Raw genomic sequence first — 144,179 nt, forward strand, 5'->3', positions numbered from 1 at the left:
TGGCACCTGGGCGTTGAGGGTGCACAGTATCAGAAGTTACTTTCCCAACCGGGTGCTTATTCCTCAGGGGGCTCACCAGCTCCTTCCTGGTGGGCCCAGACTGTCTGTCCTCTTTGTTCAAAATGCCTTGTGTGACAGCAGAAACAGTGCAAAAGGGACAGTCATCCCCACTTAACAGCAGGATTCAGGTCGCTCACACATTCTCAGCCTTCTAGCACCCAATCCTAATTTAACCCGTAAGTCCTCTCCTTCTTTTTATCTCCTCTGTAATGGAATCTACTAGGGCAGGGTTTACTGCTCCACTTTGAAGATGAGAAAACTGAGGCCGGGAGAGGTGACAGGACTTGCTTACAGTGCCAGATCTAAAACAGCCACCTCCCTCACACCTTTGGAGCTGCCCTGCTGACAAGGCCCTATTTCCAGCCATCTTTTCATCAGGGCTGGGAGTATTATCCTCATTGTACAGAGGAGGACGTGGCTGCTCAGAAATAGTACATGGTTGACAGGAACTTCTCAAAGAGCTTTCTTTTCAGCCACTGTGTTCAGACAAGCGGTCAGTGCTGTAATTAGTTTTCTAGGGCTGCCGTAACAAATTACCACAAATGGAATGGTTTCAAACAACAGAAACTTCCTCTGTCACAATCCTGGAGGAAGTCCCAAATCCAGGTGTCAGCAGGGCCAGACTCCCTCTAAAGTTTCCGTAGGAGAATATGTTCTTGTCTCTTCCAGCTTCTGGTGGCCCCACGAGTTTCCTAGATTGTGGCAGCATGACTCCAATCTCTGCCTCTGTCTTCCAATGGCCTTCTCCTCTGTGTCTCTGTGTCCTCTCCCTATTTGTACAAGGACACCCGTCATTGGGTTCAGGATGATCTCATTTTGAGATCCTTAATTATATCTGTAAAGACCTTTTTTCCAAATAAAGTCACAGTCACAGGGACTGGAGGTTAGGACGTGAACTTATCTTTTGGGGGGATACTGTTCCACCCAAAGTGGTGTCTTTCCTCCTACTGGCAGCCACTGATGGTATCTGGAAGTCAGCCTCGTCCTTTTCTTCTTCATTCCATTTCTCACCCCATCTCAGCTATAGCATCTTCTTCCCCCTGGTGGTGTTATGGAGGAGAAAGGAGACAAGCGTATCAGGACCTTGCTGGGGGCATTGAGTTGGGGGAATCACCTCCCTTCGAATTCCTCTCTCACTGCCTCACAGTCTGACTGTGGCCTTTTCAATAGCATGCTCTGCACCCCTTCCTCTAACCTCTTTCCATCATGGAGTACCTACGGGAGGTATCTTGCCCCTTTTGGAGAATGTGCTCACCCCACCCTGTGTCCCAGCCCCTCCTCTGATGCCCAGGTGCTGACAACCCTTTGCCAGGAAGAATAAAGCTTTGCCTTCCATGCAGAGAACACAGACTCCCAGGCAAACCCCCTGGGGTGGAGAGCATAGTCCCTCCCCAGGTGGAGATCTTGTCCTCAGAGCAGGATTGAGGGAGGCAGAGCATGAAAGGCTGGCCCTTGAAGAATGTGTGCGGAGAAGGAAGATGCTAGAAGGAGAGTGACTTACCTTGTCTGGGACTCCCCGCAGCCAGGGCTGGGCCAAATGGCTGAGCTTAGGCTTGGGCCTCCGCCTCCCCAGGAAGAGACAACGAGGGCCCGACATCTCGGGTGTCTGAAGGAAGGCCCAGGCCTGCCCCTTGCCAGGCAGTTTCCTCAGGGTCAATATACATCAAGAACCAGAGAATCCAAAGGGTCATTTGACCTCAGCAGAAAGACGCTCAGAAACAAGCAGAGATACCATGAGAGCAACCAGCAGACCTGTAGTGTCAAGGCTGCTTCTGTCTCAGATCCCAGCTTCCCAGGCCCGAGGCAATAATTTTACAGCAACCAAAGGCCCACAACCCTCTATACAACGGGTTTGGGCAGCTGCCTGCTTGCAAGGGGGGAACTAGGAGACTGGTCTTGAAGCTCCATGAGCAAAGAAGCACACTGCTTTATTTGGGTGGAGGGTTTATTTGGGTGGCCCGGGAAAGGGCACGCATAGAGATTGTGAAGGAGGTTTAGCCCACCTTCCCCTGCAAGTACCATTGTTACCCCACTATCACCTCCATTTTCTCCTACTAGCCTCAGAGGGTCTCTGTCCCTGATCCCAAAATGCTGTAGCAAGAAAAATGTAATACACAGTCCAGTGGTTCTCAGTCCTGGCGGATGTCAGTATCAGCCACCAATTCAATCCAAATCTCTGGGGATGGGACCAGGTCTTCCCCAGGTGATTCTCATGTGTGGCCAGTGTGGAGATCCCCAGGTGGTCCAACCCCCTCAACTGCCTGACTCGTGGGGCGCCTAGAGCCAAGGTCCCATCTGTATCCTCATCATCCAGCTCCATCCACAGTGCCCTGGGTTAGACTCACCACACAGCAAACATACTATTTATACAAAGAAAAGTGTGCCGAACACGGGGCGCCTGCCACGACCCCTCCAGGACACACATAGCGATGGCGGTGGATTTCCCGAGCAGCACGAACAATTGCACTTCCTGCCTGAGTTCTTGACCGTCCAGGGCATGGGGCTCCCCGCTTCCTTGAGTTTCTCCCTCTGCCAGCCACCTGAGCCCTCAGGGCACTGGCGTGGACACTGCACATGCTGGAGGAGTGGCAAGGTGCAAGGCAGCCTCTGGCATCTGCTCTCAGCCTAAGGCTGCTGCGTCTCCTCCAGGGCTAACAGCCTCTCAGGATTGCCCCACAAATGCGTGACTGCTCCAGTGAACCCAGAGACGCCCTCTCTGACCCCAGCTCTCTTTGGGTCCCTAGGTACCAGCTGTCTACAAGCCCGAAGCAAAACCTGGACTCCGCTCTCTTTCAAGAGCCACACAAATATTCATCACCTTTAACCCAGCAATCCCACACCTCAGAATGTATCCTAAGGGAATAATCCTCACACAATGAAAAAGCTCTTTGAACAAAATTCCAGCATTATATCTAACAGCAGGGGAACTTGAAGCAACCTAAATCCAGCTCTAGAGCCCTGGTAAGCAGCAGCCCACCCATTTTAAAAGCGAATTGTGAAGACTGTTGCAACATGAGAACGTGCTGATGACATGGTGTTGAACACAAAACTGCATTGGGCACGAGTCCAGCTGTGAAAAGTTGTATATGTGCCTGTACAAGGGTTGGAGGGGAATTGGGGAAAGAAGAAAACCCAAATTCCCGTTTACTAGCTTTAGGATTATGAGTCTTTTTCTGATTTCTGGTATTGTGGCAATAATGTGTGTGCAATAAATGCATATTTGTCTGAGTATATAAAAGTATTTATTAGTAGTCTTGCATTAAGGGAAGTCTCTTGAACACACCTATTCAAGCTCAGGTGTAAATGAGCACAGGTCCTCTGTGGGCTGTCTCTGTGGAATATTTGCATTTGAAAGAAGCTAGCCTTTCAGACAAACTGGCATTTAGGCCAGCGTGGCAGAGCTATCTTACAGGTGGGGAAGGCCCCGAAGTCCCCACCTGCAGGTGAGCCCCCTTCTCCATGCCCCCACCTACTCGGCCCTCCGCCCTCTGTGTACCCAGTTCGTGGAGCACAGTGGGAGAAGTTACAGGGAACAGGCTCTGAGCATCACCTGCTCTGCACATTATTTTATTCATTAACAATCTGTGGGGTCAGACAGGAAGGCTGACTAGGTAAGAAAGGTGCAGAGGGTCCACAGCTAGTCCAGGGCAAGGTTGAGATCTGAACCCTGGTGGGGTTCAGTGAGGATAAGGGCTTCTGCTGTCTGTCTTTGGGTCCTCCCCCCGGAGGTTGGAGGGGTGACCTCCTCAGCGGCAGCCTGCATGGGCAAGGACACTTCTAGAAATAGGGCTGGAACAGAGCGCTGACCCTAGGAAGGAGAGGGGCTGGCGCTGGGCCCCAGGCTTTCTTAAAGTCTGGGTGTGGACCTTTTGAAGTTGTGTTCTCAGGAAAGGCCAGAGGAAGCTTTGCTGTGCTCTGGCCACACCCAGCTCAGGAGCTGTGGGAGACAGAAGTACTGCCTTTCTGCTCTCCGGGGGCCAGGCTGGCTGGGCGGACACAGCCAGTCTACTTAAGGCGCGGAAGTCCCGATTCACACAAAACATTTAGCCAAGCAGAAGGCTTGGCTTTGACAAGAGGATTTAAAGTGATCATCGTAACAAGTGTTTACCAAGCTCTTAACAGACCAGACATGATATCTCATTTGATGCTCCCTAAACCCCACGTCTAATATTATGCCTGTTCCCTAGATTGGAAAGTTGAGGTCATGAATTGTATAAGGTCACACAGCTGGGGCTTAACTCAGGATTGGTTCAAACTTTGTGCTCTCAATTACTGAACTATCCTGCCTTTCTTAGTAATCAGAGGGTATATTTCAATGTCCAAAAATTAAATATATATACAATTTTTCCTGGAACATGTCTACTCTGAGGTTCACGAAAACATACATCCTACAGCTAATGTTCAAAATATGACTCCTATTCACATTAGCCAGCCAATCTTGAGGCTTTCACAAGATCAAGCCTTTGAGAAATCGTCCACTTATGGGAAATATGGAGTACTTGTAGTCAATTTCGTACATTAGCATATGGGGAGGTAGAGATATCTATTAGCTATTCCAGGAACAGTAAGATCCTGAAAGGGCAAGTGACTTGCCTGAGGTCACTCCATGAATTAAAGGCTGAATTTGCATTAGATTGCCATCTGGGCTTTCTTTCTCCTCAAAGGTTGTTGTGCAGCAGCTATTTTCACGGTGGTTTCTGATATGTATACAAGAAAGTCCCTTTGGATCCAGCCTGTGTCACATCAGCCTACATGGTTTATTTAGTTTTCCTTTTAAAGATCTAAGGGCGATGTCTTCCTTCCAACATGCAGATCTGAGCGAGCCCACCGGGTTGTCCTGGCCTCCAATGAAAGCCACAGTGGCTGGGAATCTGCTAGGAGCCGTGATCACGGTACCCCTCATTATCGAGTCACATTCTGGCCAGAGCCGGGTTTGAGAGTACTCCTGAAATCCCTGCTAAATGTTTTAGCGTGGGCAGGGAGTTGCTAAAGAGAGGGAGAAGATAGTCGAAGGCTGTGTAAATATTTAATGTAGCCCCAAGTTGGTCTCCTGAATTACAAAACATTAATGTCTTTATCATAGTCTAACAAACAGCCCTTTCTTGGGCTCACATCAAACCCCGGATCAGAAGACTCCAGATAGGGACTCTTTCTATTACTCAAATGCTCTGTTCCCACCATCCGACCAGCCCACACCCATGTTGCCCTTCACCTCCCTGGCAAGTCCTCATTACCAAGGGCCAAGGGAGAGGTGGGAGAGATTGCATCATCCCTGCTTACAGAGAAGGACACTAAAGCTTAAAGGGTCAGGGAAGTTGGTAAGTGCTGAGCTCAGGTTTCTTCACCTAGATCCTGAACATTTCCTGCCCTACCTTGGGGTCAACACAGGGAGGCCCCCGGTTCCATGAGACCCCTGTGATTTCTCCCTTCCCAGAGTTCAGTTCTCCTGTAATGAAGGACGAAAGGGAGTCAGCAAATTGCACAGAGACAAAGGGCCACGTAAGACCTAAAGCCGAATTCACTCCCAGGACGGTCAGGGATGGGGCTCAGGGGGCTCAGGGCAGGAGCTAGTCCCCGAGTCAGGTCAGCCCCTGTCCCACCCTGCCAGCCCAGGCCCTGGCTCCAACCCCCCATTTCACCTCTTCATCAGTAGAAGCAGCATCCCTGCCCTCATCCACCACCTCAGAGTCAGGTATTTCATGACTTCTCTGTAGTTCTCCTGACAACCTGGTGAGGCAGATGTGGTCCCTGAGTTGGCACAGAATGGTTAAGTGGCTTGCTCAAGCTCATGCACTTGGCAAATGCCTGAGTCAGGACTTGAACCCAAGGGCATGTTTTCTTGGTGACTCTAGACACCAAGCTCGCCATCTGGCACCGCAGTATTCCCCTCACAGCCGACCTTCGGATCCCTGGTTTGCCGGCCGCAGCTCTGTCCTGGCTGGTACAGCTTCAATCTTAAGGCTCACCCTCCCAACGCACGAGGTATCTGTCCACTTGAATTGCAAGACCAGTGCACCAAGGAGCACTGCGGGGTCTCATCACCCCGGGACCAGGTCAGAAGCTCACAGGTGGGCCAGGGCTCACAGGGTGCAGGGAGGAGGTTTCATCTGGGCCATGATTTCTGTGACAGATGCTGTGGCAGGCCAAAAAACGCCCCCTTAAAGATGTCCATGTCCTGATCCCAGATCCCATGAATATATTCCCCTACATGGTGAACAGGATTTTGCAGATGTGATAAAGGATCTTGAGACGGGACAATTATGCTGGATTATCAGAGCGGGTCCCTTGTAGTCATAAGAGTTCTTGTAAGAGAAAGGCAGGAGGGTTAGAGGCCAGAGAAGAAGTGCGATGATAGAAGCAGAGGTCAGAGTGATGCAGCCAGGAGCCAATGATTGTGAGCAGCCTCTCGAAGCTGGAAAAGGCAGGAAGCGGATTCTCCCCGAGAGCCTCCAGAAGGAAACACGGCTATGTCAACACCAACACCCTGATTTTAGCCCACTGAGACTGATGTTGGATTTCTGATCTCCAGAACTGTAAGATAACAGATGTGTGTTGTTTTAAGCCACGGTGTTTGTGGTAATTTGTTAGAGCCATAGGAAACTAAAACTAATAAAGCTAACCAAGATAAAAGGGATGTGGTCCCTCATCTTGAGGAGCCTTTATGGGGCCATGCAGGATCCCCCGGAGGGCTTGTTAAACACAGATCCTGGGCTCCACCCACAGACTTTCCGATTCAGTAGGTCTGGGCTGAGAATTTGCTTTGTAACAAGCTCCCCAGAGACACTGGCTAGGGATCACACTTTGAGAACTGCTGGTGTAGAGCAGAGGCTTTCAAATTTTAATATGCATTCAATGTCCCGGGGATCTTGTTCACATGCAGGTTCTGCAGTTAATTTGTTCATTTCTTTGTTGCTGTGTTTATTGCCGGAACACTTTGCTAGAATGTCAGGGCTGTGAAAGCATCACCTTTGCTGTCGCTGCCAGAGCAGCACCTGGCAATAGATTCCCAGTGAACATCTGTTGAATGGACGGGTGAATGAGCAAGGGTTTGGAGCTTGCAGGAATGGTTTAGGCCTGACATGGTGATGTGGGTGTCCTGGGTGCCCTTGCTGATGCCATGGAGTGAATGAAATCCCACAGGGACAGCATGACGATCAGGAAGGAAAAGGGAATGGAGACGGGCAGCAGAAGCAGCCACAAAACAGGAGGAGCAGCTGGAGGAGAGGGGAGAGTGAGGAGACTGCCAGGGGAGGGGGGCTTCCCGAAAGGAAGGGAAGACAGCAGCGCCAGGAGTAGAGCGCCAAAGGGGTCTTAGAGGGAGGGACACCTTAAACCTACAACTCCCGTTGTTGGGAGCTGGGTGGCATCGTCTGTAAAAGACTGAAGTAAAGGACTGAACGATTAGGGAGGGCTTAGGGGCTCAGACATGCACCCATCTTTTTCTCTCTTAATTAGACAATTTATGAAAGCAATACATATATGTTAGGAAATATTTTGGAGAATTCTGAAAAATATAAGGAAGAAAAATGAAATCTCCTATAACTGCAAGACCCAGAGATGAGCCCTATTTATATTTTTACGTACTTTAGTCTTTATTTAATACATGTATCTAACATACACAATTTTCCTTCAAGTTGGGGTAATACTGTTTATATCTTTAAATCCTGTTTCTTTTACTTAAATATTTTTGATGTTATTTTGAAGAACGAAATATAATTTTTGAAGGGTGAATAATATACTTTTGCACAAATGTACCATAATTTCACTATACCTTTACAGTAGTCCTCCCTTATCTGCTGTTTTGCTCTCCGCGGTTTCAGTTACTTACGATCAGCCTCAGTCCAAAAATATTAAAAGGAAGATTCCAGAAATAAACAATTCATAAGTTTTAAATTACATGCCTTTAAGTAACATGACGAAATCTAGTTGTGTGAATCCTCCCTTTGTCCAGCACGTCCACGCTGTGTGTGCTCCCCACCCACCTGTCACTTAGTAGCCATCTTGGTTATTATGTATTTATTTGCCTTATTTCTTCTTTGGTGAAGTGTCTATTGAAATCCTCTGCCTATTTTTTTTTATTTTTTTTAAGGACGGCCCAGCTCACTGGCCCATGTGGGAATTGAACTGGCGACCTTGGTGTTACGAGCACTGTGCTCTAACCAACTGAGCCAACCAGCCACCCCTGCAGACACCTTTACATAATCTGAAGGTAATCCTTTGTCAGAGATAATAATTTGTAAAACTTTTCTGCCAGTCTGTGTTTTCATTTTCAGTGTGTTTTGCGAGCGAGTTTTTAATGCTGATGAACTCCCATTTATTATTACTTTTTTCTTTTACCGATTATGCTTTTGGTATCTAAGAACTCTTTGCCTAACCCAAAGTGACAAATATTTACTCCTGTAGAAGTTTTATAGGTTTGCATTTTACATTTAGGACTATGATTCATTTTTGAGTTAATATTTGTATAAGAGGTGGGGTATGTGAGGTGTTTTGTTTTGTTTGTCTTGCAAACCCTCATAGATGTCCAATTGTCCCCGTCATTCATGCACTGGTGCAAAGCACATGCGCGTGCACCCTGGGGCTGGATGCTCATGTGAGCACAACTCCATTTACTCACCAAATGGACACAGGAATTTGTCTTTGCACCACACTCCTTTCCCACAAGGGGAGACGGTGCTTGGTGAGAAGTGCTCTAGGCTTGGGATCAGATTTCTGCTGTTTCCGGCCTGTCCCTGACTCTCTAGAACAAGTCATGCCATCTGCTCAGGCCACAGCTTCATTATCTGAAAAAACAGCAATAACAATCCTGATCTCACTGGGTTGTTGTAAGGGCTGTGGAGATGTAATCTGGTAGCCGGATTCTAGACACACACACCTACAAATTGGGGAGCTTTTCTAAGGCAAGGAGATGGGCCTGAGCAAGAGCTGTGGGTGAAGGGACCCATACCTTGACTGGCACAGGAACTCCTGATGCATTTCCACTGAGCTATATTTCTGGAAACTCTAGCAAACAGCTTCAAAGACTGCTCTAGTCTCTGTTTCTTTTCAGTGAAAGGGCTTCCATTGCAGTTTGAGGGATTGAAGTTAGACATTAGGAAGAACTTTCCCTTCGCCAGAGGAAGAAGTGAAAAGGGATAACTGAGTTGATGATAGGGAGAGTAGCGTGGGTATTTCCTGGTTGCACTAGTCCAGACTTCCTTCCTTCCCGCGCCATCCTCACTGGGCCTAAACCAGCCGGACTCATCAGGGTGGGTTCTCTCTGATACAAGCGGGCTTGCTCGGTAAGGGCCCTTGCTGCCCTGCAGGTGGCGCCCTCGTGCTGGTTCAGGAGGCAGTGCAGACTTGGTCTGCAGCAGCTGTGACCTGTGGCCTGGGCCTGGTCCCCACCCTAGGCCACGGAGAGCCTCAAGCTATGGGCTGCAGGACCCCAGGCCTCAGGCCTGCAGGAGCCAGAGTTAGCTGCTGTGGCATCTGTGTGAGACAGAGAAAACCCTGGCTTTGTGGACCGCCCACCTTGCCCCAAACCGTTCAAGGGCCTTGTCCTGTGGGCCTTTCCTAGGGTGCCACTCGGTGTGTGGTGAGTCAAAAAAAACGGGTTCAAATCCTGGTGCTGCCTCTCACTGTCTGAAGACAGCAGACAAGTCCTTAATTTCTCTGTTTTCCTACCTGAAAAGTGTGAACAATCCCTCCTGTCTTACAGGGCTGTCAAAACACACAATAAGCACTTAAAAAATGTCAGAGTCAGGAAAGGTTATATTGCCAACCAAATGGATATTGAAGGCTAGAATCACAAGTGGTTTTATTTTCATAAACTAGTTAAGATATAATTATAATTTCAAAAAGTTAAATAGAAAATTCCAGGTTTAAGTAATTTTGGTTTTAAATTTTGATATACATTACTTATAATTTGTATTGGGCCTTTCCAATTTAATAGATACTTTTAATATTTTAGAAAAAATAAAATTATTTTTCACATACCTTTTCAAAAGTTAATTTTTACAGTTGATTTAATTTACATTGCTACCGTGTTTCCCTGAAAACATGACCTAGCTAGACAATCAGCTCTAAAGTGTCTTTTGGAGCAAAAATTAATATAAGACCCAGTCTTATTTTACTATAACATAAGACCGGGTCTTATATAATATAATATAATATAATGTAATGTAATGTAATGTAATGTAATGTAATGTAATGTAATATAATATAATATAATGCCGGGTCTTACATTAATTTTTGCTCCAAAAGATGCATTAGAGCTGATTGTCCGGCTAGGTCTTATTTTTGGGGAAACACGGTATAATGAAAATATATTCAAATTTTATAGTCTTGATGTAATTCGTTTTATTTTTAATCCCATGGATCATTGAGAATAAGTGCAAATAAAAATAATGATAGAAAGAGCAATTATGAAAGTGGGGCTCCAACAAAAAGAGGCAAAAAGAAACAGAAAATCATGAAAGCGACAGTCTGCTTAAGACTTTTAAAACTGCCAACAACAAAAGTGAGCAGATTTTATTTACCTGTACCGCTAAAAAACTCTCCTATAATCACTAAAAATGGAAAAAGGAGCTGAATAAACAGCTAACTGTGGACGGTCTTAAATAAAAATTAGTAAACACCAACAGGGAACATCGAGGGATGTTTGTTAAGAACACAAGGATATGCCCACTATTCAGCCAGACAGAATGCTGTGTCTGGGGAGGGGAGCGGCACTAATGACACGGTGTATATACAGAAAGTAAGAAAGCCTAGGTTAGAATGACTTTAAATTTTGATGCTAAAATACGCAAATACGTAAGACAGACTTTTAAAAAGTGAAACAAATAATTATCTAGGGTGTAGAATTCAAAATGAGATTATTAATTTGGAGGGTAAAGAGTAACAGAAGAAATTGAACAATATAATTTTTAAAAAATAAATATTATTCAGATCAATTAGATTGCATCCGAGACAGAAGCAACATCGGATGACTAATATTTATTGTACAAGATTTGAACCACAGAAAAAGAAAACAAATTAAGGAGTATTTCATTCGTTTTATGCCTTTTATAAAAAGTATAACTTCCGATTAAAGTGACAGACAAAATAACAGTTTTCAATTATAGGCATTGCTTTTAAAAACTTGTCAAGGGTAAAATCTCTGATGATACCACCAATGTGATCACAAAGGAGAAAGTATATGAGGCAGAATTTTGACCAAAAATGTGGAAGCATTCTCTGTGCTGCGTACAGCTCATGGTTTCAGTTCCTACTAGGAGATGTGGCTTCAACTGTGCCAATTCAATGGCATTATTTGGACAATTCAGTGATTATATATGATATTTTCTGGATTTGTTCCAAGATAGAACATCTTGATGAAACGCATATCAAATTTGACCTTAGAACCACTCACAAACGCTTGATGGAAAGGGCAGCAAAACGCTCTTAAAGGAATCAGAAGTAATTTGGACAAGATACAATATGATTTGAGGAGTTCAGTGAAACAACAAAAGGTCCTCAAATAAAGTGCAAATCATGGTGCTTGACAGAAAGTGAAATACTTTTAAAAATTGTGCGACCCATAATTATTTGGTATGAACTCTTGCTTGTCATTAATAATGTTAGCAAAAGGTTGTTTTAAAAAACAGATCTAAATTGTCTGTGTCATTTTTTTAGAGAACTGAAAATACTTTTAAATCTTTTTAAAGGTTATTTTTTATAACTAGAACAAAACTTCATGTATAATATATAATAAAACTGATACACGATATGACAATTATGTTCGCGAACTTGTAATGATGTTGCTAACCTTTTTTTTTTATATCACAGGGATTATTCATTATGAATTTGCACCAACTGGACAAACAGTTAACCAAGTTTACTATTTGGAAAGACTGAAAAGGCTGCATGAAAAAGTTAGATGACCTGAACTTTTCACCAACAATTGATGGCTCTTCCATCACGACAATGCAGCAGCTCACATGGCACTGTCTGTGAGGGAGTTTTTAGCCAGTAAATAACTGTATTGGAACACCCTCCCTACTCACCTGATCTGGCCCTCAATGACTTCTTTCTTTACCCGAAGATAAAGGAAATACTGAAAGGGAGACATTTTGATGACATTCAGGACATCAAGTGTAATACGATGACAGCTCTGATGGCCATTCCAGAAAAAGAGTTCCAGAATTGCTTTAAAGGGTGGACTAGGTATTGGCTTCGGTGCATAACTTCCCAAGGGGAGTATTTCGAAGGTGACCGTAGTGATATTCAGCAATGAGGTATGTAGCACTTTTTCTACGATGAGTTTGCAAATTTAATTGTCCGACCTCGTATATCAATAAAATATAAGGAAATTAGAAAATAGAAATAAAATGCTCAGATGACTATAAAGAATCACATTCAAATAGTCAAATAGAGACTATATTCTGGCCTTTATAGACTAAAGCAGAGTCTCAACTGAAGCGATTTGAACAAATGAGCAAAGTACTGGTATTTTTGATTTTCTTTAGAATATCCCACTGTTGAAAAATGTGAAAAAACTTAAGAAATGCCACATGGATTCTTCACGGTAATTAAGGAATGTAAATCAACACACTGCTTCCTTCATCAAGAAAGTCTTGCTATGAAACAACACCAGCTGAATTAAAGCGTGTGCCTAGGGACACAATCTTTCACAACCTCCCCGTCGTCTCATCACAGACCAACAACCAATATTTCATGGACTGGCATTCTGAGTAGTACCAAGCTAGATACTGCTTCAGGAGATGTGGAAATCTATAAATGATAGCAATTTATATGGGAAAATTAGAATATTATGTAATGTTTCCCATAATAATAAGTTACCACAGATAACTTCATTACAGTGTTTGAACATGATATGTAAAATGTATGGTTCACTTCTGAATCTAAGTACTGCTTTATGGAAAATGTTTATAATTCTAGTTGCTATTGTCTCAGAAAACTAAGTTTCTCCCTCTAGAACTTAAAGCAAAACTGTCTAAGAACTCAAGAATGGTTGTCTAATTTGGCATTTCCGCCAACGGAACAAAAACTTTGGTAAAAATCTTTGTTATAACAACATACATAGTAATTTTGTTGAAATAAAAAGAGACAAATTTTTTGAACTAAAGAAATAATATATAACTTACATGTGTTTTTATTTTATTATTCTTTCAAACCTTACTGGCTTATCAACAGAACACTACCGAGGAATCATTTACCTAGTAATGATTAAATGCTGTCATCTTTGATATTTTACGTTCAGCCATAGAAAAACCAGTTTTCAGTCATATGAAAAACACTATTTTTCAATTTTGTCATTATTAAGGTATATTTGTCAAGGTAGCAGGAGAAAGAATGTTCTTTTAAGGGCTTGTGAGCCTGATTAATAACTTTTAAATATTTAGTCACCTGATTGGGGGGAGGCCTCCATTTGTACTCTTGTTCCAGGCCTCAGAAATGTTAGGATCCAGCCTGAAGACCTCTGCCAACGGTAACATGATATGCACGTGCCTCACGCGTCTTCTTTTGAGAGGCTGTGAGGCATAATGGGGGAAAACCTGGGTCTGAAACAAGAGGACCCACCTCACTCGCCTTATTTTCCTTTGTCATCTATAAATCAAAGGTGATACTGCCTTCCTCACAGTGATGTTTAGAATTCATGTGAAATAGTATACGTGGAAGTGCTTCATCACATGGATAGAACTGTCCAGATGGAAGCGATTCTGCCCATGGTTCCATGCCTTATTTCCTTCAAAGGAATAATGGCTTGGCCCAGGTGTAGACTCAGTGGCCACTGTCATATTTTATCCCACACGCTTCCTCTCACCCTGTTGGCCCAAGAATAGTCAAGTGACCTATGAAATAACAGTAGACAAAGATAAACTGGAACAGGGAAGAATATTTTGATCCTCCCACTGATTCCCCATCCCTCCCAGGACATCCTGACCTCCGGCATGCACTTCTCTCTTCTCTACTCTGCCTCCACTCCTGCATCACCCTTTCTCTCCATCTCATAAATGTCACAGTTTTCTTGTGGTTTAAGCGAAGAAATATTAGTTACAAAGTCAAGTCTTTTATCCAATGCATAGAAATCTGTGATGGCTCAATTAGGTTGTTATCTACTAGAATTCATGAAAGAATCAAATGTTCTTGACTACATTTAGAATGAAAATTGAGCCCAGAAAATGGATTTGGTAGAAATAAAGGTCACAAAAGAAAACCCGCCGTGACAGAAGCTATCATCAGTGAAATTTGATATTGACAAAAATTTGATCTATGAACCAAATTTCTGATATAAAAAGTGCAAAAGAATTAGTCCCAATGAAAATACTTTTTAGTCAACTGAAAATGAAAAAGCGAAAAAATTGGAAATAGCTTATCTGAGGTTTATAGAAAATTGATCAAGGAATTAAATTGACTTAATGGAGTCTATTCCGGAAAACCCTTTCCTGAGGAAAATTCATTAAAGTCAGCATACTTCCTAGTTACATGTTTGTATTCAAAATGTTGCCAGTGGATTCTCTGTGGAATTTTCATTAAGAAACAAGGGACAGTGTTCACGGTGGGAGTTGCAGCTGAGAGGTCACAGTGCAGAAGGGCTGGGAGGGTTTGACGGGCAGTACTTTTGGGGGGGCCCTCTCCATAAAAATATATAGTATTGAATGTAATACGACTGCGTTGGTATAAAGATGAATATAATCCAGACTAGATTCATTATTTTATATTCATTATTATTCTTTTGTTCTTCTGATTTTAAAAGAAATTAAAGTTAAAACATGTTCATGGGCCCTAGGCACTTTAGCTGACATAATTTGGCCTTGGTAGGAGCTTAGGTCAAGGGTAAATAGGAAAGTCTAGATGGACCTGGCGGTGGGATGGCGCAGGATAGAGAGAAGAGACATGGCTTTTTCTGCATCTTCTTAATGGAAGATGCCAGAGCGATGGCTCCCAACCTAGACTCCCCTTGGCTGCTCTGCTTTTCCCAAGGCCTGGAAAAAGGCCTTCGCTCTCTCTTCACCATGAGATGTTCTATCTCTCAGGGAGCCCTGGGTATATTCTGTCCTTGCCACCTAAAGAGCCCAACTAAAAAAACCATTCTAATGCCCCCTCCCCAAACTCAAGAAGCCCCCCCCTCAGCACATTCACTTCATGGTTGTCAGCCTTGGTTAAGTTGCCTTGGTTAAGTGTGGAGGAGAGTCAATGTAGACGGGGGCGGGGCCGTCACCTTCCTGACTCAACTGTGTGCTATTTGGGGCTGAAATGGGATCTTTCTATTTAGACCCACACCCTAGCCATTCCACCTCCTCAACAGGCCCAAGTTGAGTGCCTACTGTGTGCCGGACCCTGTGTCATAGGCCTTGGGAGCATAGCGTCATCCATGACACTGCCCTGCCCTCAAGGAGCTCATTCAGGGCCAGCTCACAACAGTGTTTCTCAACCTGGGTACTACCGACATGTGGGCAGGATAACTCTTTGTTGTGGGGGCTGTCCTGCGTATTGTAGGATGTTTGACAACATCCTTAGCTTCTACCTACTAGATACCAGATGTACCCCTCCCCCAAATTGTGACCATCCATAAAAGATGTCTCCAGACGTTACCAAATGTCCCCTGTGGGGCAGTCGCCCCTAGCTGCTAACTGGCTCAAGGAATGGGTGGTGACAACTGAGTCACAGAGGGCTCAGGAAGCTCTGTACTCTGGCTGTCAGGATGCTTCAAGGCTGAGGTGCTGTTTAACTTGGGCTTTGGAGCTGAGCAGAGCTCTGGAAGAACTGGCAACAGCATGCAGGAAAAGTGTTGAGAGATCTCTTACCAGGTAAGACTGAGGAGAAATAAGCTTAAGCTCTAGAGGGAATGCTTGGGGTTAGATCATAGATAGGTCTCATTATCAGCTGGCGGGGGGGGGGGGTGGTATAAATACCTAGAAAATCCTCAGACAATATATAGGTTACCCAGGAGTTAAATCTAGTCTTAAGATCATTTTGTTTGGTCCATCTAGTAATAGTTTAATTTTTGAATTTCTTTTTTTCTTTTTTTTTTTTTTAAGGAGGGCATAGTTCACAGTGGCCCATGTGGGGATCGAACCAGCAACCTTGGTGTTATCAGCACCACGCTCTAACAAACTGAGCTAACCAGCCACCCCTAATGATTCATTTTAGCCACAATTCCCACCACTCCTTATCACCCACTGACCTAGTTATTCATTTACAATGTTTTGTTTCTGAAGGCTTGTGAGTTATTGTATTTTTAAAGATAAAAAAATAGAGAGATTTTTCACTTGGGGATTCATGGACCGTCTCCAGATCTTTGGATAAAACTCAGGGCACTGGGAAGCTCCATAGTTGTGAGCAGGAACCATAAGGTCTGAAATGTATCTAAGATTCTCTAAGCATTTTTTCTGATGAGACAGATCCTGGCTTTCATCGAGTTCTCCAAAAGGTCTCCCTTTCCCTCCTGAAAGAGGCCTAGCTAGGTGGGGAGGGGTCTCTGCTGGTCCCTGGAGAAATTTTGTGCAATCAGCAAAGGAGAGATCCAGGGCTGAGTTCCGCTCACCTTTTCCTCTCAGTCTATTTTAATTCGGTTGGTAATTAAGAATATTGATGCGCTGTGAGATCTGCTTAGAGCACAGGCAGGTACTGCGGCTGTCACCAGAGGGCTAGGCGCATTGATTTAAGGCAGCCGGGCAAAGTGAGTGACTTTGTGAACCAGAGAGAAAGCCTTCACTTAACGATTTCCTCCACCCATTAAGAGGCCGCTTTGAAGGAGACAGGGAGCCAGAGAGGGAGACAAGTACTGAAGCTTGGAGGGGGCAGTCAGCCATGGGGGACACGGCCTGGGTGGGGAGCACCTCACCACATCTGCCTCACCCTCCTGGCTGTGCTGTCGTCTCAGCAACCCTCTCTCAGAAAAGGATCCGGTTACTCCATTTACACCAATGTCTAAATGATGAAAACAGCTTACAGTTTAGTCTGCATTTTGACTGGAATCATAGTTCAGCCCCAGAGCTGAGTCTGATTTCTCGGGTGGCTTTCTGGGGTGAGGTAAGTGTGGAGGGCAGCTTTGTGGGGGGACCTGTGAGGTGGGCTTGGGGTCAGGGCAGGAGGCAGGTTCTCAGACCTAACTTCCCTTTTCTTTGCCCGAGAATTGGAATTGTTGAGACCCAGGGGCATACTGGCATTTCTTCTGGGTGGTTCCGGCCTGGGCACAGATTCTCCTCTCCACCGAAAAGACTGCAGCTGGCTGATTTTCCTGACTTCTCTTGGTTTTTTGTTCATCCTGCCTCCTTGCAGCTTTTGCCCAGAGGATCTGCTGGGCGGAACTCCGGATTCCCTGAGGTGGTGGGCAGGCTGCCCACAGTGTGTGTGTGTGTGTGTGTGTGTGTGTGTGTGTGTGTGTGTGTGTGTGTGTGTGTGCGCGCGCGCGCGCGCACGCGCACAGGTGCATGTATTCACACACGGGTCTGGGGGTTACCTTGTCCCTGACCCACCTCCCCAGCTGAGCACCCTGCAGAGAGCTCTGTGCTGAGAATTCTGGGGAACAGGCTTGTTTGGGGGAATAGAGAAAACGAGAAGCTTCAGGGAGGTCCCTGTCTGACCAGGGTTCAGCCCCACCTTGGTGATGCCCCAGTCTGACAGGGGAGTCACAGTCTTCCCTTCAGAAAGCTCCTTGAAGAGGAGTAAAGTAAGGCCCAGAGCACCTTAGGAACTAAGAGAAGCCCACCTGAATATAACCGATGAGGCAAACGAGCGCCTTGCCGATGGCTGAGCCTGGCAGGGAGGCAGTCACACACTTCCCTTGTGCGTCCCGCCCCACCCAGCCTTACCCCGACCATTCCTGGAGCTTTGCTCTCTGCTTCCCAACAGGGAAGAACACTGACACCATCTCATTCTCCACCTTAGCTGCACGTTACAATCAGCGGCGTAATCCCGGCCACACCACGACATATGGGACCAAAATCTCTGCAGGGACGGGCCCAGGCATCAGTGTTTTATATAACTCCCCAGGTAATTCCAATGTGCAGGAAGTCTGACAATCACGCACGAGGAAGTGCACCCCAGTTACTTGGGGATACGGGTCCCGCACTGATTCAGTAGGTTTGGGATGGATCCTGAGATTCATTTCCAGGAAGCTTCTGGCTGAGGCTCATGCTGACCCTGCAGGGTGAGAAGAACTCTGACAGAGTGCTGTGAGGAGAAAGCTAGGTCCCGGGCCCCCTCTCTTTGGAAGGAAGCATTCATTCATTCATTCATTCATTCACGCACCCACCCACCCACCATCTATTGAGCTCATTCTACTGACCGAGCTCTGTCTAGGTGCCAGGAATAAAGCAGAGACGAGAGTCAAGCTTCTGCTCTCAGGGAGGTTGCATTCTGTGGGGCAAGTGGGGCTGTGCACACGTAAACCGACATGTGAACAAGTCCATTTCTGTCGGGAAGAAAGGCTATGAAAACATGTGAAGCAAGGTACTGTGATCAGAGGCCCCCTGGCTGCTGCCTGAGTGGTGATCAGAGGGGCCTCACCAAGAAGCTGACACGAGCTGAGGACTGAACGAGGAGAAGCCAGCGTCATGAAGAATCAGGAAACAAGAGTCTTAGGCAGAGGGAATGGCAGCCAAATGCCCAAAGCTGGCTGTTCAAGAAGAATTCAGTGTGTGACAGGCTAAAAATGAGGCCCAGGCGGGGCGGACATAGGGGCAGCTCGCTGTGGGCTGGTGAGGAATCGGGATCTGTTTTTGCACAGTCTGTTTTTGGGGAGCCACTGGAGAGTTTCAAGCATCTGATTTTTAATCTAAAACAGTTGTCTCTGCTGGCTATGTGGACACAGGATTAGAGGAAGGCTGGAGTGAAATCCCATTGGACACACACACACACACACCCTAAATCCTCTTCCCTCTTCATACTTTCAAATACCCTTGGAAAAGGCATTGCCTTTGGCCCAGGAGGAGACTCCGTCGTTAGAACACCTCTGCGAGAATATCCAGACTTCCCATCTCAGCCAGTGGTCCTTCTGCCATCAGTTCCTAGGAGTTGCCCCTTGATTCCTTCCCTTGTTATCCCTCATCCTGCCGGCCCGCCCACCAGCTCTGCTGTCTCTCCTTAATCCAATCACATCTCACCACCACCCCTCAGTCCCAGCCACCCTCCCTTTTCACTGCTGCTTCTGCAATGATCACTCTGCTTTCACTCCTGCGCCTGCAATTGTGTCCACACAGCCGGAGGTGCGGAGAGGCGAAGTAACGAACTTGCTCCACCTCCACAGCTCGTGAGCCGTGGGTCGGTCACCTCCAATGTGATGCAGCCCTTCTCATGGCCTCATGAGAATGAAAGGCTGGGGAGCGAGCTCCTCAGTGGTGTAAGATTCCCCTTGGGTTTTCCTTGGGAACAAAATAAAACTATTTCTTAAATCTTATGAAGTAATTGGCACCTTAAGATAGAGTATGTTTTCTCTTTAAAATGTATTTTCTTTAGATAAAATCCCAACTGTACACAAGGTGACGGAGCAACATGTAGGCAGACCTTTGGGTAGTTTTCTGGGTCACTCCTTTCTGTGCTGTCAGGACAGCTTAGATGTGATGAGACAGAGAACTGATAACCAATAACCAAAGGGAAAGAGAAACCAAGAGAGAAGTGCCCCCTCACCTTTCATGACGAGTGAGGACCGAGGGAGACCTGGGGAAACAGTGTTTCCCCAGGCCCTGCCCGGGTCCACAGCAGGCCCTGCCCGCTCTGGGGGCTCCTCTCTACACTCCCATCTGGGCTGCGAAGGTCTCTGGACTTAAACTGCAAGTCCAGAGGCCCAGGTTTCCGTTCCGCGCTTGCCACCAGTACACTGACCTCGGAAAGTCGCCACACACCCCCGCCTCTGCTCCTGCACGAAAGGAGATGCCCGTCCCACTGGTTCCCTAGGACCATGCGGAGGACACACTAATGAAAGGGCTCTTTCGCATCATTCATTCAACCCTAATTTGGAACTGGTAATATTTTAAATACATTTTGTTTTCTCAGCCAAGAATACAGAATGTGTGCCTCCTAATCTGTTACTTCTTCTCGGTCTTACTGAGGGCAGGCCGTCTTACTCATCATTGCATCCCCAGCAGGACGCCTGCTAACTGCTGTGAGTCCTTCCAGACGTTTCCTGTGCATTTACATATGTATGTGCACCTTTACACATACACAAGCACACTCAACTTGCACCTTACTCAGTAATATATATAGCTTTTGCAAGTCCATTAGGGGAGATAGTAAACAGCAGGAGGGTGTTGGACAGGCTACAGCGCAGCTGTGATGCTGGGTCGTCCAAAACCGAATGTAAACAGCCTGTCCAGGGATGCTGAAGCAATGGGGCACATACCAAGGAGACTTGTTCGCTGAAAAACCTCCTCTTTCTAGGCTCCTCTAATCATTTAGTCGGGCAAGTACCAATTTGAGCAGATCCGATTTAGAGTCCACAGATGAACCGGGCTCATTTTCTCATCTGGTGCATGAGGGAGGGTGCTGGGGCCGAGCCCTGCATCTCTGGTTCAGTGCAGCGTGTGGAAGCCCTGGTGTGGAGTCAGGAGATTGTGGATCATGCTATTATGTGGGGACGATGGTTCAGAACATGGAATTTGGGGGCAGATATTCCTGGCTTCCAGATCTCGGCTTGTCAAATAACTGAACGACCTCTGGTTAGTTAACTTCTTCAAGTTTGTTCTTTCCTCTGTCAAGTTCATGTCATATTTCCGGAATTAGAAAGAATACACGTGGAGTCCTTTTGCAAGAGCTCGACTGTGGGCACTCAGCCACGTTAGCTGTATTAACACCATTGCTTGGTCCTTGATTTTGGAAAGGAAAGGCTACCCAAAGCCAAGCACAGGAAAAGGACCCCAGGCTGTGACTCGGGGTATGAGAGGGATCTTCTCAGCTGTTCTGTCATGGCAGGTAGCACATGATTGGTAGAAAGGTGTTCAGGAAGTATTTAGTGAAAAGAGTTGCATGACCTGGAGCAAGTTAGTTAAACAGTGTTTCCTTTCCTCATCCACTACCAGAGCCGGGTTTGGAGTCCTGGTGAGTTGCAAATGGGATTCAGCGTGGGGAACTGCCACAACGGTGATTGTTCCCTCTCCCTGTTCCTAAACAGGTTATCAAAAAGCACCCATCCAGAACCATAGTTTGCTGTGCCCAGACCCTAAGAACTCTGAATATTTATTCAAGCTCCTAAGAAGTTGCCCGGGGTAGTATCTCATGGTGGGTTATTTCCAGATGAAGCTAGTGCTTCTCTAGGTTGCCTGCAAGAGTTGAGAAGATACACTCTCCTCCTGATTACCTTGCCATGCCATTGATGGGATCTGAATATTAGACCGGGGCCTCCCACTCCATATTCAATTGAATTGCACAGATTTAATTTCACCAGTGCTCAAAAGGAAAAACAGAATAACAGGCATTAATATAAGATCATGCACTTTTGCCAAGACCCCCCATCCCCACCTCCACACAGGGATTTCCTTCCTTCTCTAGTCCTCAAATTGATTAACACTCTATACTAGATTTTCCAAACTGAAACAGGGCAGCCATTCTTATCTCAATGGTTTCACCAGGTGCTGAGAACAGCACAAAGTCCCAGGAAGGCAGCAGCTCTTCCATGTGCTGAACTTGGGGTTGCCTAGTAAGCTCAGATCTAATCTGCGTTTACCGTCAGTTCGTGGGCTGCTCTATTTCTGATCCTTCACAGGGTCTCTGTTTCTTCCCCTTTTGCTGTTCTCTTTGCTACTGCTCCTCAGTGGTTTGTTTTGCAGTCCTGTCATTTCACAAAATCCTTCTACTCCTGGAAAAGGATGAGCAAAATTAGTGTTGCTGCTACTTAACACTCAGGAAATGCATCACACACACACACGTGTCACCAATCACGCTTACCAGATGGTGAATGTATCTCGTTTCATCAGAAAGTGAGCAGCAAACATTCAAATTCATCACCAATACAACACTTAAATTCACATCCATTTTCAATTTGACATCCTTAATGAGTTAGTATAATGAAAATCAATATTTTATCCCTATATTGTTAACTCTAACAGTTATAATAATGCAGACTTGAGTTTTAAAAGTTGTCATTAAACAAATCTCACCACCACTTGCTATTTTGATATAGTCTGTATCTCTAGTATGTATATTTTCACTACCTCAGAGTTCTATATTCAGAATAGGCCAATGGAAATGGCACATGGGAGGAAAAATAGAAATCTAGCAACTGATGTTGGTGTCTGTAATTTTTTTAAACACCACTGCTTAATTTTTGTGGTGACTTTTGTTTACTAAAAAACCTTTAAGATCAATTAGTTCTCGCTTATTGGACTGTATGATGAGGCAACGGAGGCCAATGGGATGGAGGAAGCTCCTGATGCACCAGGGGGAGAGCCAGGGAGCCCTGTCTCCTGAGTCCTAAGTCTAGATTTCTGCACTCCTCATGGTCCCCAGAGATCTCTGAGTTTTGGTCTTAACTGGTTATCAACAAATTGAATGGCAACCCTGGCCAGTGCAGCTTCTGTGCACTTACGAGTGGAGAGTGGTCTGAATTGAGCCCCCATCCCAGCCAAACCCATGTTGAAGCTCTAACGCCTAGGATCTCAGGTTGTGACTGTATGTAGATGTAGGACCTTTCAAGAGGTCATTAAAATGAGGTCATGCAAATGGGCCTGAATTCAGTATGACTGATGTCCTTATAAGAAGAAATTAGGACACAGACAACACTCAGAGGGCACAGGAAGAAGGCGGCCATCTGTAACCCAAGGGGAGGCCTTGGAAACCAAACCTGCTGACACCTTGATTTCAGACCATCAGCCTCTGGAATTATGAGAAAATAAATGTCTGTTGTTTAAGCCACTCAGTCTGTGGTATTTTGTTATGGCAGCCCTAGCAAATATAGTGGTCCAGATTAGAGGAAAATGTAGAATTTACATTATATTTTTCTCTGTAATGGAGGCACTGTGTTATGAATGAGGGCTCATTAGTTATAAGTAACAGAAATCAAATCCAGCCAACTTCACACACAGCGGAATTTATCTTAAGGGTACAGTGGTATCTCATGGAACCAGAACGGAGTGCAGCTGGCCTCAGAAATGTTTTGGATCCAGGACCTGGAGCACTGTCAAGATTTTGTTTTCATCTCTGATTTTTTATTGTATCTGCTTCAGTTTTTCTTTTTATTCTTCTTCTTTTTTTTTTTTTTGGTCCATCCACATTTCGATTCCTGGGGAAGAGATTGATTGACCCAGCTTGACTGAGGGACTTACCTGGTTTAATAGTCACGGCCAGAGAAGGCAGGGTCATGTGGCACACAGTGGCCGTCAGAGCCCCATGGATATGAAGAAGGCGTCCTCAGGAAAGGAGAGCTCAGCAGACTGTGGAGTAAGTCCTCTGTGGCATGGAGGGTCTGTCCCCTCTCAAGGGCAATGGGGAGACATATGTGATATTCAGTGTGCTACAGCAGAATAACTAATGTATTAACAGTTTGGCTACACACAGCAAAATCAAAGCAAAAGCAAGATCAGCTTGAGACCTCATCCAGACGAAGGACTGTTTGCCCTCTTACGGCTGTTTTCCAACTGAGGATGACAGAGAAGACAGACAGGCCAAGAATATTGATTAGCAGCCTGCCAAAACATGTGCACCCATCAGCTGGAAAAAGCTGATTGGTTATCAATGGAAATTCCATTATACAAATGCTGCAGAATGTTTATAACCCCCAAAATAATGTGCAATGAAACATAATATGAAACCAGACTGGTCTCTGGTTTTGGATGTATTTGGGAGCCTAAATTATTACTCTCTGAGAAGAAGCGGGGAAAAGATTAAATGATGCGCATTGTTCTGGAGAAGAGGCAAGTATAGGATATACAGGAAGGACCAACTTTCAAATAAATCTAAATCAGATAAAAGTAGTTACATCCGAATTAGCATGGGAAGGAGGTTATCACAGCTGGCATGACACAGTTTTTGCTCATGTCACCTGCTCTTCTTCCTTCCTCCTGGGACCCAGGCCTGAAGCCCCTGCTCACACCCTGTCTCCTCCACAGCACCTCAGCTGACTAGCCACACAATTCAGCATTTTATTTTTCTGAAACTGTTTTGTGGACATTGTGTTCTCCCCTACAGACTAAACGTCCTCGGGTAAGGCCCATGGGACATACTCCGACGCTGTCTTAAAAGGGCCTGATATACCTTTTAGTGAACATGTGTTACCTGACTAGTTGTCACAGGCTGAACAGGAAATGACGGTCAGAAATCCGCTTGCTGGGGTCAAACGATGTTAGAATAATTAGAGAAGAAAGAGAAATATCCAGGTATATTCTTTTTAAGATAAAAACTTTATTTTACAATTTTATAAAGCAGCTTTACATTAAGCACAAACAATCCATTTACTTTGTATAGAAACAAAATACCTTTCCATTTGCAAAAAATCAAGTTTTGCTGTATATAAAACTAACATGTGCACATTGTGCTTAAACTGCAAAGTCTGTACAGCTTTACAAAGGACTACCCTTCAGAAGGGCATCCAGTAAACACTTTATTGCATATTTAACACATGGTATATAACCCACATGTACAATGGAGGAAAAACAAGAAAAGCAATTACACGAAGGATGAAAATAGCAGCTTTCAGTGAAAGTTTGCACATTGACAAAGAAAAAGGATTGCCACATCTGGAGTTGTGCTTGTGTGTCACTTTTGTATTTGCTCACAGACACTGGATGGTTTTTGGATGAAGCCTTTATGTACAGTAACTGCTAAAGGGTCAAACTCGACCTTTATCTGGAAACTTTTGGCTGGTTTTAAAACTGTAGTGGCAATAGACTTAATTTAACATCAAAGCTAACTCAAGATAAGTGTAAAGAACTAACACCTATAATCTTGAAACAAAGAAAAATTTAAAGAAACAAAATAAAAACTTTCAAATACCTTCCCCATTCTCTCTAAGCTCAGCATAAGTAAACATTTTACATGATTTCAAACCCTAGGAAACTCCATAGGTGTTTAGGAACAAGAATGCAATGAGTGGTCGTGGGCAGTGTTCCTCCATGCACGCCCCCAGCTCACCTGCGTCAGAATCACCTGAATGCTTGTGAAAAATGCAGATCACCATGGTTCACAGGCAGATTTACTGCATACCTGGAATCTGTATTTCAATAAGCTCCTAGGTGGTTCTGAGTCGTCCTAAAAATTTGAGAGCCACTAGTTTGTACTGATGGTGCTGTTACAGGTTCAACTCACTCTCTTAGGAAATTCTGGGATCACAAGAAAAATCAAGTTGCTGTTGCAATGTGGAAGGCAGTGTGAAACCAACAGCAATGAAACAGCAATGCCATTTCTAGATCAAAATGTCTTTCCTTTTTCAGTGGAAAAGGACAGACACGTTGTTAAGGCACTGGTATTTGTCACAGAAGCAGTACCCTACTGTTTTTATTGACTCCGTAATCTGAAGTACCAGTACGCAAACACAAGGCAGAGAAGTCTGGACCGTTCTAAAATAATAACAAATAATATGAAGTAAAAAGGGTTCCCAGATTGGAGAAAGTTTATTTTTGAGTGCTGAAAATAGAAATGAAGGCATCTAGATATTCTTGTTGGGACATCTAATGTATAAGAACTACGAAGGTCAAAAGCTAGGGAGAACCTAATAATCCACAACTATTTTGTTGTGGGCAAAAACAAGTTTTGATGTGCATTTAATATAGGTTATAGACAAACTGCACTGTGGGGTCTCATATTTCCAATCTGTATCAGTTACAGTATTGATTTAGTGTATGGTCATACACTAAAAGAAAAGAGCAAAATCAACCTCTCCGTTCTGACCTAATGCTTGAAGCCCTACAGCAGACACTGCCCAGGTTATGTGGGCTAGGAAACCTACAGGTGTAGTGGGGTATAGTGAGGTATAAAAGCCACATAAAGGTCTGATTACACATACATAGCAAATGCAGTAGCATCACTTCTGTCCAGTAGCTGAAATAATTAAAGAGTAAAATTGCAAAGGAAAAAAAATAATGCGCAGAGTGAATGGTTTGGAAAGTTGAAGACCAAGAATGATCTAAGTAGGAAAAAAAACCTGGTATGATTCTTGTATGGAATATTTGATCTAATATTTTTCTTTAAGAGGGGGACAAATCTTGAAACAGTAGTGGCGGTGGACTTATCAAAATTACTAGCTCCTTCCTAAATTTAGGTTTATAATCAAGTTTCACAAAAACGTCCTAAAAATGTTCCCCCCAAATAGACAAAACTCAAGTGTCGTCTGAAATGAAATACAAAATTCTAGATAGTGACAAAAGAAACGATCACAATGGGGATAGGGGAGGGACAGACTGATTATCAAACCTTTACTGATTGTAGATCAAGTTTCATAAGAGATAACATTTTTGTAATTTCTTGTGCAGTCAACATGTTTCATTTTAGTTGTGCTTACATCACATAACTGTGAAGCCTGAACACTGACTGTGTTTTTAATTTACACATCAAGAAAACTATAAATTCAAAATATTCTCCATATATAACAAATTGAACAAATGCAACAAATGCTCATTTGCCCCCAAGAAGTTAATCTATAGAAAAAACAAACAAACATCATTTTAAAAAGTTGCACACAGTTCACTATTCAGGCTACAAGTAAATATTTACTGTATTACAGCACATTTTTTAAAAGTCTGCTTTCAACATAAACATAAATAATCACATTTTAAAAGCACCCCATACTAAGCTTTCAGGTAAGTGCTAGACAGTTGGCCAGTAAGTTACTTACCATTCGCTTTCCCAAGCCAAGAGGGACTTGGCTACCTGTGGAGCTGTACAGGGAGACAAGCAAGGCAGTTAAACTCGTTGTTCCGCCCACTGGCTAAACACTTTCCTGCTCTAAATGCCATCTACATTTCTAAACAGCCAACCCGTGGAATGCAGTTATCTCTGAAAGCTGGTTTAAAGGATCATTTATCACTTTGATGACATCTGCAAAAGCCTAGTCTACGACCTTTGAACGTGTGCCTTGCTCTGCTGAGACAGGGCCAGGAGTTCTTGCGTACAGCAGAGGCTGAAATCTGATTTTGGTTGTGAGCTCTAGTTGTGCTTTGCCCTGCTGCCTTTAAGGTAGCTTTTCCACCTCTTAACAAACTCTTTGAAGATTGGGGACTCATCAATGGTGCTGAGGAGCTGCAGCTGATTGATGTGGGTGGTGTGATAGTCCCAGCGGGCCAGGTTGGGGGCGATGCCCAGCATGAAGTGCCGGAGGTCATAGATGGTTCCTGAGCCAGTGTCGTACAAGGGGAGCATGGCTTTCAGGGATTCCATGCCACGCTCATACAGGAACCTCGCTTCTTTCCCGAGTTTTTCCCCTGCAGTTTCTTTTAAGTCATACAGCCCAATTAAAGAATACATAAAGCCATTTAAAACAAAAGAGCTAGGTGTGGTTGGATATTCTTCGTACCAGTCATGTTTATTCATAAACACAGCTTTAACTCCATGCTGCTCTGATAGAAACTTATAAGGGGCTGTTGCCCTTAAAGCTGAATTGAGGAATATGTGGTCTTTTGTTAACAGATAGGCCCTGACTAAGGTAGAGATGGCTTGCCCTTGGGCCATGGCAGAGTACCACCCTGGCTCTAAAGACTTGAACCCTTCCCCTAACTTACGCGTCACCATAATTGGCCAGCCACCTTTCTCGTCTTGGTTCCTTACCAGCCAATCACTGGCAGCGAAGAATGCAGCCATGTGGGCTGTGGTGGAGATGGTAATGTTGTCGAGGAATCCTTTCCCTTTTGCAATCAGCCTAACCACCTTCTTGGGCATTATTTTGGTTGGCTTGACAGCTTTTGTGTTGGAAAGACCCACTCCTTTCCTGAGGTCAGTGACCAGGTCCCTGGTAACCGTGCTCCATGAAGTTCTGGGCCCGATGCCATAGTATATGTCTCTTTCTTTAAAAGCAATTAGCTGGGTATTTGAGACATAATGTACAGTGAAGAGCTGATTCTTTTCTGTGGTCTCTAGAACCACGGACACACTTCCATTTGTCAAGAACTTGAGGTCGAATGAAATAATAAAATCTTTTGTGTTCCCCAGTTGCAAAGATACACCATCACTGGTTTCTGTAGGGGATAAAATGTATCCACAAAGACTGGTTAGAATAAAAACTCTTTAAAAGTTAACTATAATTCATCCTTGACAAGAACTGGTCATACAAGATTAACGCTTCAATATTTTGTGTCATATTATTAGTATTATTTTACTACATTACCACAAACCATACGATTGGTAATTCCATGATGGCTGTGAGCATCAGGCCAAAGTTCTTACCTTTAGGCCTGACTGGTTTACATTAGAGGGTGAAGAGCAAGTGGCTAAGGAATTGTGTTCTAGATCAAATGTTGGTGATCAATAATCAATGACTGTTCTACTATACTCATTCTGCAAAGAGAAAAAAATAGTCAAAAGCTGGCTCAGCACATAACCTTGCAAGGGAGAGACTAGAAGGAAAGAATGGCTACACATGAATGTAAAATTTTAAATTTAACATTTAATAAGTATTTACTATGTTCTAAGTGCTTTATACATATTAACTCATTTAATCTTCATACACATTACAAGAGTGCAATCATTACTCTCACTTCACAGATGAGGAACTTGGACACAGAGGCAAGTAACTTGCCTCAGGTATCAAGAGTTGAACCTAAGTTGTCTAATCTGGCTCCACAATACATACTCTTAATCATGACTTGTCATGAGAAATGATAGGTTTGTTTTCAGATATTTGCTGAAATTGTGAATAAAATTTCTGGAAATTAAGGAATAGGCTCATGTAGTCAACAAAAAGTGAGGGATACTGGGGGAGGTGGAGGAAGCAGCACAGGCTTTGGAGTTAAAAAAAAAACACAACACCTTGTTTGAATTCTTACTCTACCACTTACTAGCTTTGAGATGTTCAATAAATATAACTCTTTGCATCTCAATTTTTTCACATGTTAAATAGAGATAATATTATTCTGCAAGGTAATTGTGAGGATTTTTAAAAAAGATAGTGGCTTGCAACATATTAAAAAATTACAGTGATTATCACTATTTTCCTGAAGCCATTGGCTTTAGAGGCTGGTAAAATAGTGAAAGTTGTTTTATCCAGTAAATTGTCAAATAGAAAATTTCTCCTGGCTATCTACAGTGCAATGATGGCTGACTCCCAGGAAGATGACTTTCTGAGTACTGCTGGGCTAAGCCTACCGAGAAAAGAAACCGAGCACATTAAACCAGACAGCAGCAGCAGCAGCAAGAACAAAAAATATATGTCGTACAAATTTTAAAGATAAATATGAATATCTCAATCTTTATAGAGCTTAAAATTTCAAAACACACGTACCGTGTTTCCCCAAAAATAAGACCTAGCCGGACAATTAGCTCTAATGCGTCTTTTGGAGCTAAAATTAATATAAGACTGAGTCTTATATAATTATGATAATATTATATAAGACCCAGTCTTATATTGTATTATAGTATATAAGACCGGGTTTATATTATATTATATTATATTATTATGTTATGTTATATTATATTATAATTATTATATGAAAGACCCAGTCTTATGTTATAGTAAAATAAGACCGGGTCTTATATTAATTTTTGCTCCAAAAGAGGCATTAGAGCTGATTGTCCGGTCTTATATTTGGAGAAACATGGTATTATCTCACTTGATCCTGAGGCTGGTGGAGCAGGAATTACCACTTCCCTTTCAGAGATGAAGATATGGAGGCTTTGCAAGGTTAAAAGGTTTACCCAAAGCCAATGCTAACTAGTGGTGGAGCAGGGACTAGAAACCAGGATTCCCAGACCCAGGATCAAAGACCGTGAAAAAAGAAATTATATTGGAAACAACATCTCGTGAGAATAATCAGTGGAAGAGTTATGTCTCTTAAATACAGCCATAGAATCAGATCTGCTTTGAGGAGTCCTTGAGGAAATCTTCAGTGTGTCACCAGGAGCAAAGATCAGAAATGTGAACTGATGATAGCCTATACAGTGTGACTAGTTTGGAGAGTATTCTCATGCTGAGTCGATCACTTAACTCTCCTAACACTGGACTTGACCAGTGTGGAGATAATTGACCCCAGGCTCTTAATTACTTTGTTTGATGGGACAATTATGGAAATTGTAGCAAGAATGAGAAAATCTTGATAGACTTATGCATAAAATGATGCTTTGAGTGGTTTTTTTTAAAAAAGTGATTTCAGAAGTATAGTTCTAACATAGTAAAAATCCATTCAATCTGGAAAACTGTGAACATGCACTCTCCCTCTAACTAGCATTTTTCTGCATCTATAGTCAAATGGAATCTGATGCTCAGTACAACATCCCTGAAACACTGCAAGATTCCACTGTCTTATGAATCACTCAAAATTAAATTATATTCAGCAGAGCAGACTATCTTGAGTGCTGCTCATTTTTTCATTCTTAGGGTAATGCCTCATTAATCAGACAATAGTATTAACTATGACATCCATTATTACCAAACGGGGTAACAATGACCCATCTTTAGAAGTCCAAATGGGAGGAAGCTGAAAAAATACCCATCATTTTTCTTCCAGAATTCCATTCTGATTTTTACTGTATGTATATAAATCCAATGAAATGATATGGTCCAATCAATTACCTAATGTCTCAGTATAACAGATTCGATCAAAGAACTCAGTAATGAATGATGTCATAGGACGTAACCTTTTGAAAAACCACTATTAATTTCCCTAAAACCTATCACCACCAGAGGGGATCACTGAGCCACATAGGAGAAGTGACAGAGAAGTCACAATTCCCCATTTAAATCAATCTACCAACAATTATAATTTTCACAACGATTTTACGATAGTTCTTTTAGTTCGCATTTTATAATTGTCAACATCACTCAGAAGGATCTAAATGGTATCAAATGAAACATGACTTTGGTGGTGGCAACCACTATGGAAGTACAGTAGGCAAGGCTCTCAGCTCTACTGGCGGTCTTACACTACCTAGGAGACACCTGCTTTAAATCTACTAATAGAAAATTGAATTTCCTAATTGTTTGAAATCCATGACTCCTCCTCTCTCTTAGTAGGTGTTCCCAGGAGTCACTACAAGTGTCCATTTTTCCGATATGTGTACATGTACTTTAGGCAACAAAGAATGATAAACATTTAAGACAGTCTTTAATTCAATGTTTTCACATACAACACAAACTGTTATCACTCATTCATTTAATCAACAGGTTTACTATGTGGAGTGAGAAGAGGCCCTACTTAGAACCTCCAGTAACAGTGAGAGATCAGGGTCAGGTAGAGGAAGAGACGCTCACAAGACACCTGAGAAAGAACGGCTACAGAGAGCGGAGAAAGTGAGGTCGTGGAGATGAAGCAAAGAGAGTGCTCTGGAAAAGGGAGAGTTCATTTAATGTAATAGAGTAGGACAGGCATAAAGTTTCAATTCATTGAAAATTCAGTTCCATTTTAAAATTAGGAAGAGGAACAAACCATTATTCAACAAATAAATAAAAAATATGCTGCAGACCCATGCTACGATTCTTTCCTCTAGATGATTTCGTCCCTTTGAGGGAAAAAAAAATTCAAGGCCAAAAAAGAAAGACTAGAAGGCCAATAGCATTTAGGTCCTGGTCCTCCAGGGTCTCACCTCACTGAGGCCTATGCTTCTATGTACAAGTCCTAATTTCTTCTCCATAGTGATTCTCTGAATGTCTCCCATGGGCCGATATCCTCCAAAAAGCCTCATCGCCCATACCCATGCCTTAACAAAACAGACTCACTCTGAGATTTCTTTCTCCTGCTCTGAGCAACAACTCCCATGTAACTCCAACTTACTCCCCCTCATCCACTTGTATTGAATGCAATGCCAGGTACACCTGTTATCAAAACAAGCACCCCAGTCCCAGCTAGCACACTCCCACCAACAGGGAGTTCCAACTGTGAGTAGTTTGTGTCTCACTGGCAGAGTGACTGAATGTCACAGACTTCTCTCCTCCATAGGCTTAAAACCACCTTAGGCAGTAGCCAGGGCATCCAAAAGTGCCCCATGAAATCTATTGCTCTAAATAGGATAGGGTTCAAAAGATTGTTCTAGAAAACTTCCCAACACTTGAGGAGATCAAGATGAGGACTGCTGTTTTCTACCCTAATCCAGACATTATTAATTAGTGCAAAAAATAAGTGCCTTGGGTGCACCCCCAACCAAATGTCCTTTTGCTTAGTCTCATCATTTCCTGCTGCAATAACCTCTTAGGTATTACAAGCTAAATATTCTTAAACATTTCCATGTACTTTCTCACCCCGTCACGTCTGTTGTTTTACAATAAATAAAGGTGCTCTATGCATTGGAATATCACAGAATGCCGTAGGAGAAAAGAAGTTCTAGTGACAGAATAAAAACGAAAGGTCACCCATTATTTGCACTGCATTAAGCACTCATAAATCCCTTACTTAAGGCCATCCAGAATGAGTAGATTTGTATTGTGGCTTTCAAGGTCTGTGAATTATGCAGTCATCAATAAAGGACAAGGAGAGAATACAGAAGAGGTCTTATAACCTTTCTCTCTTTATTTACCGACTGCAAGGTTGGCGGGATGGGGGGTGGGGATGATTTCTGTTCTTGACAACATTTCCCGATAGAGAATTTAAGCCTGAGGTGCTAACCAAAATTATTTCATTGTCTTTTTAAATAGTGGACTCATTCATTCTCATGGATATTGATTAGTGGAGAAAAATCCATTACATCCTAATTAATGAGACTGTCTTAGTAAAAGGGGAAATGTTGCATAAAGTTAATTTGATTTTATAAATTATTTTATTAATGAAATGGTTGTATATGAAGTTTGAGACAATCTAGTACATTAACAAAATTTAATATGGGAAGCAGGCCTAGTTGGTAATGCTATATTATCTTGAAAAAGTTATAAGCTACTGGTAAAAAATAGGCAAAGAAAGGATGGTTCTTTCCATAAACAAAAATTTCTACCTTAATGCAAAAATAAAGATAGAATTTAAAAATTAAAGAATACTGTACTGAAATAGTAAAATACACCTAGGAACTTCATTCCTGTGGGATACAGATCCCTGGAAGGAGATACACACGATACAGTCACCTGGACCTTAATATTCAATCTATGGCTTGGCTCTTCACAGAGTAAATATGCCTTTTATAACCCTGACTTTTTAGCTGTTCCTTTTTTAGGGATTTCACTTGGGTGACACCATTTATTTATATAAGTAATATAAAGGGTCTGCTAATGTGTTTTTTTAAAACCATAAAAACAATTTTAAGGGAGTGTCAGATGCCATAAATCAACATAAAATTAGCAGATACATATAATACATCACATACCTGGGGCTATGAACTGTTTAACATTGGTAAATTTAGACTTATCAGGCACAGTAGCCACAGAGCAGCCCTTTGGCACGGTCCAGTCACTGGGCTTGCTGAGTTTGTCCCTGTCTTCTGCTGTTTCATACACCTCTATGTGAGGGGGTTTCTCAGTTAGATTCTTGCTGTAATGACTTAACCCATACTGTGCGATTTGGATTGGGTAGAAATAGCCTTGAGGTCCCCACTGCGTAGATAAAGGTACACCTATAAAACAGAGAAACACAATAAATAACCATGTCCAGATATTTACAAGCTTGTTCTGAACACCACTCTTCACCACGTTACTTTTGGAGATATTATAAGGTTATCAGCACATTTTTAAGCTTCCTTATTATATGATTTTCATAATTACGAAAAAATAGTATCAAATTAACCAGACATGAAAAACAAAATTAAGTGTTCATTCACTTTCATTCATTATTTGTTGACAGATAGCAATGCAATATTGTAGATTATCTTTCAAGGACTGACTTTTTATGTGTTAATTTTGCTCACAGTTACAGATGTCATATTTTATAATCGTTTCATACATTCAAGTTTTGCACAATTTAAATACATGTAGATAATGTTACCACAGCTTTATTCTTGAATGTCAATCTTGAAATTTTCTTAAATATTTGTACTTAACAATCAAGTTAACTAGTTACTCATCTATCCCTCCAATGTCAAGATGTGGTCTAATAAGTATATAATCTGATAGTTAACGTATTTCTTGAAGAAGTCAGTTGTGACTAGACAACTTAAAGTATAAACATAACTTGTGACTCTTTTTCATATCCTTCATGTCAAAATGTAATTCTTGAGAACAAGGAGGATTTTTAAAAAATGTATTAAAGTTGTATATTTAAACATAGATTCTTGAAATAATTCATTAATGGGTAACCTCTTGTAAAGTTCTAAGCAAAACCTTTAAACGTTTGGTGTCAGTGTTTATTTTAGTAATTTCCTACATGGGAAATACAATCCTATCACATTGCACAGAATGTTGTATTGTTGCATCACTGTGTATGTGCTGGGAGATAAACTCCTATCTGTAGTTCTAGTCTCAGTAGAAACTGGGAACCTATAAAACCATTTGTGTTCTGATATAGTTTCAACACAGGATAAGAAATTAGGGACCATATAGGCTAAGAAACCTAGGCTACAAATAAGCTTTTTAACTTCCGTATTCTTTCTCCAACAGGGGATTTTTTTCTCCCCAAAATTCAAATGGAATTATTTTCATTTAATAAAAGGAGGCTCATACAATCTCATTAAAGATGGGTGATAACTATAATAATGTGCAACTGGCTTAAGAATTGATAGGCTGATCGATGGACTAGTAGGCCAGGAACATACTCTAGTATTCAAAATATTTTAGTATAATGACTCCATCATGAATCAATGGGGAAAAGACATTATTCAATACATGTTGGGGAAAAAAAATCTGAAGTAAGACCTTAACCCTGTACCATTTACCAAAACATAAATCAATTTAACAGGACTAAAAAGATAAATGTAAAAAACAAAAACAAAAACATAAAACATTCAGAGAAAATACAGATGAACAGCCGATCATAGTGGGACAAATAACTTTCAAAGCATAAAAGAAAAAGGTTAAAAGTCCCTTTGTTTAGTAAATAGAACTGAAAACCTCTAAAATTAGCACATCATAAGTAAATGAAAAGTCAAATTCAATTTGGCTTTCTGATCAATCCTAGGTTTGAAATACAAATTCCAAATTGTACTAACATACTATAAGGAACCCTTACTGCTCCAAGTTTGAAAGACAACATGTAATAGACTATAGGAGTTCAGAATACGTTCAGAGAAAATGGTATCTACGTATTGTATTGTTCTAAGGACTTTAAACCTCCATCCAGAGATGATACCTGGCTAATCCGGGAACAAGACTGTATTGGAATATTGATGGGTCCATTGAATGGTCTCTGTCTCTTTCCCATCTCCTCTGATAGAATAATAACTGTATATTTTAACTCAAAATTTCTGGAGATGCAGGGCCTTGGCCTTCCTGGTAAGAACTTAGATTCTGAGGCAGGTTAATGGGATAATCCTATTTAATCAGGTATGATCTTATTGCAGCCCTTAAATCATACCAGCTTGAAGGTTGCCCTAGGTTCAGACTTAATCTGTTCCTCCCTGCTAAGTCAGTGATGAAAGGTCTCTTGAAAGTAAGCTACTGTACGTATGTACTTGCTATATAATTAACACCTACAGTTTCCTATTCTTTAATACAGCCAAGATAAAAAAAGTGCAGTGGAGCACACAGATACCAACCTTCAAGCCCACTTATGCACTTGACTCTGTCTCGGACTTCCACATTGTAGCCTTCGAAGGACATAAACACACCATCAGGGTGATAAGGGGCTCTCTGAGCATAGACTTTGGAATAGCTATGAGAGAACTCAAACCGGTCATAGCCATCATACTGAACCATCTTTCCATAAACGTCAAAATATTTCTCTACCCAAGTGAACGGAAGAAAGATTTCGTTCCCCTCTCGTCTCCCTTTAATCGTGTGTTCATCATTTATGAGGCAGTCAATTTCTTCATATTTGAGCCCTAACACCCTGCTTCCCCCGTTGCTGTTGAAGCCCCCAGCGACAGGGGGTGCTTTCTGCTGTTCCTGAGGGAAGGCCTCCTCAGACTGTTTGGCCAGGTGGTTCACATAGTTGTTACTCTCAGATGCTGCTGCTCTTTTTTCTAATCCATCCACTCTGAAGCCACTGCTCAAGTGACGTGGAAACTGGATTGCTTTGTCGCTGGAACACTTATTCCACAGAAGCACTGTGACCAAAGTGAAGAGTGCGCAGATAATGATCAAAGTCTTATAGTTGACCCGAGCTGCCAAGCAACGCATATTCACACCATACCTACGGAGGCAAGAAGAAACATTCATGCAAAGATGTACTACTGACATTTCATAGGGTAAGGTTTTCTTTCGTTTTGGATGCTGAGCAACCACATTAGGGAAATTTTATTAATTGCATGTAATCTAATCAAATTTAAAATGACTGACTCAAACTTTTCAGGAGAGACAAAGAAAAGGCAAGAGGTACTTTCCCCTCTTAAAATGCTCATTACCACGGTCCTATACAGCAGAGATTCCCACACTTTCTGTTTCGGCTCCATTTGTGTCTTAGTAATTTTTTCACAAAGCCCCTAATCCAAATAAATGTCTAATAGTTCCATTTATTAAATAGCTGGGCCCAAAGAATTTAATACATATTTTTGTCCTGACAACTTACTAGCTGTTTAAAAAAAAAAAGCAACAGGTCTTGTTAAGATAAACACTGACATCAAACACTGACATCAATGTTGCCAAATCCAAGACTGAGTTTTCAGCACTCATCCTACTTGACCTCTCAGCAGTATGAAATAGTCCACAACTCCTTATTGGAACACTTTCTTCCCATGCCTTCTAGGGTCCCATTCTCTCCTGATTCTCCTTACACCCCACTGGCTGTTCCTCCTCAGCCGTCTTCGATCATTCCTCTCATCTCCCTGAACCTTAAATATTGCGGTGCCTTTGGAGCCCAGTCCTCAGAGCTCTTCTTTCTCTATTCACTCCTAGGTGATCTCACCCAATCTCATAGCTTTAAATACAATTTACACGCTGACTATTCCCCAAAATTCTATCTCCAGGCCAGACCTTTCTTCAGAACTGCAGAACATATATCTAAGTGCCAATCCAAGTAACTGACAGCTTTACGTGGAGGTCAAATGGACTTTGGAAATATAACATCTCAAACTTGACTTCTAATCTTTCCCCTCAAACTGTTCCTCCTTTCCACTGCTCAGACCAGAAATCATGACTCCTTTCTTGCTCACCCCATAGACAACAATCAGTAAGGTAATCCTGTTGGCTCTGGCTTCAGATTCTACCCAGAATCTGACCTATTTTCTGTTACCACCATGTCAGAGCCACTGTCATCTTGCATTTGGAATGCAGCAGTGACGTCCAAACTGGTCTCCCTGCTCCTACTATTCTACTCCCAAGTCTGTTCTCAATGCAGCACGGTAGTCAGAATGACGTTGTTAAATGTAAGCCAGATCATGTCACTCCAGTCATGATGCGAGAAGAATGTGATGTTGTCCCTGCTGGTCACCTGGTGTACCAGCCAGTTGGGATTGCACGCAAGCAGTCCTTGGTTGCCTGGTGCTGGGGTCATTGAGAAACATGAAAAATTATGGGTTAGTTATTATGTGTGCAACACATGGAATATTTCAGCCTGCTAAGAGTAAAGGGCCTGGTAAGAGTTCTCCTTGCTGTTTGCTGCAGTAGCTCTGTAATTTATTTTATGGTTAAATCCACAACTACTTATTTTATTGTTTGTAATCCTCCTTCCCCTTTTCCTCTCAATAAACTCTTTTGGTACCAGTGAGATTAAAAAAAAAAATCAAACCCCAAAATGAAAATGTTTTATGAAAAATTACACAATAAATTTGTTTTTCTTGTGTAATTTGTAATCCACTCATTTCTTTTACAAGAGAGGGTAAACTCTGAGTCCTTGCCTCTGTGAAAACAACTTTATTCTCACCTTTCATAAATAGTTTGGCAGGATACAGAATTCCTGGTTGGTATTATTTTCTTTCAAAAGGTTGTAGGCAATATTTTACTGTCTTAAAGCATTAAAGGATACTGATGAGAGGTTTGATTTCAGTCTGATGTTTGTCACTTTGTACACGACTTCCTTCTGGTGCTTCTGTTTAACCTAGGTATTCTGCAGTTTATCGAGGAGGTGTTACAGTACGAGTCACTTTTCAAGATGGTGTGTCCTTTCAGTCTGAAAACCTGTGTTCTCTTATTCCTGTTTAATGGATGTAGTATCTTCTTGCAGCTCTGAGTATATTAGAGCTCCTTTTGTCTCTGACTAGCTCTATTTTCTCCAGTGGCAATTTTTCTGGTTATTTTCGTGTCTTTCATGCCGTTAGTTTTCCTCACATGCCTGGTGATCTCTGGTTACTCATTCATATTGAGCCCTGAATGACTAACTAGCCAACAGAGATATTCTCTGTTACTGTGAAGATGGCCTGTGTTTTGGCGAGATGGCTCTCCTGAGGGGGTCTCTGCGTGGGCTAGGTGTAGGCTGATTGGCAGTGTTCCTTTAAGGTGCACAGGTGGGGAGTCAGCCGGCCCTCTAAATGCCAGAATGTAGTACAGGCAAACTGATAATACTAAATGGTATTTTATTTTTTTTTTAAAGTCCTTCATTAAAAACACTTACCTGCCAACATTTGAATCATTTGTCAGCTCTACCTAACATTTAGATCAAGTAAAATAGAAACATAAAGCATTTTGTCTCATCTTTGAGAAGTGACCAACCTCCACGACTCAAATGAGAGTAATCCTGCTTATGGAAACTAAGTTACCATTATGATGAGGCTCATGAGGGGAAAGTATAGAAAAATCAAAATTAAAAACTTTTAATAACCTTTATGCCCAGATTTTGTTATCTGATACCATTCCATAGTAAAAGCAATCATAGTAAAAGCAATCCAGGCTTCTTAGGGAAATGGGTGGATGATTCCAGGTTTGGGGCTTTGCTATGCCAGGAAACAAAGAAAACTTTTCAAATATCAATGGACCATAATCCAGGGGATCAAAAAAGTAGAGGAGGATAGATAAAACAAGATTGGGAATATACTGATAATTGCTGAAGCTGAAAGGAATGTTGGAGGTTCACTATATTTTTCTCTATACTTTTGTTTATGTTTAAACATTTCCATAATTTAAAAAATAGTATCACAGCAAAAAGACACAGGATAGGAATCAGCCTGAAAGGTCGCCTGCCCCCTGGAGTCAAAGTTGTGAGAATTAGGACTGATGTTAACTGAAACACACTGAATTAATTTAAAAACAAAAAACAAAAACAAAAAACCATGAGTTTACTTACAATGATATTAAAAAAGGCTAAAACCAGAAAAACAAACTTATGTCATCTTCTGAGCTGGTGAAAACTGGTAACTGAATGAAAGAATTAATCTATCTGGCCTTTGCAGGAGAACATAGCAATAACTCCAGATGTTAAAAAAATTCCATTTCACAAAAAAACATGGCTAATAATGTAGAAATTTTTGTTTTTAAAAATCAGAAAATTAGTATTATTGGATCCCTCATGAAATTACTAATTTAGGGAAGTATTATATTAAGGTACATGTTTGATAGGGACCTGGAGATTCATACCGTGCAAAGTAACACCAAATACATTATTTTCTAGTCAAAAGGAGAAAAACATGAAACTCTACAATGAAGGGATTGGATGGTCATTACCCTAACTCAGTGGTCAAATTCAGTTTCATTAGTAGTGGCTCATCCAGATACGATGTGTCTTGATGAGTTACAATAAGAAGTACATGACCTATCCTATATCCCAACCAAAAACGATTACTTGTATCTCTCAGGCCTTAAGATTTAACTTCTAGTTAACAGGAAATAGAAGGGACAGAGGAACAAGTTAAATGTGGAAGCAACCAGACACATTCAGAAGGTGAGACATCCTGTACTCACTAGTGGTATGAAAAGAAAAAGGGAACTGGGTTAGTTTTTCTTAAAGAGATGTAAGAGATATAACAACCAGCTGCGAAAGTTGGTCCTACCCTGGGAAATCTGACTATGGATTTAAAAAGAAGGAAAGCTGGAAGGACATATGGAGATTGTTAATTTAAAAAAGGAGGTTAAAAAACAGCAATACAGTAAATTCTCACTTTAGAAAACCATGCATATATATTTTTACTTTCTAATTTTCCATGATTATATTTACTGTTTTTAACCATAAAATTTAAAAAGATCAAAGTCAATTTTGTTAAAATATTGAAAGAAATATAAATTTTAAGTTAAAAATGTCTATATTTAGTTTTCAAAATAGGCACACTGACATTTTTTAGGGGAAGGAGGAGAGACAGAGGAGATAGAGAAAACCTTGAGCATGATATGCAGTGTTAACTAGCTTATTAAAGGTAAAAGTGATCATTTTATTATAATGTTCCTCAAATTGTAGAAAACTGACGACAGAAACTTGCAAATTTCAAGGTGACTGCATTGACATTTTGCTAAGTATAAACGATAGTAACTTTAAAAGCGAAAACGAGGGTTTTCTGCTGAGTGGTGATAATCTTCCTACTCACTTTAAAGCTTTTGCCACCTCTATGAACTAGATTAGATTAACCTTTCAAGTTAAAAAAAAAAGTTACTAACCCCCTAAATTCAAAAACCTTGAAACCTCATCTATTGCTGACCCTAAAGATTTATTTTATTAGAAACATAATGCAATAGAAATTGGTTTTAGTAACTTTGGAGACCTAAAACAGAAAATAACATTCAGTAAGCATCATAAATAAACCGTGGAAAAACTTCTTTGCAGAAATAGTTAAAAATTAGAGAAAGCAAAATATAATTTAGTTTTCCTTTGGGAGAGCAAACTGTTCTCTTTTTAAAAGATTTGCAATTCAAAGAACATTTATACCTTACTTTCTAAATTCATTTTCCTGAGTATTTCAAGTAACTATTAGAGTAATTCAGTAAACATTGAAACTGTGGATATCACGAGTTTTTAAAATATGAAGGTTATATTTCAGTTAAAAACAACCTTTAAATAAACTTGTAAAAGATTTCATTAAAAAAAATTATTGGCTTTTTCTTTTCTCTGAATAATGTAGACTAAAGGCTTACTTGCTCATTCTTTTCTCTTATTTATATACCTAACAATTTACATTTGCTATAATTCTTTGGTACCAAGTAAACGGAAGGAGTTGCTCAATAGATAATCAAACTGACTGGTTCAATCAGCATCAATTCAGCAGCTGCTGCGTAGCAGGTAAGGCAATGCCCCTAATGGCCAGGTTTGAGGGAAACATCTATGTTAAAAAGAAAAAATGCTAGGAGACAAGAACTGTAAACCTGTATGGTGTGAAACAGAGGAGGAAACCCGTAACTCTGCCTTAACTTTCTAAGGTGTTAAGGAAAGCTTCAAGGTGGAATGAGTCAAAGACTGACTGCCAAGCATGCTCCCAAATCACGGTATTTACGATAGCCATTCCCTCTGCCTGGCACTGTTTCTTCAAATATCCACTGGCTTGCTCCTTTACTTCTTCAGGCCCCTGCTTAAGGGTCAATTTATTAGAGAGGCTTCCTCTGACCACCCTCACCCCATCATTCTCTATGTTCTTATTTAGCTTTATTTTTCTTCAAAGTGTTTATCACCACCTGATATTAAGTGTACACATTTAGATTATTAGCCTTCTTCAATCCACTAGAATCTGAATTCCATGAGGCCTGGACCTTATTTCTCCTGGATCCCCAGTAACTAGAAATGTATCTGGTTTACAGCAGGCATTCAATAAAGATTTGTTAAATGAACAAACATTGTTAAGTATACAATTTTAGAAATAATAGACATTTGAAATAGACAATTTTTGTTTTCTTTCCCATATTTGGGTATTCTAAAATCATAATCCATATAAAAATGAACATAACCGACACAATGAATATGGATTGCGATGTTGTATATTTGCCAATTCTTTAAAACAAATTTATAATTTAATTACTGCTGTTAGTAATGTTCCATCTGTTTACTGCTTGATAGACCAAGATTTAAATTATAGGCAAATGGTTAAGCATTCTGTGATAGCTCTAACTCAACCGTCTAATATTTCTGGTGGTTAGGCCTCACCCAGTAATGAAAACAAGCGGTATTCTCTGTCAATTACAATAAAGGACATACTGAGAAGGTAATTTTGCGAGTCCATTTTTTTTTTTTAAATAACAAAGTTAAAATAATCTTTGATACAAGCGGCTCACAATGCTTCACATAAGATTATATTTCTGGGCAAACATTCCCCCCAAATTGAGCAGGAGTATATGGTATATCACATTATTTGCATTTCATAGATGAGAAGACTAAGGTGTAATAGCCCACAGAGCTTCACTAAGGAAGAGGACAGGAACAAAACCAACATAAACGAGAACTTAGTGCTCGCTTCGGCAGCACATATTCTAAAATAAACGAGAACTTAAACATGATTAAAAATTGTTTCTCAGTATTTTATGGATAACGAAACTGAGGCTTTGTGATGTTAAGTAATTTACCCTAGGTCATTTGATTATTTGACAGTTCACTTGAGATTTGAACTCAAGTTTGTTTGATTCCAAACCTTGTGTACTAATGGACATGTCATAGGGTATCTTTGAACAAATATATATTGTATTTCAGAAGCTGATTATTATCCTTCTTCAGGAGATATTCTAATTTATTACAGGTTACCAGTTATGAATTGAATTCAAACATTGACCGGTCTTATTCTAGACAAAGTTGAATTTTAATCTTGAATCAATAGTTTGCAAAGGTAAAACATAATTTTAGGAAAAGATCTAGTTATGCTAAAAACTTATTTGCATATTTGAATGGAATTTTTAAGCTTTCTTGAAATCCAACAGTATAATTACATGCCACATTAACATAAGAAAAGAGTAGAAGTGAGAATCATAATTATGAATATTTATGCATATATAGTCTAATAAAGATATCTTGTCTCCAGGTGGATTAAAATAATTAAGCCCTTGAAAATAGGATTTCCACTGGCCTCACAAATCCAGCAACAACTTACAAATGCATTACAGAGCTGCATTTTTGCGAGTAATTATGATGATGATCTGGGGTAACTTGGGGAAGCAAAACCTTTCTCCAGAGATAGAAATGGAGCATAATAACAGTTTCACCAGTCCATGTTAATTTGAAGCTTTGAAAATAATGTATGTGTTGGTGTACTAAAAATCCTAAAGAGGCAGTATATATATAAGGAGAGTAGCATTAGTATAAAAAGTTAAGAGTGTAAAAAGGTATAAATCTTAAAATAAAAATATTTTCATTTCAAGATTGTCTCGTTAGCCATACCCAAAACAAAACAAAACAAAAACCACTACCTGGAATATACATGCTTTAACTTTTTTTTCTACTTGGTTTAATTTCTGGAAAGAACATATAATCTTGGACATAGAATGTATATAATTACTCTCAGAAACTCCCAGTGACATCAAAGCTCAAATTTATCTGCTCAGTTACTCAACAGAAATCTGCTTTGAAGCAACTTAAACCAATACTTTTGCTTTATCTGCTATTCTCCTATAACCATACCCATTGCCATGAAAGAAAAAACACAAAACAAAAATGAAAAACATCAATGGGGAATAAAATCAATAATGTTGTAAAGACTATGTAGGGTGTCTGATGGGTACTGGACTTATCCAGGGGATCACTTCGTAATTTATATAAATGCCTAACCACTACGCTATATACCTGAAACTAATGTAAAATAACATTGAATGTCAACTAAAATTACACACACACACAAACACACAGTCACGGGATATAAAGTACCACATAGGGAATACAGTCAATGGTATTGTAATAGCTATGTACGATGTCAGAGGGGTACTAGACTTGGGGGGTTATCACTTTGGGAGGGGCGTAAATGTCTAATCATTATTTTGTACACCTAAAACAAACAAAAACAAGAAAACAAAAAATGAAAAACTTCAAACTGCAGCAATAAAGGATAACCTTCCAATAAGGAATATGTTAATTGTATAAATGAACACTCAGAATAGAACTTGGGAGTTGGGGGGAGGCACACTTGTGGTGCTGTGCGCTATTTGGAAGGAGAGCTGCGACTTCCTGGTTGGTGTCTTCTATTAGCCCAGAATGTGGAAGCTCACATTCTTTTTTCTTTTCCAATTAAAAAAAAAATCGTAGTAAAATACACCTAACATAAAATTTACCATCTTAACCATTTTTAAGTGTACAGTTAAGTGGTATTAAATACATTCATACTGTTGTACTACTATCACTACTAGTCACCTCCAAAACTCTCATCTTGTAAAACTGAAACTCACTAAATATTAAACAACAACTCCTTATTCCTCTTTCCCCACCAGACCCTGGCAACCACCAATCTACTTTCTGTGTCTATGATTCTGACTACTCTAAGTATCTCGGATAAGTGAAATCATATGTGTACAGTATTCGTCTTTTTGTGACTGGCCTATTTCACTTAGCATAATGACCTCAAGTTTCATCCATGTTGTAGCACGTCAGAATTTCCTTCCTTTATAAGGCTGAATAATATTCCATTGTATCTATATACCACATTTGCTTATCTATTCATCAATTGATGGATACTTGGGCTCTTCTATTTCTTGGCTATTGTGCACAATGCTGCTATAAATATGGGTGTACAAATATCTTTTCGAGACCCTGTTTTCAATTCTTTTGGATATACCCCCAGAAGTAGAATTTCTGGATCACATGGTAATTCTATTTTTAAGTTTTTGAGGAACCACCATTCTGTTTTTCACAGCGGCTTTAACTTATTATTTACATATTTACATACCCACCAACAGTGCACAGGGTTCCAATTTCTCCACATCCTCACCAACACTTGTTATTTTGGTTTTTGTTTTTTAAAAGCAGCCATCCTAAGGTATGTGAGGTAGCATCCAATTGTGGTTCTGATACACGTTTCTCTAATGATTAGTGATGTTGGGCATCTTTTTATTGTTCTTATTGGTCATTTGTACATCTTCTTTGGAGAAACGTCTATTCAAGTCCTTTGCCCATTTTTGAATTCGGTTGTTTTTTTGTTACTGAGTTTTAGGAATTCGCTATATATTCTGGATTTTAATCCCTCCTTAGATATATGATTTGCAAATATTTCTCCCATTCTGTGGGTTGCTCTTCTACTTTGTCGATAGTGTTTACTGATGAATAAAATGTAATTTTTATGTAGTCCAATTTGTCTATTTTCTCTTTTGCTGCCGATGACTTTGGTGTCATAGTCAAGAAACCACTGCCAAATCTAATGTTGGGAAGCTTTTGTCCAATGTTTTCCTCTAAGAATTTTATAGTTTTAGGTCTTACATTTAGTTCTTTGATACATTTTTTAGTTAACTTTTTCATGTGGGGTGTGATAGGCATCCAACTTCATTCTTTTGCATGTGGATATCCAGTTTTCCAGCAACACTTGCTGAATAAGACTGTCCTTTCTCCATTAGATGGTCTTGGCACTCCTGTCAAAAATCATTTGACCATATACGCCAGGATTTATTTCTGGGCTCTCTATTCTGTTTCATTGGTCTATATGTCTGTCATTATGACAGACAGTATATTGTGATTGCTGTTGCTTTGTAGTAGTAAGTTTTAAAATTAGGAAGTGTGAGCCTTCCAGTTTTGTTCTTTCTTAAGACTGCTTAGGCTATCTGGGGTCCCTTAAGATCACAGAACCCCTCATTGTTATTTTGTTCTCTGCATACCATCTCTATGTGCTATAAATGTTAATTATTAACTATCCTGTACCCACCAATGTAAATGAAGTGTCTTTTTGTTTTACTTTTTATCCAATCCCAGAGGTTGCCCCACTTTGCTTTCTCCCACCCCCTGAATCTACTACTAACGGATTTCATGTAACTCTCCTTATGCCTCCTCCTTTTATTCTAATGTATAAAATAAGCTGCAAAACGGCCATTCTCTGGAGTATTTTCTCAATCCGTTGAGATTTTGCTTCCTGGCAATTGTCATCAGTTTGGCTCAAATAAGCTCATAAAAATCCCCCCAGGCGTGGACATTCCTTATGTGGACGGTATCACGAGTACGCTGTTGACTCGTACTGAGCGCGCCACATTCCTCTTTTTAGTGGCTGCAGAGTCTTAGCTCAGATTCTGTCCTGGGTTATTTCCTATAAATCAGTACCTGGATCTACAACTTGATAAAAGTAGGGTTTGATTTTTCAGCAAGAAGACTTTATGGTAGAGGTGTGAACTTTCACTAGGAAGTGTATAATATCTGATAGTCTCTCTTTTTGTTATGTTAGGATTAATCTGCATGTTGAGGTGTTGTCAGTCTGATCCAGCCATTATAAAGTTCTCCATTAGCAGTCCATCTAATAGTTTTAGCAATCACTGATGACTGTTTCACTAGGGGTAACAAAATGGTGCTATTCTAATTCTATCAGCCCTTCTTAATGTATGAGCTGAAATACTTCTGCAAAGAAAATCTCGCCCTTGCCATCTATTTGGTTATCCTGAGGTATATAGTTTGTATAGGAAAGGCAGAATTAATGCTTGAATCTTTCCTTTTATTTACCAATTTTAGAAATAATGAATTGGCTTCCTAATAACCTCCAAAAATAAACAGTTTTTCAGTAATATATGAACTCACAAATTTTAGACATATCCATTATCCATTGCAGTTATTAATTTTTGATGCTCAAATTATCCTATCTTTCATCAGTGCAAATCTCTTCAAGCTGGCTTCTTTTGACACAACCCAAGTAGTTTCTGATAGCTTTCCTGCTTTCTTGTATGACAAAATATTCTGGGATCATCATGTATACTTCCTGCTAAAGACCTGAAACAGCCATTCTTCAAAGAGTTCTAGTTGCTTTCAGTGGGAATATCTAGATTATTTCTAATAGAAATTTCTTGACATTTCTATATTTCAGGTATATGAACACTGCTTTTCCAAGTTTCAGTGCTGGTGTACTATTTTTTAGATATTTAGTCATCTCAGTAGTGACTGGAGGTGTGTGGTTAGAGGGAGTCAGATGCCTGTACCCAGACTGCTCTCTGAATCTGTTAGGATCGGGTTTTGTTGCTAGTAGCCGACACCAGAAACAAATCCTTTTATGTTCCAGCCATTGGTATTTTTCACTCATGTAAAAGGAACTGTTGACCCCAAGAAGAATACACCTGCCAAAAAGGACTCCTTGTGGTTAACTGGGCTCAAATTCCTAACTAGAGCCTAGCAGCCATTGTTTGCAGAGGTCTGTCACGCATGCTGCATTTCAAGGAAAAGCCAGACTGGGCTCCAAGCCTCCTGCACTGTGTTCCTGCTGCCTGAGCGGACCCTTATAAGAGAGCTCCTACCGTATTTCAACCAATAGGACTGAGACTTTCCCTGTCCAATTGGAGCTGTGCAGCTATATCCTTATTTGCATCTTCACCAACCAATATGAGCAGCTCCGTTCAGACCAATCAGGACAGTGCTTTTTGGGCCAATCAAACTGAATATTTGGAGGCCTCACCTGCATGAGAATGAACCAATCAGGGACCTCAGGTGGTCACTACTGTCTATATAAGCACCTTCACTTCTGCCTCATGGGAGCCCGCTTTAAGTTTCCATCAAAGACTGCGTTTCCCATCTAGCGCTGTAACAGTGGAACTGGAGCTGTCAGCCAACGTGGAACTGTCTTATCAGAGTGGAGCAGAGCTATAATACCGGGGCCCCCTTGTCTAGGCTGCCTCAGCTGGGCTGCCTTGCCTGAGCTGTTCCATAGCTGTGCTTATCATAATTGAGCGGTATCACTATTGAGCTGTCTTACAACTGTGCTGTTCCACAGCCACGCTGTGTCACAACTGAACTGTTTGCACTAAATAAAGTCTCTCCCCCTTCAGCACACCCCATATTGGGGACTCCTGCGGTTGACTTGACAACGAGGCTTTCGTTGGACAAAACCCAGAAGGAGGCAGTCTGGCGCTAACACGAACCTGCAGCATCAAGGACCTAGGCACTTCTATCTTTCTACATCACACTGTGCCCAAGAAAGCTACCAAAGCCTCAGCCACAGTGTCTGAAGAGGAAAGACAGAAGGGCAAAAGAGCATGTCTTCTCTCAGCAGAATATCTTATCCATGTGGGTACTCCATAAGTATTAAACTGGAATATGCCTTCTTCAGTCATACTGAAGGTATGTATCTTAGTCACTGTTTATAATCATGTATGTTTTCAAACGATTGGCTTGTGTTACCTAATATGGCAACCAGTCTTCCCATAGTCCAGAGCTTGTGCTACAAATCATGCCCAGTACTCCATGGATAGATAGGTCAACCTGCTACCCTCATCTATCTTCAAATCTGCATGAGACATATTTAGGTTTTTTTTAAAAAAACCACCGAATCACATTTGAATGATAAAGGAAGTTGCTCCTTTTTTTTGAGGGGGTAGGGGAAAGGTTGCAGGGAAAGGAAACATTTAATGGATAGACTTACCACATGCCAGGTACTATATATACATACTTTCAGTTACTGAAATCAAACCTTAACAAGGAGCTCTTGTTATCACGAACATGGTTGAGCAAACTGAGTAGTTTTAACTCTACTGAAGAAAAAATATTAGCAAGCACATAGTGGGGTTTAAACCTAGATTTATCTGGCTTCAAAGTATAGGTTCTTTATATCAGACCACAATAAAATATGATCTGGCTCCAAGTCACTATTTACTTTCTCACCAACGACATCAAAGCAGAATGATCTGCCCTTGGTTTGTGCCGACATCTTAAACTACTAGTATTATGTGCAGCTGTTTCTGAAACTAAACTTTGCTTCTGAAAAGAGCTTCTAAATGTATTCAGCTTAATTCTCTCTCACATTGAAAGCAATAATATAAAGAACTAGGACAGGAATGTTTTTTAAAGAGCAAAGAGCAGCTTTGTATCCAGAAAAGCTAAACAATTATAGTGTGGCTAAAATGTTCTTTGAAGCATTGTATAGTACTTAACTAAAAAAGGTCTCTGCTTCTTCTAAGCAATGTGTCAAACTAAGCATATGCTATATAAATAAATCAGTTCAGAAAGGAGTTTCAGGCTTCCCAACTGTGTAAGATTTCTCTCCTCATTAGGAAAGCCAGGAGAACGAAAACCTAATGATGTGTTTACTCTGCATGGCTCATACATGGGGGACTTTACAATACAAACTGGTAGAACTATCCTAAGAAGTTCTTCAATGGTAAGCTGCTGATAAGTTTTTATGAAGTTTGGTGCAATCCCACAAAACAGCAATGACAGAAGGGGAAAGGTTCATCAAGTTGCTTGCTTACAATAATTTAAAACAATCATAAGGCATAAAGGTATAGTCTTGGCTACGCAGAAGAAGCTGTACACGGAAGAAATCAGTGCCCAAGCTGATTTTTAAATGTGAGAAATTATTGGGCTAGTTGTTGACACAGAAATAGAATGCAGTTCTGAGCTACTTCACAAAGCAATGCAGAAAGCATCACATTGGAAAAAATGATGGAGAGAATGTGCTAACAGGAATCATGTGAGAACAATCTGTCAGCTTGTTAGATTATACTGTAAACTCTAATTGTCAGTTGACTTAGTGTTTTTCTAATGTTTATGATAAAAAGAAACATCTACTATACCAGCCTTCAACACTGTATAATTTTTTGCAATTAAAAAAACATGATAAGGTTAGCACCTATGTTTTAGATTTCTCTTAACAATAGTTAACAGAATAGCAGAGCAAGGAGACAGAGAAAGAGGGACCTTTGTAAAAAGGGAAGGACACGAAGAGACTAGCAGTTCTGAATGATGTAATCACATAATTCTCATAATTCTCAAAGTGGGTATTATCTCCATTTTCTAGATAGGAAATTGATTGGGAGTCAACTGTTGCCTCAAGCACCTACTGACTAGCTTTGCTACCACTGCCAGTTACTTCACTTCTGTGAAGCACAGTTTCCTCATCAGTGAAACAGAACTAGTACATCTACCTCTTAGGTACTTCATATGGTGGTCTTGAGGGTTAAATGAGATAATGTATATATATCTAAAAAAATGTGGAAATGTTAGTTTCATTTTTCTTTTTGCAGAGGATATTAATCTGTCCAAAGTCTATAGCTAGAAACGGAAACCAGATTAAAGGACTAGAACTCAATTTTTGAACACTTAGTTCAGTGTTTGCCATTGCACTACATTTTCATTGTACTTCATTTCTTATCATTTATCTTTCTACTACTGCAGCATGCTAATTAAAAAAAAAAAAGTATGTCCCAAATGTCATGTAGTACCCTCCAAATTTTGAAAACCGTTAACACATTTTTCATCCCCAATTTCTAATAGCGGGCTCAGAATTCTCAGTGAGATGTCTCATTTTAGATTATCTAAGACTAAGGGATCTATGAACTAGTCCCTCAAGAGAATGCCATACTAACCCAGAAATTCTAAACCTAAATAAGTTATGAACATAAATGTTTATAAGTTTATTCATAATAATCTAAAACTGGAAAAAACCCCTATGTCCATCAAACTGGTAATTGGATAAACTGTGGTTCCCTCATACAACGAACACAACTCCTCACTAAACTGAAACCTGGTATCTGCAACAACATGGATGAATCCTAAAAGTATTTTGGTAAGTGAAAGAAGTCAGACACATATGATTCCATTTATGTGACATTCTGGAAAAAGCAAAACTACAAGGATAAAAGTTAAATCAGTAGTGGCAGGGAAGGATTGACTATAAAAGGGGCACGAGGGACTTTTGGGGTGGTAATGGAAATGTTCCAGATTTTGATTGTTGTGGTGCAGGTTACATGACTGTATACATCTATCAAAACTCATCTAACTGCACACTCTAAAAGGAGTGCATTTTATTATATGTAAATTATACCTCAATAAATCTGATTTTTAAAACAACTTGTAAAATTAGTTAAGAATAAATGCATTTCTAGTTTTTTGAATAATAAATACTATGAAAATACAAAAGAAACCAATCAAATAGTTCAAAAGGATAATATATTTTGGAAAAAACCTGAGGTTTTTTTTTTTAAAGATTTTATTGGGGAACAGCGTGTACTTCCAGGATTTTTTTTTTCCCCAAGTCAAGTTGTTGTCCTTTCAATTGTAGTTGTGGAGGGTGCAGTTCAGCTCCAGGTCCAGTTGCTGTTGCTAGTTACAGGGGTCGCAGCCCACCATCCCTTGCGGGACTCGAGGAATTGAACTGGCAACCTTGTGGTTGAGAGCCCACTGGCCCATGTGGGAATCGAACCAGCAGCCTTCGGAGTTAGGAGCATGGAGCTCCAACCGCCTGAACCACCGTGCCAGACCATGAGCTCTTGAGTCTGATAGATCTAAATTTGAATACCGTACTGGTAAACTGGACAATCTTGGACAAGTTAGGTAACCTTTCCAAATCTCGATATTCTCATCTATGAAGCTGAGATAATACTTTCTACTTTACAAAGTAGTTGTAAGATTAAATGAACCATTAATTTGGTTCCTACCACATAGCAGGCAAACAAAGGAAAATGTCTATGGACATTTAAGTCAATAAAGAAAGAGTAACTGGGGTGGCTGGATGGCTCAGTTGGTTAGAACGCAAGCTCTAAATAACAGGGTTGCCGGTTCGATTCCCACATGGACCAGTGAGCTGCGCCCTCCACAATTAGATTGAAGGACAGCAACTTGGAGCTGATGGGTTCTGGAGAAACCCAATATTCCCCAATTTAAAAAAAAAAAAAAAGGTATCCATCTATCTGTATCAGTTCATTCAATCAATACATTATTTGTTAAGCATCTATTATATAGTATGTTAACATTTTCCAAACAAGCAATCTGAAAAAAAGAAAAGTACATGTCCCCCTGAAAAGAATACCTTTCTCTAAGCTTCTGTAATTTTTATTATCTCATAAAAGTTGATAAGAACAGCAATCAAGAAGCAAATACAATCTGACTTTCCACAGAATGATATATTGGTACGAAGCATAAGAATTAAGTAAGATTTAAGCTAAGATTTCCCAGATGTACAATTTTTCTAAACAAACAGGAAGATTACCAAATTGAATTAACTTCAGCACTGTAGGAACTTTCATTTAACTCCTATTTAAGACCTTACTGCATGCTGAGCAAAGGGTATAGATATATACTTTTTAAATTTGAGAAGAATGTAAATTACAACACAAATTCCACTCACCTGAATTAATAAGGTGGCTGAAGTAGAAATGAAATTTATCCAAAACAGTATTTCTTAATGTATAGAAATACATTTCTATACATTTTCTAATGGTTGAAACTAAGGTTTCACTGACATTTACAAAAACAGTCTCAGATCTTGGCACTGGGATTATTTCTAAGGGTGAATCTTGAATTACAAATATTTGGCAAAGAGAAAATTGTATTTTGCTTTTCTTCCCAAATCAAAATCCTTTTCTTCATAAATGTATGTATGTGTATCATATATCTACATCTACATATACATATATATATTGATATCTATATATACATATAGTTTCTTCCTGCAACAAACCCCACCATATAGCCCACACACTGCTTCATGTTTTTTTAAAAATCGCTCCTTCAACATAGAATTTAGAGTATCATCCCACCTCTCATAAGCTTTAGATTTCAAACTGTGGCAAATATTGATTAAGGAATAAGAAATTAAGATGATACACAAATCTTCTCTGTTAAGCCAACCACAAAGCAGCTATGACCTCCAAACAATCCAATAGGAATCTAGGTTATAAACTGAGCTCCTTTTATGCCCTATGACACAAATTTGTAATAAGGATAGAGATCATTCTTTTTTGTTAGTACTAAAATTCCATCTGTAGGAAGCAGAGTGAATTTAAAAAGAAACTTAATGTTATACATTGAATTTGAAGATGTGACACCAATGTTTTCTACCCCCTTACTACAGAGTGGGGTTGGGAAGGCGAAAGGTGTTCAAGCATGTTATTGATGTCTATCTCTTGATTGACAAATTCTTCTAACACTTTTTTGGTGTAAATTTACATAGTCTAAATGCAGAAATGAAACAAGGGGATTTTATTTATAAGCTAAAAATAAACATAACATCAATGAACTTTTCTCATTCTCCACTTTAATTACATGACTGAGGTCATAGAAATTTGGTGGGTTCAAGACTTTTGGGGGGGTCATATGGAAAACATATGAAAAACATGTTTTTCATATACTTTAGACCTGAAACTCTTGGAGGTTATAGAGTACCCTAACGTTAAATACGCCCAACCGTAACTACTTTTGTGTAAGGAAATCCTTAAGATGACTCATCAAATTCTAAGCCAGTATACCTTCCGCTAGCCTTTCCAGGAAATGAGAAATTACGCTAAAATGCCCAAAATATGTATATTCTACAATCTTTAGTAATGTCAAGTAAGTTATGTCTTTACATTTCTTTACATTCTTAGAAAAGCATTTCTCGTTTGTATATTCTCTGGCTCATTCCTTCCGGTCCGCTGCTCCTCCCCAGACAGCACATCCTCCACTCAAACAGAAACACTCGCAATTCGTCCATGATTTTAGACTAATCTAAACCTTGTAACTCCGAGAATGAATGTTTTATTTTACATGACCTTGTGGTTGCATTTATATCAGAAAATTAACTCCTTGAGAAGAGAAACCACATATGAATGGATTTCCCCCTCCCAAAGTGCCTAAGGCAATGCTGGTTTTATTTTTCTTCCATATAATGATCTAATTATGCCTGGAATACATTTGAATAAATCCTATGAATATAATTCCTACCTCAAATTCTACTTTGCCATCCTACACACTGAGTTATATCTCCCCTGTAAAGAGAAGTAGCCAGTGAAATTCACTTTGGACTTCTGGTCTCCAGAACTGTAAGATAATAAGTTTGTGCTTTACTAATAAGTATAATAAGTATGTTTTAAGCCACTGTTTGTGGTAGTTTGTTACAACAGCAATAGGATACTAATACAGCTAGCAATTCGTAAACCTCAATATTTGCAATTTTTACTGACCCCCGGTTATAGATACTTACATAGAATCTGCACCTTAACACTACTTCAATGATTAGGTTTGGCAGGCATAATCTTCTGGCTAATGAGAGAGCAAATCCCAATTAGAAGGAAAACACTAAAGCTTAAAAAAAAGGAGGGATAAATCATGCATCTTGTGATAGAATACATCTCAACGAACATCAGTTACTGAGAAACAATGCTGAAGTTCCCAACCATAATTGTGTATTTGTCTATTTCTCCTTTCAGTTCTACTAGTTTTCCTTCATCTATTTTAAAGCTCTGTTATCAGATGTCTTCGCATTTAGAATTTTTATATCCTTTTGATGAATTGATTCCATTTCCATTATTTCTTGCTCATAGATCTACATTATCTGATATTCATATAGGTACTCCAGTTTTCTTTTGATTAGTGTCTACATTGTATATCATTTCTCATTTGTTTTCTTTTAACCTGTATGTTTATACTCAAAGTTTCTTGTAGACGGTATATAATTGAGTTTCTTTTTAAAAATCTAATCAGACAATCTCTTTTAACTAGGGTGTTTAGACCATTTACATTTAATGTGATTATTGATAAGGTTGGATTTAAATCTCTATCTTGCTATTTGCTCATTGGCTCATCTTTTGTTCTTTCCAATAGTCCTATCCTCTTGTAGTGAGTAATTTTTATAATTCCATTTTATCTCCACCATTGATTTATTAGCTAAACGTTTGGGTTTTTTTTTTACTTTTATTTACGTTATACACACACAAGAATACATTTTTATTCTTGTTTTAAGCAATTCTCTTTAAGGAAAAAAATTCTTAAATGAGGGGAAAATGGAATTTATATTTACCCACCTATTTACCATTTCCAGTGCTCTTCATTTCCTTCAGTAGATGCAAATTTCTACCTGATATCATCTTCTTTCTGCCTGAAGAAATACTTTTCACATTTATTATAGTGCAGATCTGTTGGTGACAAATTCTCTCAGCTTTGTTTATCCAAAAAAGTCTTTATTTTGCCTTCCTTTTGGAAAGATCTTTTTTGCCAGGTACAGAGTTCTAGGTTGAGTGTTTTTTCTTCTTCTTCTTCCAGTACTTTAAAGACGTCATTTCGCTGTCTTCTGACATGCACAGTTTCTGACAAGGTCTACATTAATTTGTATGTATCTGTTCATCTGTTATTTAAGGTTATGCTTTTTTCCTGTATCTCCTTTTAAGATAATTTTAAAGATTTCTGTCATTTGGTTTCAATGATTTGATTATTGTGCCTGGTTCTTCTGCTTGGAGATTTGTGAACTTCTATCATCTGTGGGTTTATAGTTTTCAACAAACTTGGTAAATATTTACCATTTCTAAATGAAATATTTTTTCTGTCTCCACATCTTCTTCTGAAACTTGTTATACTTGTGTTAAACTGCTTGATATTGTCCCAGAGCTCACTGATATTGTGTTCTTTTCTCTCCCCCAAGTTTTTCTTAGTGTTTCATTTTAGATAGTTGCTATTGCTGTATCTTCAGGTTTTAACTAATCTTTTCCTCCTTCAATGTCTAATCTATTAATCTCATTCGCTGTATTTTCCATTTCAGATATTATACTTTTCATCTCTAAAAGTTCTACTTGGGTCTCTGTTTAAAAATAACTTCCATTTCTCTCCTTGGAATGTTCATGTTTTCCTCTATCCTTCTGAACATATGGAGTATATTTATAATTGCTGCTTTAATGTCCTTGTCTGCTAATTCAGTCATCTGTGTCATTTCTCTTTTCCTATTGCTTGATGTTTGTTCTGGTTATGGGTCATATTTTTCTGCTTCTTTGCATGTCTGGTAATTTTTTATAGGATGCAAAACATTAAGAATTTTACATTGTTAGGTACTATTTTTTTCAGATTTGTTATGGATATTTCTCTTTCGTGCTTAGTCTTCACTACACAAATATATTGCATATCTTTAAAAGCAGAAAATGCTATTTATAGCAGATAGGAGTGGGCAAATGAGTTTGCCCGCAACAAATTTTTAAGTGTACAGTATAGTACTGTTAACTATAAGCACAATGTTACACAGCAGATCTCTAGAACTTTTTCATCTTGCATAACTGAAACTTTATAGCCACTGAACAGCAACTCCCCATTCCCTCTAGCACCTAGCAACCACTATTCTTTCTGCTTCTATGAGTCTGACAACTTTAGATACCTTATATAAGTGGAATCATGCAGCATTTGTTCCTTTTAGGACTGGCTTATTTCACTTAGCTACGGTCCTCAAAGTTCATCCATGTTTTTGCATGAAAGAATTCCTTTTTTTTTAAAGGCTCAATAATATTCCATTGTATATATACCACATATTCTTTATCCATTCATCCACTGATGGACAGTTAGATTGCTTTCCACACCTTGGCTATTGTGAATAACACTTCAATGAACGCAGAAGTGCAAATATCTCTTTAAGATCCTGATATTAATTATTTTGGAGAAATACCTAAATGTGGGAACTGCTGGATCATATGGCATGGATTTTTGGTATTCCTTTAAATGTTTCCGAGCTTTGTTCTGGGTGTACTTAAGTTACTCGGAAATAGTTTGATTGTTTCGACTTTAAACTTCATTAAGTGGGACCAGAGTAGCTTTTAATCTAGGCCAATGCCCTTTTTAAGACTTTACCCAATGCCTGTCTATTAGGAGGTCTTTCCATTCTGGTTGCTGGGGCCACCTTACTTTCTGTAATCTCTGAGGGCTTTTCTTCCTACTCCTTTCAGTGGTTCTTTTCCTACTGCTAAGTAGTTACTTCACATGTATGTACAGATTGATACTGAGCCAAAGATTTGAAAGGGCCCTTTACAGGTCTCTGAGGCTCTCCCGTTGTGTAGCCCTCTCCTTTCCAATATTTTGCCCTCAAAATTTTAGCTTCCTTCTCATCTCTGACTCCCAGACTCAATCCTGTGACATTCCTGGACTATTTAGGTTTCCTCTCCCTGCAATGTGGCTTAGAAACACTGTGGGTTCACCTCATTTATTTCTCTTCTCTCAGAGACCATTTTCCTGTATTGACTTTTATCCAGGATCTGAAAAACCACAACTAAGAAAGGAGAACTACAGTTGAGAAGTCAATTCTTACCATTAATAAGTCTCACTTAATTATTATGACATTGTTTTACTGAAACTTAAAAAGCCTTGCCATAGTTGTAGCTGACTGCATAGGGTTAATTACTAAACTAGCTCATAAAATCTTCTTCTATAGAGCACATTCTAAATCAATCCTGACTGAGAAGGATACTCTTCCGTGGAACTGTAAACTTTTCTTTGTCTCTTCTAATCCTATAAACTGAACGTGAAAATTTTTGGCTAACTCTCCAAATATCCTTTAAATTTTTTAAATTAAAAATTTTAAATAAACTTTTTATCACAGTATAATATAGTGTACACCATGTTTAATTTTCAAAAAGTGAATGCACCTGTGAAACCAGTACCCAGATCAAGAAATATACTACAAGAACACAAGGTTGGTTTAACATTCAAAATTCAAATTAACAGAAAAAGAGAAAAATCATATCATCTCAATAGGTTTTATCAAATAGAAGCTTTTGACAAAATTTATCCAGTCTGGATTTTATTAAATTCTTACAGCAAATTATCAGTAGAACAGAACTGCCTTAACCAGCCACACAAGATCTGTTCATGTTATTTCCCCGTTAAAACCCTTCCCCCAAAGGACCAACGCTCCTGACTTCTAACACAATTAATCAGTTTTGCCTGTTTTTAAACTTCATATAACTGAAATCATACAATGTGTACTCTTTTGTGACTGGCTTTTTCCACCGAACATTATGTTCCTGAGATTTATCTACGTGGTTGTGTACTGCAGTAGTTTATTTATTCTCATTGCTGTATGGTATTCCGTTGTATACAAATACTCTGCTATTTAGTTATCCAATTTGCTGTTGGTCAACATTTTGGATTGTTTTCAGTTTTTGGCTATGTGAATGTTGCTCTTTGAACACTCTTACATGTGTTTTAGTGAACAAAAGTTGCATTTTTGTTGGCTATATACTGAAGAGTGGAATTGTAAGGTCATATCGTGTAAGTTTAACTTTAGTGAAAAAAATACTAAAGCAATTTGTATGTTCACCAAGCTGTGGAAAATGAGCGGCAAATGCAACACATCCTCCCCAACACGTGGTATTGTCTGACTTTAGGTCTAGCCCTTCTGTAGGGGAGGCAGTGTTATCTCACCATGAGTTTAATCTGTACTTTACAGATAACTAATGAGATGCAGGATCTTTTAATATGTCTCCTTGCTTTTTAAATATATTCTGGGAAGTGACCATTTAAGTGTTTTGCTCATTTTTTTATTGGGTTGTCTGTCTTTCTTATCGATGAGCAGGGCATTTTTACATATTCTGGCTGAGTTCTTTGTCAGATATACGTTAATACAAATTGCAAATATCTTTTTCCCACTCTGTGGCTTGCCTTGTCATTCTTAATGATGTCTTTTAATGATCAGAATTTCTTAATTTTAATGTAGTCCAATTTATCCTTTTTTTCCCTTTTATTGTTAATACTTTACATACTCTTTAAAAATCTTTGCCCAGCTCATGGTCATGAAGATATTATTTACTCCCAGAAGCTTTACTGTTTTATTTTTCTTATCTATAATTCACTTGTAATTAACTTCTTTATATGGTTTGAGGTTGAGATCAAGATTTGTCTTTTTCCACACATGGATATCTAAATGACATAGCACAATTTATGGAAAAGAACGTCCTTTCTTCCCCGCACTCCAATGTTATCTTTGATATAAATCAAGTCACTAAATATGTGTGCATCTGTTGGCTCTATTTTGTTTCATGGCTTGTCTTTTCTCAGCCTTTATTACTGTAGCTTTATAATAAGTCTTGATATCTTGTAGTATAAATCCTCCAGTTTTGTTATTCTTTAAGACTATCTTGGCTAACCTTGGCACTTTTCATTTCCATAATAATTTAAGAATCAGCTTGCCAATTTCAAAAAACAAACAAATCTTCTGGAATTTTGTTTGAGATTGCACTGAATCTGTATGGAAAGAACTGACATTTTTACAACACTGAGTCTCAATCCATGAGCTGGCATATTCCTCTATTTATTTGTCTTCTTAATTTCTCTCAATAATGTCTTAAAAATGTTCAGTGTAGAAGTCTCCTCGTTAAAATTACTTTTGAGTATTTGATGTTTTTGATATACTGAAATATCATTTTAAAAATTTCATTTTGTTTGTTTGTTGCTGGTATACAGGCCTAAAAGAGATTTTTATACATAAATCATGTACCTGGCAACCTTGCTCAATTCACTTTTTAATTATATTAGTTTACAGACTCTTTTGAATTTTCTTTGTAATAATCATGTCATCTGTAAAAACCTGCAGTTGTATTCCTCTCAATCTAATCAGCTTCTGCCCTTACTGCACTGTCTGGGCCAGCACTGCCCAACAGAACGTTCTGTGGTAATGGAAATGTTCTGTGTTTGTGGTGTATGGTAGCCACTGGGCACACGTGCCTACTGATTACCTTACATGTGGCGAGAGTAACTGATGATCTCTAATTTTAATTTTAACTAATTGAAATTTAAATTGCCACATGTGGGTTGGTGATGGTCTGAGACTTCACCGCCAAGCTGGGAACCTGGGAGATGGCCGAGACTGACCCCAAGACCTTGCAGGATCTCTCCTCAGTGGTGCAGACACTCCTGCAACAGATGCAAGATATGTTTCAGACCATGTCTGACCAGATCATGGGAACTGATGATATGAGTAGTCACATTCATGAGCTGCAGAAATACACCGCAGACCTCACGACACAGGCCAGTGAGAAGAGCGAGAAGGTAAAAACAAGATACTTGCCACACATCCGAGTTGAAGGTTGCTAATTTACACTGAAATCCGGAACACTGTTTTTACAAGCCAAGAGAAGACCGAATACTTTTTTGCAAATAACTACTATGTCTAGACAGGTTTCATACTATAAAGTGTGCATTCTTCTTATCACATACTACATAGTTAGGTTATAGAGTGATTCCCAACCCCCCCAAGTTTTTTTAACGTATGATAACTTCACATCTTGGACCTTGGTCAGTTGTACTATTAAATATTAAACACCAAAACTTTGATGGTTCCTGCACAAAACTGTCAAATTTTTTAGTGCAAAAAAATAATAAATTGCCACATGTGGTAATGGACAGTTCAGGTCTAGGAGTTCCAACATAATGGCAAATAACAAGTGGTTAAGCAGGCATCCTTGTTTTATTCCTTATCTCAAAATAAATGCTTTCACTATTTCATCACTAAATGTGATGCCTGCTGTAGGTTTTTTGAGGAGAGTGGAATGGGGGGTAGAACTCCCTATCAGATTACGGAGGGTCTGTTTTGCTGACAGATTGCTAAAGGCACTTAATAAAATCAAGAACGGGTAAATTTTATCAAATACTTGTATTTGATAGTGTATTGAGATGACGTTATTCTCTCTCTCTTTTTCTGTTAATCTGGTCAGTTAACACACTGACTGACTTCTGAATGTTAAACCAAACTTGCGCTCCTATAATAAAAGCAACTTGCTCATAACATCTATATCTGTCTGTCCGTCTATCTAGATTTGATTTGCTAATATTTTTAGAATTTGTTTACCTATAGTCACAAATGAAAGGAATTTGTTCACCATATTCACAAGTGAAATGGATTTAAAATTTTCCTTTCTTCTAATGTCCTTACCAGGTGTGTTGATATTTTGAGTTATGCAAGTCTCAAAATGGACGGGAAATATTTTCTCTCTTTTTATTGTCTGAAAAAGTTTTAGTAATATTGATGTCATTTCTTCTGAAAATTCTTGGAAGAATTTATTTGTGAAGCCATCTGGACCTGAAAACTTTTTTGTGGAAAAATTCCCAATTACAGACTCAATTTTATTAATGTGGAACTACTCATATTTTTAAAAATTTTTTGTAAGTTTTAACTAGTTCTGCTTTTCTAGGAATTTGTCTATTTCACCTAAATTTTCAGATCTCAAATCTATTGACACAAACTAATTTAAAAAATCCTATTATCTTTAAAACAAAATAAATCTGTAAGATCTAAAATGTTCCTTTTTCATTCCTGAAATTGGAAATGTATGCCTTTTCCTTTTTTTCTTCATGGGGCTTATTACTTTTATTAAATGTACTGATTTTGTTGAATCTCTTCTGTTTTTTTCCTTCATTCACATTGGCCCTAACTTTTATTTTCTGCCTTCTACATTCTTTGTAGAAGAATGCTTCTTGCAGGGCTTATGCTTGACCCAAAGCCTTTGCTCAGAAAAGATTATCCCATTTTTTTTTAACTGTCAAATAAAAAAATAAGTTGATGACTCCCCTTATTTAGTTATCTAACAGTTCATTCTATTGAATACTGTGTTTTTAAAAGCTTCCTCTGATACACCTATTCTAGTTATCAGCTCTCTAATGAGAATATAATATTTAAGACTAGTGACTTGTGTTGTTATAGGACTTTACCAATACTGATGTTCTCCCTCCAAAGTATCCTTTCATATAAAAAGGGGTCATCACTAATGATTAATCGGATACCCTTACTGTAAAACAGACAAATTAGTCTGGTCAGGATAATCAAGGCCTGGGGCAGTACCTAATATTCCCCACACTCTTAGTGACTTAGCAAAACAAATTTATTTCTTGTTCACACATGGTCCCCCTGCCTCAAATTACATTTAAACAATTAATCACTATTGACTTAATTAGGCAATATTTTTTTGGTGTATTGTTTTTCTTTTTCTACTGACATCTCAAGATTATACTAGCTAGCAGGCTTACTCTGGCTGAAGACATGAAATCCATATTAAAAGTCCTGATTTACAGATTAGAAATATACAGGAACATGAAATCCTCATAATGTTTCCATGCAGCCATGTTTTGATTTTTCACTAAGGAGTTGGAATTTATATTAGTATGAACTTTCCTGCTTGGCAATTTAGCATTACTCTGAAGATTCCATTATTTCTATGCTGTTTTGGAATAAACACTATGGACAATGCTACATTTAAGAAGTGACTATCTGGCACCATCCCTACTAGATCTATCAGGGTGATAGATGGGAATGGGGTTGGGGACAGAGTGAAAAAGGTGAAGGCATTAAGAAATACAAATTGGGAGTTAACACAGTATGGGGAATATAATCAACAAGGTTGTAAAAATCATGTAAGGTGCCAGATGGGCACTGGACGTATCAGGGGGATCACGTTACAGACTGTGTAGATGCCTGACCAGTGCGCTATTCACCTGAAGAGCTGAAGTAGGATAATATTGAATGTCAACTATAACTAAATACATAGGTATATATAGTCACAGGACATGGAGGACAACATAGGGAAGACAGTTGATGGTATTGTAACAGCTGTATAAGCTGTCAGAGGGGTAGTAGCTTGGGGGGTGGGTTATCACTTTATGAGGGGTTTAATGTCTAACTATTACATTGTTTTGTACACCTGAAACTAAAAAAAAACATAAAAAAAAAAAAAAAAAAGAAGTGACTGACTGGCTATATTATTGCCCCAGATTTTCCTATCTTCTGCATTTGTACATTTATGAGACAAGTAGGGTTTATACAGACCAGGAGGCTTATGAGAGCTTTATAAAAATATTTCATTTGCAATATCTATTTATCTTAATAAATAGAATTCTATCTAGTTTGACACTTCCAAGAACAGCAGTGTTTGAAACTTTGCCTAAATCATGTTTATTAGCCATGAAATAGTTTTAAATTGGAACAAAAGTGATATTTGTGTCAAAGACCTAATTCTTATTCAACTCACCTAATGATAAGCAATTGAGCAACAGAAAATGCCATGATCACAAGAAAGTCTGATCACTATATCTAATAACAAGGAATTGAAATAGGAGTGTGTGTGTGTGTGTGTGTGTGTGTGTGTGTAGGAGGGTGAGTTTTGATCAATTTAGGGCTCCAATCTGACAAAAAGTTCTGAAAGTTCACACATATAACATTAGGAAGCTACATAGCAAAGTAGATAAGGATGTCGGCTTCTAAGTGTGCTTTTAGAGTTTGAATCCTGGCTCTATCACTTATTAAGTCTATGTCTTTTAAGACAGTTTTTAAACTTGTTTACATTTCAGTTTCCTCATAAACCTATGGGCTTCAAGAATAACTGCTTTATAGGGTAGAAGTAAATGAGTTAATGTATGTAAAGTGTCTAGATCAATGCCAGGCACACAGCAAGTATTTAATAAATGTCAGGAAATATCACCACCATCACCATCACCATCGTATTGTTTTAAAAATGAGAGAAAAAATTTTTAATAATTAAAAATGTAAGTCAAAGTTCAAAAATGTTTCATTTAAACATACCTTACAGAAAGTTGTATACACTTCCAACCTAAAGTCTATCCAAATTTGAAAACCTTTAGTACTCCACAAAACAATATTACTCCTTATCCATGATGACCTAAGCAACAAGTGTTTATTGAACACCTACTAGGTACTAGCATATAAAAACAAAAGGCATAACAACTGCCTCTCAAAACCTTATAATCATTAACAAACCAATTATGTAGAATTAAGACCATATATGATTAGATGGTGATCTCTGTGGTACAGAACATATATTCTGACTATGACAAGAGGGACTCCCATGAGAGTTGATGCAAGAACGCCTAGCATATTGCAGGCATTCCCAGAACTAAGGGCTAACTCTGCATCACACCAAGCCAAGAGAAGACCTAATAATCTGACCCTTCCTTACCTCCCACCTGCAAAAAGAGGGGGAAAAAAAGTTTTAAAAATATTGGCTAATGTTAGTCTTTTATTCCTAATGGCAAAAATCATACTTGTTTACATGTACTGTATTACTACAGGTATATACACTACTATACACACTTAAATTCACCAACCTAGTTTTGTTGGGCTGCCCATTGTAAAAATCAACAAAACAAAAATCCCTATTCATCAAGAACCAGAAAAGAACAGTAGACCGATTATACTTTTTATATTAGGTTTAGTACATAACTTCTGGCATAAGAATCATAGAGCTGGGAATAATCTTAGAAACCGTAGTCCAACTACTTTATTTACAGACAAAAAAATAAAAATTAAGATCTAGAGAAGTTTAATGACTTTCCCAAAGTCACAGAATTGGCATTGGCTGCACCAACATTAGAATTCAATTCTATGATTTCTAAGGCTGTGCTTTCCATTACAACTTACTGCCGTTATTGATCTACCTGCAACACCAAAAGAAATAAATAAGAAAATAGAGACTCAGGTAATGCTTTTATATCATCCTAGTTAGTATTGCAATATACTTTGCCTTGGAATGTGACAAAAGGAAATACTGAATTCTGGACGTTTTCCTTACTGAATGTCAACTAACATTCAGTACTTTTTAAATAAAAAGTCTATAGTTTGACTGCTTATATATACTGTAACAATTTCCCATATGATTTTATCATACTTGAAATATTTTCTATATTTAGTCATTTGAGAATTTTAATATGCTAGAAATAAAAACTAAACTAATGACTGGCCTATAGATAAATTAAGTGTACAATGAGATTACTACCATAACAAAAATATTAAGAAAAACTCTTACAACTGACAATTCTACATATAGTTGTTAATTTTGACAGTATAACATTATTGCAGATAAAGATGGTTTAATCACTGTGTAAATGGAATTTATTGATCTACCGTAAAATGAGTTTATTGATAAAACAGTTTAAAGCATTACTTGAAGTTATATGAGTTTGTTTTGCAAATGTTATACCAAGTATTATTTTTAAGAGTTTAATTAGGCCATTAAAAAGTTTCTGCAAATGTGCCAATTTTTTTTATATTTTTACTGCTAACAGCAATGTAGGTGTGTATTATTTCTGAGAATAGATGATTTTTATTTTCAAGAACGCTATTAGTTATCACTAATATCATTAGAGAATCCTTTCTGAGATATTAGTTGGAGACTCAGTCATATAATCAGCATTAATGAGTACTATGTTAGGGGTTCCCTCATAGAACATGTATAAAAATAGCTTTTCCAAAAATGAAGCCCCTTATGAGAGAAGAAAACACTACATAAGGTAGAGATAATCTCAGTCTTATCTAATTATTAGTTTCCCTCCCAGAGGCTTAAAAGTTTAGAGAGATTTTCTAATAATTTTCATGACTTTTCTAATTTTAGGAGAAGCAGTGTAGTATAGTAGATAAGAGAATGGACTTTTAGGTAAGAAAACAAAGTTTCAAACCCTGACTTTGCCACTACTAGGTGTGTTACCTTGGATAAAGTCTCTTTATTTGTAAAGTGTAGGTGATCACGTATACCATGTAAGCTAATGGTGAGGATTTAAGTTAAATAACATGCAAAACAAAGTCCCTGACTTGAAGTCATCCAAAAAACAGCTGCTCAAAGGAAGTTAAACTCTACCCTTCCTCAACTCTCCAATTTCAGAAATGCTGATTTCAACATTGTAAGGTAAAACTGATACCGTCAACTGTCACAGCAGCACAATTGTTTGTAGCTGCCACTTTATTAAAAGTCTCGGGCTCTAAAGAATATTCAACCAAAGTCACAAACATCACCTTGAGTCTTCTGTAAATAAGGAAGTAGGCTGCCATCAAGACCTTAACAAACAAAAACCCACACTTTCCTTTTTTTCCCTGCTGTTCAGGAAAGGGAAGAAGGAAATAAAATATATATTGATAGTATAAATATATATAGTACTTTTTATCCCTTTCACAAGGCTAGGAAAACAATGTCATATCTTATTTACAAAGAGAGCCTGAGAAAGTAGGACAATGCAAGTTACGTACAGTGACCAGAGCAGCCACTATAGAAAAGTTTGCACTTTCCCATTTAAAACTTGGTGGCTTAAATTCAAAGACTGTCATCATAATAACTACAACAAACCTGGGTTTAGCCAATAGAAATATCAGTGATGTAATCACACTATCAAATAAGATGTTTACAGAGTTATATTCTAAAGGAGATAAGAAAGTCATCTTTCCATTTATAATGACTTCTAATAATAACATTATGTTCAGAATCTGAATATGTAAAGTACTGTTTTGGCTTTCTCCTACTGAAATAGGGGATAATGCATCTAGTTAACTAGAATCTGTATCAGTGGAATCAATCATAATTACCCAAATGACGTGACAGGAATGACGTCCTTTAAGGCAGATAGTATTTTCCCCATTTAAGCATATGTTTTATGTAATATATTAAGTTCTTAAAAGGACTTTATACAGTAAAAAGAAAAATCTATTTAAATAACATGGCATCCCTGCACATATTGTAGTAGATCAAATGTAGGTCTTTACAAAACAGAAATAGTAAGTACAAAGCTCAAATATGCTAAGAATCACTCACTAAAACTTGATGTCTTTATTCCATTCTGATGAAAGCTAAATACAACCTGAGAATTCAATTAGTCATTGAATTACAGGTGTGTTTTTTTAAGCAGTAGTCTTTAAAACGCAAGAAAATAGGTGATGAGTATTCCACACATTTTTATTAATTCAGCCCGATGAAGCAATACATTAAAGTATTTTTAACCTGTCAATTCAAATGTTTATGTAAGGTGGCCTAACTGTAAAAACATTCATTTCTAATCTCTTTCACCTAACATTAACTGATTAGTTATAAGAACATACAAAAGGTTACATATGTCGACAGACATCCCAGGAAATTATCAGGTTTTCTTTATTCACTTGATTGTCAAAGGGGAAAAGATCTTGCCGAAGACCCAAAAATTTCTTTTTCTAAGGTAACACTTGTCAATCGAAATTCAACCTTTACCACTGGCAGAATTTATTACATTTTACCTTGTCTTGCATGTCTTTTCAGTCAGAGATGTAATAATCTATGAATAAATTCTTACAAAGCCATCTAGCTTTGGACAACAATGAAATTATCATTCAAATATTCAGCTATATAAAAAACGACATAGTCTTTCTATTGCAGTAAGCACAGAAAACCAAAACTCATACATGGAAATGTCTATTTTCATTATAAAATATAGCCAAACATTCAAAGATGATGGCAACTAGTTCAACCAAAATATATTGGGAAAGACTCTACCCACCGGGTTTATCATAAAAGGAGAAAATCAAGAGCAATAAAAGGGACTAGCTGCCCCTTCACAGACATATAGATGGCATATCAACACCATTAGTCATCGGGGAAATACAAATGAAAACCACAAGATACCACGTATCAGAACAGCTAAAAGACAAAAACAAACTGACAATACCAAGGTGCTAACGAGGATGCACAGCAAGAGGAACTCTCATTCACTGGTGGCTGGGATGAAAAATTGTACAGTCACTTGGAAAAAGGTTTGGCAGTTTCTTAAAAGTTAAATATACACTTACAATAAGGTCCACAATCCCACTCCTACATATTTACCCAAAAGAAACAAAAACAAAAAGCAACTTTATGTAAGTATTTGTAGTAGCTTATTCACAATTGCCCAAAGCTGGAAACAATCCAGATGTCCCTCAATAGGTAAAAACATAAACCAAATGTGGTAATACAATGGAATGTTACTAGGCAATAAAAAAGAACAAACTAATAATTTATGCAACAGATGGATGAATATTAAATGCATTTTATCAAGTGAAAGAAGCTAGTCCTGAGAGGCTACATATTATAGGATTCCATTTATATGAAATTCTGGAAAGGGCTAACTAAAGGTATGGAAAACACATCAGTGGTTGCCAGGGTTTGGGGTGGGAAGAGGGGTTGATGACAAAGGGGCAACGCAAGGGAATTTGGGGGGAGATGAAACTGTTGTTGGTAAATGCACGACTCTATGCATTTCTCAAAACCCATACAACTGTGCAACACAAAAAGTGAACTTTGCAGGATACAAATGAAGTAAAACCACATAAACCAGGGTGTCAGGGAAACCAAAGATGGAATGCAAACTGTGACAAATGCTTCTAACTGTATTACAAATGAGTAACATAGCAGAGTAAAGGAGATATGGAAGAAAAGAACTGACTTTACTGACTTTGGAAAAGAGCATTTTGCTGGATACTGTGAGAATAAAAATTTAAAAGAACTATGCCAAACACTATTCTGTTTGGTAAATTTGTTTCTCACAGAGGTATGGGTTAGCAGTTCTAAAACTACTACACATATATAGCAAATATGTAAATGTAGTTACAAATAAGCAAAAGGGGAATGCTAGAATAATCCCTATGGTGCTAGACTGGATTTGGAGTTATCAGTATGAACTAATTTGTTTTATGCATGTACAGATAGACAATACATACAGAAATAAACATTGATACATACATACATTTTCTAGCTCTGACCACGGAAAGACCTAAAAGCAGTAATATTTCAGGAGCAATGAGCACATCTAGCACCCAGAAGTTGGCTTCTAAATACTATTCTCCAATAAAATGGACCTGGGCTCCTTGGAGAAGTGGGTAATTCCAGGTCTGGGGCAGGGAACACACAAGATGAGGCTGTAGCATCTTGTAGAACCAGAAAGTAAGAAATTCCTTAAACACACACACACACACACACACACACACACACACACACACACCCCATGTTGAAAGGACAGAGAAGCAAATTTCAAAGGGTTCCCAGTGGCCAAAGCTGGAACAATTTGAGTAACAAAATAAATGATAATAACACTGATTCTAATCTAGAGAATAAAATAAGTATCCATGAGTGTACACTGACATAAAAAAAGATTAAATAAAATAAATGTGGGGAGGGACACCTCTTTCTTACAAATTATAATTCATAAATAAAGAAGAAAGAAGTGGAAGAGAAAATCACTCCTAGAAAATCAGAGTAATAACTGCTGCAGACAAGACCTACCAATTAATGTTAAAATGAGTACCCCAAAATTTAAGGAGAAACAGAATATTTGTGTAATCTCAAAGTATTTTCCCCCAAATATTTATTAATCGGGGGATAAACAGTAACTTTACAGTGGAGAAATCTGGTAGAAATCACCAAAATCAAGTGATCCTTAATAACATCACAGTAACGAGACATAGTGACATCACGTAACCCCTGGTATCATGCACTGAGAAGGATACATCACCTCTCTGGTTTTCGTTCCCAAAATCTGTAAATTCAATCTAACTACGAGAAAAATCAGAGAAAACCAAATTGAATGACAATTTACAAAATACCTGACCTGTAGTCTTCCAAAGTGCAAAAGCAATGAAAGGAAAGACTGATGAAATGTCAGAGACTGGAGGAGACAAAGGAAATATGATGAATAAATATAATGTGGGATCCTGGAAAAAGGACATTAGTGGAAAAATTGGTGAAATCCTATTCAAGTCTGTAGCTTAGTCATCACTGTTGATTCTTGAGCTCTGATCACTGCACCAAGGTTACTTAAGATATTAACATTAGGGGAAACCGATCTTTAAAACTTATTTGTGTCTAAAATTATTCCAAAATAAAACGTTATTTTTTAAAAAGGAAGGTTTAAAAAACTCCAGCCTTCATCCCTCACTTTCAAATGTGTGTATACCTTTCTTGATAGCAAATTTTGTGAATAAAATTGTTTTTTCTCTAAAAAAAATTATTTGGCAGAAAATAAAATGTGTATAAAGAAAAGCTCTAAGAACTACATTACTTAAGGCTTTTTTGTTTTTTTTAATAAAAAAAGAAAATCCCACATTGTTCAATTAAAGAAAGATGTTTATATATTATCTCCTGTGAGGACAAACCCTGGAGGTTCATTTCCAAACTAGTTTCTTTACTGCCCCTAAAGGATATACAATGACATTGATCAGCGTCTACAGAATTAAAAAGTTGACTGCTGGAGTGAATGTTTGTGTCACCCCAAAATTCATGTTGAAATCCTAACCCCCAATGTGATGGTATTGAAGGCGGAACCTCAGGGAGGTGATTAGGGCTCTGCCCTCATGAATAGAATTAGTGCCCTTTTAGTAGAGGCTCCAGAGAGCTCCCCACCTCTTCCGCCACGTGAGGACAGAGAGAAAAGACAGTCATTTATGAACCACAAAGCCGATCCTCACTAGACACCAAATCTGCCAGCACCTTGATCTTGAACTTCCCAGCAGCCTCCAGAACTGTGAGAAATAAATTTCCACTGTTTATAAGCTACCCAGTTATCTTATTTTGTTAGAGCAGCCTGAATGGACTAAGATATTGACATGCTTTTTAGTCTGAATACCATCAAAGACATGAACAGAAAAAAATTTCAAAATAAGTCTGCCTAAGTCCTTTCTTATTCAGCCATATATGCTCTAAAAGACAAGTAGCATTATTTAATTTAAAGAAGGAATTCTGCCCTTTTATACACACATATCTAATTTTAATGATACTGGCAATGACTCAGTATTTAATTTTTAAAATAGTTTATGTTGGCCTAGAAAAATCTAACAAGTTTGTATGGAAAATTATATGGAAGGAAAATATCAAAGTATGAACTTTTCTGTAAGTTTCTCTTACTTTTAAATACCATATTGAAATATAAATCGGGAGGATTTTAAAAAAGGTATCTTAAGATATGATTTTGATAGCGGCAAAAAGCTTTAGCACTATTTTCTTATATTATCCATCATTTAAAAGAGAATTCGTATTCATAAGTCACAGTCTATGAATCAGACAGATACTTTACAAACACAATGCAGTTTAGACCACAGCTAAACACACATAATACTAAGGTGACCTCATTCACATATTTAAGCTATCAAGATTCCTATCAATTCTTTTTAGTTTTTTAATTAGTTTCAGGTGCACAATATAATGCACTAGCCAGACATTTCACCCCCGACAAAGTGACCACTCCCCTCCCCCAATTTACTGCCCCCCCTAAAATCGTACATATCTATTACAATTCCATGGACTCTATCCCCTATGCTGAACCCCACACCCCGTGACTATGTATATATTAAATTACAGTTGGCATACTATGTTATTCAGCTTCAGATGTACAGAGCCAACAGACATATGAAAAAATGCTCAACCTCACTAATCATTAGAGAAATGCAAATAAAAACCACAATGAGATACCATCTCACTCCAGTCAGAATGGCTGTCATCAATAAATCAACAAACAAGTGCCGGTGAGGCTGTGGAGAAAAGGGAAACCTTGTGCACTGTTGCTGGGATTGCACACTGGTGCAGCCAGTATGGAAATCGGTCTGGAGGTATCTCAAAAAACTGGAAATGGAACTACCTTATGACCCAGCAATTCCACTGTTAGGTATCTATCCAGAGAAATCCAAGATGCTAATTCAAAAAAATATATGCATCCCTATGTTTATCACAGCACTATACACAATAGCCAAGGCGTGGAAACAACCCAATGGCCATCGGTAGATGACTGGATTAAGAAACTGTGGTACATTTATACAATGGAGTATTACTTGGCTATAAAAAAAAAAAAATGAAATCCTATCAATTTTTTCTGCAGCTTAATTTTATCCTTCTTAATTCAAATGTACAAGCATTCTAATTCTAAATCTATACTGAATTAAATATAAAATGTATAAAACGAAGCAGACGTTTTCACAGATAAATTCCCACATTTCTCCCTTTAAAAAGTAAATTTTACAAAGTTTTAAATTGCATTTATAAGAACACAAGCAAAGATACCTCACAGAAATCTATTAAGAATCCAAATATTTCTGATTATGCATGACATAAAAGAGGCTGTTTTTCAAATCAAATAGTTCTTAAGAGATGAAGATTTCAGAACCTTATTTTGTTAAAATTACCTAGAAACTAGCAAAAAAATATTCTTTTAAAGATTTTGGTTTCTAAAACAAATTCAAAACATCAGAGAAATTCTTTTATTTGATATTGCTTGGAAATTCTAATTTCTATGTCATGTTTAAAAAAATATGTTTTTTTCTTCAGTCAAGACATTCCTGAGAAGCTTAGCAAACATTTTATAAATCCTCTTGGCTCAAGTTTTAATTTCTCCTTCTGGCTTATGCTTTCTAAACACTCAGGTATAAATGATTCGGTATAAACTTCAGAGAGAAACATAATTCGAACTTTAACCACTAAACATAGTTTAATATCAGAAGGTTTTCATTTAAAACTTCATATACTTTAAACCACTGTTACTAGGATAGATATTAAAAACACATAATCATTTTTCTCAAAATGTTACATTTCTGTTTAAAATTACCAAGAAAGACAAAATATAATTAAATACATTAGTGTGAATATTTTTTAGAGCAGAACAAGCTTCATCTTTATTATATAAACTTTTATTTTTGAAAATTTAGGCAAAATAAAGCCCCCCTACTTAGAAATAAACATATGGCATTTAGCTGCTCATAACATTGTTTTATTTTAGAAATCCATTATTTCAGAAAATTAATACCTCTTCCTAAGAAATAATACAGACGCTTCACTTCAAGAAGTTAGGCCTGGGGTTGGAGCACACATACTCATATGCATATTCAAATCTCTAATTAGTTTCATACATGACAACACTTACTGACAACTCAAATTGGACCCTTAACCTAGAAGATTAAATCAGGGTGTCTTACTATGCTGTGTAATTATACTATGTCATTTAGCTATGACTTCACATGGTATAATTACACAGCATAGTAAGACACCCTGATTTAATCTTCTAGGTTAAGGGTCAGCAAAATTTTGTTAAAGGGCCAGATTTTAGGTTTGCAGGCCATCAAGACACTGTTACAACTAATAAACTGCCACTGGTTGTTTAATAAACTGCCACATGTTGGTTAAGGCAGCCATAGCCAACATGTAATGAATGGGGGGCCTATGTTCCAATAAGCCTTTATGTACCAACACAGGTGCTTGCCAACTCCCACACTAGGCAAACACATCCGATTATCAAAATACAGCACCTTCGGTAAACATAATCACATGTTCTCCTCATACCTGGAAGTTGTTATATGGAACATTAGCTATCATATCATAAAGGAACCGTGAAAATATTTTCTGAGGTCAGAATCTCAGGTAGACTGAAAAGCCAAAATGTGTTAATAAAGCACATATTAAAATATAAGTTTGAAACTGTAAAGGGTATGATTACATTTTATTAAACAATCTTACCTTAGTCAAATGAAAGAATCTAAACTCTAGTACATGTCTGGTTTCAAACTCAAAATATATTTGATCAAAACTTCAGTTTCCTGTCAAATTCCTGGAGGAACAAAATTAAAAGCCTTTAAGTCAGGATCCAGTACTGGATACAATGGGATAATCACACTCCAACCTGTCTCTCTGAGTGAATGCAGCTGCAAGATCTGGACAGAATACACGAAATAGCTACTTGAGGACTAAGAAGTAAACAGTAGCAAGCAGATTGGGCAAGAAGACCAGAATTTGAAGTACCACTGAAAGAGCATTTTGTTTCCCACTGGTATCCTCCAGCCTGAACTTCATGCAGTCCCAAACCCAGAAGTAGGTATCAGCACAGAGAAAGCTTCAGGAGAAGCCGTCTAGCGCTGGCTCTAGGAGAGGGAAAGGGATCCTCTAACACAAGAAAGTGTTAAATCTGATAAAATATGTATAGGATCTACTATAGGCTAAAAACTACAAAATGCTGATGAAATAAGTCAAAGAAGACCTAAGTACATAGAAAGGCATACTGTGTTCACAGACTGCAAAACCCAAAATAGTAAAGATGTCAATTCTCTCTCAAACTGGTCTTTAGATCCAATCAAAATCCCAGGATCCTTTGCAGTTATAGTCAAGCTGATTCTAAAATTAATATGGAAAGAAAGAAGAACTAAAGTAGTCCAAACTATTAAAAACAAATTTTAAAAAAAGGGGAAAGTTGGAGGAATAACCCTATTCAATTTTAAGACTCTAAGCAATACTCGTAGTTATCACGACAGTGGGATACTGGCGAAGGGACAGACGCACAGATCAATGGGACAGAACAGCGTGTCCACAAACAGCTCTACACAACAAAGGTGCAAAGATAACACAATGAGAAAAGGATAGTCTTTCTGGCAAACGGTGTTGGAACCACTGAGCCTCCAATGCAAAGAAGAAAATGAACTTTGACCTAAACCTCTCGCTTTAAAATTAACTCAAAATGGATCATCAACTTAAACGTGAAATATAAAACTTTACCAAAAAGAGGGAACAAAATCTTTGTCCTACGGTTAGGCAAAGAGTTCTTAAATATGACACCAAAATATAACCCATTAAGCAAAAAGTGATAACTTGGACTTTATCAAAATTAAAAACTCTTGCTCTGGGAAGATAGCTAAGATAATGTAAAGACAAGCTACAAACAGGGAGATAATATTTGCATATTACATGGCCAACAAAAGCTTTGTATCCAAAATATACCTATAAAGAATTCTCAAACCTCAACAATAAGAAAACAACAATTTGTAGATCAACAAAAGCACACCGATCAGAAAGGCTAAAATCCAAAAAACTTGTGCTGCCAAAGACGTAGGGCAATGGAATGGAACTCTTAATTCATTGCTGGTGGGTACTGCACAGCCACTTTGAAAAACAGGATGGCAGTTTCTTATAAAGTTAAACCTATACTTATTCTACAATCCAGCAATAGAACTCCTAGATACTCAAGTGAATTGAAAACTTAAATTCATACAAAAAAAGCTGTACACAATTATTTAACAGAAGCTTTATTTATAATCATCAAAAACTGGAAGAAACCAAGCTGTTCTTCAACAGGTTGTTAAAAAAAATGATTAAATAAGACAATTTAGCTGATAAAAACTTTACTTAACACTTCAAGAAGTGGACAGTTTCCACTTGGGGATCTGCAAAAGAGGGCAGAAGGCAGGAATTTTTTTTTTAATGAGATGAAGAATAAAGAACAAGGAAGAGAAAAAGAGAAAATATCTGATTGGCTGGGGCCGCATAGTCAACGGAGTTTGGGGTGAGGTCCGGAGTTGTGGGCTTGGCACTCGGGGACTGGCTGACGAGACAAATGTGTTTCTGGTAAGTGGACCATTTACAGGGACATGATACATAAGGTTTGGTTTGCTGACATGGCACCTAGGGGTAGAAGTGGCTCCATACTGGGCCTAGGAAGTTATTTCAACAAGGTGAATAGATAAACCAACTGCAGGACACCCATACAACAGACTACTCTGCAGGAATGAACTACCTAATTCTGTTCATGTGGCCACGTGGATAAATCTTAAATGCATTTTGCTAAGTCTTGAAAGAAGTCAGATCCAAAAAGTTACATATTGTATGACTGCATTCATATGACACACAGGAAAAGGCAAAACTACAGGAAGAGATTAGTGGCTGTCAGGGATCGGAGGAGAGGGAAACAGCTGACTACAGAGCAGATGCACAGGCGCAGTATTGTGATTTACAAGAAATATATACATGTGGTCATTCAAATGACCGAAATACATTTCTCACGTGTGTTTGGTGTTCATCCGTGGTTCCTGGCTCCCAGCTCCCCAAACCCCTGGAATTTCCTGACTGATAAGAGCAAGGAGTGCATTCTTTGTTATAATCTTTGGTCTCTTGCCCTCAGTTCCTGTACATAATTCAGAGCCATAAAGGGGAACAGGTGTCTTATTATTCATAACAAGCCCCTTTCCACCACACTGGGTTTAATAAAGTGACTTTTGGAAAGCACCTAAGGATGGGGGCTGGTTGCCAGGACAATCAACCATGTGATTACGGGGTTGGCACTTTCAGTTCTACAACCCTCACTTCCAGGGAGGGGAGAGAGGCTGGAGGTTGAGTCAATCACCAATGGTCAATGACTTAATCACTCGTGCCTACATTGCAACCCAATAAGAGGGGATTCCAAGAGCTCCCAGGTTGGTAAACACGTGACAATGTGGGGAGAGTGGCAGGCCTGGCGAGGGCATGGACGCTCCACATCCTTTTCCCCGTACCTTGCTCTAGGCATCTCTTCCATCTGGCTGTTCTTGGGTTATATCTTTCTATAAACCAGTAATCTAATAAGTAAAATGTCTCTGAGTTCTGTGAGCTGCTCTAGCAAGTTAATCAAATCCAAGCAGGGGCGGGCACTGGAATCTCCACTCTGTAGCTGGTGGGTCAGAGGCCCAGGTGAGAACCTGGACTTGGGGTTGGCACCCGAAGCAGGAGGGCGAGGGGAGAGCAGTCTTACGGGACTGAGTCCTTAACCTGAGGAATCTGATGTCATCTCTGGATAGATAGTGCCAGCAATGAGTTGAACTGTAGGACACCCAGCTTATGTCTGAGAATTGCTTGTTGGTGTGGGAAACCCACCCCTCTCCAATACCCACACTGTAATCGGGTCCAGAATCTTTAACAGGAGTATTTTTAGAGTGAGGAAATTGTACGGAACAGGGGTAGTGGACAATGACCCTGTGCATTTGTCAAAACCCGTACAGAACTGTACATCACACAGAGTGAACTTGAATCTATACAAATTCAAAAAATCAACTAAGGTGCTGGGGGAATTTCAAGGTAGAGTGCAGTCTGTGACAAATGAATCTGACTGTATTGCAAATGAATAGCATGACCCCATAGAAGGGATTAGGGGGCACCTAAGGAACTTTGGAAAACAGTGCTTTGCATGGAAACTTAAAAGGACCTGTCCACAAACACTGTACTTTAGTTGGTAAGTTTATTTCTCATTGTGGTACTGGTTGACAATGCTGAACTTGCTTTACATGTATACTGGGGTGGAACAAATAAGTAAATGGATGATTGAAGCCAGGTTTCTCACTGTCAGAGAGAAGTTGCAGATAAGTAAAGTCCTGCCTTAGAGTCACGGAAATCGATATGAACTTAACATACATACTGCTTAATATGTAATACAGACAAATACAGAAACAATGATACATGTGTATAGGTACATGGATTAGCATTCAAATATATAATTCCTCACCCTGTCCTCTGAGAAGGTGCAGAAACAGTGACATCCCAATAGCAAGAAGAAGACAATGGTCTTTAAACACAATTACGCAAGAATTAAACAAGAAACCAGACGTCCTTAGAGAAATGACCGATTCTAAGAGTAGGGAGGAGAAAATACAAAATTGATCCCGGAGCATCTCATCGTGCCAGAAATCAAGGAAGAACTCAGAAAAGGATGGGGGCATGTCAAAGGGACACAGGGTCAACAATGGGATAATTTTAACAACAAAAATAAATAGCATAGTATTGGATTATAAGCCAACAGATAAAATAAGTATACACATTGATATAAATGACTGAATGAAAGAATAGGTGAAGAATGAAAGAGAAGGGACAAACTTCCTTGCGGAAGAATTCCTAATAATATATAGATAGATATATACGAGTTGATACACCCCCGCCATAAAATGAAGCATAGTCACCCTACCCCCTTGAGGTTAGGCTGGAATTAGTGAGTTATTTCCAAAGAACCGAGTGTAGAATAACAATAATAATAACTTTACAGTGGGGAAACCTGCAAACACACCTTAACCAAGTGACATTCTGTGTTCCCCGATACACGATGCGACGGGTACTTCAATATCACCTTCAATATCACTGACATTCTTTCCTAAAACTCTTAACCTCAGTCTAATCCTAAAAATATCAGTCAAACACAAATCGAGGGACATTCTACAAAATACCTGACTAGTATTAATACTCAAAACTATCAAGGTCATAAGAGACAAGGAAAGACTGAGAAACTGCCACAGAACACAGGAGATTAAGGAGACCTAACAAACTCAACGTGGAATCTTGGCTTGGATCCTGGAACAGAAAAGGAAGACTAGTGGAAAATCTGGCAAAATCTGAGTTTAGAATTTGGAGTTTGGTTAATGTAAGGTACCAATGTTGGTTTCTTGGTTTTGACAAATACACTTGGTTTTGGTTTTGTAAGATGTTATCATTATGGGAAGCTGAGTGAGAGATATATAGGAACTCTGTGTTATCTCTGCAACTTTTTTATACATCTACAATTATTCCAAAATAAAAGTTTATATTATTTTAAAAAATGGACAAAAGACTTGAACAGACCCTTCACCAAAGAGGGTATGTGTATGGCAAAAAGCACATGACAAGATATTCAACATCATTAGCAATTCGGAAAATGGAAAGTAAAACCACTATCAGATATCATTGCAAACCTATTAGAATGGCTAAAATTAAAACAACTGAGCATACCAAGTGCTGACAAGTAGGCAGAACAACCACAATGATCATACCTTGTACATGGGAATGCAAAGAAGTACAGCCACTTAGAAAACAGCTTGGCAACTTCTCATAAAGTTAAATTATACAATTACCATATGAATAAGCAATCCCACTACTATGCATTTACCCAAGAGAAATGAACTCACACAAAAGCCTGTAAGACAAAAGCCTGCACACAAATGTTTTTAGTTTTTCTATTCAAAATAGCTAAAAACTCGAAACAACTCAAAGTCCTTCTATGAATAAACGGATAAACTGTAGTACAGCCATACAATTGAACACCACTCAAATAAAAAGAAGTGAAGTATATACAAAACAACTTAGATGAATCGTAAGGCATTATGCTGAGTAAATGCATGTGTAACAGTCTCGGATGGCTACGTACAGTATGATTCCATTTAATGGTCATTTTTGAAAAGACAAAACTAAAATGATAAGGGGTTGCCAGGAGTTACTGGTGGGGTGGGGAAGGTGCAACTACAGGATAGAACGAAGGAGTTTTATGAATTAATTGAACTATTTGGACATGGACTGTGATGGCGGTTACATGAATCTACAGACATGTTAACATTCATCAAATATGCACAGAAAAAGTCAATTTTACTGCATGTTCATTTAAAAAAATAAACTTCTGATACTTAAACAAGTAACCTTTAAATCATCAATGTTTTTCCAGGATATTTAGTTTGGATTTGATAGTGTGTAAAAATCCTCTTGTTTTTCTGGCTACTTTTCAATAGAACAAGTGACAAATTTCTCAGCTCAGTCTAGACATGTAGAATCACTGGGGGATCAATAGTCTACAAACAAAGTGTCTGTTCCTCTAGCCACTGCATCATCTAACGTGATCTCATCTGCTAACAGTCACAAGCCCACCTAACCGAAGAGGAACGCCTGACGTCTACTGAATGGCATCAGAAAAGAACTTCCATGAAAGTTGTCTTTCTTTTAGAATACTGGTGTACAGTCAGAGAATTCCAGTGAAGTCTGAAAAAAACGTTTTGTGATTCATTCTACTTCAAATGCATAGAAAGCATTCTGAAAATAAAAAAAGTAAAACATAATCATTTGTTTCCACCTTTATTATCACGGAAAAACACAGTTGTTTTATTTGAATGATTAGGACAAGATGAAGCAAGGATGGAAGTCAGATGAACAATACTTCAGAATGAATTCTACCCTCTTGCAAGTGTTATCTTACCTCGGCTAACACGGCAGTACTATAAGCTTCTGTTATGTACTGTTGTGCACATGGCATAAAACATTCAAATCAACATACTATAGCATTAAACTAAAAAACATAAGTACAAAGGTGATACCTGTCCTGAACACCTTTATCACATTATTTAATCCATTCAATTCCTAAGTTTATCTTAGGTGTTATTTTAAAAAATTATATTCAGCCAAATATTTGTATTTACGTGAAACTCAATGATTAACTTGTTTTTAAGGATACATTTGTTCTCAGTTGTGCTAGTAAATTTAGCAACAATTTCACAACGCCATTCTTTAAAGAATCAGAGATTTAAACACACACACACACACACTCACACACACACACACACACACACACACACACACACACCAATCTACAACTGCACTAATTTCAAATGAAAAACAAAAAACAACTGTGAGAAACAGTTTTTGCCGTAAGGCCTTTTGTTTCCCTAATATTACATTCGATTAGAAGTGAAACGGTCTGCTTCAAGAATTTCAGTTTATTTTCCCCAGAGACACATTTGGAAAAACATATGACTTACATCTGGAAACTTATCCTTTTTAACTGAAGCCATTTGTGAGTAGTCGCTCTAATAGTTCACTAAGGCCATTTTAGTTTTGACACCCATTAAAACACGCTTTTTCCTCCATGTCATCTTCTCAGTAGATGTTCAATTTACTAAACAAAGGCTGCTTTAATCATTCAAATCTGACTTCTAAAGATGGAATACACCTATCAAAAGCTTTCAGTAAGTCAGTTAATTTCATCTCTCTCTATGGCTTTGTATGTATGTATTTAAGTCACTCCTTTATGTCCATAACCATGGAGGATTTTTCCCTCTTTTTAAAAGAATCAAGAGAACCTCAGTCATTTCTATTATTGCACCATTCACTGATATACTTCCAACTTTCTTCAAAAGTTTCCATTTAGTAAGAATTTTTACATGTGAAGTAAATCCAACAGAATGCTACACTTTCCTAGACAATGAGACAGCAAAAAAAGTTCACAGAAATCAACATTATCTAGCAGCAGTTTAAAGATTACAGAACATTAAGCCACCTTTGTAAAATAAAAGTAGCTATTACTTTCCTTCACCCAAGTTAGTATCATCCAAACTTAATATGACAATAGCCATCTCTACCTAAGCAAATCAATGAATTTTCCACTCACTATTCCAAAGGTTATTTTTCAGAAATGGTATTTTGCATAAACATATTTAGGCTATTGTTTGAAGACATAAAGAGTCTTATTGATAAGAAATTATCCATTAAAAAAATGAGAAACTGCCAAAGAATCATGAAAGAATTTTGGATGGAGAATTTGGTATGTATTGAAATCAAGGTACCCTAGGACCCCATGTGACATTTACACTTTGTAGCCAAAACCTGTGTTATAAGTATATTTAGTCACTCACTAAAAGTTCTTATAAAAAGTTCTGTAATGGCCAACTTTGAAATTAATGCCTGCGTAGGTTATCTATAAATTTCACATACCTATGCTCACTCTAATTCATCGTTACTAAAGTTCCCCAGTGCTGCTTTGGGAAACTCATAATACAGAATTGTAACCTTGACCATCACTGAAAAAATTAAGAATAATTACCTTGTTTCCCCGAAAATGAGACCTAGGATCTTATATTAATTTTTGCTCCAAAAGACGCTTTAGAGCTGATTGTCCAAGTAGGTCTTATTTTCGGGGAAACACGGTATCTTTAGAAAATCTTTGAACAACTGATTAAGAATCCTGTGGTTTTTCCATAAGAGTAGACTGGCACTCAGCAGGCAGTGGGAGCACATGAGGGAATTCTGTATGAGGAAGACAGCAGCTCAACAGCAGTAAACAAGTCAGTAAATCTTTTCATTATTTTAAAAGTCTATCCATTCACAGAAAAACCATAGTGAGAAGTTTGTTTTAATGTACGTCTGGGTTGGCAATTCTTCACTATCTATTGATGAACACTGGTTGAAAGCAACTGCTGATTATTTTTTAATTGGGCAAGTACTTTCTGGCTATTGAATGCTGGGGGAAAATAGCAAAAGTTTGCCAATTTCTATGATGACAACATCTATAAAGCTGCCTTTAGCACTCTAAGGTTTTCACTAAGAAAAATAAAATGGAGGACATGATAATTTTTAAGGCCTTTAAAAAAATTCTTCAGCAGGGTCTGATAAATCTTAAATTGTCATCTGAGTCTGGAGTACTTGCACTCAAAATTCCTCACTGTTTTTGGAGTAGAACATAGAAGAGAGAGCTAAGTCAAGTTCCTAACCACACAAAGGAAAAACAAAGTAAGCCTTTGTTAACAATATCTGTGGAGCATCTAGCATGTAAAACACTATAGTGGTGGTGGGGTGAGGAAAGGGCCGAAACAAAGAACACTAAGTACCTGCTTTCAAAGAATTTATGTAAATATAGCAGAAACGAAGAATCCTTTATAAAGCATTGCTATATCTGTTTTGCTTGTTTTCATAAGTATACTGCTAGATACAGAAGGGCAGGGACCGTGCCTTGTTTTGTTCACAACAGCCCCAGCCCAGAGCCTATTGCAATGCCTAGCACTGAGTGCTCAAGAATTATTTGTTGGATAAATGAATACAATACTGAATCTGGCTTCCTTGACTCCAGGAACCAAGCCTCCTTTGACAGGCAGAATAATGGCCCTCCAAAGATATCCTTGCCCTCCCTCCCCAGCTTAGTTTTCCTTGCATGACAAAAGGTACTTTCAGTTATAATTAAGGTTAAGGACCTTGAGATGTGGAGATTATCCTAGATTATGCAAGTGGGCACAATCTAATCACCTGAGTTTTTTAAAGTGGAAGAGGAAACCAGAAGGTGGGTCAGAGAGATGAAACGGAGGAGGAGGAGGAGATATTGGAAGTGTTAGAAAGGATTTACCCTGTTGTTGCTGGCTTTGAAATGGAGGCAGACAGGCCACAGGGAAGGAATGAGGGTGGACTCTAGCAGCTGGGAAGGGCCCTCATCCGACAGCCAGCAAGACAACGGGGATTCAAGCCCTACAACTGGGAGGAAAAAAATCCTGCCCTACAGCCTCCAGAAAGGAATACCACCATGCAGAAATTTTTATTTTAGCCCTGTGGGACCCCTGGCTTATCCTACTAATCTACAGCACTTTAAGATAATAAATTTCTGTTGTTTAAGAAAGTCACTAAATCTGCAGTGATTTGCTATGGTAGCAATAGAAAACTAACACACCGCCTTTAACTTCTACTCTAGCAATCCGAATATACTAGTATAGCTTCTTGCCACCATCCTGCCACTACTTCAATAAAAGATTTAAAATTCTTAAATGCTTCAATTTGACCACAATCTCCTAATCTTAACTCTTCTACTTCACACTTCGCACGTTTGTCATTATGAAGGAAAGATCTTGTTTAAAAGAATGGATATTTTAAATCAAAACGAATTAGTCTTTTCCAGTTACAATGTTTGGTCAACAATCTGCCAAAAAGTGCATGACAGCCCCACAGAATGGTTATAATAAAACTGCCAATTTCACATTCTTTGCCACATGTAGTACCAAGGACATACACAGAAATGCATCATTAAACAACCCAGTGTGTCAAATCCGGATTAACTTACTTCCAAAGGATAAGCCTTATTTTTTTTAAAAAAAACTTAGAACAATTTCTTTGCCTCTTCATATTTTATACACTTGCTCTAAAATATTAAAAACCTCATAAACAATCTGTTTAACAGTAATTAGAATTTTATCTAGTTAAAACAACAGCAGAGCATGCCACAACACAGATGGCAGAAGACTCTCCTTTCCTGGTCAGCGTCAAGGAAGTGTTCTCCTATTTCATGATTAAGAAGAATTTTGTTGCAGGCTATCTCACTTACAAAACACACACTATGAGTGAAAGGATAGCTTAATTAAGAAAGCCTTTGTTCAGCAGAACTCTTGGCTATTGCTCAATGTAAAGAGTTTCTTACTGCCCAGAAAAAACCTAGCCTAAAATATGATTAAGGAAGCAGAATGGATGGAAGGCTGTACTATTGATTTCACTCTGGTTCCAAGCCCTTAAGCACACTAATTCCTTATGGAGCAGGTTCCCAAACTTAGAGCTTTTAAAAATCCCAATACTCAAGTTCTACCCTTACCAATTAAATCAGAATGTCTGGGGATGGGACAGGCATCGGTCTTTTTAACGATCTCTAAGTGGTTCCGCGGTGGTTTATTCCTAGCAGTGTGGCCTGGTACCCGACACCGAACGCAATCAGGAAGCCTAGAATCCGGCACTGGCTCTTCCAGCAGCAAGCCTGGCCGCATCACTGGGTAGCCATTTCCTTATCTATAAAAAGATAAGGTTGGACACGTTGTTTCTAATATCTAACATGTTATGAATCTAGGATGAGATTCCGTAGTTCTCATCTAAAGACGAAATTGCCTCAACATTTAAACTGTGCCAAATAAATAAACAAATAAATAAAAATTCATGATCTGATCTTTATTCCAGCCTGTTAAAAGCTTTTCATAAGGAAAGATTATCTTCCACTAGCTATCAAATTTAGCTATACTTCAATTGCACAGATTTTGATATATCATTACGTCGATCTGGGCCATAAAATGGTATGTGTTGGGAATGACGGGGAAGCTTGAATTATCTCAAGATATAGGTTGCTATTAGACTATTTCTTGAGTTCCCATTAAATTATACATTGCATGTATTCTGGTTTTCTTAAATAGCATTCCTGGTTTCATTTAGGTCCTACAGCTATAACATGATTTTAACTTTTTACTAATGTTAACTTATTTCATGAAAGCAAATCATCAATGACACCAGGAACCTGAGTAGCAAGTTATTGTTTGACAGTTTCACACTGAGTTTGCTCCCTTGGCCAATCCTCTGACAAAGACATGTTACAGGTATGAAGGTGCAAGGGAAACGTGAATGTCCTCAGCAAGCTAAGCCTTTGGTGGCAGCAGTGTGTGAGGACGGGCTGGCAGGCTTCTAAGACACACGGCCGACGATCCCACGTCCTGGCAGTCACATGCGTGTCATGTCCTGTTCCTGACTGTGGGCTGGGCCTGGTGACTTCCTTCTGAAGAACAGAATGTGGAAAAAGTGATGGGTGTCACTTCTTGGATGAGGTTCTAAAAGATGGTGATGTCCTTCTTGCATGCCCTTGTCCTTGCCCTCCTGCTTACTTGTGCTGATCTTGACTGCTTGCTCTGAGGGAGACGCTCTATGGAGAGATCCATGTGGCAAGGAACCGAGGGAGGCCCCTGGGCAAAGCCCAGTGAGGAAATGAGTCCTGCCAACAACCATGTGAGTGAGCTAGGAAGCCATCAGATGGGCGACAGGCCCAGGCAAGTCACGCTGCAGCTTCTAAGCGACCCACCTAATAAGCTGTTCCTGCATTCCTGATCCACGGTGAGATAATAAATGTTTTGAGCTGCTAAGTTTTGAGAGACTTTATTATGTAGCAATGGATAATTAGCACCTTCCTTGAAATACGTGGCTCCCAGAGTACCCCCCTTTCCTGGTCGTCATCTTTCTCATTCTCTTTTGCTGGTTCCTCATATTTTTACTCTCTAAATAATAAAATGTTCTAGATCTTAGTCCTTGGACTTCCTTGCTCTTTCTGTGATACTGTGGTTTATAATAAGAAATATATATACATGGTCTTCATCCCCACTTCTGGAAAAGAGCTTCTCAAATCCTTGGAATTTTAGAATTTCCTAAGAGATGCGAGTGATGAAAGAGTCTTTTGTGATGTTAATGAAGTCACTTTTGGAAAGCACCTAAGGATGGGGGCTGGTGACAAGGAGAGCCAACCATGTGACTTGAGGATTGGAACTTTGAGTCCCATCCCCTGAGCTCCAGAAAGAGAAGTGCTGGAGGTTGAATCAATCGATGGCCAGTGTTCAATCAATCATGCCTCCATAATGAAGCCTCCATAAAATCCCAGCAGGAGGGGTTCAAAGCGCGTCCAGGCTGATGAACACATGGAGAAGGAGGGAGAGTGCTGTGCTGGGAGAGGGCGTGGAAGCTCCTCCACTCCCTTTCCGCATACCTGGCCCTACGGCTCTCTTCCATCTAGCTGTTCCCGACTTACATCCTTCTATAACAAACCAGTCTTCTAGCAAGTGTTTCTCTGAGTTCTGTGAGCTGCTCTAGCAAATTAATCAAACCTAAGGAGGTGGTGGTTGGAATCTCCAATTTATATAGCTGGGGGGTCAGAAACACAGGTGAGAATCTGGACTTGTGGTTGGCACCTGAAGTGGGTGAGAAGAGGTGGAGAGAATCTTGTAGGATTGAGCTGTTAACCTGTGGGATCTGACGCTGTCTCCAGGGAGACAGTCAGAATTGAGTTGAATTGTAAGACATCCAGCTGGTGTCCAAGAATTGCTTGGTCTGGGGAAAAAGCCACACATTGGAATCGGGCGCACGATAGTACTTTACCACTCCCTACGCGGTCTTCTCCAGTCGGAGGGCTTAAATACCATCTACAAACTGATGACCCCCAAAATTATTTTAAAAAAGATAAATAGCCGGGTCCTCTCTCCATAACGTCCTCGAACACATCCAATTACCTACTCAACATTTTTTACTTGGACATTTCATATGCATTTCTTAACATGTTCTACACCCAATTCCTGATCAACCTCACTACCACCCCACGCACTGACCTGCTCCTCTGCCATAATCTTCCCCATCTTAATAAATGACAACTGTAAGCTTCCAGGAACTCAGGCCAAAAATCTAGTGTTAGGCCTGTTTCCTTTCTCCCTCCTATCTCTTATCCATTAGCAAAACCTGTGACTTTACTTTTAAGATAGAATCCAACCATTTTTCACGATCTCCACTGCTACATGCTCACGTGGATTGTTGCAATACACTCCTAAATGATCTATTTCTGTTCGAACTTCCATTTGCCCACCAATGGTGATCCTTTTAAAGTCAGGCCATGTGATCATTCTGCTCAAAACTGCAATGGCTTCCTCTCTCAGATTGAAAGGCAAAGTTTCCACAGTGTTCCTTTAACCAGTTGCCATTACCCTTTGTCCTCATCAGCTTCTCTCCCCTCAGCTCATTCCACTCCAGTCACGGCCTCCTCATTGACCCTGGAACACACTAGGCACATACTTTCCTTAGGGCCGGTGAACTTGCTTTACCTTAAAACAGGAATACTCTTCCCTGATATCCGTCTGTATAGATTGCACTTGCACGTCTTTGCTCAAATGTTCCCTTTTTTCTCTTTGCCCTCCTCCAATCCCCGTGTCTCCCAACACACCTCATTCCCTTTCCCTCCTTTATTTTTCTCTAGAGCATTTATTGCTATCTGACATACTATGTGTTTTATCTGTTATTTTCTGTCTCCCTTCATTAGCATGTAAGCTCCGTAAGGGCAGGAACTTCTGCCTATTTGATTTACTGTTGTGCAACAGTGCCTGATAATAGTATTACTATTTGTTTAATGAATGACTGAACCAACCAAGAGGATTCTCTCACTGGTCCATTCTAATATAGGGGAGTAATCTGAATAATTTCAAAGGTACCAAAATACTACATTCATATTTCAATCACTGTGATTTACGTTCTGACAGATTTAACTCCCTGATTCACTCATACTGGGCTTATATTAAATTCGTTTGCATTTCCTCAATGCATACTACTTAGGAGGGGAAGAGTAGTCCAGAACCATTCTAGACAGCAAGAAGCAACTAGACTGACTTTAAAAAATAATTTTTCATAGATGATCCAAAGTGGAAAATCTGCATGCAACATTTCATAGAATGTAACTGATAAGGATTTGTAAGTCTAGGGATCAAAGATAGGATAAGTAAACATTTCAATCAAATTTTAGTACTAGTACAAAAAAAAAAAAAAAAAAGAAAAGCCCAAAAGACTTTAAGGAGACTATAAATCTTTTCATAGGTAATTTATAACCTTTGTCTAAGATAATATCATATGTTCCCATCCATTTTCAATCGACATATACTTCATTTCCTTTTTTAAACTATCAGTGATAAAAGAAATAAACTATTAAAATAAAACAATATTTAAACAGTTTCTCAAATATAAGAACAGTACTTGATTGAACTGAACTGAAATAATTTTATAAATATTGTTTTATACATTTGTATTTGTATAGTGTTTTCCACATTTTCCACGGTGCTATTACATCTTTACTATGATCTTCATACTGACACATACAATAAGCAGGCAGCTAATCACATCCTCCCCCACCTCCCACACACTCACAATTACATTACAGATGGAAAAAATTTCAAAAAGATTAACCGACTTGCTTAAGGTCAATAAGCCTCAAGTGGTTCAACCTGGACTATAACTGAGTTCTTCCACACCTAAGTCCACTGTTTTCCATCCTGACCTATTGCCTTACTCAGTGCTCAAAGAAAGGCACCACTGCATAAATCTACAAAGACTTGACTGTAAAGCAACTGCCTTCAGGATCGGCGTTTTCACATTCCAATATATTATAAAAGTGTTTTGCAGATGGTACAAATGTGCTAACAGTCTTATAGAAAAAAAAAAAGCAAAAAAGCCCAAGAAGTCAATAAAAGTCTAGTTAAAAATCCTTAGTATCCAAAGCAGAAGTAACATGAGTTTAATGGTTATTCTCTGCACACAAGATTAATGTTTTAGATCCTTTGAACTATTAAACAGATACCTAATACCACTGCAGCCAGAGGAAGATATTTCACAGGGGCCATTCCAGGTAAAATCACTAATTATCGCTAGAACTCAAACTAGATGCTTATCTGAATAACCCTGGAAATCTGGACTGAAAACAGTAAGAATGAATTCTTTTTGCCCTTCTCCTCAGAGGCTTAGTTCAGGTTCAAATAAACAAATGGCTCCATGACTCATTTCATCTGGATCTCTTCCTGGTCTCCTCTAATGTTCTCAGATGAGGAAAGTGAGAGAGGGGTTCCTTTGTCACTCCAGCCGCACCCTAAAGCAATCCAAAAGTGAGTCAAGAGTCATTTGCGAGATTAAAAGCTTTGTTCCCCCATGACCAGAGCCGGTGTGTCTCTGATCCACACTAAAATTTCTCCTCGTAGAAGTCCAGACTCATTTCTAAAGCCATGTTAGGCTTACTGGGACTCTCAAACTGCAACTATGGCTGCAAGCCCAGGGGGCAACAGCACACATGGAATTAATAGCATCTGGCTTAGGTAGGGAGAGCCACTCATTTCTAGGGCCAGGACAGACTAACCTAAAAATAGGTATGGCTTCCGTACACGGTTTGGCTTTGTGGAATAGTATTTACTACCTCAGACACTCTTCTCTTTCTTCCGTTTTTCAGCCAATACCGAAGGACTGACATGTTACATCAGACTTTATTACAGTTCCTCCAAGAAAATAAGGGGTTGGAGAGAAGTTAAAATAATTTAACTATGAAGGTAAAAAAAAAAAAAAAAAAGACACCTACTCTGATGGAAATATGTGATCTAGCTAATAGTGGTTTGGCACCAACGCTCTAGGTAATGAAATGGTCTTTGTCTCGAGTATCCCCTGCAAAGCCTGCACTAGAGTGAGATAAGCAAGTTACCTAGGGCACAAAATTTAAGGAGGCACTGAATCTATAGGTAGTTCAAGTGCAGGGGTGGCACCTGAGAGTGAGTGCCTCCTTAAATTTTGTACGCTAGGTACCCCACTGGCCTCCTCCTATTCAGAGTACTGATCCACTGTGATAAATACTTGTATCAAAGGCACAGTAGAAGATTTTTGTGGCTACAGTGAGTTCCTGAGCAGAATTTTAAATTTGAGATCCTGATCACCTTCATCATGGCTATAACAAGAAAAAATATATATATGAGAGGCTTGACATTTCTGCATGTATTTTTAAATGAAGTTGCCTTACAAAAGGGAAAAATTCATACTGTAAATAGAAAAGTTTAGTGTTTATAGAGAAATTTTCACTTTGAACATGAAGGCCAAAGAGGGTTTGGAATTACCCTTCTGCCTAAACAACTTGAAACTGGACAAAATACAGGAAACAACTATTTTCTGACACTGAATAAAGGTAGCACAAGACTGCGATCCCAGATGACTGCCCTAAAAGAGCAATAAACGAGGAAACCCTCCAGCTCTCTACCATTTCCAGACAACGGTACAGAAAAGGGTAATCTCAAAAGATGAGCAAATTTGCTAAGTTGAAAAGACACATCAGAGTTTGAGAAGGCCAAGGTGGTTAGAATTGGGGGTTGGGGGGAGAAGGGGGTAGAATAGTTGAGGAGAGATCTCTGCAAAGAAAGCTTTAAAAAATGCATGGGGTCCTATTGGATCTTTGGCTGAACACAATTTGTATATGTGGAAGGTAAAACCCCAAGAGGCGAGGCAAAATCAAAATCAACCTCTAGGAAAAGAAAATTACAAGGAAGCTGTAAGATGAACAATTGTCAGAGTTCAAAAAGGGCCAGAAATTGTTAAAGTTCCCACTATCCAAAGCGGAGAAATCTCGCTGAATATGGAAGCCAATAGTGACTCCAGAAGGACCATGCCCTGGAAGTGAGGTTAAATTAGTCCTAGAGTAAAGACTACTCTAGGTTTGCCCTGAAACTGCTTAAAAATAAGCAACAGGATCAAACTTACCTGCAAATAACTTAGCTTACCAGGAAAATATGTCAACATTCTTTAAAGTAACATAGCAAAACCCAGCAAACAACATAAAATTCACAGTGAGAATCATACAATAAACAATTATTAAATCAATGAATAAGCAATAAAATGTGACCCATGAATTAGAAAAAACATAATGAATATTAACAGAACCAGAAAAGAGAGGATCGCATTAGATTGAAGATGTTAAAACAGCTATAATAAATATTTGCTCAGCAACATAACAGAAAATCTGAACATAATGAGACAAGGAAATTTATAAAAAAAAAGAATCAAATGGAATTTCTAGAGATGAAAAATACAATATATGAACTAAAAATATCATTGGATGGAATTTATTGAAGATGAGCCCTGCAAAACAAAAATTAGTAAACCAAAAGATAAAGAAATAAAACTATTCAAAAAAGGAGGTAGAAATGGGAAAAAAAGACCCCTTTTCAAATGCACAGTCTCCATGACCTGTGGGACAAGTATCAGCAGTCTAGCATATGTTTAACTGAAGCATGAAAAAAGAGGTGGGGCAATGTTGGAAAAAATAATGGCTGAGAAAATTTCAATTTGTTGAAAACCACACACTCACAGTTCCAAGAAGTTCAAGGAATCCCAAACACACATTCACGTATACCAGGGGTGCCAAAAAAATGTACACAAGTGGACACTTCGGTCAATGGTGCTCAAGCAGTAGTTTGCATAATCAGAAGTATCTGGACGCTGATGGTAACCACTTTGAGCACCTCTTGTCATTGAGGAAGTCAGACATGACTTGTATTCATCTTTTGTCATTGGTGTATATTGAGTATTACAATTTTAATACAGTTTTCCTTTCTTAAAATGTGTATACATTTTTTGGGCACCCTCTGTATACATAAGGCACATCATAAACAAATTACTTAAAAAGAATGATAAAGAAAAACCTTAAAAGCAGCCAGAGGAAAAAAGGTACAGTTACATACAATGGAACAAAGATGAGAATCATCACAGATTTCACCTCAGAAGGTATGCAAGCAAGAAAACAACAAAATAAAATCTTTAAAGTGAAAAAAGGAAAAAACAAGGCAACCTCGTATGCAGAAGAGTTAACATGAAAGGCCGGCTTGAGAGGATGGCCCTTGGCGGGGTCTGTGAACTTGGGCTTCAGGATGGTTTCTAACTAATAAGGGTGGTTTACTGTCCCTAAAGTGTTTGGGCAAACAATACGGTTTATGCTAAACAGCTGCTTTAAATCCTTCTGGGAGTCTGGAAGTTTGGGACATGCTAGGTAGGCACAGGGTGCCTCTGTGAAGAGCCCGCAGTAAGAACTTAGACACTGAGTCTCTAATGAGTTTCCCTGTTAGACAAAATTGGACAAGTGTTGTCACAATTGATTGCTGGAGGAATTAAACATGTCCTGTGTCCCTCCAGTGGGACTCCTGGACATTTGTGCTTGGTGTCCTCCAGACTTCACCTACGCACCTTTTCCCTCTGCTAACGTGGCTGTGCATCCTTGTGCTGTAATAAATCACGAGTGTGACCATATGCCCGGTCCCCAGCGTCCTCGGAATCCCCCAAACCTGAAGGCAGTGCTGGAGACTCACTGCACACTCACATTCAGCACACAGCAAAAATATCTTTCTGAAATGTTGATGAAATTCTTTTCCACACAAATAATAGCTGAAAGAATTTGTCAACAACAGACTTGCACAATTAAAAATGTTAAAGATCGGGCCGGCCTGGTGGCTCAGGCGGTTAGAGCTCCGTGCTCCTAACTCCGAAGGCTGCCGTTTCGATTCCCACATGGGCCGGTGGGCGCTCAACCACAGGTTGCCAGTTCAATTCCTCGACTCCCTCAAGGGATCGTGGGCTCCACCCCCTGCAACTAAGGTTGAACACGGCACCTCGAGCTGAGCTGCCTCCCGGATGGCTCAGTTGTTTGGAGCGCGGGCTCTCAACCACAAGGTTGCCGGTTCGACTCCCGCAAGGCATGGTGGGCTGTGCCCCCTGCAACTAGCAGTGGCAACTGGACCTGGAGCTGAGCTGCGCCCGACACAACTAAGACTGAAAGGACAACAACTTGAAGCTGAATGGCACCCTCCACAACTAAGATTGAAAGGAAAACTTGACTTGGAAAAAGAGGCCTGGAAGTACACACTGTTCCCCAATAAAGTCCTGTTCCCCTTCCCCAATAATAATAATAAAAAAAGTTAAAGATCTTTTCCAGTAGAAAAATGATACTAGACAAAAACATGAATCTACACTAAGGAATGAAGAGCACTAAAATAAAAAGTATGTGGATAAACATACTTGCAAAAGAGAATAACATCTTCCTCAAAGGGGAGCTATAATAATTAAATGAAAACAGGTATGAAAAAATGTAATGAAGGTAGGAGTGAGACAGGGAGGGAGAGTGGGATTCCTCCATTAAAGTAATTTCAAGTTTATTTAATCTCTCAGTGTCAATGTTTTCTTTTGTAAAATGGCGACACTAATACTCTTTCTTCAGGTTGGAGGAAAAAAAGTAACATAAATGTTAGGTACTTTAGTATGCTTGTACATAGTAACAAAGTCAACATATATTAGTTCCCCTCTCCCTTCAATGCCTATATACAGTACCTTCAATATAACAGAAAGACATTCTGTAAGATTGATCTTCTTTCTCATTTAGAAAAGGGTAATGCCCCAAATCCAACATGACAGGTAACAGCAACTAGCTCACGACAAAAAGGTGAATGATATCAACTCAAGAAGCATATAAGAGTATGCTTTGTTTCACCAATAGTAGTAAGATACATGAAGAAAGTATATTTAATCATCTATATTTAAACATATTCAGATTCAACGTCTACATTGACTTAAGACATGATAAATATATTAAATAGTATTTTAAAAGCCAAATTCCTTAGTATCATCTTAATTTCATTCAACTCCAAATACGAAGTTTTGCTCTTCAAAGTTCTCAGCAATGAAATGTGATATCCCATTTATTAATAACAACCAAACTCCATCCACATTTCTGTGTGAAATCTCAAGGTTCTTCAAAAGAATAATGTTCCAAGAAAGGAAAACAGCGTGCATATGAGAAAAGTCAATAACCAGAATAAATAAATAAAAGTATCCATCAAACCCTGTAAGCCACATAAAGCTTTATACAATTTTTTTTTACAATGTACTCCATAGTTGGTATCTTCAAAACAGCTTTAACCAAAAAACCAGGGCAAAAATTTGAAGTAAAAAAAATTCTGGGGAATACTTGAAAAGTCCCTAATAGGTTATACTAACGAGAACCAAGCACTCAAACAGCTGTTCTACAAAACGTCTTTTATTCATTAAACATCTAATTTCAAAAAAGCTGGACACACCACCTTCTACTGATATATCTTGAATATTTAGAATCTAAGAGCTATTATTCATTTTTTAGGACGAGAATCTCTCGTGTTATTTAGGTTTCCTTTTTTTAACTGCTTACTCTTTAATTAGTATAATTATTAAGACAATTTAAAATTGTGTGCTACTCTATACTTTTCATATTTCTGTCACACCATTTTAACTCCCAGAAACACACTTTGCTGAGGAGATATACCTCAGCCTATAGAGAAGACACTTGACGGTCTGAGAGATGAAGTGATTTGCCCACGATCACACATAGCTGAAAAGCACTGAAGCTAGAATTCATTAGAACCCTCATCATAACCCAGCTGACTACTTTATCACAATGCTTCAGGCACCTTTGAGACAGAAAGGAGACACACATCAAATCACTAAAGTCTCCATGTAAATAGTAGCTAAGTCAATTATCTGGAGGGGAAAGAGGTTAAAAATGACTGGTTATAAGGAGATACAGATTCCAATTTGCGAACTATTCCAATCTTCTCACTACTCCAACATTCTTTCTTTTTAAAGAAAGGAATGCTGAATAATTGCTGTATTGCTTTATATGACAGAAAGCTCTGAACACGGGCAATTAAGCCAATAAAATATGACCGAGTATATTTGGACTCATTATGGAAGTATAACAACAACAAAAAGGAAAGAGAGACGCTCCGAGCAGCAGGACACAACCAGAGCAAACACTGGCGATCTGCTCCAGTGTCCATTCCACGACTGAGGGGCGGCAACTGGAGAACTGCCTTCAGCTCAAGGGCGGGCCTATCCTCATTGCCAGAAATTGATTTAGAAATGAGGAATCACGCCAGTGACACATGAAAAGAGGTTTTCTGGTAGCTTCTGGTTAAGTGTATCCTTTCTGCTAAAGGAAGCCAGACTTCTTCTTCCTTGTGGAACATATGGTTCCTTCCTGGCAACCATCACACAACTACTAGGAAAATCCTGCCTTGGTATAAAGCCAGCATTACGGATAGCAGAAGTGGAACAATGCAGACTCGGAATCCTGGGTGTCTTCATTAAAGTACGGACCAACAAGTGCTTCTGGACTTCCAGCTATGCTAAGAAATGTCCTTATTATGTAAAGCTGTTTGAATTGGGCTTTCTGATACTTACAGCTGGAAGAGGTCTAACTGAAACGGACCTGTTGATAATACATCTAGCTGATGGACTACAAAACATACCTAAGAACCAAAATGAGCTCTTGGATTTTTAAACAGATTTAAAAACACTGCTATTCTATCAGTAGGTAATTTACATGTAGTAAGATAAGATAGATGAAATAAATTATAGAACCACCTTTGGAAAAGAAATGGAACAACTCTATGCTTATATTTTATAATTAACATCTTTCTTTGATTTGGAGATTCCTGAAAGCCTCAGAGGGAGGACAGGTGTCATTGACTCTGCACCGCGTGCCCAGAGCTACGACTGAACTGAGGATGTGGTTGGGAAGGCAGAACAGAACTCGTGATTAAGGGCTCAGGATCAGTCCAGGAAATACTAAACCAAGGCCTTGATGATTTTAGTCTTGGGGCTGACATTCTTTTTTACAAAATATTTCTAGATGCTGAAATAGAGAATGCTTATAAATTCTAAGTGCTGCTACAAGGGATAAGGCTATGAAGACATCAAACAGGGATGACAGCTAATTTCCAAACCTGTAGTACAATTTTTGGGCTCTCCAACAGTAGTACCTCCTATGGCTGTGTCTGTGGCATTCCTTCTATTTGGGATGTTCTTTACCAGCTGAGCTGGTTGGGCCATCCTTGCTCTACCTACCACGTGCTTCTCCCTGACCACTGCTTCCCCAGAAGCTTCCTCACGTGCTATGTATTTTCTCTCCCACCTCCTCATATAACTGGGCCTGGAGGTGGGCTAGGTATCCTTTTCACTCCTCTTTGTCCCTTCCAGATCATTTTTCCCTAAAAACATCCAACTTGGAGTCTCTTGTCATCAGACTACAAGCCCTGTTTCTTTCCCGACTGCAGTTGTGTACCAAGCCCTCCGTGTTGTTTCTTGAAGATTTTAGCTGCTTGCGTATCGCACCGTCTCCAGCATTCCTCCTGTGACAATGCTTGGGCATCTCAGCATCCACAAACACACTGTATCCACCACTGCCTCCCAGCCTACACTCCATGTTAGAGAACCTACCCGGCCCAGCCCCTGGTGGGAGAGCCCTACGTGCCAAGTCACCTGCTTCTCTGACACACTCAGGGTAGTCACGTGAACCAAATGAGCTACACTCTTTCTCCCTACAATTTGGACAGTGACACAGAGACAGTAAGTTAAGGACAGTGATCTTGGATGTAAGAGCAAATATATTCAGAGTTGGAGTAGTGCCATGGCAAATCAAACCATGTGCAACCCAAAGTTAGAGGATAACAGATACTAACGAATATGCAGAGTGACCTAGATTGCAGGCACGCAAAAAGAAGCAAAGGCAAAGAGCATACGGCCCCCAGAGAAAGGAAGGCAGTTGGGTGCACTCACTTTACTTGAGTGTCCTCCCATGAATCACAGCTATATTTTATTTTCAGTCCTTGGTTACTGGTAAGATTGCTGGTCTAACGACAGGGAAATGGCTTATTTATTGTAAGTTAAGACAATGGAATACTACACAAGCATTGAAAAAAGTCTTGTTTTCAAAAATGTTGTATTACATGTAAAAATATTCATGAATGTTGGTAAAAGAGCAGGATAAAAAACTATACATGCATTATGACACCTTTATTTAAGTGCACAGATAAAAATAACACTCAGGAACAATAATAGAAAAAAACAAACCCAATAGTAAATAATGGTTGGTTTTGGAGGTAGAAAATATGGTTGATTTTTATTTTCTAAGAACATCTTCAAGTTAACTTGTAATAAAATTAACATTGCAAAAAACAACTGGTGTTATAGTAGGCAAAATGTAAAGTTTAATTCAATTAGACACAGATGTGTAGTTATTTAAATACTACATAGTATTCACACAAATGCTTCTATATTTTAAAAACTAGTTTTGAAAAAAAAAATCTCTTCCTTTCCATTAAGTGATGAAATTCTTTTATTTTTGTTCCTAGAATATTTTTTCTTTTTCTTTTCCTTTCTTTTTTCTTTTTTTTTTTTTTTTCCGTATGTTCTGGCTGTTGTCACTAATAAATCATTACATTCCTTTCACAAGGAAAGCATATAATCTACTTTAGCCCAACATTCTTAAGAGAATTTAATTCTTCCTAATACCTCAAAAACTTCATGGCATGAGTATATCTATGCATCTAGTGACTATCCAGTGTAATAGACCTACTAATCAGTACTAAACAGTGAGAACTATACAGGTATAAAAAGTTTTGAAGCAGTCCTTTCATTACAGAGATAGAGATCATTCATCTCAAGTATTTATGAAAGGCAGGAGCAAAAGAACCAACACCAAGAAAAAGATTCAAAGCTTCTACAAGATCAATGTTATTAAAAGCTAAAGACAGATTTCCAAAGTAGAGCAGTCACAGTAACATTCCCTCATGAATCAAATCAATTTACTTTAGCTGCATAGATTTATTCAATTAAGAAATTTATGGCCTCTCAATAAAATAAAATACACTAGTCTCAAAATCAGTCCTTTAACAAGTTCCTCAAAAGGAACACTTTTATTTCATTCACATTTATTGCAAATACATCATCATACAGGTTGTAAAATTCAGTCTTATAGATCTCCATAATTCACAGGCAAAAATAATCTTATGTATTTATAAAAAGAATTTCACTGAGGCTTTTTAAAATAAAAGATGAAACTATTAGATTTTAATCACTGTTAAAACATGTTGGATTTTTAAAATAGAATAATCTAGCAAACCTACTCCTTTGATCAGGACATTCATTACTGAAAACTATTATGGAACTTTCTTATAGTTTATTAGAAAAACAGTGAGATAATTTGGGGAAAACTGGGTTCTAGTTATAGTTATATGACCTTGCGCAACTCAGTCTCTCTTTAGGTATTGTTTTCCTCACTTGCAAAATAAAAAGTTTGGTCTATATTATTGGTGGTTTCTAAACTGTTCTATGGAAGTGCTTCAGGTGTTTTGCAAATATAGTTGACCCTTGAACAACACAGGGGTTGGGGACACCCACCCCCACACAGTTGAAAATCTGCGTATAACTTTTGACTCCCCCAAAACTTAATTACAGTCGTCCCTCGTCTCTTGGTATCCGCAGGAGATTGGTTCCAGGACCCTGCAAAATCCATAGATGCTCAAGCCCAATATATAAAAGGGCGTATGACAATGCAAACACTTGGCCCTCTGCATCCACAGATTCCCAACTGCACATCGAAAATACTGTTTTCCATCCATCATTGATTGAATCCATGGATGCAAAACCTAGGGATACAGAGGGCTGACTGTATATGTATTGCCTCTAGTCTGAGCACTGCTCCCGGCCCATCTAACAAATCATAAAAGTAAGACCTGAAAGGCTCAAACTGTTTCAAGTAACTTGACTGCAAGGAACTTAAAATATGTTAACATGAAAATATCCAGCACCAAAAAAGAAAAATTCACACTTTCTGGCATCCAAACATTACTGGGCACAAAATAAGGTAGAAAAACATGACCCATCATTAGAAACATAATGAACCAATCAAAACTGACTCAGAAGAAGCGATATCATCAAGAATGGCAGAATAGAGAGCTCCAAGGATTCATCTCTCCACTAAGGCAACAAGTAAGGGGACAAAACTCTCAGAATCAACTTTTTTGAACTCTGGAAATTAATCAAAAACTTACCACAACCATAGGAGTGCTCAATGTAGAAAAAGTTGATAAAATTCAGTATGACAGCACTGTGGGGTTTTTGCTTAGTGGTCGCCCATCCCCCATTCTCCAACTCGGAGGTGGCCTTATGGATGAAAGCTCACATTACATGTGTGGCTTGCCACAGGTGGCAATATAAACCTTGCTCTCAAAGAAGCATAATTGTGGATTTTGACCTGGCTGGTGGCTCCCTGAAGGACTGACTCAGGGGCTTGCTTGTGAATTGCACCCCTTTGGAACATGCTCAGAGCTGGGGTAACCTTCCAAGGGGTCCTTGTCAAAAACATTTAAAGGCATGTACTATCACAGCCACCTGGAGTAAGGAGCATTAAGTATCAGACAGACCAAAAAGCTTTGGAAGGAAGAGGGTAGAAAAGGAGATAAGAGCTTTGAAAAGCTCCCCTATGAATCTAGAAGGCCACACACATGTCCAAGGCTAGATACAAGTCAGAAAATAGCTAAGAAGATCCCTAAGCTTTCATCTCTTGCTGATTTTTAGCCTCCATGTAAGCAGGAATTGAGGGCTAAGGCAGAATTGTAAATAGCCTCGCTGAGCACTGAAAGAGTATCCCTACTCAGAATCAATATACAAAGACCAGAAGAGTAGTCTTTGTTTGTTTGGATGTTGTTTTGGTTTTCTTTTTGGCTCCAGGTGTTTAGAAAAATCTGTCAAATCACTACCAAACCACTAAGCTAATGGAACAAAGATATCAATGACCATACATGACAAAGAATAGTCTTTGCAAAAACAGTTTAGAAAAGTAACTAAAAAACAAAAAACTAAAATTCCACGACAAGCAGCAACAATCAATCCCAGGGTGGTGGGAGAATCTGTTCTCTAGAATTACCATATGATAATATGAAAAATGTCCAGTTTTTAATAAAAAAAATTATGAGGCATGCAAAGTAACAAAAAAGCATGGTCCACTGCCAGGAAAAAAGAAACAAATAGAAATTATGCCTGAGGAAGGCCAACATTAGATATATTAGACTAGTTGACTTTTAATTAACTGCCTTCAATATGCTCAAAGAGCTAAAGGAAATCATGGAAAGGAACTAAAGGAAACCATGAGAATGAGGTCTCACCAAATAAAGTACCAATAAAGAAATACAAGTAATAAAAAGAAAAAAGTAGAAATTCTAGAGCTGAAAAGTACAATAACTGAAATGAAAAATTCACTGGAGGGGTTCAACAGAAGATTTGAGCAGAAAAAAAAAATATCGGCAAACTTGAAGATAGGTCAACTGAAACTTGAAGATAGGTCAATTATGTCTTTTTGTTGTTGAGTTGTAAGAGTTGTTTAGATAGTCTGGATGCTAGATCCTTACCAGACATATGACTTGCAAATATTTTCTCCCATTCTGTAGGTTTTCTTTTTATCCTACTGAGAGTATCTTTGGACAGACAAATTTTTAAAATTTTGGTAAAGTCCAATTGATCTATTTTTACTTTGGTGGCACAAGGTCATGTACCTATAAATATGAACCTAGTTTTCCCAAATCCCATCTCACCTTTTTTCTGATAAACTATAAGAAAGTTCCATAACAGTTCTCAGTAATGAATATCCTGATCAAAGGAGTGGATATGCCAGATTATTCTACCTTAAAAATGCAACATGTTTCAACAGTGATTAAAATTTAACAGTTTTATTTTTCATTAAAACAAAACAAAACAAAACACACCTCACTCTCATCACTGCTATTCAAACATTGTACTAGAAGTTCTACCCAGAGCAATTAGGTAAGACAAACAAAATAAAAGGCATCTAAACTGGAAAGAAAAAAGTAAAACTAGCTCTATCTGCGGATGCCACAATCCTATACATAGAAAATGCTATTGACTCCACCAGAAAAATTATTAGAGCTAATAAAGAAATTCAGCAAAGCCAGAGTATAAGATCAACACACAAAAATCAGTTGTATTTCTACATATTAGCAATAAACAATCTGAAAAGAAAATTAAGAAAACAATTTCATTTACATTAGCTTCAAAAAGAATAAAACACTTAGGAATAAATTTAAACTAGGAGGTGCAAGACTTGTACACTGAAAGTGAGAAAAGATTGTTGAAAAAAATTCAAGATCTAAATAAATGGAAAGACATCACAGGTTCATGGGTGGGAAGACTTCAAATTGTTAAAATGATAATATTCCCTGACTCAATGCAATCCCTATCAAAATCTCAACAACTGTTTTTGCAGGAATGAAAAAGGTGATCCTAAAATTCATATGAAATTGCAAGGGATTCCAAAATCTGAAACAATTTTGAAAAAAATAAAGTTGGAGGACTCACATTTCTCTATTTCAAAATGTACTAAAAGCTACAGTAACCGTGTAGTTAGTACTGGCATATAGACAGACATACAGATCAATGGAAGAGAATTGAGAGTCCAGAAATAAATCCATTCATATAGGGTGAACTGATTTTTGACAAGACCATCAATAGGGAAAGAACAGACTTTTCAACAATGGTGCTGGGATAACTGGACATCCACATGAAAAAGAGTAATCTGGGCCCATACGTCACACCATATACAGAAATTAACTCAAAATGGAGCAAAGACCTATTACAACAGCTAAAAATCATAAAACTACAAGAAGAAAACAAAGAGTGAAATCTGCATGAACTTGGATTTGGAATGGTTTCTTATATTATGACACCAAAAGCATGAGCCACAAAAGAAAAAGATCAATTGAACTTTACCAAAATTAAATTTTGTGAATCAGAAGATACTATCAAGAAAGTAAAAAAGAAAACCTACAGAATGGGAGAAAATAATTTGCAAATCATGTCTGACAAGGACCTATTATCAGAATATATAAACAAGTCTTACAACTCAACAAAAAGACAAAACAACCCTATTAAAAATTAGGCAAAAGATTTGACATTTCTCCAAAAAAGATACACAAATGGCCAATAAGCACACGAAAAGATGCTCTGCATCACTAGTCATTAGAGAAACGGAAATCAAAACCACAATGAAATGCCACTTCATATCTAGTAGGATGGCTATAATTAAAAAAAAAAAATAACATCACTGATGTAGAGAAAATGGAACCATCATACATTGCTGGTGGGAATGTAAAATATTATAGCCACCATGGAAACAGTATAGCAATTCCTCAAGAAGTTAATTATGTAATTTCCATGTTACACAACAATTTCATTCCTAGATAGATACATCCAACAATTAAAAACACATTTAAACAAAAAATTTTACACTCATGTTCACAGTAGCAGTGTTCACTCTCGCCATAAAGTAGAAACAAGCCAATGTTCATCAATGAATGAATGAACAAAATGTGTTATACCCATACAAGGAAGTATCATTCAGCCGTGAAAAGGAATGAAGTAGTGATACATGCTACAACATGGATGAACCTTGAAAACAATATGCTAAGTGAAAGAAGCCAGACACAAAAGAGCACATATTGCATGATTCCAGTATATGAAAAACCCAGAATTGGCAAATCCACAGAGACAAAGTATATTAATGGTTGTCAGGGGCTGGAGGAAAAGGAGGAATGGGAAGTGATTGTTTAAAGGATACAAGGTTTCCTTTTGGGGTGATGAAATATTCTGGAATTAGTGGTGATCGTTATACATGATTAATGTAAATTTGGACAACACTATCAACCAACTTGATCTGACTGACGTTTCTAAAACACTCCACCTAACCGCAGCAGAATACACATACTTCTCAAGAGTACAGAGAACACTTATGAAGAGAGACCATATTCTGGGCAATAAAACATGGCTAAATAAATTCAAAATTATTCAAGTTATACAAAATATATTCTCTGATCACAATGTAATTAAATTAGAAATCAATAACAGAAAGGTCTTAGAAAAATCTTCAAATATCTGGAAATTAAAGAACACATTTCTAAATAATGAGTTAAATAATGGGGGAAGCAAATTAGAAGGCATTATTAACTGAATGAAAAGAAAAGTACAACATATCAGAATTTGAAGGATTCTGCTAAAGCAGTACTTAAGGAGAAATTTATAGCAATAAATGCTCATATTTGGAAAAGAATAAAGCTTTCAAATCAATGCCCTGAATTTCCACCTTTTAGAAACTAGAGAAAGAAGAGCAAATTAAACCCAAGGTAAGCAGAAGAAATTAATAAAGATCAAAGCTGAAATCAACAAAACAGAAAATAGAAATAGAGACAAATCCATGAACCCGAAAGCTGATTCTTTGCAAAGAACAATAAAATTGATAAACCTGTAGCCAGACTGATCGAGAAAAAGAGAGAGACAAATAACCAATACTACAAATGAAAGAAGTGACATCACTACAGATTCTATAGATAATAAGAAAACATGATAATCAACTTCATGTCAACAAATTTGACAACTTAGATTAAATAGACAAGCATTTGCAAACCACTTATATGCCAAAGGACTCCTATTCAAAGTATGTACAAAACTCTTCAAATTCAACAGTAAAAAATAAAAAAAATTAATTAAAAAATGAGCAGCAGACATGAAGAGACATTTCATCAAAGAGGATACACAGATGGCAAATATATGTACGATGTGTGATCACAAAATAAGGTGAATGCTGCTGCCGAGTGCCATCAATAGAAAGGCAGGGATCTTCAATACAGGAAGCGGTACGCAGAACTTCAGTAACAGTGTGTGACAAGTTTCAACTTGTTCGGTACAGTCAGTTGGGTGTGAGCTTCGGTTAAGAGAAGGTGTGTTTTAAAGTGTGCCGGCCTGAGAAATGGACAAACGGTTTCATCCTCCATCATGAAAACACTCCGCATCACACATCGCTTCTGGTACAATTTCTGTCAAATAAAAACATTACAGTGTGTCCTCATCCACCTTATTCACTGGCTCTGGCACCGTGCGACTTCTGGCTCTTCTCCAAAGTCAAAATGACCATAAAAGGTAAATGTTTTGAATAGATTCAGGACATCGAGGCAGCCAAGACAGTGCAACCAAAGGCACTCATGAAAGAGGACTTCCAGAACTGCTTCAGAAAGTGGCAAAAACGATGGGATAAGTGTGTTCAAAGCGAGGGGGAGTATTTTGAGGGGGATTAATGGTGGTGTGTCTTTTATTGTAATAATTTTTTATTTGAACATTCATTGTATTTTTTGATCACACCTCGTACATCATTGGCCATCAGAAAAATGCAAATTAAAACCATGATGAGATATCACTACGTACCTATTAGAACACCTGAAATGAAAAATAGTGACAACACTAAATGCTAAAGAACACAGCGAAATTAGACCTCTCTTACAATGCTGATGGGAATGTAAAATGGTACGCCATTATGGAAAATGGTTTGGCAGTTTCTCATACTTTACACTTTCTTAAATACCCTGAACCAAATTACCCAGCAATTAACACTCCTAGACAATTACCTCAGAGAAATGAAAACTCACATCCACACAAAAACTTGTACACAAATGTTGATAGCAGCTGTATTTATAATAGCTAAAAATTGGAAACCGCCCAAATGTCCATCAATAAAAATGAACTGTTGAAAAACGCAACATGGAATAATGCTGAGTAAGAAAAGCCAATCTGAAAAGTTACATACTGTGTGATTGACGGAGAACAGATTAGTGATTGCTAGAGGTCAGGGGGATGGATGTGACTGTAACGGGATCTACAAGGATGTGACTTTTTGGTGATAGAACAGTTCTGTATCTCAACCGTGATGGTGATTACACAAATCTACACATGATAAAACTGCAAAGAATTACACACACGAGTACATGTATAACTGGTGACATCTGAATAAGATCTGTAGATTGTCCCAATGTCAATTTTCTGGTTTTGATATTGTACTACAGTTGTGTAAGATGCTACCATTGGGGGAATTGGATGAAGGGTACATGGAGCCTCTCTGTACTCATTTTGGAACTTCCTGTGAATCTACAATTACTTCAAAATAAAAAAAAATTTTTACAATACACTCTTGACAAAAAAGAAAAATTCAAGCAGTATAAAAATGTACACAACCAAAGCAAACCAAAGTCTTATTGAGACCTCAGACTTCTAATATCCTAGCTCCTATCCAGAAGTAACTACTGCTCCCTCTTGTGTATCTTTCCAGAAAAGTCTATGCACATAGAAGCATGAATGTTTATTAATGTGTGCATATGTATGTGTATTTACACCCACAAATGTAACAATTTACCTTTTTAATGTCAACCTACCATAAACATTGTCCTGCAACTTATTTTTTCATACAATATGTCTTAAAGATGAGCTCATGCAAAAGTGCTCCTTTTTTTTTTTATCATTTGGTGTCTATGTGACATTCCACTGTGTGGTTGTATCATCATTTATTTAACCAGACCCACATTACAACTAATTTGGGCTTTGGGCAATGTAATTAATACCATTTATAATTAACAAAGATAAAGTCTTTGAAATTACTGAGTCAAAAAGTATGAACATTCATCATTTGAATAAGTAAAGCCAACTTGGTCTCCAAAAAACTGCACAAATTTACATTCCTGCCTCTGGTGCATGAGAGTAAGTGATTATTACCATTATTGTGTATTACTGAACTTTTTAATTGTTGTCGATCTGACTCGTGAAAAATGCTCTGCTATTGTTTAAATTTGCATTATATTATTATTATTATTATTATTATTATTATTATTATTATTTTATTACTAACAGTTGATGCTATATGAAACTACAAGGTGGTGAGAATAAGTGATGTACCTAAGAGAAAGTTTTGCTATGGGGAATTATAACCAATGAAGAAAGAAAAAAGGTTGGCGTTGGTAAATCCTTAGAGGAGAGCCTGATTAAACTCTACTCAGTATATGCTTTAACGCCTCAACGACAGAATGTTCACTCTATTTTCATTTCAGTTGTTAAAAACATTATTATGTACCAATATTTGCCTTCCTTTTTCATTCTTTGTTCCTATTTCTATCCTATGGGGATGCAAAAGATGTTTTAATCCCTCTTCCATATGTCATTCCTTCGTGTATTCACAGAACCACAGATCTGAGACGGGAAGAATTTTAAAGATCATTTAAGTACCCAATTTTAAAAGCACTATCATATACCCCACCAAAGTGTTCTTTTTTTTCCAGGTTGAAAAATCTTAAATATTTCAATTTTTTGCAAGTAACTGTTTCAAGACACTGCTTCATACTGATTATTCTCCTCTAAATATACTGTTTATCAACGCCCTCCTTAAAATGTGACAAATAGAACTGAGAACACTAAGCTAAATGCAGATACAAAAAAGATAATCAACTATGTTTTGGACAACATGCTTTAAAATAACGTTTTTAGTGGGTGTTAACCTTTGGGCAGTTATATTATAATAAACCACTGACTCTCCAACTTCAAACAGTAAGACAAACCCAGGAACACACCTGCTTAAAAAGAAAAACCCACCGACTGCTGTTAGCCCTCCAAGTCTCCAACTCTGTTATTTGTGCATATTTTTAAAAAATATTCAATTATAGGGTTTTGTTTGTTCTTATCAAATACATACACATCAAATATAAAATTATTGTAACAAACATTTTTGTTCTAGTCTTTTGTCTAATTATCAAAAAATAAACAGGCAGGCAGGGGGAGGAGAGGGTAGTGATTCTGTCACAGAACAGACTAGTACTCCCCTTCACAATATTGACATTAACTGATAAATACCTTAAATAGGACATGGGGGAAGACAGTACCGTGAGGCACATCACTAAGAATAAACTGCAGTCTACTTTTAACATCAGCTCATTAATCAACTACAAAACCACCTACCTGTGTAATGATTCAGACTACATTTTATGGTCTATAAAGATATCATAAAAGGCTGTCAAAATATAACTGTAGAACCTTGGGGTCCCTTCCCTTATTTGTAAAACAGGATTAAATGAGGCAATCTACGTAAAGCACTTAACCCAATATCTAGCACAAAATTAAAAATCTAATAAATGTAGCTATAATTCTAGATAGACTATGGCCAGAATACCTCCTAATGTACCTACCAGTTGACTTCCCCTAGAAGGAGAGTGAGGTTAGTGTGGCATGAATTGTTCTCTGTGAACCCATGCTGGCTCCTAGTGATCACTGTTTTAAGTACCAACAGAACGTGTGCTCAATAACCTAAGCATTTGTTCAGGAATGACACCAAGGTCATCAATTGATTATTGTTACCTGCAACCTTGACCTGCTTTCCAACATTGTACATACTTCAGCAGCGGAAACACTCTTTTACACATAGTAAGTGTTCAAAAACAAGATTTGCTGTCTTCTTTTAAAAATTAGGATGAATTTCTTAAGTGTTCATAAATGTACCATGGTTATACAAGATGTTAACATTAGGGGAAGCTGAGTGAAAGGTACATGGGAGTTCTCTGTACTATCTTAGCAATTCTCCTATAAAGATATATCTATTTCAAAAATAAGCATTTTTTAAAAATCCAGATTATCTTTTCCCACCTCTGGTAAATTTTTTCTTAAAACTCCTCAAATATTACCACCACTATTACGTGCTAATTCTTTAGCAGTCTTTTCAGCCCTATAATTAACCTGGAATAGGAGACATGAATCCCAGCAAATAGGAACCCTTATAATACCCCTACTTATTATCCAGGGCCACACAGAGAGGCAGTATTCAGTAAACAACAGTCATCCCAAATTTTTATTTTTGGAAACAAAGGCCTTAACAAAATCTATCCCAAAGGCAAATATCTTTTCCCTAAAGCGTTAAAGCGCTGTAGAATCCAATTAAGACCTCTGACACTTATTGCTCAAACCACCTATTTAGCAGTGGCATCCAAGTCAAGCTCATAAAGGTCTTTGATGTATGAGACAAATTACTACTATACTATTAGCATGAAAATTTTTTAAGAATACGTTTATATCATGGCTTTTTTTTTTTTTTTAAACAACACGAATTTATTAAGGTGCAGGTCTGTAGGTCAGAAGTCCAACATGGGTCCCACTGGGCTAAGATCAAGGTGTCGGCAGGGCCCAGGGGAGAATAGTTCCTGGTCTTTTCCAGCTTCTAGAGGCTGCTCACGTTCCTTTGTTTGTGGCCCCTTCCTCAGTCTTCAAAGGCAGCAACATAAAGTTTCTCCCACTCATTTTCCATCATCGCAGCTCTGCTGACTCTCCTTTTCTGTCTCCCTCTTCCCCGTTTAAGGACCCCTGATATTACATGGGGCCCACCTCGATAATTCAGGATAATCTCCCTATTTTAAAGTCAGTTGAGCTATTGACAACTATAATTTCATTAGCAACCTTAATTCTTTGCCACATAACAAAACATATTCACAAGTCCCAGAGACCAGGCCACCGATATCTGTAGGTGGACCACTGGCTGATTGGTTTTTGAATTAGGTAAAAAGAGCTTGGGAAAATGATGAATTTTATTTGCAATTAGTCAAGCTTAAACTTTTACTGTGAAGCAGCAAAATCCCAAAATACCTAAGAATAAAGTATCTTTCCCCTAAATGTTCTCTTAAATACCTCCAAATAGCTTTTGTACTGTAAAGAATTTCTTTCAGGTATCAAATGACTAATTTTCAAAAACTTGTCTTTCTTTTTTGGAATAGTACTACAGAATCGGCACTATAAACAGAAGTGCTATTGTCAAAGAATCGATCCAATAATAAAAAGAGCTAAGGCCACTTGTCTTATAGAAAATTACTGCCGAATACTGCCAGACCCTGCTTTTCTTCCTTCTGGGCCAGTAGCCAGATACTAATCATTTTTAGACCCTTTCTAATTTTTACTACACAATTTAGTACAAACAATACCACATCTGAACTAGACAGTATTTTAATGAATGCGCTGCATAATTCGTCTAATGTTTTGACATATACTTACACACAAACGATCTACAATACCTCTGGAAATACACAAAAGAAAATGATAATAGTGATTGCCTCTGGCGCAACTTTGACTTTTTTGGATCTTTGACTTTTGTATGTTTTTGTAATACCTATTCAAAAAATTAATTTATCGATTAAAAGGAAAAACTACAATAATAAACATTAATTCTAGTTAAAATATTTCCCCTTGAAAATCATGAGGCATTATCTTTCAATAATCTTTAAAAATGTTTTAAAAACAATTTACAATGCTCAACTTCTCTTATAATCAAGGAAATACAAATTAAAGTGAGATCATTTTTGCTTACCAAATTAGAAAAGCTTTTTAAAACTAATATTGAATATTGGCATATAAATTGGTATAACTTTTCTAGAAAGCAATGTGTCAATATCTATAATTTTTTTAAGTTCTTTCCTTTTGAGTGAACATTTTTATTCCTATCCTAGGAAAATAATCAAGTATGGAGGAAGATTTATGCACAAAGATTTTCATCAACATTATCAGCCAACGAATAAAATGTTCAATAATTGGGAATGGTTAAATCATTATACATCCACTTAATACAATATCATGCTGCTAATAAAAATTAAGTTTGAAACCAATTTTAACAAAGCAGGAAAATCTTCGTTATTTAGTGCTTGCTGGGGGGATAAACAGTATACAAATGAATAAATATATTCACAGGAGGACGTATACTATAATGTTAGTGATGCTAATATTTGGGTTGAAGCATTAGATTTCTGTCTTTTGTGTTTCTCCAAGTTTTTTAAAATGAGTTCCCAGAATTTACAAAATTAGGGGAAAATATTTTATTTTATATATATATATATATACATACATATACATAATAAAATATACATATATATATAACCCTGACTATACACAAACATTTGTTCTTAAGTTTATAATGTTGTAAAACTGATGTGGTATTTAAACAGCTGAAATAAATTCAGTTTAAACCTTCTAATTAATAACATTTATAGAAGCCAATGACAAACTAGTGCATATACTCTGTATCATTAAGATCATTCCTACCATATAATAACCACTATCACCTAGCTTATTTTTAAATCAGTGCAATAAAAAAGAAAATCTTTTTCTATAAGAAGACTATCATATGGTAAATATGGACAAAATTTAAACTCCATCAAGCAGGATTAATAACGTAATTATGAATTAAATTATAATACTTATTAGGATAAATAATATCCCTGGAAGGAACTGATTAAACATATAACATCTAAATTAATAAATACAACCAAACTTTTCCTTTAAATGGACTGAGTCTGCTAGTGGGAGAAACAATACTTATTAATGAACGGACAAATTATCATTTCTCAGACATGAACTAATCTGTAGTTTCAAATGTAGATGGAGCTTACCCCCAAAAATTATTTCCACCACTAATTGCCCACTTAGAAGTCACAAATCTCACGAAGTCACTATTATGCTTAGAACCCTTTATTGGGTTCCTTACATGGATTATAAGATCCTTCGTGATATGGTCCTGCTTTACTCCCTATTCCTTCCTTCTCATTTGCTTCCTATGCTCTAGCCCGGTGGTTTGCAAAACGTGATCTTTGAATCAGCAACATCTCCATAACCTGTGAACACGTTAGAACTCCAAATTCATGAGCCCTACTCCTACCAGGAGATTCATATGCACATAGTTTGAAATCCATGGCTCTAGCCCTCCTGAATTGCTGCGATTCCCAAATCTGCCCTGCTCTCTCTCTGCAAATTCAGTTCCCTACTTATGGTGCTTTTACCCACCCCATTCCCTACGGGGTTTCCCATCCACCTTGCTTCCTACTCATCTTTCAAGTCTTAGCTTAGAAGTCACTTCAAAAGGGAACTGCAAACTTTTCTGAATGAGAAAAATATTCTCAAGATATCTTTTATTAATATTATCGTAGGAGCTCTCATTTGCGTTCTTCACTAAAGCCACTTCTACAATACCTTAAGGTCATCAAAGAAAGTCTTTTTTTGACATATCCCCAAACATAAGTTAGTAACACATGAAAGGAATCAAAAACAGATTCAGTTTTTCTACCCATTGATTTCGAATTGTATAGACTAGTAGGAAATATATGATGTACGGTAAACCCAAACTGTTAGAAAGAAATTACTTTTACTGTTGAAAAAATATAGGAAAATAGCCAACCAGGTCTGAAATTCATATCTTGAAATTAATTAATTTGAATTTTCTCTTTTCTGCATATAATTCTCCCATCTTCTGGAGGAGGGAGAGCAAGTAACAAAGAATATGGTCTTTAAAAAAAGGCAAAGCAAGAGGAAAGAGAAATGTATAGGGACTGGATAAAGTTAAGTACTACGTGTTTTATGTCAGATATAAGAAAAAAAGCGTGAACCAGAAACTGTTCTCCAATATTTTTAGTAAACTTGAGATACTCTCACAGTCCATGATTAGTTAGCAATTTATCTTCAGTCATTTAATGATCATCTAGCATGTACTAAGAACCATATGGGATTAAGAATTATCAGGGCAACCTGGTCGGGAGCCCCTCTTGTTCCCAGAGCTGCGACTCTTTTACTAAACTATCCTTTTACATAAAAAAAAAAAAAAAAGAAAGAATTATCTGTGTATCTATCTATCTATCTATCAAGAGGCGAGGTCAATTCCTAGATAGTTAGCCAAAAAATGACTCCTTACACCCACCAAAAGACAAGTACAAAATTGTTCATAGTAGCTTGTTCCTAAGAGCTAAAAACTGGAAATGGCCCAAATGTCTATCAACAGTAGAATAGAAAAATATATACTCATAAAATGGAATACTACAAGATGATGAAAAAGAATGAACTACTGCTACCTCTAAAAACATGGATGAATATCACAGAACTAATGTTGAACAAAGGAAACCAGATATTAAAAAAAATTATTTGATTTCATTTATATGAATAAGCAAAACTAATCTATTGTCATGGAGGTCAGAACAGGGGGAAGTAATGACCAGGAGAGAGCGTGAGAAAGGCTCCTAAGGTCCTAAAAATGTTCTGTATCTTGATCTGGTTGGTGATTACATGTTTACATATATAGAATTCATGGACTTGTTTATGATTTCTGTACTTTACTGGGAAGGAGGGAAGGAGGAAGGGGGGAAGAGAAGGAAAAAAGGAAAGGGAGAAGATTAGATCAAACGATTTTCACATTCCTGTTGTAAAGCTCAATTTCTAATTCATTCAATAAAAATTTGAGCACCTACTTTGTAACAGGTACTGCTCTGGGTGCTGGGAATACAGAATTGAACAAAATGGGTAGAAATCCCTGCCCTCATAGATCTGAAATTATACTAGGGGTAGAAAGACAATAAAAATATAGAGTATCTTGGATAGTAATACACACACAAAAAGAAAAAAAGCAGGGAAGAGGACTAGGAAGAGGATGTGTGAAAGGGATGTTGTAATTTTGAACAAGGTAGTCAGTAAAGTCCTCACAGAAGGAGGGATATTAAGACCTAAAGGAAGTAAAGAGGGAGACATATGGATTTCTGGAAGAACATGTTATCATTTTAGGCCTTCTGAAATAGCATGGACCACTGGCTGAAGGGAGGGAAGTGAGCAACGGTAAGATTTAAAAAAAAAAAAAATAGTGAGACGTTCTTTTCCCCAGTCTTTTCCTCTGTTTACACCACTCCCAACTCTTCATTTAAAGACCTACTTAAGATAAACCTTTTCTACATAGAAACTTCTATAACCAGTAGCCCAGTCCACACTTCTCTAATCTTTGCAGCTCCTAGGGCTGTACCACTCATGGTATCTTTATATACGAGTACGTAATTAAATGAACACTGCCTCCCACTCCCAAACAAACCAAGCCTCTTCAGGGCAGTGACCAGATTTTATGCTTTTTTGTATCCCTAGTAGTTGGACTATGGTTGGCACTTAAATCGTTACTGGTAAGGCTGGTGCTAATAACAACTTCATCAGTCTTAAAAAATTAGTAAACTGTGGATAGATTTTTAAAAATAAAAAGAGGAAGGAAAGAAACTACGTCTAGGGAACTGGTTGAGTAAAGGCACTGAGGCATCTCCATGTGTCATGATCCCAAGTCAGGGTTTTCTCTGAGCTGCGTCCTTAAGACTCTGAGATCCTGGACATCACTACATCACTGTTCCTAAAAGCCACGCTAGGCACTTTTTTTTTTTTTTTTGCAGGGGGCGGGGGGATCACGCATCTGGTATGCCTTTCAAATCATGGTTTTATAACACCAATGTTCACAACTAGCTTAACCAAGAAACTCTTAACCAATTAGCTGTGTGATCTTGCGCAAGTTATTCAACTTCTCAGTATGTCAGGTCCCTCATATGTACGCTAAGTGAGGGAATTAGACTGAATGGTCTCTAAAGTCCAATCAATCTCAAATTCTCTACTTCATCTTTTTTGAAAACAATGAATGGATAGACCTTACAACCTACTTTTTCAATTTATAAAATGAGTAAAGTATCTATTAAAAATTTAAAATAAGCAGTCACATTCAGAAAGCAGCATAGTATTTTGAAAAATCATAGAATTGGGAGCAAGACAGACTTGGATCTAGTCATAGCCTGCTTCTTAGTAGATAACGACCCTGAGTAAGTTATTAAGTGCTCAGGATTTGTTTTGAAAATTAAAGGCAATGTACGTAAAGCAATTATTAAGCCTACATATAGGCAAGTCATTTCCCGTATAGAAAGCAGCCAAGGTAAAATACCAAATCACTGAAGCCCAAGATCTGAAATACCCAAACGAATTCATAACTCTCTTAGCAATTTTAGATATAGGGATCAGTGGTTGCCTCAAAATTTTGCAAGACTTTTCTGCAACTTTAACAGAGTAACCCTTAACTCCTAGAGTTCGGGAGTCTCGTGTCTTAAATATGAGGATAAGAACTACAGATCTAACGTCCATTTGAGGTCGTTGAGGCAAGAAAATAATTTAGAAAGACCAAAATTTTAGAAAAATTGGACAAAACTGGAATTTGGGCTTAACTCATCTCAGATATTATAAAGACATTGCTTGTAGTAGCACTGAGAGTTCAAACATGTAATGAGAGCCAACAGTGTAAAATAAGTGATAGAGATTCAAAAAGTAATAAGACAAATATAAACCTACCTTTGACTCCAGAAGGAGACAAACATAAATAATTACAGCATACTCAGGAACAAGACATAGAGCGTGAACAACCCAGTGGGGTGGGAAGAGGGGGGAGCCAAGGACAGAAGACTTAAAAGAGCTAATAGGGGCCGGCCTGGTGGCTCAGGCGGTTAGAGCTCCATGCTCCTAACTCCGAAGGCTGCCTGTTCGATTCCCACATGGGCCAGTGGGCTCTCAACCACAAGGTTCCCAGTTCAATTCCTCGAGTCCCACAATGGATGGTGGGCTCCGCCCCCGGATGGCTCAGTTGGTTGGAGCACGTCCTCTCAACCACAGGGTTGCCGGTTGGACTCCCGCAAGGGATGGTGGGCTGTGGCCCCTGCAACTAGCAACGGCAACTGGACCTGGAGCTGAGCTGCGCCCTCCACAAGTAAGACTGAAAGGACAACAACTTGGAAAAAAGGCCTGGAAGTACACGCTGTTCCCCAATAAAGTCCTGTTCCCCTTCCCCAATAAAATCTTAAAATATATATATATATATATATATATATATATATTATTAAATTAAAAAAAAAGAGCTAATAGTACTTAAGTTGTATCTTGAAAAATGAGTAGCCTTTGTCAGCAAGACAGAAGGAAAAGCATCGTAAGCAGAAGGGGGGAATATATGAAAAGGCTCCAAATCAGGAAACAGTATGTCTCTTTCAGTGAACGCTTGAGGTTAACGGTGGAAGAAAGGCAAGAGATAAGCCAGAAGATGAAGGGCCTTGTAACGATAAAAAGTTAAGACTAAATGCTGTAGTTAAGACTAAATGCTGTAGGTAAGAAAGAAGTATGGGTTTTAAGAAAGAAGCATTGAACAGATTTGCATTTTAGAAAAATCACCTTGGCAGTAGTATAAAGGATGGATTAAAGGGGCTCAACCACTAGAGAGCTCATTCTACACGCAGAGTTAACTAAGGACATTACATTGTCATATAGATATTCTACTATAGAACCAGGGATCAGAAATAAAAATAACAATGTTTTAACAGATAAAGCTAAATTATCAAAAGGAAATCATTTATCTTCATGAATGTATATTCTGGAATTAAGAACTTCCTATACATCTTAAAAAGGAAGAGGCTCCTAAAATTAGTTATGATATAAAAAAATTATATGGAGCTAGTTGTATCCTGAGAACTAGCTACTCTTATGACATCTATCCCTTTTTGTACATATAATACAGTAGATCTGCAACTTAAAAACCAATGCAATAGAATCCTTGGAATTGGGAGTTCATATTGATTATTGACAGGGACCTCTTTTGCCTTAATTTTGTGTATACGGAAACAGGCCCTGAGAGACTAAGGAATTACCTAAGGTCATATATGGTTAGTTGCACAGTGAAGACTGAAATTCATATCTTATGAGTTTCTTTCTAGAAACTGCTTTAGTATATCATATTTATGATTCTAGAATTTTGAATGATAACCTGAAAGACACTGTGATAGTCATTTTCAGAAGTGTAATAATTAACTATAAAACTGTTTTTATGTTTCATATGCCTCACAAGAAAAGCATACCTATCAGATATGCATGTGTTTGACAAAAAGAAACCTTTTTGTGACGTCTGTGACACAGTAAGAACACCTCCTCCTCTGCCATAAAAACACACCCTATTTTTCTGTAGGGAGTCTAAAAATTTACTTTCTCGAACTCAGGAAACAATTAAATTTGAAAGAAGCAAGGCTTCAGATTAATTTATCTTTACATAATTAAATGTCCAATATCTTTAACTAATGTTTTAACATTTTACTTAGGTCTCAATCTTTTTCTTATTTTGTTGTGCTCCCTCCCACTCCTATAATTTTCAGATCCTTGAAATATATTTTTTCCTTCACTAGTAACACAAGTAGAAGTGGCAACACTGACAAAAAGCCTGATAAATTTCACAGCCACCAAGATGTTTTAATTTTTGGATTTCTCTAAATTTACACTTAAGTAATGTCTGCTTGTTGTAATAGATTCCAATAATATAAAAGCATAAAGTTAATAGCTGTCTTCCATGCTTCCGCAATTGTCTCCTGACGAATCCCCCAAGCACTGATAAGTGTGATGTGTGTTCTTACAGACATTTTTGTGCTTATAAAACAAAAGGTGCTAATCTTCAAAGAGTAAATATACATTTAACACTCAAATTCTACTGATAGTTTAGTCTTTAATAATTCAAAAGGTAGATCATTGTCTTTCTTGGTTTCTAGTTATCACAAGAGACATCAATTACATTATCATTCAGGGGTTATAAAAAAAAGGGAGCTAAACCCCAAGTATGGTGTTTATTTCTTCTTTACCAGCATCTCAATTATTTTATGTATTTATTTAATTTATTTCTTGTCTTTTTCTTTTTCCATGTAGGTTACATGAGAGCTGGAATGTACCTCCAGGGCTTGACACCTCGCAGATAATCCAGTACTGTTGACTGATCTGTATGTTTATTTAGAAATTAGAAAAGCTGCTTTAAGAGAAAAAGTTATTGAAATCTGCTTAATTTATCATTTGTCATTCTGTTTGTTTGTTTTTGGCTGTAGTTCCAAACAAATATCTGCTCAACTGATCAGTTTTGATAGCTATTAAATCAGGTATTTTGGGTTGAATTATAACAACAACAAAAAACCTTAAGCTCTCCAAAGAGTTAACTAATACTATGTAGGATTCCGTTGCTTTTTTAAATGATTGCAAGATTCAAGTATTAAGTTCATTATCCCTAATCTTTCTGGTTCTAAGATAAAAAGAAATAGACTAAGGCAGGCAAAAATCTTTGCTTTGGCACACTCAAATTTGTCTGTTTACTTAAAATTGCAGAATTACTACGAGTACAGGCTCCACCGCCTGCCACATCAGACTTCATTTACAGGCCTCTATGATAAGGTAGTTATCTACCCAGAAGAACCGTCAGGCAAATGCACACTTTTGATTTACAGATTTCTTTTGAAAGCACATTCACATATATACAGGTCATCTTATTTGAATTCCACGTAAGTCTGGGCTAGTTACCAAGAACTCTGCATAATTTCAATACTAACTGTACCTTTACGATAAAACTGTTAAACCAAGATTCTCTAAAAGAGCTGTTAGTCATCCTTACAGGTCTCAAATGACACTGTTGCCGAGTCCTAGCTTCAGGACTTCCAATTCCAGTATGTTACTTGGAGGCTAAAGATGAAGTTATCTCTCTCCACAAATACCTTTCAAAGGACAGAGAGAAGCCAGAACATAGTCCCCAGCATCATTTGACTCTGCCTAACATTCAGGAAGGCTTTCGAAAGATCTAATAATGCAGTATCAGCAAAGCAGACTACTGAGGGGAGGGAAGTCAAAACCACACAGTCTTCCCCATCCTCAGAGGCTTCCACGATCAACCTGAGGACGCTCGCCTCCTAAAGAACCTACAGTCTACATACCCATGGAAGGTGCTGCCACTCTTGCTCCCAGAGCAGCGAGACCAGCACGCCCCCACGGGAATCCTGGGGCGGAGAAAAGAAAACTGCAGAACCAACCCACTATTTCTCCAACTAGGCAACAACACAGATCAACCTTCCAACTAAGTACTGAGTACAACTCATCTAGAGGGAAAGAGACCTGTTCCAAGATGCGGACCAGCCACAGACTGTCTACTGGGCCACCAAAGCCCCCTCCCGCTCGGAACGACCCAGCGCCTGCCGAGCCGCGCCCTCCATTCAAGATCACCCGGGGACCCGCTAACTCGCCCTGGCGCCCCCGAAAAGACTGGAGACCATGCCAAGTTACCGCCCCCTCTGGGCAAAGCAAAAACCCCAGTAAAGACACTGGTCTCCGCGGTACACCGTTCCGCCCCCAGCAGCCCACCAAGGCGGCCCGGCCCCTGTAGGACGCAGACACATCGCCCTCTAGCCCGGAGATCCTGACACACAGACCCTTCTCCCCGGAACCCTAATATACTGCTTCTTCATCCCAGGAATGCGAAACAGACGCCCACTCCCGCTCAAAAGATCTCCCCAGACCCCAACGATCTGCCCCTTCAGAGACCTAGGATCTTGCTAAACTGAATCTTCTGCCCCTAAAGAGTATAGTACCCCGATAAAGGGACCCCTTGTCCCGGAACCCCGCCACACCACCTCAAGGAACCTCAGGACTCTGATAAATCTCCCTCGATCCCGAAGACCCTGCACTCACTACGCCACCACCCACCCCCACCCCAAGCCAGAAGAGCCCCAATAAACCGCTCCCTCACCCCAAGGAGCCCAGGAACCCACTACACCGCCCTTGGGCGCCTGCACCGGATCCCACCACACCGCCTCCTCGCTCCCCGCACTCCTGAACCCGGCCAAGCCTTGAGCCCACCAGGCAGCGCCGCGCTGCCCGGGGAGCCGCCCCCGGAGCCGCCCCCGTCGGGAGCCCGCCTGCCCCGGCTGCTCACAGTCCCCGCTCCCCGACCGCTCCTCGGCGGAGACGCGCTCCGGGCTTCCTTACCTGGGCAGCGTCTGAGGGTGAGCTGACTGGGGAGCCCTGAGGAAGAGAAGGAGGCGGCAGATAAGGGGCGGGCCAGGCCTGCGGTTGCCGCAGCTCCAATCTCTCCGCGAGGAATCGCTTGTGTGAGGAGAGCCCTCCCGCTCCGCGAGCAGCCAGGAGACTCAGCCACAGCCGTGCCCACCGCTCTTCCCGCGAGATCCCAGCCACGGCGAGGGGCGGGGCCACGGCGAGGGGCGGTAGCGGCGGCTCGAGTGACAGCCCCGAGAGCCTGTTGGCGGCGGCACAGGAGGCGGGACTCCCATCCAATTACGACCAATTGTAAAATAGGAAAGGTGATTCGCGCCCCCCCCCCCGCTTCTTTCCCTCCCCCGCCCCTCATCAATAAACAGGGGGCAAAGGTAGGTAGCAGTGACCTTCCGTAGTGAGAGGCAGTGGACTTTCGTGGCAAGGTAGTTTGGATAGCGAGGTTTGGCTTGTGTCTGGACCTGCCCAGCCTCCGCAGATACACCTGGTTTAGGGAAGAAGCCAGTCTTCACACCTGTGTAGGCAGATGCGCTGTTACCCTTGGTTACAGCCTGGCCTGAAGTGCGTAGCACGTTGCATCTTCCTGGTTGAAGGCTCACCCTCCTCGATTACCCAGGTCTAAACAACCTTTCCCCCATCTCCGGCTTTCCTCCCTCTCCACTTCGAACAAGGTGCCATTGTTGAGATGCCCGTGTTTTCCAAATCCCAACTCGAGACATCTGGTCTGACAAAAGACTCTCTTCTGATTCGTGCATTTATTTCTACTTAAAGCCTTCTATAAAAGTAAAAAGTAAATCTCACTTGAGTCACCAATACAGCACATTTCAAAATTACATGAAAAGTTCGTATCTCTGTAGACCCCAGTGATTTGGCACATGCAGGACATTGAATAAATGTGAAAGGAATGAATGAAGAATAGGATATTTAAATATATGAAATCTGGACCTGCCCCAGAAAATTCAGGCTCTCCTAGCCTTTCCTCTACAATGCCAGCCACTCTCTTCACCGTTAAATCCAGTATCTTCATTATTATGCCTGTGCTGTGCTGTATCCTTCATTCATCATCCCCTTACCTACAGCAGCAAGAAGCGCCCTTTCTCCCCGAGGTTAACCCTGCGCCTGTGCACTGGATCCCAGCCATTCCCAGATTTCGTTTAATTAACTATCTTCTCTTTCCCCATTAGCAATTTCCCCCTCTAATCTAGCTCTTCCCCCCGCCACAAAACTCAATCTCCCCATTTTGCACAGAAAAAAAAACAAAACACCCAACCTCTTCCACCCTCTCAAACTACTCTATCTCCTTTCTTCTCAGAATCATACTTCTTGAAAAACATTAAAGTGTATTTGCTGTTTCTACTTTCTCATCTCTATTTTTCCCACTACAATGTTGTTTTCACCCACACAATCTGCTGTACTTTCAATGGTCACAAAAGACCTTTTTCCTAATGGACAAATGGTCTATTTGGGGGCATCTTTCCCATTGACGTCTCGGGCTTTGGACAATGCTGACCATCTCCTTTGGTACTTACCTAACCACATTCTCCTGATTCTTTAGCTACTCTTCTGACATTTTTATTTTTTTTTTGTCTTCTTTCCTTGTTTGAAAACTATTGCATATTGATGTCTTCTTATCTTATAGCCACACCTTGTGTGTAATAAGGAAAATGACTACACACAGTTGTACACTTTGAGTGCCAATAAGTGGCTCAGACAAAAGCTATTAGAAGAGTCCAGAGGGAGGAGGTATGACTATGCAGTTGGGTCTCGAAATAGTACCTGGGCCGATACAAATGTAGGCAGAAACAGAGGCATTTCAGAGAAAAATAGTGTGAACCTGAGCCCGAAGAAAAGGACGTGGGTGGAATCTGGCTATGGGTAGGTCAGTTTGGTGGATGGAAGATTCCTGCAGAAAAGCAGTGGGAGGTAAGATTAGAGAGAAGTCAATAATAAAAGGCCTTAAAAACCAGGGCAAGCTGGTTAAACTTGCTTCTGTATTAAATGGGGAACCAGAACCAACCATAACATTTGTAGGGCTCACAAAAAGGCTACACGTGGAGGCCCACATATCAAATATCAAAATATGAAAAAGTTATAAAACAAGCCAACAATCTGTGAAATTTAAAAAATTGGAAGACCAGGTTTGCACTTAGAATTCTGGGACTTGTAAGAGTTCCCCATTGGAATAGGGAGAGCTGGTCCCCATGCAGAGCAGTCTTCCCCCTTTTTCTTCCCACAGACGTCCAGCCCCACACTGCGAGGTATTCCACACTCCCTGGGCACTCCAGTCCACACGTCCAAACTTTATTCCCACTTTTCCTTCTACAAAACTGCCATTTCTTGGCCACTCCCTGGGTCCAGGAGTAATATCTCAGGATCTAAGGGAGAGGCACACATGGACCTTGGAATCAGGTTCAGGCGCAAGGAAGGAATTCTGGCTTCTGGGTACCTGGAGCCGGGTCTGAAGGCATAAAGTCAGCTCTGGGCAGGCATATTCCTTTGGCTTGATGGGCTTCTGCTCAGTACGTAGGAGTACAACTGGACAAGGGCCAGAGCAGAGCCCATAAAGGGCAGGCCCCTCACACTTGCGTCTAGAGGTGATAGCAGTAGAGCCACTGAATTTCTTTAGTAGGGTAATGATATATGTACTCAGTCTGTTTACTGAAGTATAAATCTGTGTGTTTTCCATGGTTCCCACCTCCTGTGGTCTCGCACAGGTATCTTAATGGCAATAAGTTCCTGGAAGGAAACTTTATTCTTCACCCTACTCTGTCCTTATGTGACATCTTTTCTCCAATGCCTGGTTTCATATATTATCCCATTCTATGATTCCCTTATTAGCGTAGCGGAAACTCAGGTGTCTCTAAATGTGAGAAAAAAGAAGTTATGAAGTGCTCTTAGCCTGAACTGAAGCTTGGAACACTAACATTTGACTTCTAAATTAAGAGGCTTTGGAAGTGGAAGCTCTTAAAGAGGCCCTATGTGAAGGGTACACAAGCAGGATGAGTACTGAAAAGGCAGTAGGCCACCACAGACGGGGGCACTCCTCTCACCATCTGTCTTTATGGCATGAAGCTTCATTCTGTGGCCTGACAGTCACGCTCTGTTCTCGCAACCTCTCCATCTGGTATGAAATGCTCCCTTCCTCACGTTGTGCTAACAGCCAGAACCACCATGGTGTCTGTTTTCAAGATTCAAGCCTAGAATTCTGCCCACAGATCCTGCACATCTCTCAGTGGTCCTGCGGATGATTTCAGTGGGAGGCTTTGGCGCTTGCTTGATCCTGAGACTGGATTCTGCCCATAGCCTCACTCTCACCATCTGTGGCTGGTCTTTGCCAACCAGAAGCAGAGCAGAACCAGATAACTTCTTACCCCAGTTTTACCATCTGTTGCCTATATCTGGAGCTATTAGTCCAGGCGAGTACAACCAAACACACCTGTGTTTAGCACCCATCCTTACTGCTGTCTCACTCTCTGCACGTGCCTTGGGCACAGCTACCTCCTGGCCACTGCATATTCACAAGGGGCACAGAAAACAGTATTATTTGAAAAGCTTAAAGAAGAAATCTGACTCTCTCAGACCCCACCTCCACTCCATCCTTTTAGAGTTTTAGGGGAGCACCTATTTAGTTAGGTTGGAAGGCTGAAATTATGTTTGAATTACCCCAAGCTTGAGGGAGCAATATTCATCTGTCCGTTTGCTGACCACAAAACCTCTGACTTTGGTTTGTTTTTTGCAGATACCCAGTAACAAAGGGGGGACATCAAGAGAGTTGTAGTCGTTTAAACAAATTCTTTGATATACTTCTCTTCCAGAGGTAGAGCTTAATTCCCTTCCCCCGGAGTATGGGCTAGACTAGTAACTCATTTCTAACAAAGAGAATATGGCAGAAGTGCCAGAGTGTGACTTCTGAGACTTGATTATAAGAGGCATTGCAGCTTCTTCCTTGGTCTCTCTCTTTGATCACTCATTCTTGAGGGAGCCAGCTGCTGTCATACAGATTTTCAAGCAGAGGTCCACATGACAAGAAACTTGGACCTCCAGCCAATAGTTGTGTGAGTGAGCCACTTGGAAAGCCCAGTCTGGCCCCAGTTAAGCCTTCAGATGCCTGTAGTCCCAGGGCCAACACCTTTATGTAACATCATGAGAGGCCCTCAGTCCAAACCTCCCAGCTAAGCCTCTCCCAGATACCACCCAGAAACAATATGACATAATACACGTCTATTGTTTTAAGACACTTCTTTTTGGCTTCATTTGTTATGCAGCCCTAGCTAGCTAATACAAGAGTCCTGAGATTAGTTCAAGCTACTCCTACTCCTGGACAAAAATCTAAAAACTCACATCCTACTAATCATCTGGCACTAATACTAACTAAAGGGCAAAAAACAATGGATTTGTCACCATAAATTGCTACATCTAAAAGTCAAGTGGGGCTGCACCAAAAGAAAGTGGAAACAAATCATTTCTTGATGGGAACAAAGATTCTAGTGCCTTCAGACTATTAAGAGCATCACAGCACTTGGAGATAACAACAACCTGGGAGCCATTTAGAGGAGTTAATAGTAGGTCTTGAGCAGTACAGAAACTTTTCACTCTCAAAAGCTTAGAGTGCCTCACAAACATGTTACTGTCATCCACTCTTATGGGAAAGTATATGTTTCCATGAAAACAGAGAGGGAAAAAAACCTCAAACATCCTCTTACCGATTGAAATTAACTAAGCATAAAAAGTTGAAAATTCCACCTATGGGGGCACTGTCAAAATTAAATTGACATCCTGACAATATTAAGTGCCCATGTGAGAGCAGAGTGTGTTTGACAGTAAGAAGATTAAAATTCTTTCTGAATATAAAACGATATTTCTGAAGTCTTAACATTGTGGATTAAGATTCAGTGCGAGAACAATTTCCCTATTAAATAAAAAATGAGGAAAAGCCACATAAAAAGGATACCAGTCAGCCAAGTTACATACATTGCTTGTCTAAATTCATTTTACATATGTAAGAGTTATGTAGATGGGTCATACACACAAAGAGTCAAATAATTTACAATTTGACCAGGAGATAACTTACAGCTAAGAAGACATATATGAGATTCATTTGCATTTCCATGATTTAAATGGCCATAACACAGATGTGGTGATCTTCTATTTCCTTTAGCAGTGAGGGCAAAAATTAAGTCTTTGAACCACAAGATGCCAGAAAAACTGAATTCTACACCCTTCTCTCACCATCAAATTGAAAAAAAATCAACAAATATTTATCGGATGGCTACTAAGTGCAAGGTATTGTGAAGATGTGAAATATAAGCCATGGTTCCTGCCATTAAAAAAAAAAAGCCATATGAACTAGATGAGAATCAGAAATATATATTGCCTTGTGTGTGGTAAGTTCTTAATTGTTAGTAGATAAGTTGATGAAAAGGCATCCTGGGCAGTCACTCTGGGTTACCTAGGCAACAGCAAGAACCCCACCCACTCCTTCCTTCTAACAGAAACCTGCTTTAGATCAGCAATGTCCTTGCTCCAGGAATGAACTATTTGAGCTAGTCCACTCTCCACTTTTCCATTCCCCTTTGCCAGATGCAGTAAGTCTTCACTTAATGTGGATAGGTTCTTGCAAACTGACTTTAAGCAAAATGTCACATAACAAAACCAATTTGACCATAGGCTAATAGATACTAACACAAATTAAGTTTCTACAGCACATTTCTGGACACAAAAACATCACCAAACTTCTAAATAAAGACCTCAAACACTTCTGATATTAAACATTGAAGTAAATGTGGGCTATACATACATTTAAGAAAGATTAATGAAAACAAGAGAATTATTTTCCAACCTACTTACTCCAGTTCAGGGTCGCAGGTGGCCAGAACCTATCCTGACAGCTCAGGTGCAAGTGTCTCTGGATAGGACACCCTTCCATCACAAGGCCACGCACACCTATGCCCGCACTCCCCCAGACCGGGACAATGTAGACACCCGGTTCACCTCCCATGCACATCTCTGGGATGTTGGAGGAAACCAGAGCCCGTGGACAAAACCCATGCAGACATAGGGAGAATGTACAAACTCCACACAGACAGTGGCCCCAGCCAGGAATTGAGTTTTTTTTCTCATCAGTGTTATAATGAAACGACATTGAACAAAACATTACTCGAAGACCCGCTGTCCATAGTATATGCTCAACAAATATTGGTAGGGAGAAGTGGAAGAAGAGAGAAATCCTATGATTTTATCAAGGTTTGGCATCTGTTTTCAGGCAAGCTAATTGGCTCTTTTCTACCTGAGCCTGCACATGTCATATACTGGGGAGACTAGGGGAAAAGAGAGAAGAAAAGAGAGAAGAGAACACAAACTCATTCTCCAGAAGTCCTTGGGGTGCGTGGAGCATGACTTGTGATGCAGCTGGTTCCTGTGAACACAAGGTAAGACAATGGCTTTGCCTTCCAATGAGAAGACATCCAACTTTTCCCCAGGAAGGCTGGGATCCTGCTGAACAGGCAGGAATGCAACCCTGTGAGAGCAGGGCCGTTTACCACAGCAGGCACCGCATTTCTGAGGCTACAGGATCAGGCCCAGCACCTGGACAGTGGTGGTCCTACATCTCTAAGGCCTCATTTGCAAAAGCCACTGCCCTTCTGACATTTTTTTCTTAGTAGCACTTGAAACAAACTGCTCATGATCAACCCCAGAGGTTTTGTTAAAACAGCCACATTAAATGATCACGACTGACCAAGAATCGTTTACACCTATAAACTTTTGTACATATGTTGGGGCAGAAAAATTTGAGAAAAACTACTTTTGAGTAGTTAAGGACAGCTTCTCTTTTTCTTCCCATGCAATACAAGTGATAAATCTCCCATTTTTCTTGTGCACATTTCAATTAAATATGTATTTCCCCCATATTCTTATATGCCTCTGCTGTCAGAATAAAATTACTTCTGGAATAGCTTAGTAAACTTGTTAGTGGCAACTTGACCTTTCACTGGTTTCAAATTAACCAACGGGGAAACAATAAGTTGCCTTAATTAAAGCATTATCTTCATTAAAGATTATTAGATGGGTAAGGAACGGGCTCCCTGAAAACCAGCGTTTGCTCTGTGGCTATAACAACCCCAGCATGACTGAAGGGCCCAGGATTGAATTTGATGATTGGATATCTCTGCAACATATGAACCATGTTAACAATGATTCTCTCTCCCCAGTGTGTTCTAAAGATTGTTTCCATGGCAATCTACATTGTTTTGTCTAAATTATTCTTCATGCCGTTTTTTTCCCCTCCATTTAGGTATGTGTGAGGCACCTATCACTTGAGTATCTCTTCTCTGAACAAGTACCCAGGAGGGGACAGAGAATATTTCTTGGAAGAAATGAAAGGCTGACACTTGTCAAGAAGAGCCCAGTTTGTGAGATTATGTAGGGCCTGAGGTTCTCTACAGAGGGCTTCCCACCCTGGGATCCATCTTCTGCTCAGGGAGTGGGAAGGCAAAAACCTCGGTCCACATCTTCTGTCACTTCTAAGACGTCTTCTCAGGAGTCCTGTCCTTTCTAGGCTTTGGACAGAATGATAAAAAAAAAAGGCTGTGGGGGGATGTGGGCAGGAGAGGTGATCACCCTTAGAAACAGATGCTTCCACTGTAGCAGACAATGCTACTTGTACACTGACCATTCCACGTTCTCCTGACACACAGGAAGATTGCATTTTCTAATTGCAGTCAGGTACTAATTCTAGCCAGTGATGAGGGCAAAAACAATGAACACCATCTCTTGGCCAGGCCCTAAAATCTCCTGAGATATCCTTTGCTATCTCTCCTCCCGCACCTACTGGCTGGCTGGATACAGAGGTACAAGTTAAGGATTTTAAGGTCTCAGAAGACAGAGGGAGCACTGGATAAAGGAGTGGGTCCTGAATCACAATGTGGCAGACTGTTGAACACTTGAACTATGTGGGTGAGAAATAAACCTGCTGCTTGTTAGGCTGCTGAGATTTGGGGTTGTCATAGTGTTGGCTTAATTGATGAGATAGGGCAGGTTTCTGGGCAAACCCAGGAACAAATGGAAGCAGGAAGTCCATGGAGGGAGACAAAATGCAGTGACCGGAGATGAGATGGACAGGAAAGGGGTCAGAGTCCAGATCAGGGTTTCAAGGTGATGTTAGCAGCCTTAGCTCATCAGCAGCTTAGCATGAAAAGAGGGAGTCTTGGGATCCAAGGACTGGGGATCCCCTTCCACTGGACTCCAGCCTCTGAGGGCACAATTTGCACAGTGAGGGCAAATCCCAAAGAAATGAGATGGTACATTTAGAAAGGAATCAGGCAGGCCAGGGGTTGGAGCAAAAGGGTAAGCTATACACCTGGTGAATAGGACTGCAGTACAAGGCAGAGGTGTGGACAAAGGGAGACAAGGCAAGAACCTCTTCCTTGACCCAGGGACATGTCAAAGGAACAGAAGCAGTAGCCACAGCACAACTGACTCAGTGTCAATCTTCTGGGATGGTACTCAGGGAGGGATCTGGTAGAGTGGATTATAGGAGGGTACAAAGTGGCCTTGGCAATCACAGTCAGAGAACAGCAGTGCATGGAGAAAAGCTAGTCACCCTGTGGGAGCTCAGGAAACCAGAGCTCAGGAAGTGAGACAAAAGTCAAGAGACCATCTGTGGGGTCAGGAGGTGAGAGATGGCAAGAAGAAGAAGTGAAGAATAATCTGAGAAAAAGCAACAAGAATGGAGCTTAGTGATCAGTCCGTTGCCTTCTTATACCAGGTCAGGTAGACATCAAGAATGGCAACAAGTAGGAGATGATAAGAGGTACCGATCAGTCAGGAGGTCAGGCAGTACCTGAGGTCATTCAACAAGGAAAAGAAACCTAATCACCCCAAGGAAACACGCTCATTCCTCCCCTGCAGCTCGGTGGATAAATGGTGTCAGTGTGTTGGTGAGGTCTGGCTTTCCCTGCCCATCACTGTAAGCCACATGTTCTCAAAGAGAATCCGCACTCATCTCATTCAGCTAGTTCTAGAAGGTGGAATTATCACTTTAGCTGCAGGCACTGGACAATCATCTGTTACTTAGACACTCATAAAAGAGTTTTTATAGGCAATGAGCTATGAGATTGTTAACATTTACATTCTGCCCCATGCCTAGGAGTTTGGCTTGCTATGTGCGAAGGATAAGAGTTCTGCAGTTGATCATGGTACATTGTTTTATTGGTAGAAGTAGTTAGCAGCTCTTGGGATAATTAAGCTGTCATCCAGAAACCGAGGGAGCTCAGAATGACCCAGGATGGTACAGGCACAATTGACCTGGACAAATGGTTGGTTGAGCCCAGGATTGTGTGTCTGCTGAAGAGTGGTAGATGTTTGCCCACAAGACTCTCACTGTGGTCTCAGGTTTCATTGGCCACAGGAAGGATTTCCACAACATTCTTTCCAATAAGAGAGACACACCCTTTTGTTTTATAAGCTGAAATCAAATTTCTAATTAAAAAACAAACCTCTCCAAGAAAGAACTCACTGGCTTATAGGCTATAGATAATCTCATTTACACTATAGTGCAAATGACTGATATCACACTTTCCAGAGTAGATTTTAATTGTGGAGAGGCAGATAGCAGGATCTCAGAAGTGGGGGTAAAGTGGGACTATGAGAAAGGCAAAGCTCACAGAAAGGAAGGTAGCGATGGAAGCTACTGATACCCCTTTACAATGTGACCTCAACTTACTGCTCCAGCCTCCTCACACCTTTTACACCTTCCTCCAACACTGACTAGATGTCTAACTTTCTCAAGACACATCCTGTTCTTTCATGTCTCTGTACCTCCCATATCTATCCCCCATGGTGGCCCTTTTTCCACCCCATGGTCTCTGCCTGAACAGCTCTTACATCTCCCTTCAAGTCCAGGTTAAATGTTATCTTCCCTGTGAAGCCTGCCAGTCTCCCAGGCAGTGTCTGTTGCTGCTTTCTCTGTGTTCCATCAGCACTTTGGTCAGTCTCTGTTTAGCACTGGTGATGTTAGATACCTTGTCCTCTAGGCTGTGAGGCCTTCAACGGCAGGGTCCATCATTAACTTGTCTCTGGATTCTGTGTTCAACGTAGGACCAGGCATTGTCACTTACCAATCGATGGTTGCTGGATTGGCGAAACTTTTTCTACTTTACAACTTCCCCCAAAATGCAACTCTTTCCTCAGACTCCATACTATATCTTTGACTCTCTCGGTCTCCCAAGTCCTTTTTCTCACTGGTAAGTTAGAAGTGAGTCCACTTAGGTGTTATGAGAATGGATGAAGAGAGAAGTAAACCCCAAGTAGGAACAATCAAAACATTAAAGCAACCTAAAAAACAGTGTTTATATGGCCTTGACTTTGGAGAGGATTCAACATCAAATGTTGATTCATTAAAAACAACAAAACAACCCTTTTCTTTTTTTTTTTAATTATCGGAGTGACAATTGTTAGTAAAATTACATAGATTTCAGGTATACAATTCTGTATTACATCATCTATAAATCCCATTATGTGTTCACCACCCAGAGTCAGTTCTCCTTCCATCATCAAATATTTGATCCCTGTTACTGTCATCTCCCACCCCCCACACCCTTTACCCTCTGATAACCACTAAACTATTGTCTGTGTCTATGAGTTTTTGTTTCTCATTTGTTTGTCTTGTTCTTTTGTTGTTTTTGGTTTATATACCACATATCAGTGAAATCATATGGTTCTCTGCTTTTTCTGTCTGACTTATTTCACTTAGCATCATACTCTCAAGATCCATCCGTGCAAAACAACCCTTTTCTAAGTACCTATTATATTCCTGATGCTAGCCTTTTACCTTAATTTTAATAGAATTTATACACATTTTTCATTCCAATTTTCTTTTCTTTTTTTATTGAGGTATAATTGACATGCAACATTATATTAGTTTCAGGTGTACAACATAATGATTCAATATTTGTATATATTGCAAAACACTCACCACAATAACATTCCAATTTTCTGAGAACACACGAAACCCAGATGTTCCATCCACTAGGAGATATTGTTCTCCTGGGCTGCTCATATACCACCATGATGAGGATTCATATTTGAATGAATGTTTTCACTAAATTAATGACCAGTTAGCTCAGAAAGATAAAGCCCAGAGCCAAAAGCAGCATGGTAAACTAGAAGGAACTCAAATCTGAAAAAGTCGTTCACATCCTAGCTCTGACCTTAGTAGATGTATCTTAATTGTTTGTCTCTTCACGTTTCAAGTGAAGGGGTTTAGCAGAATGTATTTTCCAATCATAGCTACAACACTGTCTCTCATCCCACATGCACTTCTTACACGGTAATATTGATTCTTGTCCCATCTTGTCCTCTTCCAGGATCATGGGTAAAACTTTGGAACTGCCTCAACCAATAGCGTACAGCAGAAGCAACACAATGTGACTTCTGAGTGTAGAGGATAGTAATCCGTCTTGCACTTGGAACACCAGCTCTTTGAACTCAGCTGCTATTTAGTGAGGAAGCCCAAATGAGCCCATGTAGCAAAACCACAGAGAAAGGCCACGGGTAGGTGTTCAACAGACGGCACGTGAATGAAGACATATCCCGATTCTAGCCCTTGGCCACTAAGTCACTCCCAGCCTTTGAGTCTTCCCAGCTGAGATTCCAGTTATCACGGATCACAGCGAGCATTTCCTGCTCTGCCTATCTGAAATCGTGATCCACGGAATCCACGCACATAATGAAACAGTTGTCTTATGCCGTCAAGTGTTGGGGTGGTTTGTTATGTAGCAACAGGAACTGGTATAGATAGTACATCTGTCCTGACTACGTCACAAAGTTGTGAAGATCAAATGAGATTAGTATGAAAGACCATGCTATGCACATTTTTAAATGGTCTACAAATAAAATTCAATACGCTTATGTGAAGTGGCTGTGCCTGCTATTCACCAACCTCCTTACCTCCCTGTCCCTGTAGGTTCTAAGGCACCACTAAAGAACCATAAGACCCCAAGGAACCAAATTTGAAAACCACTGTTCTCATCTCACCCATTCATTCTAAGGATGAGAAAACATAGGCCCAGAGTGACTTGTCCAAAATCATGCAGTTGGCTATGTGCTCACTCTAATTTGTCATGCTGCCTGCAAAAAGAGAACTATTTAAGGTGGCACCATCCTTGTCTGAGAGCCAGAGAGTTGCAAGCAGGGACAAGCAAGATCACTGTGCAATGGTTTCTTTCAAGTCTCAGACACTTTGAGCTTTTGCCCAAGCTGCCAAAGACAAGGCCTGTTTCATTTCCCTTAGTTCCCTCCCCTGCACCTCTCCCACCCAGTCCTGGTAACATAGATCATTTTGTTGTGTAAAACAGAAAGACTGAGCCACGTGCTCCATCCACATGGAGCTCTGGAGGCTGTCAGCTCAGTGATGAATGGGGAGCTGAGCTAATGTAATGCAGAAGTCCACCTGGTTTGGGTGAAGCTCTGATCACCCGTCATTGGCACTCACGGAGTGTTCCTAATTGTCACTTGGCAATGGGGTGCTGCACTGTGGTTAAGTGCGTGGGGGCCTCTCTTGGTTATTAACCTTCATGTTGTCCTTATAGCAGTGAGGGCAAAGGCTGGCTGGAATTCTGATCAAGTCATATTTAATACACTGCTTCTCTTACTCAGCTAATATCCCAGCTATTTCAATGAAAGGGAGAAAAATAAACCCCCAAACCAAACAGGAAGGATAAAGGTGAAAATTATTGACCTGAGTACAGTAATGGCTTTCCATCTGCTGTGATATGTTCTTATACCTGGGAAGGCCCTGTGGGTATTGATGAAGGACCCCTGACATTCTGAAAGCCACAGATTCATAAATCACGGAGTTTGACAAAGGCTTTGGTGCCTGTCCCCTGAAGTAAGGGTGTCGTTCATTTAGGATTTATGGCTCTAGGGAAGGTGATTTATCTAAACGGCTACAGAGAACATTAATGGGAGAGTTTAGTGTTTCCGATCCAGTGGAAGCCATGGAGCTGGGATGTTTACACGGGAACCCAGGAATATCAGGTTTTAAATGAATTTTCAAAAAATCCATGAATGCAGTAATTATTGAACAATCATTTGATTGGAATATTAATGTCTGTATATTTGTGGATGAGATAATGAATTATCTGTAAAGACAAGGCAAGATTCTTACAATAGTGTTTCATGGCAGAGCGTGACGATTTTGCATTTTTAAAAAATTTTAAATGAGCATTTTTATTACTATAAAAGTGCATGTTCACTGAATAAAATTTGACATATATAGAAAAGTCTAAAGAAAAAAATTAAATCACCTATATTCCCACTCTAATAGTCACGATAAATATGCTGGCTGTCTTTCCTTCTAGCCTTTTTTCTGTGGGAGTATGTGTACACACACATATACACACATGCTTGCACACACACACGATTTTGCTATATGTAATATATAATTTAAAATTAAAAACTGTTGTACGACAGATTTGCATTCTGCTTCTTGACATTATGTGATATCATTTCACATTCTTGAAAATGCATTTTGCAGTAGCAACATAACATTTATATGTACCATATATATGTACCATAATATATTCAACAATTCCCCTATTATTAGACATCTAGTTGTTTCTAGCTTTCACACTGTCTCTGAAATTTTCTTTAGGTAAAATCCTAGAAGTGAGATTCCTGGATGGAAAGATACATACTTTTTTATAAGGCACTTGATACAAATTGCCTTTAGAGTTTCTCAGTCACTTTATTTTCTCTTTTCTTTTGCAGTGGGCCATGTATGAGCTATGGGACGCCAGCCTGACTTGTTAGCCTTTCTCCAAGAATGACCATGGGGTGTGTCATGCTCTTCCACTACCTCCTAGCCCCACAATTCCACAATTCCGGTGTTTGTGATTACTTCTCCCACACCTTACCTGGGAATTAGTTTACTCAGCGTTCCCTGTACATATGCTGCCATGGCATGTGCACACTGTCCCCTTTCCTCCCTTTCCACAAATCCCACCCATCCGCAGGTCCGGTTTAAACTCTCTCCTCCCTCACAGAGCCTTCCCAGATGACTCTATCCACAGGCTTCTCTGCCGAAGTGCTCCATAATTTATTGTCTTCACACCACTCCTCTGACAATTAATCACCACTTACCAGCTGTATGACCTTCAGTAATCCCAGCAGCTTGTCGTGAGAATTTAATGAGATCAAGCCTATAAAATAAATACCTATCACAGAGTGGTGCACACACTGCAATTGAGCAATAAACGGAAGCTGTTATTATGAGTATGGCCAGTTTGCCTTGTGACATTCCTTCTGTTTAATGTTATATACATCTTCTCCCACTGTTATTTAACTGTGTGTGACCTCCATTCCAAATTCCCTGAGAGCAGCTGTTCCATGGCACCTACAGCAGTGTCCTCTCAGAATATTGAATATGGCTGCTCGCGACCAAGGAATAGGGTCATCCAAGTCTCTCTCCCTTGCTTTCCACAACTAGTTTTGCTTCTTAGATGGATGACTTTAGAACCCAACGCTCTAAACTTTTCTGCCTCTTGAATGACTGTCTAGGCTGCACATGGCAAGATTCAACAGGATGCAGTGTTTCTATGCCTGTTTTCTATTTATTTAGACTGGAGGGTAGAAATGTGACTATGTATATGCATCAGAGTTTCTAAGTTGGGAGCTTATAGGTCTCCTGTCCCTTGTACCCATTTCTGGATATGGGAGATATCTTAGCACTGAGCCTGGGTTGGCTGCTAGGAGATCTGAGCTCTGGCTCTTTTATTTATTTAAACTTAGGACAGAAGTTTTCTGTCCTAGACAAGTCACTCCCTTTCTGTTTTTCAGCTTATTCATCTATAACAATGAGACAGTTGGACTAGATAATATCTAAAGTGCCTTGCAACGAAATTTTATGAATCTGAGCCTGAAGCCCCGAGAAGTTAAGAAACTTTCTCTAAATTATGGAGAACAAAGACTAGAATAAAAATCTGACCTAAATTCCAGTGCTTTGTCAATCACTCTAACCCATTTCACCAACCAGAGGCACCTCTCTAGTGCCTTCCACATGTCAGGCACTTAGAAGGATCTCAAACAGGTACAAGTCAGGGACCCAGTTCTCATGGAACGTACGGGAACACAGACACAAACAGAAAATACAAGCCTGTTAGGTTGTTCCCCAATACCTGTTCTCCCCTTTCACACATATGGCTAATAGAACTCCCAATTTGAACTGGGCCTGTAGTCACACAGAATAAAGCTGAATCTCTCAACCTTCTTTGCAGCGAAGCATGGCCACATGATTGGGTTCTAGACAGTGGAATGTGATCAGAACTGTTCTGCGCGACTCCTGCCACTGCCGTCCCTCACCTTATGTTCCCTTTGCCCCTCGGCGGGAACGTGAACCTGGTAATGAGCCATCTTAGGCCATGTGAGCGAAGACACTACCTTAGAGTTGAGCGACAAGACAGCAGCAGCCTGGGTCCCTGATGCCTGGAGCCACCACTGAATGGTTATTCTTGCACTGTTTGGGAAGACGTAAATGTATTTTTAGGTGTTCAGTGAGGCAAAACTATTTTGGGGGTCTTTGTCACAGCTTCTAAACTCACTTCCTAACTAAGATATGTGCCAGTTGAGGGCCAAAGGTATTCATGGAATAGAAGTGAGGTGGCCATTCCTGCAAGCTGAGGTGATCAAGGTTCTTATGAATGAAGTGCGAGCTGTGTTAAAAGAAGGATGGGTGGAAGCAGAGAAAATCCAATCTAAGTGAAGCTCGTGGCGTTGAGCCAAGTCACAGAAATGGGGTATAGGTGGTCATTTGGAAGAGATGAAAGAGAAGGTTTGTGTAGGATGATGGTTTCCAAACTCATCATATATCCCTCGGGAGGCTTAAAAACAGATTCCTGGGTCCCGGCACCAACTAATATGATTGCAGTAAACCCAGGGTGGGATCCAAGAATCTGTATTTTAAAGCTTACAGATGATTCTGATGATGGAAAGCACTGTGTCTGCAATAAGAAGAAGCTAGAATGGGACCTGATCATGGAGGGCTTTAAAAAACTAAGAATCTATTGCTCCCCAAGACTGTGCTTGGCTCCACCCGAACTTTTAGATTGTGCTTTTAAAACTAATTGTCAGGTAAAAGAAATTCTAAGAGAAAGCCCACGTGGTATCCTAGAAATAAGTCAGACCTAGGCTGTTATTCTGACTCTGCCCCTTGCAAACTATGTAACCTGGAAAAATAGAGAAAATAAGTGTTGCTGTGGAGATGAAATGGGGAAATGTATGTGCAAATATCTAGCTCAGCGTAAACACCCAATGTCACTGAAATGGTAGTTGCCCTCCAGGCACTGTGTTCTTGATCTGCCTGCTGTGTGGGAGGTGGAAAGATTCGGGGGGTGAAGGGGGGCGTGGGGCTGGAGGTGGTAGTCTACAGACCAGGATTGCAGACCTGCCTCTGGCATCCACTGACCTTAGACTTTGGGACCCTGGCACTCTGCTAGAAGTGGACTATGCCATCACGTGTCATTGGCCCCTGCATAAATAATTCAACTTTGTTATTATTTAGCACTCTGTGGTCACTGCTGGAAAACCGCCAAAGTCAGGCCAGGCCTCTGTGATGCTGAAGGGCTCTCGTGGACTCAGCCTTCAGCCTTGATTTCCATTAGTTCAGGATGGAGGAGAAAGGGCACATTTTGGAAGCTCGCAGGGTTCTGCATTGGGACTTGGTGAAAATAAAAGGGCCTAATTACTTTGGGCTAAAGTACACAGGCATTTGACATTTTGAAAAATGGTTTTAAGACATTTCTTTGATAGATCTGGACCAAAGGCAGCTGCTTATACTTTAGGGAGATAACAGAAAGGAGAAGGAGACAGCAAGCGAGGAACGTCAGTATTTTAATAATATTCCCTTATATTTACAGAGTGCTTTATACTTTTCAAAGTAACTTTATAGTCCTTACTAAATTACTTGATATTTACAATTACTCAATAAGAGAGCGCAGGGGGTAAATAAGGTCTGTCACTTACTAACTGGTTGGACCCTGGCAAATTAACTTCTCTGTCCTCAGTTTTCTCTTCTTTGCAATGGGGATACTGCCATTTCAAAGGCTTGTGGTGACAATTAAAATGAAATGCAAATGATAAACAAAAACCCTAGCATAGCTATTACCACAGAGAAGAGTTTCCCTATCTCCCCAATATATAGATGAGAAACTGAGGAGAGAGAAATACTGTGAGTCCATACGGTGATAGGAACCAGTGTCTGGGTGATGCCTGGTCCAGGGATTTTTCTCACTACAACATATAGACTCTTGAGAAAGGCTAGTTCACAAAATATTAATAAAACAAATACTGCTTGTCATATTTCCCCCTAAATTTCATACTGGGAGCAGGATCTGAAGTGGATTTGTGGGGCTCCTAATAAACAGGATGAGAGGCAAGTAGGAGGAGAGAGACCCACTGTGGAAGGCAACAGCCAGGCAGATGGGTGTGGGGAGAAGGAATCTCATGGTGAGTCTGGCTGCAAGCGGTGCGTTCTCTGCCAAGCTTCCAGTGGGATGCACTGGCAGGGGGCACAGAACGAAAAGCATCCAGAGCTAGAAGAAGTTCCAGCACAAGGCTGAGAAAACCTGTCACAGCAATGCATCACTAAATCAAGGCTGGTAATGATCTTGACAGATTGAATGAAATGAATAAGGTGAAATCCAAAAGAGCTAAACCCAAGGTCATGCATTGAGTTCCAAAACCCAATAGCACAAAAGAATGAATGAGAAAAACTGACTTGAAAGCAGAAGATGCTTTCCACTTCCTCTCGGAAATGGCAGCCAATTAAAAGGCAACCTGACGTAGTAGAAAGAGTACTGGATCAGGAGTCAGGAGTCCCTACTCCGCCCCACTCTACACATGCTGTGAGTCACTTGACCTCTCTGGGCCTCAGTTTCCTTTCCCGGAAAATTAGTGGATTGGACTACTAGGTAATTCTCACGGTTTATTTTAACTGTAACACATAACTCTATCTCATTTTATCCAAGTCAAGAAGACTTGGCAGTTTCAGTTGGCTATAAGTTCAATAAGAAACACTAGTGTGCAAATAGTAGTTGTGCAAACTTAGGGGGCACAGGTAGGACTACAGTGGTCACTTAAGACAAGGTAGTAGCCCAGCTGACCTCAATTGCTGGGTAAACCTCTTTATAGTAGTCCGTTTGGGGAGAGGGCACACTTTGAGGGGTCTGAAGGAAAACTAGAGTCTGTCCAGAGAAAGCTCTTCAGGATTGCGAGAGATCATATTTGAATTTAGAAAAGTTGAGAAACTGGAAATATTTACTCTCCAGAAGAAAATCCTAAAAAGGAACACAATAGCTATAATTCCGATATCTGACAGGCTACAGCTCAAAAGATGAATCAGGATGATCCTGAGCTCTAACTTCTGCCAGACAAAGTGGGTCAACTTGAGCCCAACATGTGAATCTCCATACCGGAGCTGGGGCTAGAACCTGGGGCTAGGCAATCCATTATGCAGGGAAGGCAGGCTGTTGCTGAAGTTTGTCGCCAGCACCCAGGGACCAGGCTCTGGGAGGTGCACGCTGAAACCATATGCACTCTAAGATCTCTTCTACATCTGAGAGCTGAGGATTCGAATCAAGGAAGGAGCAAAGGGACTGAAGACGAGGCCACTAGAAAAATGAGAGGAGCAAGGCGAAGGGAGGTAAAGAGGAGAGGGGGCTTGGCTGCCTCTGTAAGTGCCACATTAATTACGTGGCTACAGCAGGCAATGATATTAGACCAATTAGCAAGTGGGCAAGACACAAAGCAACATGGCCAGTGGATGGCCCTGTACAACATGAATGTAGGACAACTGGTTAGGGTGGCAGCGATAGGTCAGCAAAGCTCAGTGGCTTCCAGTTTCTGCCAGTTTTGTCTTTTAGGTTGTTGGCCCCCAGAAAGCCGGGGTCTTGTTTAGATCTGTCTGCTTCCCTATCAGTTAGCTCCTGGCACCACTTCAGACACACCCCTGGTGCTCAATAAACACCTTGTCAAATGCCTTCGTGAATGGACAAAGGAACAGCTGGGGCTCAATAAACAGTTCTTGACTCGATTAATTAATTAATTAATGGAAAATTGACTTAGACTTTCATTCTGATCTCAGGAGGGTGAAACTATGCAAGAGGAAGCTCACAATGGAGACAGAGATGGAAGTGATGAAAACTAAGGAAGAAAGAAACATGTTGGAGGAAGGAAAACAGAGAGAGGTGAGGATGAAAAACAAAATGCAAGTAAAGATCAGTGATAGAGGCCACCAATACTGGCTTCCAGGGCTGGCACTCCATCCATCCATCCATCCATCCATCCATCCATCCACCCACCCACCCACCCACCCACCCATCCACCCACCCACCCACCCATCCATCCATCCATCCACCCACCCACCCACCCACCCATCCATCCATCCATCCATCCATCCACCCACCCACCCACCCATCCATCCACCCACCCACCCATCCATCCATCCATCCATCCATCCATCCATCCACCCACCCACCCATCCATCCATCCATCCATCTACCCATCCATCCATCCATCCATCCATCCATCCATCCATCCATCCACCCACCCACCCATCCATCCATCCACCCACCCATCCATCCATCCACCCACCCATCCATCCATCCATCCATCCATCCACCCACCCACCCACCCATCCACCCATCCATCCATCCATCCATCCATCCATCCATCCATCCATCCACCCACCCACCCATCCATCCATCCATTAATTCATTCCATTATTCCTTAATTCATTCCATTATTCCTCTATTCATTCCTCTGACCAGCCCTTTTCAAGGGCCTACTATCATGCCAGCTTGTTTTAGAGACTACCTAAGACATCATGAGGCATAAAATTCAGCTACTGCTTCTAGTGTCTATACCAGAGGCTCATGGGGAAAAAAATTGTCTCCAAAAAGTACATACGATGCATGATGGCTCAGGATCAGATACCAACTCCATATCCCTAGGCCACCAGGGGTTGGATTGGAGGGGAGCTCTAAGAATACTATTTAAAAAATGTTTCTCTAGCTGCCTCATATTCATTCTGTGGCACCTCAAATTTCTCCCCATGTAGTTCTGAAGGTTTGCAATGGGTGACACACTATGTTTATGGGGGTCTCAGGGCACCTGATACCAGCCTGCTCGTCAGCTTTACCTTGCTGAGCTGAGGTCTTTGGTCAACACCAATGGCATATGCAGTAGCCACAGAGGGTGCCTGTCAAAGCCTGGCACACTGGGGTACCACCAAGGGCCCTGCTGCTGCTGGTGCTCTCCTGGACTCGTGCTGAAGCCATTCATGCCCCATACCTGTCCACACCTGCCCGTGCCCCACACCTGCCCGTGCCCCACACCTGCCTGTGACCCACACCTGCCCGTGCCCCACACCTGGCATAGGTATCCAGAGAGGCACTATCTCCCTCCCTGCCGAGGCAGCAGCTATCTTAGACCATTAGCAGCTACAACCATCATTGTGAAGGTGATCTTTTATAATTTTTTTTTTTGTAGCCCTTTCCACCAATAAGGGCTCAATCAACAGTCCAATGGGGCTGAGCTAAATCATTCTAGGCAGCACTCCTACACCATGGGCCATTATTCTTCAATCTAACTTCTGTGATTCCTTTCTCTCTTCTCTTAGAATAAATTATTTTCCAGAAGGCTTCTTGGTTCCTCATGTAAATAGACCCCTACTGGCCTCCCAGCAATCCACCACACTGGAACAGCCCCACTCTCAAGGGATGAATCAAATGGATTGCAGAGGAAGTGGTCTAGGTCCTAACTGATATGCAACCTGGACCACTGGTTTGAAGGTTCTGGGGCCTCATTTAAGCTTAACAAGACAGAGCACAGTGCAGTGATTAATTAGTGATATCACACATATTGGAAGGACAGGGACACCACGTGTGCCACCGCGACACCCTCCCTGACCTAGGTTACTGCTTTCCTTAGAAGAATAATGACTGGATAGGAAGGGAAGGGATTTAAGATTTGTTTATACAAATATTTAATAGTGGATATCTCATTACATCATACAACATCCCTGAGAAGGAGATATTATTCAAAACCTCTTTTACAGAAAACAATCTATAACTCAGAGAAGACAGGTAATTTACTGAAAGCCAGACAGCTACTAAATGGCAGAGTCGGGATCCATACTCAGATTTACTGGACTCTGGAAGCCATGCTCTACACACCACCGGACCTGTGGATGGACCACAAGATCACCGAGAGAAGTGACAAGGACTTGGGTCTTATCCTACACAGAGCTTTATCCAAGCACCATACCTAGACAGGCATTTCAGTAACTCCCCCTGGCAATGATGACTGATAACGATAAATACTGAGGGATGGTGCCCAGGTCCCCATCCTCATAAAGGGTTGCACTTCACAGCAGTAGAGAAAGGGCTAGTTGCCCCCTAAGGCATCTTTATATGTAACAGATTCAGAGACTGACTCCTGATCATTTCAAAATGCACATATTCAGCAGCATTATCCAAGCCCTACAGGAGAGCTCTGCCAGGAGATTCACCCAAATGCTTTTTCTAAATGCAGACTCTGGCTTTGTCCTCCTTGCTGACACCAACCACAGAGGACTGGTGACCTTTGACTGCCAGCTTTCTCTGGCCATTGAGATGTTTGTACAGAGTGGCTGGATTTTATGCCTACAGTTTCCCCGTGGCATTTTCCAGTTCAACAAAATATGACACACATATGCTCCAATTCCATATTTATGTACCTTCCAGTCTAGCTACTCCGATTAAGGAGTGTTAAATTTCTACGACAGGCAGGTAGTGTGTGCTCCTGTGACACTCCTGTGTGCCCTACCCCATGACACACACCAGGCAATTCCCCCTTGCCTTATTCCAAGTTTCTCCGGGTGCAGGAAGGGGAGTTACAGCCCAGGTGGCTACTTTTTTTGACCAACAGATCATCTCTGATATACTGAGCACTCATCCCATGCTGATTACTGTGGAGAAGACAAGAAAAGATGGAATTCACAGGCCCTGCCCTATGAGAAATGATAAACCCGCCAGGCATGGAGCATAAAATTAAGTGCTGGATTTTGAAGGGAGGGAAAAAAAAAGAAATGGAAAAGTCAGCGGTAAATGTTGACCTGGCATTTTCAGGTACGGCTTCATTAAAGGTGGCGAGGGTTAGGGTAGGTGTGGTGATTAAATCTGTGCCTTAAAAGACGCTAGGATTAGAATTTGGAGACAAATCTGGGCTTGGGTCTGGGCTCTGTCCTTCACTAGCTGGGTAACCTTTGCTGTGTGCTTTCTCTGAGTCTGTTTCCTAATCTATCAAATAGGGTAATCATATTGCCTCCTAGGACTGTGGTCCTGGCCATGCCCCCACCCCCAGTGCCCAGCAAAGTATTAGAATTACAACACGATTCCTTGGTGGCTATTCTGATAACCCTAGTTCTCTGAGAACCAAAAGTGATTTTTGTAAGTCATTTGGCAGTCACATCTGCTGTGCCCTGAAGAATTTGTGGCGGAAGCTGGCCTGAATTGATGAAAACCTGTTGAGGATCTTATTTATCCCACATAGTGGGAATAGTTATAGATTTCACTAAAGAAAAAAATGAATGTGTTTGATTCTGGCATGTTGCCTCAGACCCCGCTGGGTTGACATATAATATACTATATATTATGTATTCCTATACTAAAATCTGAAGAGTTCTGAAACACATCTGGCCACGAGAGATCTGTGTTCCTGTATAGCCTTAGCGAAAAGGAGAGCAGCAGGCATTTCCAACCCACTAGCCTCTATGACCGTGGCATTGACTGTGAAGAGCAAAGCTCACAGACTTCCTTCTGTAAAGGGCCAGGTAGTACAGGTTTTAGACCTTGTGGGCTACATATGGTCTCTGCTGTAACTATTCAACTCGGTAACATGAAAGCAACTACCACACATGGGCATGGCTGTGTTCTAATAAAACTTTATTTACCAGAACAGACAGCTGGTTTTGGCCCAGGGTCTGTGGTGAGCCAACCCCGATGTGAAAGAATGGGTCTGAGAAATGGAAAGAGCTCCAGAGGTCACCTACTCCATCCCATCCCCGTTTCACATTCTGGTCTCCAAGAGGGGTAGGAAAAAGCAGAACCAGGTTTAGGGGCTAGGCCTGTGGCTCTCTCAATATCATGTCATTGTGGTAAGTCCCTGTGTTAAGTCCCTGAAGTGAACTCTGCCCTGCTGCCTGGGCCTTCTGACACCTGGGAGCAGGGCAGAGGGCCAGAGAGCCTCTTTTGGATACTGATCCAGTGCCAGAAAAGAATCTGAATTTCCTCATGTGCCAAAATGAAAAAGCCAACTCAAAAATCAAAAGCGATGAGAAGTAGGAAACCAAGTCTCAGTGCTCTTCATCTATCAAGGCCATTTGGCTGACTGATTGGGCTGCAGGGTGGGTTCTGCCAGCCAAGAAAGACCAGAGCCAGAGTGAGCTGAGAGTGGCAGATGACAGCCACCTAGGGCCTGGGAGCAGGAGCAGCTCTGCTCACCATCTGCCATGCTCCTTCTCCCTCCTTAGCCAGGTGGGGGAAGAGTCCTGCCTCTTGGCCAGGAACCACGGGCTGCCGCTCCTCCTCAACTTCACACCAAAAAGCAGGAAACAGATGCTCCCTGAAGGCCCTGGGGTGGGGTAGAGAGGGAGGGCACAGCTTAAGTGGAAGCCATAAGTCTGTGTTTGCTCGGAGAGGGGCAGCTGGGGCAGGAGCCAGCCTGGGCCCGGGACACTGTGGAAAGGCAAGGCCCGAGGGGCAGTATCGGAATCATTGAGCATTAGAAGAAAGGAGCTTTAGCAATGCTGTCCTTCAACCCCTGCTCCCATTTTATAGGTGAGAAGACCGAGACCCAATAACATACACTCACAAGCAGCAAAGTGGGAGCTATAAGCCATGTGTCCCGATTTTTCAGCCCAAGCCTCTTTCCAGTAACAAATACATGTCTTACCTAAAAGGCTTTTGTCCAGGGGAAAGGTGTCAATCAATAAAAATAGATATAATAGTAGTACTTATGGCACAGGGTTGTTTTAAAGGTTAAATGCATAACTACACAGAATGAGCTTTCCCAGAAGTGGGTTTCATCACTTGGGCTATCCTGTTGCTCCTCTTTGTTTGTTCAGACTCACTAATTGATTTTTTTCACGGATGAAAAGAGTGCTCTGACTGGTCATTGATCAGTTCAGCATAAAGACCTCTGCCTTTGTTTTAGCCAAGAGAAAAGGGATGATATGCTACTGGATATATATATATTCCATACTCCATCTATATCCATTCTCTTTCTATATCCTCCATCTTCTTTTCATATGTATATCTGAACAGTTACCTTCCAATGCCTTTCCCACCCCTAAGAAGAGTGTAGGCAGATGGCACCCTAGTTCTCAGGAGCCGCAGGAAGCATCACCAATTGCCTGGTGGTTGCTTCCACCTCAATGCAACAGGTCCCAACCTGAAAGCATTGTCTTCCTCACACATTGGCACCCTTTCTCGATTATACTGATGGAGACAGGATCACACCGTGGCTAAGAATTCAGGGTCTGGGAGCCAGGATCCTGGGTTCACATTTCAGCTCATTATTTACTTGTAGGAGACATTGGGCTAATTGCTTAATCTCTCTGTACCTCACTTTCCCTGTCTGTCAAATGGGGACAATAATGATACTTGCCTTATAGAATTGTTGTGAGAATACACCAATTAATACACTACACATACATGTTAAATACCACACAAATGTGAGCTATTAGCATTCCACAGGCACCATTCTTACTTTTCCCAGGCCCAAAATGCAGGGCAGGTGTGACTCCAAGTCAGACTGGGCCTTGACTCTATGCGCCAAACATGCTTTAACCTTCCACCTTTGCCTTCTTTTATGCCATAGCCTCCATCTTCCTCTCCATCCCACTTCCCTTTGAGTGGTCTCTTTTGACCTTTGCTGAGAGTGGGCTTTCCCTCCTCTCAAGTCTCACAGCACATCAACGCTGCTTTTCTCAGGGGCCATCTCCGGCATGACCTTGCACTGCTGGTTTCCTTCTGTTTCTGATAAAGAGGAAGAGTTAGCTTTCCAAAATAGTTATTTCAGGACCCTTGAATTTAACTTCTTACGCTTGAGTCAGCTCTGCTAATAAGGTCAGTCAATGTAGACAGTCACGCCCTGTTCCTATTTCCTCCCTTTAATGTTTAAAGTCACTGGTCATCTTTCAAGAGTGGCTCACTTTTTAAAGTGAATGAAAACATTTTCTCCCTAGCAAAGGCCCCAAGGTCAAGCATCTGAGTTTGGTGGCATTTCCCAGGACACCTTGAGAATTGTTCAATACAGACAGAACTGTTGGTCAATTGATTGGCTGGGTGACTAACAGCCCTTCCAATAAGCTGGGCCAGCTCACAGGGCAAGGGGGCTTGGTGCCCAGACTGCAGCATCCAGAGAAAGCAAATCTCAATTTCTCTAAGCCATCTACCTTAATTTCTTTGATCTTCCTTCAGTTTCCTCTCTCCTTGGGGCACACTTAGCCCCAATCTGGCTCCTGCAAAGAACCGGCTGGGGTCCTTTTTCCATCAGGCCTGGAAAACCAGCTCCCATGAGTGCTGCTGCAGCCTTGATGGATTCTGCCTGGCAGGGGGACTGTGGCCCAGTTCCCCAATCGATACTGCTCAGAGAAGGCCTTTTCAGAACAAAGCCAAAGAAAAATAGCAAGGGTTGTTTGCTTAGTAAATGAACCTTGCTAGATAGGGACTCTATTTTCTTTTCCTTCTCTTAGCTACTTGTCAGTTACTCTAGCTTTTCTTTCCTCCTTTTTTCCTCCTCCTCTCTCCTCTTCTCTCTCAAGACAGTAAAGGTATGGTATGTCCTACAGTAACGAAGTAATAGCTTTTAATTTGCCTCAAATCATTTTTGGAAGAAGATGTGAAAAATAAATGAATGGATGAATGGACAGAAGGGTGAGTGTGGGGACAGATCCAGGAGTGCAGTTTCCAGGCTCTTGGCCTCACGTGGAAAGGTGCTGGCTCAGGTAGTAAATGGCCATCAACTGTGATTGGATGGCCATCAGCTGTAGCTAATTGGCTGTCAGCAGTAACCAGTGAGTCATTGACCACTAATATAGCTGCGTGGCTACGCTAGCAGCAAATGGGGGGCTAGAAAGAAGATGGTGGCTGAGCTAGCAAGTGGCGGAGTGAGGGTTGCAGACAGTGTGGCTCCTGTTTCCTGTGTCTCCAACCCAGCCGCCAGGGAGAATATAGTGGTATGACTCCCCTATCTATGGCTCTGTGGGTGTTCCGTTTTGGCCTCACTGTGTCCTGCGTTCTTATGTGGGGAGCGGGAGCAGAGACCCCGCAGGCTGCCCCGCATGACACATGGCGCAGCGAGCAGGGTCTCCCGCATGACAGTGAGTCACAGCAAAGAAAGCATATGGCACTTGAGTTTGTCTGACCATTCTTGCACGGGATTCTTTTTTCACCTGGTTTCCTAAAGTCATTAGGACAGGGACACATTAAATGCTGACCAAACTTCTGACAATGCTTTTTTCTTTAAATTGGGGGTTTCCTCATTCATATTTGTGGGTTGGGTTTGACTGGCTATTATATCCTTCCCACGT

General features: G+C 39.6%; 1 protein-coding gene and 1 pseudogene across 2 annotated transcripts; one reads left to right on the top strand and one right to left on the bottom strand.

Annotated features, from left to right (window-relative positions):
* Positions 1–24,370: 24,370 nt before the first annotated feature.
* On the bottom strand, positions 24,371–117,742 carry GLCE (glucuronic acid epimerase). 2 transcript variants are annotated; one of them, XM_033108442.1, is made up of 5 exons: positions 117,530–117,742; positions 73,058–73,148; positions 35,728–36,323; positions 33,409–33,654; positions 24,371–28,145 (listed from the first exon to the last, which is right to left on the bottom strand). In XM_033108442.1, the coding sequence occupies exons 3-5, from the start codon at positions 36,308–36,310 to the stop codon at positions 27,121–27,123; spliced, it is 1,854 nt and encodes a 617-aa protein (XP_032964333.1). In that variant the 5' UTR covers positions 36,311–36,323; positions 73,058–73,148; positions 117,530–117,742; the 3' UTR covers positions 24,371–27,120. The 2 variants fall into 2 exon arrangements, with proteins under 2 accessions (XP_032964333.1, XP_032964334.1); XM_033108443.1 differs by lacking the exon at positions 73,058–73,148.
* Positions 59,646–59,872, top strand: LOC117023539 (heat shock factor-binding protein 1-like; annotated as a pseudogene).
* Positions 117,743–144,179: the final 26,437 nt, after the last annotated feature.

The sequence above is a fragment of the Rhinolophus ferrumequinum genome, chromosome 6, assembly GCF_004115265.2.
Source record: "Rhinolophus ferrumequinum isolate MPI-CBG mRhiFer1 chromosome 6, mRhiFer1_v1.p, whole genome shotgun sequence".
In the NCBI taxonomy this organism is placed as follows: domain Eukaryota; kingdom Metazoa; phylum Chordata; class Mammalia; order Chiroptera; family Rhinolophidae; genus Rhinolophus; species Rhinolophus ferrumequinum.

Coding starts and splice junctions, on each gene's coding strand:
- GLCE (XM_033108443.1), bottom strand. CDS start 36,310: ATGCGTTGCTTGGCAGCTCGGGTCAACTATAAGACTTTGATCATTATC. Junction 33,655..35,727: donor GTGCATAAGTGGGCTTGAAG/GTTGGTATCTGT, acceptor TCTGTTTTATAG/GTGTACCTTTATCTACGCAG. Junction 28,146..33,408: donor TAAACAGTTCATAGCCCCAG/GTATGTGATGTA, acceptor TATCCCCTACAG/AAACCAGTGATGGTGTATCT.